The sequence below is a fragment of the Pelobates fuscus genome, chromosome 2, assembly GCF_036172605.1.
Source record: "Pelobates fuscus isolate aPelFus1 chromosome 2, aPelFus1.pri, whole genome shotgun sequence".
NCBI lineage: Eukaryota > Metazoa > Chordata > Amphibia > Anura > Pelobatidae > Pelobates > Pelobates fuscus.
The window spans coordinates 428,464,733-428,608,911 of NC_086318.1; the positions used below are offsets into that span (position 1 = coordinate 428,464,733).

General features: G+C 42.9%; 2 protein-coding genes across 4 annotated transcripts; one reads left to right on the forward strand and one right to left on the reverse strand.

The window, feature by feature from the left end:
* Positions 1–2,807: 2,807 nt before the first annotated feature.
* XDH (xanthine dehydrogenase) lies at positions 2,808–78,056 on the forward strand. Of its 2 annotated transcripts, XM_063444072.1 has the most exons (37): positions 2,808–2,984; positions 7,229–7,286; positions 21,079–21,175; positions 23,518–23,626; positions 26,269–26,395; positions 29,805–29,866; positions 30,731–30,793; positions 32,982–33,044; positions 33,269–33,355; positions 34,345–34,486; positions 35,634–35,726; positions 37,170–37,321; positions 38,216–38,309; positions 38,798–38,907; positions 39,298–39,482; positions 40,756–40,930; positions 42,234–42,320; positions 43,318–43,487; positions 45,246–45,369; positions 45,896–46,015; positions 46,212–46,308; positions 47,909–48,033; positions 50,317–50,450; positions 54,797–54,884; positions 56,022–56,108; positions 63,662–63,853; positions 65,445–65,590; positions 66,434–66,515; positions 67,520–67,615; positions 69,035–69,163; positions 70,082–70,156; positions 70,608–70,660; positions 71,777–71,891; positions 72,518–72,583; positions 73,657–73,845; positions 75,286–75,453; positions 77,166–78,056. In XM_063444072.1, the coding sequence occupies exons 1-37, from the start codon at positions 2,931–2,933 to the stop codon at positions 77,214–77,216; spliced, it is 4,065 nt and encodes a 1,354-aa protein (XP_063300142.1). In that variant the 5' UTR covers positions 2,808–2,930; the 3' UTR covers positions 77,217–78,056. The 2 variants fall into 2 exon arrangements, with proteins under 2 accessions (XP_063300142.1, XP_063300143.1); XM_063444073.1 differs by lacking the exons at positions 2,808–2,984; positions 7,229–7,286; positions 21,079–21,175; ... (2 more) ...; positions 29,805–29,866; positions 30,731–30,793 and adding an exon at positions 31,437–31,441.
* Positions 78,057–87,590: 9,534 nt separating this feature from the next.
* Positions 87,591–98,375, reverse strand: LOC134586027 (carbohydrate sulfotransferase 9-like). Of its 2 annotated transcripts, none has more exons than XM_063441529.1 (2): positions 98,192–98,375; positions 87,591–89,153 (listed from the first exon to the last, which is right to left on the reverse strand). In XM_063441529.1, the coding sequence occupies exons 1-2, from the start codon at positions 98,286–98,288 to the stop codon at positions 88,324–88,326; spliced, it is 927 nt and encodes a 308-aa protein (XP_063297599.1). In that variant the 5' UTR covers positions 98,289–98,375; the 3' UTR covers positions 87,591–88,323. The 2 variants fall into 2 exon arrangements, with proteins under 2 accessions (XP_063297599.1, XP_063297600.1); XM_063441530.1 differs by lacking the exon at positions 98,192–98,375 and adding an exon at positions 91,254–91,301.
* Between the last annotated feature and the right edge of the window lie 45,804 nt (positions 98,376–144,179).

The following is a 144,179-nucleotide window of genomic DNA, read 5'->3' on the forward strand; positions in this document are numbered from 1 at the left end:
CAGAAGGCTCAGGCGCCATCTTTCCCAGCATGAGGTTTACTCGGTGGAAAGGGGGGCTTGAGCGTCATTTTACACAGTCAGTGATGTCAATCTTGTGGTCAGGTGCAAGGTTCTTTTATGAATAGAACATTTCATTAGTACAGTGTTCTCATGGCCTTGGCTCTGGCCTTGGTTATACTTTGTTGCATGTTACAGGAGATTCAATAATTCCGGAGTCAGCTATGTCTTTATAGAAAATACAGTCTCTGTTCATTGTATTAAATGTACTGGGAAATTCTGTCATGTAATGTAGTTTAAAATGGATTAAAATGGAGGATCTGTCAGGTAATGAGGACAAAATGGAGAGTTTGTCACAGTGTGAGGTTAAAATGGAGTTAGTACAATAATTCAGTACAAGTTCAATAAAGATTTTTAAATAATTCTACATCACACACTCCTACACACAGCTACACAATCCAGTAGATACACACACATATACACACTCCAGTAGATACACACACAGTTACACACTCCTACAGACTCCAGTATATACACACACAGTTACACACTCCTACACACAGCTACACACTCCAGCTGATACACACTCCTACACACAGCTACACAATCCAGTAGATACACACACAGCTACACACTCCAGTAGATACACCCACAGTTACATACTCCTACAGACTCCAGTAGATAAACACACAGTTACACACAGCTACACACTCCAGTAGATACACACACACAGTTACACACTCCTACACACACTTCTACACACAGTTACACACTCCAGTAGATACACACACAGCTACACACCACAGTAGATACACACGCAGTTACACACTCCTACACACAGCTACACACTCCAGTAGATAGACACAGATTTACACACTCCAGTAGATACACACACAGTTACTCACTCCTACCAACACACCACACACATTCATGTTTACACATACAGCTGCACACCTCTATATAGATATATATCCATGTACATAGCTACACACTCCTGTATATGTGTATATATATATATATATATATATATATACATACACACACACACACACACACAGCTACACTCTCCTATATATACACACACATAAACTTCTATACACACACACACACACATTTGCTTTAAAGCTGGATCTCCCTGCCTCTCTGTTCATTCTTTTTCTCAAAATCTTAAAACCAGAAGGTTCAAGCAGAATTGGGCTGTGGCCCAACTTATGGTCAGCTGACCACTCTCAGCCAATCAATGACTCCCCATTCATAAGAGAGGCTTGAAAAAAGCTTAACTTCGATAAAGTTGTTATGGTGCCCAAACGGGCCCTTTAAAGGACACTGTAGTATACCCATTGTGGTCGATCCGTTACACCCATTTCATCTCATTTAATTTGTTATAGAACGTGGAGTCCTCTGGCACTGTCCCTCCATTCAGTCTTAAACCATTTGTGAGTAGTTTAACACTAAATAAGGGTCATCTGCTTCCCACAGCCCAGTACCCACTGGAGGTGTAGTTATGGCAGAGATTACACACTTCCTTCTTGCCATACCGATTCATACCAGCAGGGGGTGTTGTGATAGACTGAAAGTGGCCGGCTGACACGCTCAGCTAATTACAGCCACCCATTGCCGATGTGGCTAATGATTCCTTATAAGTCCTCGCAGGACAGGAAGGTATGGGCTGCTGAGGACAATCTTTTAGTACTGAAAGCTTAAAAACTATTTAATGATAAATGGAAGCATAGTGCCAGAGGACTCCTGACAGTATAACCACTTAAACAAGATGACAGTTATATTAATTACAGTGTCCCTTCAAATAAGGGCCCTAAGGAGGACCAGGTCACCAATCTGTGACATGGAGAGCTTAACACAGGACTCTGTTTTATTTCTGCATTATTGGACTGCTCTACATAAAGGGAATCAACACAGTAAAGGAGGAGACTATATTTAAAAGAAGAAAAACTACCACAACAAGAGGACATAGTCTTAAATTAGAGGCTTAAAAATAATATCAGGAAGTATTGCTTTACTGAGAGGGTAGTGGATGCATGGAGTAGCCTTCCAGCGGAAGTGGTAGAGGTTAACACAGTGAAGGAGTTTAAGCGTGCGTGGGATAGGCATAAGGCTATCCTAACTATAAGATAAGGCCAGGGACTAATGAAAGTATTTAGAAAACTGGGCAGACTAGATGGGCCGAATGGTTCTTATCTGCCATCACATTCGTTCTATGTTTCTATGTTTCTCTGGCAAACTGTTATGGCTGGCTACAGATCAAATGAAAGTATTTATTAAGGGGCCAAAACCGGCCCCTGGGCTGGTACTTTGAGAGCCTTGCTTTATCGACTGTGTAAAAACAATGGCATTTTAGAGCAATAAACTGTACACAGTAAAATAAATATATTATAAACATATATAAATGAAAGTATTAAATTATAAACGATACAACATACCCGGGCACAACATGATTGCCAAATGTCTCACGCATGACCGACGGACACAATAACGCTTTTTCTTCAGTCCTGAAAATCATCTCTACAGAAATAAATAGGGTGACGGATCTTATATATCTAGTTCATTCGTAAAACAAAGGTTAAAAAATTTGAGGGTGTGAATATTCACATTAAAACCATCACATCATGAAAAACAAACTAATAATAAGAGCAGCACTAATTAATTATCTGTTTGAAGTTCCAGAGCTCGAGTTAAAAACAGTGCTGTACATAGATAAAGATTCTCTCTCTTCATTGGATTTAGAAAAGGCTGGGTTATACCTCCCTCCCCAACAGTCTTTACAGAATCCAAACTTGTTCACTTATTAGCTTAAATCCTATTCTCTGCTGAATTATTGATGATCAGACATTGGCCTGGAAACATTTTAGTGGCTCAAAAGCTAGTGTAGAGCAAAGGACGTTTTCATCTGCTGAATCTGTGACCATTTGCTCAACATGGACTTAGAGAAACCTGCCGATGAATTGATTTTTTTTGTGAATGGTAAAAAGGTAAATCTTTTTTTTTTTTTTTTTATATTGTTCAGTATTTTCATGCAGCTCGAAACAGTAGAATTTTGTTTTAGAAATATTAATATTTTTTCTCTATATTAAAAAAAATAAAACCTTTTCCAAAAAGTGCTGCATTTTTTATAAGAGTCAACTCATTAGAACATGACGTTTATTTTACAAATGTGTTTAAAGATGCATGTTCTACATTTGCTTTTTCTTTTTTTTATATCTGTCGTCTGGCTATGTTTTACTTTTTCATGCAACAAGTATTTTTTTAAATATCAGGTTCCTTACATAAGTAAGCAGTTACACGTCTCCTCAATGTGCAGTATATTTGGTATTTTTTAAAGTAGTTATGCAATGCCTATTGCTGTTATAAACATGTTTAGTAACCTTTGTTCATCTTTATAAAAAGAAACAAGACTTTTAATGTTTATCCATTTTATTTAAATAGTCCAATAATAGATATTGTTTAATAATAGATCTCTTAATACCATACTATACAATTGCAAAGTCCAAATGGCGTGTTGCAAGCTAGTAGAAATATCTGTCTAACTGTTCCCTCACATATAGCGGAGCTGCTGCTGCTCTGAGAGATCCAGGGGCTTTGAACCCACATTACCGACTTTACACACCTGAAGTTATCAGCTAAGACAGGCTCCCTTTAGAAGCCCCTAGAGTCGCGCATGGCCCGAACGGGGATGTGGTTGACATTGGCAAGCTAGAGAAGTTGGGCGAAATAATTCATGTTCAACGTGGAAGATGATATCAATGTCCTTCTGCATATATATTTTATGCAATTCATGCACTTATAATTCACTGCTGAAGTCAGCATTTCATACCTTTCAGTTTGCAATTATCTTTGACGCTCACAATAAAAACCTATTTAAAACAAAATAGGGGAGTTGTAAAAACCTTTTCAGTTTCTAAATCAGCTAGTTTGGGGTAAATGTTGAAAATAGTTCTGTAGCTTATTGCAGTTCACCACTAAGTAAATAGAATGCAGGAATATCAGAGGTGGCTTGTTAAATGCCTTTTAATAAGTAGGATATCTTACACGGGACATTTTATATAATGTGGTGTTCATTGCTTGTCAATTTTCTGCAGCGCTACAGCTGTGGGATCCTTATACATAATATATAATAAGTAACTGAAATATCTGTCTATTTGCTTATCCGGTTATGTATATTTGCTGTAAATGTTTTTCGTTACTGTCCCATTAGCTAGGTATTTTGATAGTCATTTGAAATAAAAAAGAGCAATCAAATGAGAGAAACTCCCTGGGGCTAGATATAGGAAAACAACCCAGTTTTCTAGATCTCAGTGATAGGAGTGATGATTAAACCAGCTCTATAGCTCTCTCAAGGACAAGTTTTATGGATGTTGGGCATAGGAATGGACAAAAGGCCATTACTTTTCTGGGAAAATAAAACTTCAACTCAAATGATTTTGTTTTTTAAATAAAGCTATAAGTGGAATAAGAAAAAAAAAACAACTTGGGGCAATATTACCAGTTTGAAAATAGTGAGAAAGATATCTGCGCACTCCGTAAAGAATATGTAGATGACAAGTTCGCATTTCAAGGGACTCTCTAAGCACCATAACCACTGCAGCTCATTGTACTTGGACAGATTACGAAAAAGAGAAATTCCTCATTATCGCAGCTACAGCAGAATAGAAAATGCTCTCGGTACTGATAGTAAACCATGTTTTTTTTGTCACACTGCTTAGAGATGGTTTGGCAAATATCATTGGGACTGCATGCAAAGTCTCCACCCCCTATAACCATTATAATACGATGTACAATAATCTGCAGTGGTGATGGTACTTTCAGCCTTCCTTAATAATCACTTGAGTTGTTTAGCTGGATGTAGGGATGAATATTTGAAGAGATATAATCAATAGAACCATTCCATTTTATAACCATTATACAGTTCTATCTGCAGTTCCTCTGGTTTCCACGGTGATTGTACCGCATGGCATTGATGTCCATTTTTGCATGGTCCTTAATAGGTCTTAGTACATTCTCAATGCATCATGCACAGATCACACTGCTTCCTGTGTTGTGGATCCTGTTAGAAATTGAGGCTTTATGTTAAATAACTCCCATCACGCTTATTAAGCAGTAATGTAATGTAACATCTATTATTAAAGCAATACTCCAGGCTGGATCAGACCTATTTTTTTTGCATGCCTTGTGTAGACAATACCTTAAAAATATAAAAAGCAAGTTATCCAAATAAAAAATTGCCAAGACTATGTTTCAATGGTACACCACCCCTTAAAATTATGTAGAATGCGTAAGATCCCCACAGATTTGTGTTGGAGAAGGTGCGAACAGAGGTGGACTTATCTCCACATGCGGTGGGAATGTCCAGACGTGCAGGGGTATTGGATAGGGATTAAAGATTTGCTGAGGGATGTTCTAGGTAAAGACGTTCTGTTAGACCCTTGGGTGTTTTTGTTAGCTAGACCCTTGGATGACTGGACGAAAACGGATCAAAAACTATTAAACAAATTAAATTTGGCAGCCAAAAAAAAATCAAGGATAAGCTAACAGCCCAGGTGAGGGGCACTATGAAGACATTCGAGAAGGTCTGGGGCCCTCGGATGGCCAGTGATGTAGGCGGCTATGGGATGGGCAGGTTGGGTTCAGTACCCCCCCTCAACCGTTCTATCGCTCTTCACGCCTCATAAAGTCGCTGGTTTCATTCTCTTATCCCCTACCAGGGGGACTTTAAGGATCACTCCGGGGGATATTCTTCTACCTCGAACTCTTGTTGGAGAGGTCACCTTTGGGTGGCTTCAGGGCTCTTCTGCCTGCGCCGGCCCCGTTATTCATGTACTCACGGCGGCTTCACCCCCTCCCCTCTTTCTTTCGCTTTGGTTTTTCCTGTCTATGGTGCCTATCGCCTCTTGGATGGGGCCTATCGTGGGTGTGTGTTCTTCCCAGATGCCTACAAACTGGAGGGTGGATATTGGGGCTGGTGTGAAGGAGGTAACCTGTACCTTACTTTTACTTTTATCGTATTGCTCACTGGTGTAATTAAGCTAGGCACCGAGATTTCCTATTTCTTTCTTCATGTTACTATTGTGGTATTTTATTTCTGATAAAACACCTCAATGAGTCGTCTTCCGGTCTGAAGCCCATACACTCTACAAATGTGTTCCTATAAGTAATATCTATGCTGCAAGGGATTCTTGTTAAATTTTCGTTTAACGCAAATGTATTCTTGCTCATTGTGTATTGGATTACATACTTGTACATAACATGTTTGTGGATGGCATGGCCCCCTCCCCCCCTAGCGACACACCTGCAGAGGTATAGGCAGATAGGACAATACCTGCCTGGAAGGAGGCCACTGCTCGGGTCAAAAAGCTCCAGCAACTGAGTCTGAAGCCTGCCATGGTCCCGGCAAGCAGGAAGCAGACTGGGTGGAGGTACTCTGTCGGGGTACAGGAGCTCCATCACATTTGGTAGCAGCAGTGGGATGGCTAGAGAGATCCCCAACATACCATGAGGATCCCTGCATGCCTTCTGGAACTGGTTGCTATGGAGAGCTCTCGTAAACATGCCGCGGTTTGATGTGAAACTCCAGCAGCAGCAGCTGGTGGCTACCGTCACACAAGCTATGCTACAGTAAAAATTATAAATTACATTTGTGTTTAAAAAAGACACTCACTATCACAGTTCCTTAATTTTGTGCAAGTTCGCACATATTATATCATCAACCTTGAGCATTGGCCAATCCTGGAAATAGCTTGGCCAATCAGGAGCTTCTAATTCTGATCTATGGAGTCTGAACTCTGTGAATGGTTGAATCCAGCACTGCATAGTTTAAAACACAGGGTGGAGATAAGCAGAAAAAGAGTTCTCTGTGCTCAGCTATTGCTCTGCTCAAAGCTTGTCAGTTTAGCAGTGGGGGTTTATGGCAGGGAGAAGTAAGTAAAATTAACGGTATTAAAACAAATAGAGCTGTTAGAGTCCTAGACGTGACGGAGATGGCCAGAGAGTCACATCAGGTAGTGGAGATTAGTTAATGTGAAGATAAGCAGATCATTTCTGAAGATCAAGCGAAGTAAAGTTTCTACAAGGCTTGGAAAGATTAGATCTCGTCCTTTCAGGTATATTCAGTTTATTTGATTCCTTTTAGATTGTAAACTTGTTTAGACAGGGCTCTCCTCACCTACAGTTCCTGAACTAACACTAAAAAGTAATTAACCACTTTATTTTTTATTTGCAGATATTAGAGAAAAATGCCGATCCACAGATGACGTTATTGACTTATCTACGCAGAAGATGTATCCATTTTAATATCAAATGTGCATTGTAAAATATGGGTATAATTAACAAGTGAATTTAAAGGGATACTCAAAGTTTGGTGTACAGATCATGCCCCTGCTATCTCACTGCTCAGTTCTTTACAAGTTAGGAGGTAAATCAGTCCGTTTATATAGCCCTAGTCACACCTCTCTGCACGTGACTTACACAGCCTTCCTAAACACTTCCTGTATAGTGAGATCTAATGTTTATAAGAACATTATAGTGCCAGGAATACAAATATGTATTCCTGACACTATAGTGGTAAAAAACATTTTAGGTGGCCAGCCCCCCCCTATTCCTCTTAAAAAAGGGTGAAAGTTCAACTTTATTCCTGCGCCGCTGGTGTCCACTGCAACTGACTCCGCCGCCGGCTGAGATCATCACAATTGCCGATCTCAGCCAATCCAATGCTTTTGCATAGGAAACCATTGTAAGGCTAATGCGCAAGTGTGGCAACATTTTGCAATGCACCAGTCAGCATCTCCTCATAGAGATGCATTGAATCAACATTCAGTGCCAGGCCTGGACTGACCGGGCCAAATTTTTTCCCCAGTCCGGCCCTGTTCAGCGCCTTCATGCAGAGCGGGAAGACACTAAACGTCAATGCTGCACGTTGAACAGCACTGCCCCAGAAAGCACCTCTAGTGGCCGTCTGTGTGACTGCCACTAGAGGTGTTCCTAGGCAGTATATATATAACTTTACATTAAAATACCTTTAGAGACAGGATATAGACATCACAAGTACATTAAGCTGTAATTGTCCTGGTGACTATATTGCCCCTTTAAACTTCCTTTACTGCACACTTTGTTTAATGTATAATTTACTATCTTCTACTCTGTTAATAGCATGCTGCAGCCTGCAGGAGCCTCCTGTGTGTTCAATTTACAGAGGAGGTGATAAAAGATTACAAAGCAAGTTAACATCTCATTGAAAATGAAACTTTTTTTTTCATTTAGACTAAATGAGTCACAGCCAGGGGAGATGTGGCTAGAGTGGCATAAACAGAAAAAAAAGTGATTTATCACCTAAACCTCAGGGGAATAACTTATCGTTGAAAAACAAGTTATGTGTCCTACTTTCTCACAATTAAAAAAACAAAATAGATCATTAATATATCTGGCATTGTCCCTGCTGACCTTAAACATACCACTGTAGTATCTATCCTGAAAAAAACATCTCTTGACCTCCCCGTCTAACTATCGTCCTATATCCCTGCTCCCCTTTTCCTCTAAGCTTCTGGAAAGACTTGTCTTTACCCATGTGTCTCGTTTCCTCAATTCCAACTCTCTCCTTGACCCTCTTCAATCTGGCCTCCGCCCTCTCCACTCTACTGAGACTGCCCTTATTAAAGTTACTAACGACATTATCACAGCTAAATCCAAAGGCCACTACTCACACTATTAATTCTTCTTGACCTCTCTGCTGCCTTTGACACCGTTGATCATGCTCTCCTTCTCCAAACTCTTCAATCGCTCGGTCTCTGTGACTCTGTCCTCTCGTGGTTGTCCTCTTATCTCTCCCAACGCTCATTCAGTGTCTCCTTTTCTAATGATACCTGCTCCCCTCGTCCTGTCTCGGTTGGAGTCCCCCAAGGCTCTGTACTTGGTTCCCTTCTATTTTCTCTTTATACTGCCTCTCTTGGCAAACTTATTACCTCTTTTGGATTCCACTACCACCTGTACGCTGATGACACTCAGATATATCTCTCCTCCCCGGACCTGTCCCTGCCGTCCTGCAACGTGTCACTACTTGCCTTTCTTCCATCTCTGACTGGATGTCCTCCCACTTTCTGAAACTCAATCTCTCTAAAACTGAGCTCTTTGTCTTTCCTCCTCCTAATACTGATCCTCCTCTTTCACTCTCTCTTCAAGTTTGTGGTACCCACATTAGTCCATCCTTGCAAGCGCTCTGTCTTGGCGTCATACTTGATTCTGGCCTCACCTTTGAGCCTCACATCCAGTATGTTGCCAAATCCTGTAGATTCCATCTTAAAAACATAGCCCGCATCCGCCCCTTTCTTACAAGAGATGCTACCAAGGAGCTTGTCCATGCTCTAGTAATTTCCTGAATGGATTATTGTAACCCTATCCTGATTGGTCTTCCCAAAAGCCGTACTGCACCACTACAGTCCATAATGAACGCTGCTGCCAGACTGATTTTCCTCTCTAGTCATTTCTCCCACACCTCAACCCTCTGCCACTCCTTACATTGGCTTCCTGTATGCTATAGGAGTCAATTCAAGGTACTAACTCACACCTATAAAGCACTGAACAACTCTAGCCCCTCATATATGTCTTCACAGATCCATAGATTTGTCCCTTCTCGGTCTCTCCACTCTGCCTGTGACAACCTCCTGTCCGTGGTTCGCACCCGTATGGCCAACTCACGTTTGCAGGACTTCTCGCAGACAGCTCCCTTCCTATGGAATAGCCTGCCTACCGCCATCAGACTCTCCCCTAGTCTTCAATAGTTTTAGAAGTGCCTTAAAACCCATCTCTTTAGGAAAGCTTATGGCCTCCCAGACTAACCTCTACCTCACATGCCTGTCTCTAGCTCTCTCCTAAAGGGCAGCACTCTACTATCTCCTCTAGCACTGCTTCACTCCCACCTTATTTGATTCCAAATTCCTGTTCTATTGTGTTTTACACCCCACATCCTATAGACTGTAAGCTCGTTTGAGCAGGGTCCTCTCCAACCTATCGTTTGTGTAAGTTTTTTGTAATTGTCCTGTTTAAATTTACATCTGTCAGGATCGGGACAGGGATCCAACACGCAGAGTAAAAACAGTAGCCAGATACGTATACCGGACCTTAGAATGGCCGGACTAACGTAAGTAGTACAGTATAGAATGGTCAAAGACAAGCCGAGGTCGAGGGTAACAGAAGACAGGTAAGCGAGAGACAAGCCGAATCAAGGGTAACAGAGATAAGCAGAGTAAGGTAAACAAGCCGGGTCAAAACCAAAAGGGATAATAGAATACACAAGCACTGAGTGACTAGAACAAGTTAGAACCACGACAGGGCAATGAGCTAATGAAAGAAGCTCTGTTAAATACCCTGTTCAGAGCAGTAACCACGCCTCCGAGGCGTCCTGATTGGTCCTGCAGCAATTGAGTGACAGGTCGTTCCGGAGGAGTGTCCTGATGACAACTTCCTGCCTAGATGCTGTAAAAGGCAGTCACTCCCTCGCGGCCGGCCTTGCATGACCGGATAGACCGTGGGGAAGGGAGCCATCAGGCCGTTTGGATGGAGGAACAGCTAAGTCTCTACCTCTTTCGGAGGTAGAGACCACAGGTACCCTGACAGTACCCCCCCTCTCAGATACGCCCACCGGGCGGAATACACCAGGGCGAGAAGGGAATCGAGAGTGAAACGCCCTGCGGAGACGGGGAGCATGCACCTCCTCCTGAGGTACCCAACTTCTCTCCTCAGGACCATAACCCTTCCAATCGACCAGATATTGCAGTTTCCCCCGGGAGATTCGAGAATCAACGATGGAATTGACCTCATACTCCTCCTGACCCTCCACCTGAACTGAGCGGGGAGGGGCGATCGTGGAGGAGAACCTGTTACATATTAATGGTTTTAGCAAGGAAACATGAAATGAATTAGGAATGCGTAAGGCATTAGGCAACGCTAAACGATACGCAACTGGGTTAATTTGAGACAGCACCCTGTAAGGTCCAATATATCGAGGAGCAAACTTCATGGACGGCACTTTTAACCGAATGTTTCTAGTACTTAACCATACTCTATCGCCTGGAACAAACACCGGTGCTGCCCTTCTACGTTTGTCAGCGTGTTTTTTAACCAGCGTAGAATTGTGCAGAAGGATTTGTCGAGTTTGATCCCACAACTCTCTTAAATTGGCAACATGAACATCCACCGACGGTATCCCTTGAGAAGAAGACTCCGAAGGAAGGATGGAAGGATGAAAGCCATAATTCAAGAAAAAAGGGCTAGAATGCGTAGAATCACAAATGAGATTGTTATGTGCAAACTCCGCCCAAGGAATCAAACCGACCCAATCGTCTTGGTGTTCTGAAACGAAACAACGTAAATATTGTTCAACTTTTTGGTTAGTGCGTTCAGCAGCTCCATTGGACTGAGGATGATAGGCAGAGGAGAAATTCAATTTGATGCCTAGTTGGGAGCAGAATGATCTCCAAAAACGGGAAACAAATTGGGAGCCTCTGTCAGAGACAATCTGGGAAGGTATCCCATGCAAACGGAAAATCTCCCTGGCGAATATCTCCGCTAATTCGGGCGAAGATGGGAGTTTAGGTAAGGGAATGAAGTGAGCCATTTTAGTAAATCTGTCTACCACAGTGAGGATGACAGTCTGCTTTTTAGAGATAGGCAAATCAACAATGAAGTCCATTGCCAGGCAGGACCAAGGCTTTTCAGGAACCTCTAAAGGGTGCAGAAATCCGCATGGAAGCGAATGGGGTAGCTTGGTCTTGGTACAAACTTCACATGCCCCGATGAATTCTTTAATATCCTTGCGTAAGTCAGGCCACCAAAAATCTTTAGAGACCAGCGCATAAGTCTTGCGGATGCCAGGATGCCCAGCCACCTTGCTGTTATGGAGACAGCGTAGCACCTCCAGTTGGAGAGCGGCAGGAACGAAGTGTCGATCCCCAGGGGTCTGTTTGGGTGCCAAATGCTGAAACTTCATGATCTCAGAAAGCAATGGAGAGTGAATCCTGAGATTCGTGTTCGCGATGATATTCCCCTTAGAAACTATGGAGGACAGCAGTGGTTCAGTTATAGTGGATCAGGGGCGGGCTGGGCCGGGGGGCAGGGAGGCAATTGCCCCCCAGGCCGCCCTAAATCGTTTACAAAACGGCCGCTGCAGGGCCGGTCCTGGGCGCCAGAAGGAGGGGGGGTGCCGCGCGGAGCAGGCTGATGGCCTGTTACAGGGAGCCCAGCAGGTGGTCAGCTGGCCACCTAGGGCGCCCCGGTAGCAAGGCAGAGTAGGCACCTGCTTGTCCCAGACAGCAGGTGCCTACTCTGCAGGAACATACCGGCCGCGTGAGGAAGGAGGCAGGCGGCGAGGGAGCACTGCCTCTGCTGATGATCTTCCTGCTCCCTCGCGCGCCCTCTCTGGTGATGCCGGGAGCCGGAATATGACGTAATTCCGGCCCCGCATTACTAAACTGCGCGAGGGAGCAGAGAAGAGCAGGAAGTCACTGGACCCCGGGGAAATGACCCAGAAGACTCCTAATGGTAGGAGCAACAAGGAATTTGTGTGTGTGTGTCTGGAAGTGAGTGTGTGTGTCTGGAAGTGTGAGTGTGTGTGTCTGGAAGTGTGAGTGTGTGTGTCTGGAAGTGTGAGTGTGTGTGTCTGGAAGTGTGAGTGTGTGTGTCTGGAAGTGTGAGTGTGTCTGTCAGTAAGTGTGTCTGTCAGTAAGTGTGTGTGTGTGTATGTATCTGTCGGTGTGTGTGCCTGCCTGTCAGTGAGTGTTTGTCTGTCAGGGTTTGTGTGTGTGTGTTATTGAGAGTGAGTGTCAGTGTGTCTGTCAGCAGGCCAGCCTTTGAGGTGTGCAAGCTGTGGGGTCACGTAGGGTGCCATGACAACAGAGGCACCCGGTGGCCAACACAGCTCACAAGTTTAGGACACCAGCACATTGAAGGGATACTCCAGGCACCCAGACCCATTCTGCCCATTGGAGTGGTCTGGGTGCCAACTCCCACTACCCTTAACCCTGCAACTGTAAATATTGCAGTTTTCATAAACTGCAATAAGTACATTGCAGGGTTAACTCCTCCTCTAGTGGCTCTCTACTAGAGGAGGAGTTCTACGTCCTGGTTTATAGCACATGTTTTCTGTGCTATAGCTTCGCTGGACGTCCTCACGCTATGTGAGGACCTCCAGCGTCGCTAAAATCCCCATAGGAAAGCAATGAAAGTATTTTCAATGCTTTCCTATGGAGAGGTCTCCCCTGCCGGGGGCCGCGCATGTGCAACCGGTCTCCCCTGCCGGATGACGTCACAGGGGGAGGAGCGTGGGCGGACCCTAAACCAGCGCAGAGGGACATCGGCGCTGGTCTCAGGTATGTCACTGAAGGGGTTCTTACCCCTTTAGCAACATGGGATGGGGGGTGGGATGGAGAGGGGACCTGCAGTGCCAGGAAGCTGATTTGTTTTCCTGGCACTGGAGTGTCCCTTTAATTTAAATGATTCCCTAGTGGTCCACTGGTGCACACCAGCAGTAGGTGCCTTAGATCATATCCTCTCCCTCGTGGTTCCAGCGCTCAGTTAGTGAGTCAGAGCACAGGCTCAGAGATTCTCAGCCTGCGCTCTAACAACATTGAAAGTCGGAGCCGCAAAGGAGTGGGTATGGCAAAGAGCTACTGATTAGCATAACATCAATATCCGTTATAAAACCAGGAAAAGGTGGGCATGGATGGTGAACTGATTCGGGGGTACAATGGGCCACTTGACTGGATTTGCCCCCCAGGCCTGAGGCTGCCAGCCCTCCCCTGTAGTGGATGGTTCATATTGACGAGACAATGCATCGGCTTTAGAGTTCTTAGAACCAGGTCTATACGTAAGTACATAATTAAAGTGAGTGAGGAACAAGGCCCAGCGAGCCTGCCTGGCGGACAAGCGCTTCGCCTCCCCAATATAAGACAAGTTCTTATGATCCGTTAGAATAGTAACAGGGTGTAGTGTCCCTTCCAGTAAATGTCTCCACTCCTTTAAAGCCTTAATGACCGCTAACAGTTCCTTCTCCCCGATGTCATATCTGCTCTCAGGCCCAGAATTTTTTTTAGAGAAGAAACCACAAGGGTGTAACGGTTTATCCACCCCTAACCTTTGAGACAGAACAGCCCCAACTCCTGTCTCAGAAGCATCGACCTCGAGCAAGAAAGGCAGAGTCGTATCAGGATGAACTAGAATGGGAGCTGAGGCAAAAAGTTCCTTGAGAGTCTTAAAAGCACCAAGAGCTTCCTCAGACCAGAACTTAGTATCAGCCCCTTGTTTGGTCATATTGGTAATAGGCGCAATGATAGAGGAGTAACCCTTAACGAAGCGCCTATAGTAGTTGGAAAAACCAATAAACCTTTGGATAGCCTTGAGTCCTTTGGGCAAAGGCCAGTCTAAAATAGATTGGAGTTTACCAGGATCCATTTTAAAACCTTCCCCAGAAATCACGTACCCAAGAAAGTCTACCTGAGACTGATCAAAACTGCACTTCTCCAATTTGCAGTATAGACCATGTTGCAGAAGTTTGTGTAACACCTTTCTGACCTGTCTATGGTGAGTCTCAATCTCCTTAGAGTGTATTAGTATGTCGTCCAGGTAAACAATAACACAATCATGCTGAAACTCCCTAAGTACCTCATTAATCAACTCTTGAAATACTGCAGGAGCATTGCATAGTCCAAATGGCATAACAGTGTATTCGTAATGGCCATACCGGGTATTGAATGCCGTCATCCACTCGTGACCTTGCTGGATTCTCACCAAATTGTAAGCCCCTCTGAGATCTAACTTGGTGAAGATTTTGGAGCCCTTAAGACGATCAAATAACTCGGTAATCAGTGGGATAGGATAGGCATTTCTGACAGTTATTTTATTCAAGCCTCGGTAATCGATACAAGGTCTCAGCGTGCCATCCTTCTTCTTAATGAAAAAGAACCCCGCCCCGGCCGGAGAAGAAGACCTCCTGATAAATCCCTTTTCTAAATTCTCCTGAATATACTCCTCTAGAACCGAGTTTTCCTGAACAGACAAAGGATATACATGGCCCCTCGGAGGCATAGTCCCGGGTAGAAGCTTAATTTTACAGTCAAATGACCTGTGTGGCGGCAAAGAATCGGCATTCTTCTTGTCAAACACTGCCCTTAAGTCTAGGTAAAGGTCTGGTATTTGTCTCTCTGTGGACTGAGTAGGATTCTCCTGTATGTTAATATTAGCTAATGGAGAAACCTTGCACAAACACCGATCCTGGCAGCCCTGGCCCCACGAGAGTATCTCCCCTAACTCCCAATCGATAATAGGGTTATGTTCTTTCAACCATGGGTACCCCAGAACTATGGGAACGGAAGGAGACGAAATGAGCAGAAGAGATAAATTCTCCACGTGTAGGATACCAACATTTAACTCAATGGGTATGGTCTCACGAAAGATAACAGGGTCTAGTAGTGGTCTACCATCAACGGCCAAGGGTGTCTCCCTTAGCTGAGATGGGAAATTGTTTTTACTAGCAAAGGCTTGGTCGATAAAATTCTCAGCAGCACCGGAATCTATCAAAGCCATAGCCCTTACTACTTCCCTCCCGCAAGTTAAGGAAACTGGTAGCAGAAGCCTGTGATCTTTATAATTAGGAGTAGAGGACAAAATAGAAACACCCAAGGCCTGTCCTCTAGAGAGACTTAGGTGCGAGCGTTTCCCGGGCGGTTAGAACAGTTCGAGAGTAAATGACCCTTAGCTCCACAATACATACACAAACCCTCTCTTCTCCTGTACTGTCTTTCCTCCTCAGAGAGGCGGGTATACCCTATCTGCATAGGTTCAGGAAGCAAAGATACCGTGGAGTCAGGACTTGGAAAAGCGGGGGCTAACCTAAAAGAAGGTCTCCGGTTCCTCTCTCGAGTGTTCTGTCTCTCTCTTAAACGTTCATCTATACGAGAGATGAACGAAATTAAATCCTCTAAATTCTCAGGGAGTTCTCTGGTAGCAACCTCATCAAGGATTACTTCAGATAAGCCATTCAAAAATACATCCATATCCGCCTGCTCATTCCACTTGACCTCTGACGCCAGAGACCTGAACTCTAGTGCATAATCCACCAGTGTTTGGTTCTCCTGTTTCAGACGCAACAGTAATCTGGCTGCATTAACCTTTCTACCTGGAGGGTCAAATGTTCTTCTAAAAGCAGTTACAAAGGCGTTATAGTTATAAACTAATGGGTTATCGTTCACCCATAATGGGTTGGCCCATCTCAGAGCTTTCTCAATAAGTAGGGTGATAATAAATCCTACCTTTGCCCTATCTGTAGGATAAGAGCGAGGTTGCAATTCAAAGTGGATACTAATTTGGTTTAAGAAACCACAACACTTCTCAGGAGCCCCACCATAGCGTACTGGGGGGGTAATGCGAGAAGAAGCACCCACTGTGGCTACCTCTAGACCTGAACCGACAGGAGAAACAGGGGTATTACGTATCTCCTCTGGTGGGTTATTGGCACGAGATAATAGAGCCTGTAGCGCAAGCGCCATCTGATCCATTCTGTGATCCATGGCTTCAAACCTAGGATCAGGAGAAGCCAGCTGACTGTTTGTACTTGCAGGATCCATTGGCCCTGTCGTAATGTCAGGATCGGGACAGGGATCCAACACGCAGAGTACAAACAGTAGCCAGATACGTATACCGGACCTTAGAATGGCCGGACTAACGTAAGTAGTACAGTATAGAATGGTCAAAGACAAGCCGAGGTCGAGGGTAACAGAAGACAGGTAAGCGAGAGACAAGCCGAATCAAGGGTAACAGAGATAAGCAGAGTAAGGTAAACAAGCCGGGTCAAAACCAAAAGGGATAATAGAATACACAAGCACTGAGTGACTAGAACAAGTTAGAACCACGACAGGGCAATGAGCTAATGAAAGAAGCTCTGTTAAATACCCTGTTCAGAGCAGTAACCACGCCTCCGAGGCGTCCTGATTGGTCCTGCAGCAATTGAGTGACAGGTCGTTCCGGAGGAGTGTCCTGATGACAACTTCCTGCCTAGATGCTGTAAAAGGCAGTCACTCCCTCGCGGCCGGCCTTGCATGACCGGATAGACCGTGAGGAAGGGAGCCATCAGGCCGTTTGGATGGAGGAACAGCTAAGTCTCTACCTCTTTCGGAGGTAGAGACCACAGGTACCCTGACAACATCCCCCCCCTCTCATAATATTGTAAAGCGCTACTGAATCTGTTGACGCTATATAAATGGCAATATTAATAATAATAATAATAATAATATGACAAACTGACATGGCCAAACAACAACAGGACTTCAATCAAACTTGGTTACTTTTGGTAAACATTACAAGTTATTTTGTATTTATTTAATGAGAACAAATCCTCGCAAGTGGAGAGGGGAATGATGTGCCATGACCAGGGGTCAGGCTCGTATACCCATCTTCTTAGACTGGAACTGGGTAGGGGGGGTGGAGTTGGAGAGGGTATAACCCACACATAAAGAGTTCCAATCGGCAGATATGGCCAGAGGCAGTGATGGCGAACAAGCTACATCAGAAAATAACCACTATGTATGCCAAAAACCTTGTGTCACCTATGCACAAATTTGTTGCCACATTAAACCAGTTAATTTTCTGTTCCCTTACTACAGCCTTTGAAAAATGAATACAACTGCAATATTGTGTTATGTGCTTAGATAAAACAAAAAAACTTCAAATATGAAACAAAAAAGTGATTTGACTCCTAAATGGCAGAGAATTGAGCAGTGAGGTTGTGGGGTATAAACCACACTCCTGCAGTAATGAAATACTGTGCACTATAGCACACACATAAATACATTCTTTAAACCTACAGTTTCTTGCAAACATATTGCAACCCTTAGCAATTCATCTATATTGTCATTTATCATATATCAGTAAATTACAAAATGGAGCATTGCAATGTCACTGTGTATTACGTAGTATTTAACACAGTGAAATCAATCTGAAAGTCGAGATCCTTTACATGATAGATCATACTCATGTCGGAACTTTTAATTTTGAGAAAAAAATAAAAATAAAACATGATTCTTTAATTGAAGAGTACAATGCACCATAATCACAGCAGCTCACTTTAGTGGTGATGGTGCAAAGGGCCTTTCGTTCCTGTCCCCCCATTATCTTCTACATGTTTCCAGTAGTTTGACAAATAGATCAGTACCCAAGGCCTAGAATTACACTACTGCACCCAACATGTACAATCTCCTAATTCGTGTACAGCAATAATATGCGGAGAGAAATGGCTGCAGGTTGGCAGACCATCATTGCTGTCCAAGGGGGTTGGACCGTGAATGCTGGGAGAATGTTTGTCAATATAGTCTAAAAAATATATGGAGACCCAGCTGAACCTATAACAAAATAGAACATAACATAGTGAATTACAGCAAATATACAACAGTAAGCGTCAGTGGCGGCTTAGGGAAAACTCAAACATGAGGCCCCCACTAACACCCAAAGAGACAAAATAAACAGGCGTTGCATTGTCTGTCTAAGGTGCTGTGGTCGTATTAAAGGACGGGCTTGCAGCGCTAGATACAGGCTCTGTATTCATTGTTCAGAGGCTTGCAGTGTTGCGGCTCCCTATGCCGCTGTGATGTGAGTTCTCTGACTAAAGTTATGACATCATTTGCAATAAATTAATGTAATTAGCACTTATGCTAATTGTTTATACACAACTGCAAGGTATGGTTACATGTATACGTCGTGTATACGTAAGTGCCGATGTGTATATTTCTGAGTGTGTCTGGCATTGTCTACCTGTGCATGTACCTGAGGGTATGTGTGTGACATAGAGTATCCTAGTCTGTGAATTTATGTCTTTGTGAGCATGTGTCTGGGACTGTATATGTGTGTGGGGTAGCTGCTTGCGGTGTGTTGTGTTTATGGGGGCTGCCTGTGGCCTTTGTGCATTGTGTTATGGCAGAGCTACATTTCATGACTGTGTGCGTCTATGATGAATGACTTCAGTTAGTGGCTGTGACTGGGTTAGTAAAGGGGTAACTATGGCAGGGTGAGTGTGACAGAGTGAGGGGAGTAAATGAGACTTGGAGGATTTGAGAAGGATTTGAGGAGGTTAATATGACAGGGTGTGTGTGGCATAGTTAAGGGATGTATCACAGGGTTGGGGTGAATGTGCCAAGTTTGGAGAAGGGAGTGTGACAGATCGAGGGGAGGCGAGTGTGGCAAGGTTGGGGGGGGGGGGGGAGTGTGACAGTGTTTGTGGTGAGTGTGGAGTGTGGCTGTGACACAGTGAAGGGGGACTGTGACAGGAAGTGTGGGGGGGGCTGTGACAGGGTAGGGAGAGCTGTTGCAGGGTAGGGAGAGCTGTTGCAGGGTGGAGGGGCAGTGGCAGGGTAGGGGGGCTGTGACAGGGTGGTTGGGGGCTGTGACATGGTGGTTGGGGGCTGTGACAGGGTGGTTGGTGGCTGTGAGTGGGTGGTGGAGGGCTGTGACAGTGTTGATGGAGGACGTGACAGGGTTCATGGGGCTGTGACAGGTTAGGGGGTCCGTGGCAGGTTTGGAGGGTCTGTGACAGGTTTAGGGGGACTGTGACAGGGTAGGGAGGCTGTGACAAGATGGTGGGGGCTGTGTCAAAGTGGTGGTGGGCTGTGGCAGCGTTGAGAGGGGCTGTGGCAGGGTTGAGGGAGGCTGTGGCAGGTTTAGGGGGGCTGGGAGAGGATATTGGGGAGTTGTGATTGGGTAAAGGGGCTGTGACAGGGTTTTATGGGCTGTGACAAGGTTATGGGGGGCTGTGACAGGGTTGGGGGGCTGTTACAAGGTGGGGCTGTGACAGGGTGAGGGGGCTGTGACAGAGTGAGGGGCTGGAGAGGGTGGAGGGAGCTGTGACAGGGTAAGATGGACTGTTACAAGGTGGGGGGGGGGGGGGGTGGCTCTCTCCATAGTGGTCCGGTGGGGTGGATCTCTCCATGGTGGTCCGGTGGGCTCCCTTTCTGGTCTGCAGCTCTGCCGGGAGCTGCCTAAATCGCCTAATTAGAGAGCAGCCTCTGGTAAGCGCATGATGTAGTTGAACTCACAGGATTGAGGTATTTCAGTGCCTCAAGGCTGCCTCCCCTGAAATTGTGGGGGCTAATATCCCCTACGAATCCACCTTGTCTTTTGCAGCAACGACATAATGTAAAAAACAGGAATTCCAGCGGCGTAGAAAGTGGAAATTTGGCTTTATTTTAAAATTATATAAAAAAATAGGTCCTACGTATTTCCTTCTAATTCAAGACTTCCTCTGGGACTAATATTAAGAATAGAATAAAACAAACAGCCAGATTGTTCAGAAACATAGCTTATGGCAGCTTTATCAAAGCCAGTCCTCAAATAGCCATAAAATTTGCACTTTTACCGCATTTTATTTTCTTCAAGTACAGAGTTTTTTTATACATGCGTTTGTGCCTGTGGGAGGAGATCCCAAATGTTTTTTTGGGGTGTGTGAAGACGACAGTTCTCCAGTTATGTAGCTTCTCAAGATATATAACATTGTGTTTTTATTGTTTGTGAATGAAAGCCTTCGGTTGTGTTCGATAAACTCTGCATTGTAGCAAACAAAATCCAGATTGAAAAAAGGCAAACATTTCTGGCCAGAAAACATTCTTTGACTTAACCATAGTCCCAGCCTGGGTATTTTTGCTATAATTTGCTGTTTGGTATTCTCTACAATTAAGAATTTAGAATCCCTGTGAGTTGATATGAGAGGAAAAAGTCCAAAAGTACATTGGGATCAGAGTTGGGGAAAGAAAAAAAAATCTAATTCTGTTGAGTCGGATTGGGTTTTTCACTAAAGTGTGAACTGAAGAGAATTCAAAGTGAATTTCATATTTTAGGGAAAACTAGCTAAACTTAAAAAATGTTGCTAAGTCGGTTTGGCAGTTTTTGCTTTAAAAGTTAACTTTGAAATCGCAACTATTCACACTTACGTGAGTAACCCCAAAATAGACTTTTTCCGAACTATTTTAGCCTACACTTTGTCCAATCAGTGTATACTCACCCCAACTCGCTGTAACTCTATTTACTTCCTTAACTGTCCATCAGTAAGGTTACCTGGAACCAAACTCGGCTGTGGGGAAGGAGGATGTGGAGCTTGTACTGTAATGGTCTCGAGATACAATCGATTCAAAGGGAAGATTGAGTATCCTTTTGATCACATGGCTTCTAGAACTCCTGGACCCCAGGGGAAGTATGGATCAAATGCATTAACAACCCATGTGTTCCTGGTAATGTAACTATGCGTTTATGGAGATATCTCAAAGAAGTGTTAGACCCCCTGAGGAAATAAAAGTGGGCACAATTTAAATATTAATTAATGGTGAAAATGCTTGGATGGAAAAAACAAACTGCCAGAGGGATGTGAATAATTCTCCTGCCATTATTAAAGAGAAGACCCAACATACCTGTAAAAAAATAGATACAACTAAATGAAATAGGTTGCAGCCTATATATTTAAACTGATCAGCCACAACATTAAAACCACCTGCCTAGTGTTGTGTAGGTCCTATATCTGCTGCCACAACAGTTCTGTGGTATCTGGCACCAAGACATTAGCAGCAGATCATTCAAGTCCTGCAAGTTGCGAGGTGGGGCCTCCATGGATCGGATTTGTTGTTCACCAGAAATTTTGGGGCCCCTAACTCATCTCAGGGTCTGGGGCCCGCCTCCAAATACCGCCCACAGGGTCCGCCTCCAAATACCGCCACAGACAGACATGCATACATTCATACACACACACACAGAGCTCATTTTCCAGCCACCCTCCTGTTTCCACCCTCCCTCCTGTGGCTGGGGCTGATGGGAGTAGTCTGCACTGCTCTCCCTAACTGCCTGGCTGGCGGTCCTCCCGCTGCGGCTGCGTTTTTCTTTTTTTTTAAGGGGCCTGGTCGCGCTATATCACGGCACAGGGCTGACCGGGCCCCTGAAGATATAGGGCCCATCGGGTGGCCCTAAGTGCGTGGTCCACCCGATAGGCCCCATCCGCGTGCGGGCCCCGGTGCAACTGCACCGGCGGCAGTTCCGCTGCTACACGTTATGGTTGTCAGCCCCTAATGGCTGCCCTGCATGCAGATCTTACAGATGCACAATTGGAATGAGATCTGGGGAATTTGAAGGCCAAGGTAACACCTTGAACTCTTTGTCTTGCTCCTCAAACCATACCTGAACATGTTTCTGCAGTGTGTCAGGATGCGTTATCCTACTGAATAAGGCCACTGCCATCAGGGAACTCCATTGCCATTAAGGGGTGTGCGTGATCTGCAACAATCTCTAGGTATGTGGTATGTGTCAAACTAACATCCTCATGAATGCTAAGACCTGCTTTCTTCCCATTATAAATCCTGCTGCCATTTCTTCCCCGGGTAAATGATGCTCACGTACCCAGCCATCGACTTGATCTAAAAGAAAACGTGATTTATCAGATCAAGCAACCTTCTTCCATTATTCCAAGGTCCAGATCTGACGCTCACGTCATCATTGAAGGTGCTTTCGGTGGTGGACAGGAATCATCATGGCCACTCTGACTGGTCTGCAGGTACGCAGCCCCATACTCAACAAACTGCGATGGACTATGTGTTCTGACACCTTTTTGTGATGGCCAGTGTCTTTCAACAATTTGAGCTGCATTAACTCTTCTGTGATTGGACCAGACTGGCTAGCCTTCGCTCCCCATGTGCCTCAATGAGGCTTGCACCACTTTTGGTAGGTTCTAACCACTGCATACCGAGAACACCCAACAAGACTTGTCGTTTTGGAGATGCTCTGACCCAATTGTCCAGCCATCACTATTTGGCTCTAGTCAAAGCCACTCAGAATTTTTCCCTTGCCCATTTTTCCTGCTTTCAGCACATGAAATTCAAGAACTGACTGTTCACTTGTTGCCTAATATATCCTACTTCACCTGTGAGTAGTTTTAATGTTGTGGCTGATCAATGTATGTTTAAATAAGTGTGGGCCGCAGATATAGTTTTTCCATCCAGAGATTTGTAGGCTTATCCCCACCATAATATATCATATCTGAATTATTTTTGTTTGGAGCACTACTTGCAGAATATATTTTTATGTATTTTAATTCATTTAAATCTACTGCATCAGAGATTGGGTTTTGATAGATCAGTGACAGAGCAAGTGGTATTCAGTCAGGTGTTTAATCAGTATTCCTGGGTTCCACCATATACCAGTCAGGACTGGGGCAAGATGACAACTACCTAGTTACTGCTGACAAATCAGATGGTTCTACAAAAGACAAGACAAGCATTGCAACATGTACCCCCAGCACTTAGAGCATATAACAGAATGCTAATGATATGCCTCATGTAGCTAGACTGAGAACAAAAAGCTTCAGACACTTTAAAGCTTAGCAAGGCACATTTATTAGAATAACGTTTTCCAGAAACGTATCGACCTTACACTGGGTCTTTGACTAGCTGTGCCAACTGCAAACTTTGTGATATTTCTAAACGCCTTTAACCAATCATCATTCAGACATTATTCGGTTAACGCGTGCTTGGCACCGGTATGTTCTTTGCACCATGCCGCCGTGACAACGGTCGAAGGTATTGGGAGCACAAAGACAAGACTTCACCCTGTGCAGGTAAGTGAATGTGAATTACTCTATATGTAAGTTACAGTAATCTGTGCAAATGTATATATTGAATCAGATCCGTATTTACGACAGGATTGCATTAAATTGAAAGAAAACGTATTATTTGGACTGTGCCAGTATCATATACATAAACAGCGAAACAGCTTTAAATGGTTTAAAATGTATATATTTCATATTCTGTACATAGTTAAAAAAAAGTGTTACAATGAGCGGTGTAGGCACCCAGGCAGTTTTGGGGTCCTTGCGTTTCTTGTCTATGGAGGAGGTGGCTGAGGGGAAGCAGTTAGGGTCTGGACTCAGGAGATATTTACATTAAAGGCACACTATAGTCATCTGAACAACTTTAGCTTAATGAAGCAGTTTTGGTGTATAGAACATGCCCCTGTAGCCTCACTTCTCAATCATCTGCCATTTAGGAGTTAAATACCTTTGTTTATGAATCCTAGTCACACCTCCCTGCATGTGACTTGCACAGCCTTCCATAAACACTTCCTGTAAAGAGAGCCCTATTTAGGCTTTCTTTATTGCAAGTTATGTTTAATTAAGATTTTCTTATCCCCTGCTATGTTAATAGCTTGCTAGACCCTACAAGAGCCTCCTGTATGTGATTAAAGTTCAATTTAGAGATTGAGATACAATTATTTAAAGTAAATTACATCTGTTTGAAAGTGAAACCAGTTTTTTATTCATGCAGGCTCTGTCAATCATAGCCAGGGGAGGTGTGACTAGGGCTGCATAAACAGAAACAAAGTGATTTAACTCCTAAATGACAGTGAATTGAGCAGTGAAATTGCAGGGGAATGATCTATACACTAAAACTGCTTTATTTAGCAAAAGTAATTTAGGTGACTATAGTGTTCCTTTTACCCCTTAAGGACACATGACATGTGTGACATGTCATGATTCCCTTTTATTCCAGAAGTTTGGTCCTTAAGGGGTTAAAGGCACACTACAGGCACCAAAACAACTTAACCTAAATGAAGTAGATATGGTGTCAGGAGGCACCCGGAGGCACTCTTACCTCAAGGGGTTAAATCGTTCTTGAATGGTTTAACCCCAAATTTGCCTCCTGTGACGATCACCACTCTCCCCTAGGAGGCATCCTGCTTCCGAGCTGAAATTGGTCAGTGAACGCTCTCAGCCAATCGGTGACTCCCCATTTAGTAAGCTGGCATGGAAAAGGTTCTCTGTGCGGCCATGCTTCATGCCGCCATACTTCTTCAATTTCTAGTGACTTACCTTTGTAATCCTACCAAAGTGACAGAGCCCCTTTAATTATATAAATATATATTATATATTAATGAAATATATATATACAGGGTTATTTACTAGTGAACATTTTTAGAAATGTAAAATGAATTCAAAGGCCAAAATAGCGGAATAAGAAAAAAAAAACCAAAATAAATTCTGTTTTAATTTTGGATATTTTGGCCTTAAATTTAAAATTTCCTTAGAATTCCTAAAAAAATGCACTTTAAAGCCTGTAATTGTTAATAGCATATTGCTCTCAGAAGCAGGATTGGCTGAGAAGGATAAAATGTATTGGATTGGATCTACTTGGCAAATGGATAATAATGAGTGTTCTAGATTGCTTCCTAAAGTGTTTTAGCCTGAGCACCATAACCACAGGAAACACTCCAAACACCATAACCACTACAGCTTAAACCTGGGACACTCCAAGAACAGAATAGGTCTGTGTTTAATGTAAAAACCAAAGAAAAAAGTTACCTGCGCTCTTTCCACATCCCCATGTATTTTTAAACAAATGGAGGTTTTTAGTTACCTCCAATAGCCATGAGAGGGTATGCCCACCTACCATGTCAAGGCAGACCTCTTAGGTGGGTCCTAACGCTAACCATTTGCCTTGCTTCCTTGAGCTTCTGGCAAAAAATATCTCTAATGAGACAGAGAGGGGTAGAGAGGGGTATTTTTTATATACATCCCTACATGCTTAGTAAACCTTAATAGGGAACACATGGGATGGGTGGCAGCATTGCAACCTAGCTGTGTGATACAAAAGTGAATAGAAATACAAATAAACTAGTCCTGTTTATTGTGTCTCTGCATGTGTCTATCCTGCAGCAAGTCTCTGAGCCTGTTCCTGTAACTCATTCAACCCAAAATGTGTACTCCTTTTCAAAGAATTGTTGGCGTATACACCTGTAGGCTGTCACGTTAATTAGGTATTTTCCTTCAATAAACAAGATGTTCTGTACTCAATCATCTTTTCTACTGGGAAATGCTGAATATTTGCAATAATAAGATAGAGATATATGTTTTGTATTATTTGGGTATGAAAATAAGAGTCAAAGGGTCGGCGTCATGGCAAAAACTGTGCAAGTATCATACTGAAAGAATCAGGATAATGACTTGTATAAGTTGGTATCACAATGCCTTCCAACCTTTGGACTACAAATTCAGTGGCCCTGTACATGCCCAGAGGTAGCTCTGTTCGGTCAGGTTTATACCCCTGCTGTATGAGATGCACAATTTCACTTTTGGTGCCAGAATAGTCCCTTTAACGGCTGATGAATACTATAGCGATTGCTGCCGCCCAAGATTAGTGGGAGTTCGAGCGCAGGGTTTAGTTTTGTGTGTTTCTATAATGCTTTCTGCTTCCATGATTGCAGGAGCGTATTGCGAAAAGCCATGGCTCCCAATGCGGGTTTTGCACGCCTGGGATTGTGATGTCGATGTACTGCTTGCTCCGAAACAATAACCAGCCGAGAATTGGGGAGATTGAAGCTGCCTTTCAAGGTATTGCATCATTCTCTGGAATCCATTGGGCCACATGTGCTAAGATAACACAATAAATGCTGTATGCAGGGATACTATCTGACATGGGGGGGGGGGGGGGTCAGACCTTTTATGCACAAATATCGTAAATATATAAGACTTGGCAGAGAGTGATAAGAATTGTAGTGCAACACCACTAAAGTGAGAAAATAAAGTAAATTTCACATTTCCGGCCAAAGTAACGAACTAGAAGCATAGCTGACTTAGAGAATCTTTCCAATTTGGCTATTTTGGCTTACAATTTGAAATTATCTTTAAATTCTCAGTTTAGTGAATATTCCTGTTAGTATATCAACACTTGGAATCAGCAGGTAAGGTGTTTGCACTAGCAGGAGTCTCGCCCCTTTCTGTACCAACAGAATTATTTACACATTTTATTATCTTATTCTGTTTTCTATTGGAATTCATGGTTAGTTTTCCATCCATAATGCTGCTGGTAAAACTTTGTGATATTGTGCAAAATAAAAAAAAAACTACCGGAGTGGCACTGCGCTCATTATAGAGGCTAAAATCAGGGGGTAGTTAGGGCGTTCTTACAATTAGGACTAGGGGAGTATCCGTATTATTTGACACTATGCTGAGAGTGAGGTAAATTACAATCCTCAGCATCTACAGTTCCCATCAGGGCTGCTTGTTTAGTGTTGACCTCCCATAAGTGCTCTGAGGTTTTCCTGCAACCGGTATGTATATTATAAATGTCAAAATAGTGGTAATGCGCTCCTACCAATTCAGCACCAACATCATTTTGCTAAGATGATGCTCCTTATTTTAATACTTTGTTACATAGTAAGTTTTAAAGAATATGTCACAAGCAGTCTATGCAAAACTATAAAAACATACCAGTAACTAGAAAAAGCTACAATTTCTGTGGAAATTGTGTGAAGTGTTCTTGCCTCCACCAGTAGTCTACAACTGGAGTGGGCAGAGTAACTGGGTGGAGTGGCTTGAGTAACTGTTGTGTGGTTGGAGTGGCTTGAGTAACTGTTGTGTGGTTGGAGTGGCTGGAGTAACTGTGGAAAGGTTGGACTGGGCAGAGTAACTTTATGGAGTGGGCAGAGTAACTGTGCGGAGTGTTTGGAGTGAGTAAAGATAGTAAACATTACACTAACCAATTGATTGATCAAATGTAAAAAGTGCACATGGCAAGCGTGATAGAGTGAGAAATGCATTTCAACTTTTATTTATTTATATAGCACATTTAATTGCAACATTGTTGCCCAAAGTGCTTCACAGTTACATTAAAACATACATTTATACAAACATTAGCAGCATTATACAACTTATAAATCCTTGCCCCCATATCACTCAAATGTGTAAAAGTGATCATAACAGCTTTTCCTTTTCCAGTGGCAGGAAGTCCATCCTTATTTCGACTATGAGAATCAAACGGTCCATATCTCCCAGACTTGTCTCTGTACAATGCAATATGGCACTACTATAAAAAGTGCATGTGTAACATCTGCATTGAGGCACTGAAGTCTTGTGGAGAGGTCAACAAACCAACCTTGGTTGTCACCGTCTACCGTGACTCTCACAACATCCCGATAACACTGGAGATTTAACAACGTTATACTCATATTTGTCAGTGTGGACTCTGAGGGGCACTTCTTCCATTGTCAAGTGTTGGTGCTGATAGACATTTCTTCGTTTTAGCTGTTTTATTGTTGTGCCATAAAAGCTGTTGCCCTTCTTCAGTATTTGATCAAGATCATCCTTCCTCACATCTTCAAGCTCACCGTGGTATGCCATAAATGTCAGAGCCATGCATGCACACTGTTTGTTCCTTAACCTTCCATAGCCATGATGACCCTGATGGAATGATGCCTGCACAGATATCTCACTTGGTACACATGGTTCTTGCATGCCATGGTTTTCAGAAGTGCCCATCACACGGTCACTGTGCTCTTGAAGTTGACACAGAGTTGAACATGGGAATGGCACCACAGGTTCACTATGTACCTCCTGGGCACATTCACTGTCACAAACCTCCATTTCCACTATGCTGCTGTGGGGCTCCGGATCCAAAAAGCGTGGGTCTGAAAGGTCCAGTTTAGTCCAGCGTATCTTTGCAGCTTTAGATCTCTTTCTTTTAGATGGCATGATGATATTCACACAGCTAACGATTAATAAAACGCTGAGCAGTGTAAAAATGTAAACCTATACCCCGAAGTCTGAAGTGGTCTAGGATGGATAACTACAGTAAATCTCTAATTTCTTTTCATAAATGTAGCCAGTTGGAACACCTCAGATACTCTCTACTGTATAAAACGTATTTCCAAACCTCTAACCAGAAGCCAGCCAAACTGTCACAAATTCAAAATTAGATTCCAAATAGGGCAGAGAAGAGCTTTCAAATCTTTCAAATCCCTCGAACATTCCACCAACTGCCAACAGGAACTAATAGATTCCAAATAGGGCAGGGAAGAGCGGTTAAAAACAAACTGCTCCAAATTGCTCACTTCACTGGCGGTTGCCATCTTCAAACGGTCATATTTTAAAAACAGCGAAGAGCTTTATATTGTGAGAATCACAAGACCCAGACCTACATTTTGATGCATAGTATGTCTCTGAAATATTAAAAATGAAGGCACAGTTGCAGTTTAGATATTGCCCTTCAAATTTGAGGTGGCTAGAGTGGAGTTTCAATGAATGTCAATGGACAGCGTGAGTTGCAAACAAATGGTCCTATTGTGAAAACTATAAGGACTATGGCTTAGCCGTGGACATGTTTAGTGGCAGCAGGGATAGCTGAACGTTTTGATATACGATTGTGTAGGTGGGCTGGAAAATGAGGGATTGGTGGCAGTTTAGAAATCATGTCCTGATTTTTCAACTCCCACTCTAGCTTTTGTCAGCTCCCACTCTAGTTTTGAACATTCCGCCATTCATTCCTATGGGACCAATTTCGCCACAAAAACGACAATATTTTGTGAACCATTCGGCGAAACGTTCCACAAAGTAATAGCAATCCAATTGGGAACAATCCGCACGTTTTATTATTACTGTCTATGTAGTGTAAAAACTGTGAGAGGAGTTAGGGTGGTAAATTTGGCTAGAATAATACGAATAATATATATGTGAGATAACAGTAAGTGGTCTTGCAAGAACACTTAATAAAAACAGGCCTGGTCCAACATATCAAACCAATAAGAATTTTCCAGTGGGGGAGGGGGGGGGGAAGGAGGGGGATTTATCTTCACCTTTTGACCCTCTTTGTTTGCATTCCCTGTGACGTGAAACATTCCTCAGTTGTACAGCGCTGTTGGTAATGTTGGTGCAATATACATATCCGTAATAATAATAATAATAATAATTATAATTGTGCTATAAGTGAACGTTATTAATGTAGCACTCCTCTGATCTTAAACAGGCAATCTGTGTCGCTGTACAGGGTACCGACCCATACTCCAAGGCTTTAAGACTTTTACAAAGGTGAGTTTGTTAGAAATCTTTGTGAGATAAACAGGATTATCTATTAAAATGAGAATTACCTAGAATTCAAAGTGAATTAAAAATTCTGAATTCCTGGCAATTCACACGTTAGTGAATAACCCAGCTTGGAGATGATTTACTTTAAAAAAATGGGACTAGTTGAGTTAAAAGAAAAAACAACAACAAAAAATACACTTTTCCGATAAGAGCTGGAAGGAGCAGAGAATGAGTTACCCCTCAGCCTAGGTTACTCTTTACCATAAACCACTTTAACCCTATTTGTCTACCCCCTAACTCTAATCTCCCCTTAACCAAAAGTCCCTCTACAGCTACCCTCAACTCTAACCCCTAATCTTACCGGAGCAGCATACTTGCCAACGTTTTTTTTTAGAATGACGTAATGATGTTGCAGCCATTACCATAAAAAGTGTATGAATTGACATTCAGTGAACATTAATTGGTACGAAAATAGAATCTTTTCTCCCCCGGGAGAGACCTGTCTTTGTATGGATTCAGTATCGGTTACAACTTGGCTCACCCACAAATTTCACCAAAAACTAGGATACTTCACTGCAGTAGCAATGAGAACAGCCTTCAACCAACCTCAACAACTGCCAAAGCTGATTTATGATGGCATACACTGGCACTGCCCATACCAACTCTGAGTGACGGTCTATGTATACAAAGATACTACTCCAACCTAGGTTCTGTTTTAATGTTTGCTTCAGTGAAAGAAAGAAATATTAGAAGATCGGTTTAGTGTTGCTTTCAGTTTTACACTTTCTCATTTATTTCTGTTTTATCTAAAGGATCATAGTAAATATTTAATGCATAGTTGGTAACCAAATAATCCTCTGTTATCAGGGAGGATGTTGCGGCAAAACTATGGTGAACGGCTGCTGTAAGAACGGTAAAGATGACAATGCGGTAAGAATGTTAAAGATAAGAATGCGGTAACGAGTGTTAAAGATCACAATGCGGTAACAAATGTTAAAGATCAAAATGCGGTAATGAATGTTAAAGATCAAAATGCGGTAACGAATGTTAAAGATGACAATCCGGTAGCAAATGTTAAAGATCACAAAGCGGTAAAGAATGTTAAAGATCAATATTCGGTAATGAATGTTAAAGATCACAATGCAGTAACGAATGTTAAAAATGACAACGCGGTAACGAATGTTAAAGATGAGAATGCGGTAACGAATGTTAAAGATCACAATGTGGTAAAGAATGTTAAAGATTAAAATGCGGTAATGAATCTTAAAGATCACAATGCAGTAACGAATGTTAAATATGACAATGCGGTAACGAATGTTAAAGATCACAGTACGGTAACGAATGTTAAAGATGAGAATGCGGTAATGAATGTTAAAGATCACAATGCAGTAATGAATGTTAAAGATCACAATGCCGTAAAGAACGTTAAAGATTAAAATGCGGTAATGAATGTTTAAAGATCACAATGCGGTAATTAATGTTAAATATGACAATGCGGTAACGAATGTTAAAGATCACAATGTGGTAATGAATGTTAAAGATCACAATGCGGTAACGAATGTTAAATATGACAATGCGGTAACGAATGTTAAGATCACAGCACAGTAACGAATGTTAAAGATGACAATGTGGTAATGAATGTTAAAGATCACAATGCGGTAACGAATGTTAAAGATCACAATGCGGTAACGAATGTTAAAGATCACAATGTGGTAATGAATGTTAAAGATCACAGCAGCGGTAAGCAATATAAAATCCCTGGGTTCTGTTGATGCTCTTCTGCAAAACTGCAAGAGTATTCTCCTCATAGGAACATAAAGTGTGATGGTGGATAAAAGCCATTTTGCCCCGTTGACTGCCCATTCTCTCTCCAAAATGACTGGCTTTACTCGTTATTTAATTTCCTGCCCAGGACAGCAGTGTGTCTACGGTTGGCAGATTTTAAAAATGCTTATGAGGGTCAAAAAAAATATTGTGTGCCAACATATATAGATATACACACAAATGGATACACTCCTCCTACATTCCCTCACGTACACACACATTCTCTCCTGTTATAATGAGCATGCGCAAGCTCTCTTGCTCAGACATGCACACACTTCTCATTTTTACTGTTATGTATCACCTGCATATCTAATGTTCTTATTGGGCTGTGGCAGGGATATGCAATGTATTATCATATACAGTAACTAAATCCCCATTATTTTTGCCTAGGTGAAGTGTTTTGAAAAACAATTAAATTCTGTGAGTTTGTTGTATCTAGTATTTTTATATACAGATGATCCTCACTGACGACTTGGCCGTAAATCGAATCGGTCGGTGAGTGAGGATGTGCTAGAGCTCCTCTGTGTTCAGTGGAATTCCCCCAAACATAGACCAGTTAATTAGTGCAGGGGATCCTTTGAATCTATGTTCGGGGACAATTTGCTGAACACAGACCAGCTTTCTAATGTTGGGGAATCCCTTGAATCCCCACACTAGAGATCTGGTAAGTCCGAGCAGTCATTGTGCAGGTAAGTCGCTAAGTGAGAACAACCTATATATACATCCCCCCTCTCAAAATATTGTAAAGCGCTACGGAATCTGTTGTTATAAATGGCAATAATTATATATATAAAACTAATCGTAAAGGAGAGCTCTCACTGGACTTTTATATATCAACATTTCAGTCTGTAAAGACTTTCATCAGGATTGTATATATATATATATACACATACATCTTAAATTCAAAGACATCTTAAACAAGTCTTTAAAAAGTTCCGCTATGGGATATGAACATTGACAATTAGTCACCCATACGCAGCCCACTCCCCAGGCACAGGGATTATGTGAGATTACACTTTGGCATTATCAAGTACACTCCATTGGCTATGGACACTGGGGTAGGGTTAGCTCAAAGACCCATAGCACCATAACCACTGCAATGAATAGTGAAGGTTATGGTCCTTAGACCCATACAGCAGCTTGTGATGCAATAAATAAGATATTATTTAATAAAAAAATGGCCAATCAAAGTAGAGTTTGAACACGGATTAAATCTATAATTATGATTTTTTTTTATTATTATTTAATTTTGAAAACTTTAAATGATAACTGAATGTTTCTCTGATATTACCAGGTAGGATGTTATGGGAAAACGTCAGAGAATGGTTGCTGTATGAACGGGAAAGATGATCACGAGGTAGGTAACTTCGTTCCCCTTTCAGTCAAATGAACCAATTTTATGGGTTTTTTTTGGTTGCTTTTATTTTGATTATTACTATGAAATAACATTATGGCCAGTGGCTTCCTTGACTCGATCTGTTCAATAAAAGAGAATCTAAATCATAACTGATAGAAGAGATGGCTTATCTAACGGCATCTTAAGAAGTAACTCCAGTCTTATGATTTTAATGAAATCCATAGTTACAAAAGTCGTCAGAGCTCTATGATCCATCTGATTTCAGACCATTGGATCCAACACAAGAAGCAATATTTCCTCCGGAATTAATGGTAAGCCTTTTATACTCTTTATTAGAACTATTAGAACTTATTCCAGACAAACATGCCGAACGGTGCTGTATGATCAGGAGAATGGAGCATAACCTCATCTGGCAATGAATGCTTATCAAAGGAAACATTGAATTTCATTCCCTTAGAATAATGATTCCTGTATCCGTGGTTTAACCGAACACTCCAAGCACCATAATCACTAATGCACACTGTAGTGGTTGTGGTGCAAGCAGCCAGTATAAGGAGTCCATCCATTTTAGAATAATTTGACTTCTTACCTGGAGTCCAGCTGGAGACTTTTTGTCTGAACTAAGCGCAGTATTGCAGAGCTTAGCTCATTGGCTGAGAATGATCAGCGGACACCGTAGGTCTTGGTTTAAGAGAGCCAACAGAAGCTCTTAAGGAAAGGCGGTGGGAGCGTTGCTCGGAGGACCATCGATAAAAAATTAAACCGCTCTTAAATAATTTGACTACTAACAGTCCTGGCACCAAAACCACTAGAACACTACCCCAATGTTGGTAGTGCTAACGGTTCACTCCTTAATTGGGGTAACACCGGTCACTCCTTCCTGCCTGTCCTCTTAAACTACGGAGAGCTAGAAGCTTCTGTTAGGAGCTTCCACTAGCTCTGTCTGAGCTAAACCCGGCAGTACTGGGCATGATCATTGGCTGGCAGTGTCAGATGATTGCTCTCAGACAGACAGCTTTTGCCTCTATGTAAAGTTGTAGTGGAGGTAGGAAGCAGTTCCCAGTAGACTCCAGGCAAGGAGTCAATCCTTTCTAAAATGGTTTACCATTGGGAGGGCCCAGGGCACAAGAAACACTACAGCGCGTTGTTGTAGTTATGGTGGTTGGATTTTTTTTTTTTTTAAGGAATGGATAAAAAGTGATTTTATAATGATCTGTTATATACTGGAGGGTGGGGGGTTTAATTGATCTAAATGCTTTTGTTCCAAGTAATGATTGCATTGATTCTGTGCCTCTCAAAGATACAAAAATCGGTGCCACAGAAACAGGTTTATTTTAAAGGAGATGGCGTGACCTGGTATCAGCCGTCCAATCTCAGCGAGCTCCTGGCCCTCAAATCCAAATATCCTGAAGCAAAACTTGTGGTGGGAAACACTGAAGTGGGTGAGTGAGAGCCTAGGCATGTACAGCACTTCTCAGTATGGTCTTGTTTTTAACAAATGTTTATTGAATACCAATCTTAAATTATATTTAATTGTATTCAACAAACAAAAATTATTCACCTTTATTTTAATTAACCTTCAAACATTTTGAAAAACACAAAAATAATTTTAAAATAAGGTTTAAAATGCATATGAAAGATTTCCCTTTTCTGTAGTTTTAATTAAATGTATGGAATTTACATTTTCTTCATTATCAACAAATAAAGAACGAACTTAAACTGGTCCAAAGTCGCGATCTACATTATCTCTCCCATTCCATGTCAAACCATTTTCAAATATTAGAAAAAAGTGAATAATGGGCCACTCTTGGGACCTACAACCCATCCCCTCTTCTGTAACAGAATATTTGGGCAGTATCTGAGATCACTAGAACGAATTGATCACTTTTATTTTGTAAAACTGTCACCAAACTACATAGTGCTGTATGGACATCAGAGATGTCAAATAAATAACTAATGTGAGTAATAGCTATACTGTATAGAAGAGGAGACTTTGGCAGTGATGATGTTTGTTGCATTTGCCAATATATATTTTATTATATATTATATAATATTATTGCCAATGGTCACACTATAGACATACTTGGGAATAATTAAAGTCTTCTGTTGCATTTACAAAACAGACTAAACACACTAAAATGAGCAACGTCCTATTTTTAAAAAGCAAATAACCCCTTTTCCAACCCGTGATTGGGTAGGACTCACAGGGGGACATTCCACATTTATCTCACATGGTTTATCTCATGTTACGGAGGATTCTAAGGCTGGGATAACAAGTGGCTGTTGGTTAAAGAAGACATTTTTGGCTTGATGAGCCTGCATTTCATAAAAGGTGGGCATAACTTTGAAAATGGCTGCCTTAGGTTCCCAGGCCCACTGTTCTAAGTTATTTATATAACCGTTAAACCTTAGAAAAACTTAGCAAAGTTTTACTCAACACAGTCCAAAAGTTAATACCAGATCAAATGTAAATTTTTTAAATTTATACTTATTACTGTATTGATGTCTACAACACAAGCCATTCTAGATAGAACACAGACATATATTTTTACATATAATATGTGTATCCCAAATGTATTTTTCTTGCAGGCATTGAAGTAAAGTTTAAAAATATGCGGTACCCAGTGATAATTGCACCTGGATGGGTCAAAGAATTAAATACAATTGAGTACACACAGGAAGGTGAGAATAGTTATTATTCAATTGTAATTTTCGAGAGCAAGTTGCTTGATGGTTTTGATGCAAACTTTTATCTGCGGTCTAAGGTTTTTGTATAAACGTCTTTCTTTTGTCTATTTATCATGCGATGAACATTTTATACTTTTTTTTTACTGATACCCTGACTTGTGGTAGCTTAGACAAATAACCTCTGGTTCTACCAGTAATTAAAGCACAAATATGACTTAGGAGTGTGGTATAGGACAATACCAAAAGGCAATATAGTTTACACTAGTGCAGCTATTGCGTATTCCCATCAGCTAGCAAAATATAGCAATCCAAAGTATTCATCCACAAAACGCAGCCTATTCATAGGGGCCCACTAGTGCAGCCCAAAATTATTCAAAGAGCATTCAAAGTACAGACGTTTCGGGACCACTGCACATTTATCAATGATAAATGCCCTCAACCAGTAATTGTGAAGCTATGAAGTATGATAAAAGAGTTTAGTAATTGATATAGAGTAATGTGCATTACGCTGTCGTAACAGGCAAGAACAGTATCGGAGAGTAAAATACAATGGATCTGAGGGTTGATAATGTTTTTGAATGTGTTCATCACATGTATCAGACTAAAGGGACTCTCCAATGCCAGGAAAACATATTAGTGCTCCTGGCACTGCAGGACCCTGCAATGCCCCCCTCCCACCCCCCATCCCATGTTGCTGAAGGTGTTAAGACCTAATGCGCATGCGCCCGGGCATTACACCTCCCCATAGGAAAGCATTATTCAATGTGGGGACGCCCAGCGTTGCTTAAAAAACTTTTCGTGTTCTAAGAACAGCCACTAGAGGAGGACTTAACTCTGCAAGGTAATTATTATTATTTTTTTATAATTATTTACATTTTTATTTTTATTTATAATTATTTATAAAAACTGCAATAATTACACTTGCAGGGTTAAGGGTAGTGGGAGTTGGCACCTAGACCACTCCAATGGGCAGAAGTAGTCTGGGTGTCTGGAGTGTCCCTTAACTGTAAATCTAGATTAATATCCATTCGGAACTTGAAAAGGAGATACTAATTACGATGTTTGAACATTTTGGCCTCGATTTAATCGTTTTGGATAAACTTTTAAAATGACTTAATAATTAAAAATATATTTTTATATATTGTTAGATATATAATATTTTGAAAAAAATCATGTTAAAAGTTTATCCATGAATATAAAATAATTTGAAAAGCTTATACACAAATATTAAATCGAGTAATTTGTTGGTCGAGACGTATTAATTCCACTCCATTGGCTATTATTGTTATAAATGTATTTACCTGCATGCTCACAGGTACGGGCACCTTTCAGATAAGGATAGATTGCAGTCCGTAAAGCTTGTGTTAACACAAACATTTATTTAATCAATTCATTTAGGTTTCATTTAAACATTATCACCTCTTTTTTTTTTATCAGGTATTTATTTTGGAGCAGCCTGCAGTTTGACCACTATGGGTGACACTCTTAAGAAAGCCGTATCGGAACTCCCCGCATATAAAACAGAAGTCTTCAAAGCGGTCTTGGAACAACTGAGGTGGTTTGCTGGAGAGCAGATCCGTAATGTTGCCGTAAGGGTCACAGAAAACATGAACGAAATACATACAAGCACATTAGACAATTCTGTTACAAAATATCTGTTGACATTCTCACACACGTCAACTCACAGATGACATCTTCTGTCACCTGGACTCCTATTGGGACGAGCTTCTCAATGCGAATTTTCTGGGATGAGCTTCTCAATGCGAATTTTCTGGGATGAGCTTCTCAATGCGAATTTTAGGTTTTCCATTTATTTATGACTGCCTTTTATGTATTGTCAGACATCTTCAATTTATTTTAAGTTTTCAAACACAAAATGTAGACAGTCTATAGAGTTAAATAATGAAAATGAATAATAATAATAATAATAAATAATTGAAAATGTCTTTGTGTAAGGTAAAAAAAGCCAGATTGGAAAATTTTCTATTAGAATTATTCACTAAAGTGATAATTGTCAGGAATTCAAAGGCCAAAGTAGCAAAATTGGAAAAATTCCCCAGTTCAGCTTTGCTCTCAGTCTGGCTACTCTGGCTTCAAAGCTTAAATTCAAATTGAATTCCCAATGATTTTCACTTATTGAATAACCCTGTAAGTCATTTATGCTTTCAGTTTGCCTAGTCTGGGTTAAAGTTTGAAATGTATTTTTAAATCTCACTTTATTGAAAAACCCTGGGATAAGGAAATACATTTTTTTTTAACCTTTTTTTTTATCAGATTCTGTATTTTTTTATGCATTATCTCCATGATGTTTCAATAGGTGTCATTTCCGTCCAGAACCTCCGCTATTTTTTTCCCACGGTGTTTTTTCTGTTGCATTTCTCAGTTAGATTGTCAACCTGTCAGAACTTTGTTTAGTGAATATGTCCCTTTACCTCTCCCCATGTGCTAATTGTACTTACTGATTGTCCTGTAATCTTTTCCAGGCCGTGGGGGGAAATATAATGACAGCAAGCCCGATTTCTGATCTCAACCCTGTTTTTATGGCGAGTGGAAGCAAACTGCATCTAATCAGTCATGGTACGGATCATTAAAAAGCGACAAAAGTGTTATTTATCTGCAGCTCCAGATAAATAACTTCCAGTTCCTCAAAAATGTTCCCATTTGCCGCTGCCAAGTAACTAACTCTATAATCACAAGTTCCTACATTCCAATAATGATTTTCTAAATCCGAGTTTGTAAACTACGCCAGGAATCTTTGCTCTGTGATGTGATTTGTAGTTGTTAGTACAAAGTTTGCAGTTTTGACAATAAATGCCAGTTATTCACATGATTCTGATTCATCATGTGGCAAAAAAAAATCTAGTGAGAGATTAAAAAGAACATTTTAACAGATAGGACATAATGAATAACAGATAACTGTAGTAGGTGTTCCTTTTTATCTTCGGCACATTTTATCAGAGTTAATTTTCATTTTAATAGTTTACTTTTATCATTTTAAATTTGTTTGTGTAGACATGTATTGAGATTTTAGGCTTTAGATGTCTCACTGCGATTTATATTTACAGAAAGTAAAAGGACTGTCTGTATGGATGAAAACTTTTATACGGGCTATAGAAAAACCATGTTAAAACCTCAGGAAATTCTACTCGCCATTGAGATTCCATATTCGAAAAAGGTAGACACCTGCTCTAGTCTTACATTTTAACAGTTCCTGAACTACTGCGCATGTTCCATTAGCATTCGCTAGTGAAGAGTAAAGGATCATGGGAATGGGGTGTAGGTGCAGTTTTAGTGCCATGTCAAACAACTGTAACAACAAGAGTGAAAACGAATTTACTTTCTACATTTATGATAATTATAATAATAGTAATATTAGTGATTAGTGTTCTCCTAGTGCCACTAAATGGCGCAAATAGTGTTATGTCTTAATTTGCAAAATGTAATAGAATATTAGATTAAAGATAAGAAACAACAATGCAATCTTAGAACCTCAGATTTATTGGCATTACCCTTTTTTTGGCCAATTTTTTATAAACCATGTTTTTAACATGTGTAAATTCCACAGTGGGAATATTTCTCAGCTTTCAAACAAGCTACACGACGCGATGATGACATAGCCATCGTCACCAGTGGAATGAGAGTCCTTTTCAATGCTGACAGTCATCGTGTTGAGGAGATTCAGTTGAGCTATGGAGGGATGGCTCCTGTCACTGTCCTGGCACAAAACACTTGCAAGGAACTGGTTGGAAGGTAGGATGCCAATGGTCCATAAAAAGGAAATGGAAACGTAAAGAATGGGAGCAATGGATTCAATGTTTATACCATAATAAACCACTCCCAGAAATCGACTATTCGTGTTTATTCCAAGTATTTAGCAAAATTAAATTCAGTCCAAAAAGCCTTATGCACCATAATGTATACTCTAGTAATGAATAGCAGCCTGTTGAGGAATACATTTTTTGTGCCTGTAGCCCATAGTCATTGATCTAATGCCCTAAGATATTCAGAAAATGTCGGCTCAATCCTTGCTTCAAAACAGTAAAGGAGGTTTTTAGTGGTCATGTCATTCCTACTGTCAGGGAGGTGGAGAAGTACAGACTGTACCATTCCATTGTTAGCATTGCAAAACATTCCAGTGAGTGATAAATATTGCTATAACAGTTTTAAATATTTTTTTCTTGGAGAGATATATGATTTAACTGTATTTCCTTTATACATTACGCTAAAACGCAGACATTATTTTTACATTATGTTAGCCATTTTAGTAAGCTCTACTCCTAGTAATGCCTTATAGGCCTTTACAAATACCTATAATAAATACTATTTTTGTTACTGTATGTAAGAACAATTGCCGTTTTTTTACATGTTTATTTTCTAGCACTGCACCCCTTGCTTCAAATACATGTTTTGATATTATTTTTCTATCGCCATGTTATGTTAAAAGACTAATTTGGACTTTATATAGCAAATTGAAAATAATCTTTTTGTAGAAATAGATAGGGTTAAATTCATTGCAATCTGAAACAAATAGAGATTGGCTCACAAGGTGAATTGGACAGTTACAATTTTGTTGTTGAATTATTAGACAAAAAGATTTACTCACTATACTCAATCGTGGGGAACCGAAAACTAAATTTCGAAATTGAAATAACCAAACGATGACTGTAGCTGAATGAAGAGTTTTTCCAATTCCGCTCTTTTAGCCTACATTCTAAACTTGCAGGTTTATTCACTGAAGGAAGAACTGTAGGCAAAATCTAAGTGAATTTCGAATGTAAGGCCAAAGGAGCTGAACTGGGGAAATCTGCAATGCTTCCAGAAGAGCTACTTTGGCCTTACATTTGAAATTCACTTTGTAGCCACCTTGAATTCTCGTTTTAGATAATAGCTCTGTAGGTTTTCATTTCACTAGTGAATCAGCCCCAGTTCTGAAACATTCTTTTTGTTGTTGAAAATATTGTTCTCGTAAATTCACTCCGATTATTAGAACCTTGCTTATTTCTAACGGTTCTCCTTCTTGCAGGGAGTGGGATGACTGCTTGCTGCAGGATGCCTGCCAGTCTCTCGCCAAGGAGATGTCTCTCTCCCCCAGTGCTCCTGGTGGCATGGTGGAGTTCCGTCACACTCTCACCCTTAGCTTCTTCTTTAAGTTCTACCTCACTGTACTGAAGAAACTGGCACTGGATGTAAAAGGGACTGTGAGTAGTGGATCCAGTTACTTTAGTAGTTACATCAACTCTTAGGAATCAGAACTTACTGTATCAACATGATGCATTATAATCGCATTACTGTGCACATTTTATTGGTAATACTTACCTTTTCAAAACGTAATAATAGTGAATAGGTGGAATTAAAATGATTCCAGGCAGCAAAATTACATGAATTTGATTGATTGATTGAATTTTCCGTTCCTTTCCTTAAATTTTTCCAAAGAACAAAATGGAAAAAATAGAGGCAGTGCAAATAGTTGCTGTGTGCACCCAACACAGTGCTACTACCATTTATTAAAAGGACAAACAACAAACATTTTGGAGTAATCCCTTTGTCAATGCATCGTGTCCCTTTAATTTTTCCTTTACGTTCCTTTTTCATTTTTGTTTCAAACTTCTTTCGCCCGAATCCTATCCCCGAGCTCTGTTTTCCAAGTGATTGGCAGCCTCTATTTGCTGGTAGAAAGCATTTTTCTCATGTGGATGAGTATGTGGAAGTGGCGCTGATGCGGACTCTATTCACAAAGAAATTCTGATCATGCAACATTATACAAAATGGCTGTCAAAATGTAAAAACAGAATTATTACTTTATTTCTTTAACACTTTCAGGATTAATCAAAGATAATTTACAGTGACTTTCAAATTCACGGTAAACATATCTGACCTGGTAGCATTCTCCTGTTAAGACATCTGTGGCTTCCAGCATGGCTAATTTGGCCTTAATTTGAAACTCACTTCGAATTCTCACTTTCGTGAATAACTGTTTGAGTGCCAGAGATATGACCAGTGTATTCAAAAGCAATCTTGGCACTGAAAGGGTTAAAGCATATCGCACATAATGTATTACACAGTATCCAGTAAAATGCTTATATTAAAGCGTTATATTACTCCTGCTCTGAGCCAATTAATAATCATGAAATTATGAAAATTGTCAGCACAGGAAAAAAACAAAACATTTAATAATAAAAAGCCAGAACAGGATAATACCCTGCACCTGGAAACCTGGGTTTTTAAAGCAGGCTACTTCGACAGAAATACCCAGTGCTAGGATTGGGGGGACAAGTCAGAGCCACTGTATACCCCTTCTCTTCCCGGTGGCTAAGGTCAATTCTTTTTGATGGAATATGTACCATTTTTTAAAATTAGTTATTTTTTTTATAAATAAGTAAAAAAAACACGTTTCAGAAGTCACATCCAGTGAATATATTATTTAATATGGAACAACATTTACCCAATTAAACCTACCGTATTTATTGTTTACTATTAATTCTGTCTTTCTTCATCACTCAGATCGATGTTGAGAAAATTCCTCAGAAATATGAAAGTGCTATCGAACTGTTCCACCAACCATACCCAACCGGTGTACAGCTGTATCAGGTAGGAAAGTGTATGCAAACTCTTTATGTTAATGGAAAAAAAAACATGTGCACTTATATTAGAAACAGTGGCTGAACATTTGGGCTTATTTGTATAGAGCTTGGTATAACAGTGTATTTTTTATTTTTTTTGCTAGAATATTCATTTCAAATATTATTTTTTTGGGGGAAAAAAACAACCGAAAAAATATATATTTTGTTCCATTCATACAATTATATATAGTTATATGAAATAAATAATGGGGAGACCATTCATCCGGACAAACTAAATAGCTACATCTTATACATCGACAAAACTTCACAGCAACACCTTAAACAGCGTGTGCCATCATTTTAAATACTTCTAAACATCTTCACAGCCTTTCACACATATTAGACACATTTTACTTCTTCAAACATTTTCAAAGAAGGCTTTCTGGATCAACTATGGCTCTCATTAATATAAAAGGGCTTTATAAATCTTCCCATACATTTTTACGATATTTGTATAAGCTTTTCGAATAATGTGGTATATGGTGGCATATAAATAATAATAATATGTGATTAAATAATGCAATCATCAGTAGGGACACTTTCTAAACTGGTAGAGATCCATAATGGCATTTTCTGTCTCCAACTGACTAGTTACATTTATAAGGAATATTAATTTAAGTGACCAGAAATGAAATGAGTTCCACACATCCATCCTTTTTATTCTATTTAAAATTTAGGCCACTACCTTTGCTTTCTGTAGTTTAGAATATTTCAATAATTGATGTGAAAACCTCAACTACTCATCACTCCTAGTATACATTGTCCTACTTGCTTTTCAATGAGCTGTGCATTCTGCCTAAGTATCTTATTATTTTTTTGCAATTATGAGTTTCTAAATGAGCTCTCTTATATTTATATTTTAATAAAATATAGGTCTGACAGGTTTTACTGTTAGGAATGGAGTGGAGAACTTACTCAACTTTAAAAAAAAAACATTCTCTAAAAAGATCTTTTTTCCCATGTAGGATGTTCCGGAAGGACAGGCCTCGGAGGATTTTGTGGGACGTCCGTTGATGCATCTTTCAGCATTGAAACAGGCGACAGGAGAGGCTGTCTATTGTGAGGATATTCCCCACTATGAAAACGAACTCTACTTAGGCCTGATACTGAGCACCAAAGCACACGCTAAGATCATGTAAGGGTCCCGAGACTGAAATGTGCTGACATTCAATGTCTACTGACTGATTTACTAATGAATGTACAGATTCGTATTACACAGGGTATATTGTAATAACACATGCGTTGATTGAGGCATGTTGTCTGACAGTGCTACAATGTCAAGAAGTATTCACAAACTGAGATTGTTTAACCTACAATAAGTTTAAACAGAACCTATAGTCTCGAAAATAATATTTGTTTTTTTGCGACTATGAGTCTTTTTTTATTACCTTGACCTTTGTCCACCAGCTTGTATGTCTAAAAATCCCATTTGCATATATTTTACTTATCTTGTCCCCAGTCCAGAGACACTGGCATTGCAGACACCCTGTCAGCCTCCCACAATGGCACGCTAACTCCTCCTATTCTCATCCAAACCAATGCTTCTCATTGAGTAGCATTGAGGATGAGAAGTACTTGCGCAGTGAGTGCCACACTCCTCCACTCAAGTACTCTCTGTGAGAAGCATCAGAGGAGGTGAGTTGGGAGAATTGAGTCTAACTCGGTCCTCACAGTGGGAAGCGCCTCTAGTGGCAGTTAGGAAGATTAACCTGCATTGAAAACATTGCCTATAGTTTCCCTTTAAAAATCAATTTTCCATGTGTAATAAAGTATTTATTACACGAAGGGAGGTCCTACACGAAGGGAATGCATTCACCTCCCAAACGGGGACCACCCCGATAACTCATTTAGAATGTTGGTTTAGAATGTTCGCACCTAGTAATGAGGTGTCGAAACCACAAACCGCAAGAAAAGCCTCGGCGCGTGCTTCCCCTGAGTGGCGGCCTGTTCGTTGTACGAACGCCGTCCAGTATGGGGAGTATTCGTGAATTGCTTACCACCTCGTTCGGTTCCAGAACGAGGACCTCCCCAGTGCCCTTTGGAATGCTCACACCAATTAATTAGAATGTTGGCAACTTGCAAAATAAGTGTGAAACCACAAGGGAAGTAATTAATGAGTGCTCCCCTATGTGGCTGCCATTCGTATAGACGGGCGGTGGACAGGGGGAGCATTCGTGTCCCGAAAGGAGATGCTTCCCTTGCCTGGTTTCACCCAGGGACCCCGCGAACGGAGGCTGTTCATGGCGGTTACCATTCTCAGGGGTCCCTGAGATTGGTGGGGACACCCTTTGGGGACAAAGGCGGTTTGGCGGGCTTTCTGTAACTGGGAGTCCAGGAGGAGAAGCTTTCCCATGCTGGGGCTCCCAGGTACAGAGGCTCATGGGATGAAGACCCCCTGGTCACCGGAGGTAGGAAACCCTGAGGATGGGTGGCGTGAACAGGAGACAAAGGGACTGCAGTTCCATTTCCGTTAGTAGACCCCTGAGAGGGGGGCCCTGGGAGGGGACACTGAGTGGCGGGAACAGGGGAGAAAGGGACTGGGGATTCGGATCCATTACACTACCCCTGGAAGGAGGAGGACCCTGGGAGGGGACATTGTCTTTGTGTGTGATCAACCCCTTGCACGGGGAAAAGTATAAAGCTGAATGTGGCCAATAAAATTGTTGTTGTACCCCCAGGTTACTGGGTGGGAAATGGGTCTTTCTGTATTATAACTGACTCCCTTCTTGGGAAGGACGTGGCTGAGCAGGGACAAGCGGCCGGGTTGCTAGCAGGCCCGCTACAGTTACTTTGTTGGAAAACCAATAAGTGAATCCAAGAGTAAGTCACATTGATGATCTGCAGCGTTATTGGCAGCTAATTGTCATTTATTGCAATCATTCTTCCCATAAAGCTCCATTGACACAGCTGAAGCCGAGCATTCTCCGGGGGTTGTCCGCCTGCTGTTTGCTAAAGACGTTACTGGGAGCAATATCACTGGAATTGGACATGATGAGACTGTATTTGCCGATGGTGTGGTAGGTACAGGACATAATTGTAATTTTATACAATGTATCACGACATGGGAACGTTACTATTTTTATGAAAAGTTATGACTAAAATTTTCAGTACCCCACGCCCAAAGTTTCAAACTTTAATACTTAAAGGGGTGGTAGTACACTCATAGGGTTCAAGACAAATTTCTCCAGCGCCCCATGCTTAGTGCCCTTGTCCATGGTACCTCAAGGTGTGGTAACCCCACGTGGGTATCTGACGTCTTTCAGGGAGATCTTGCCTTAATGTTCCCTCCTTTGACCATCCCTACTATCGCCTGGCAGAGGGTTCAGTCTGCCCCACAGTAGAGAATTAATGCAGAGCACGACTTAATTTGCTTTTTTTACAGTTTGAAAAATGTTTTGTATGAATGTTCTGTGTTATCAGCAGTTTATGTTGATTCCCTTTTGCCCTAGAGTCCTGCCCCTCTGGTTGTTATAGTATTTAGTATTGTGTCATTGGATACCTTGCAAGTTCCGTTCCAATGCTTTCCTTTGGTTGTTCATGCAGGTGACCTGTGTTGGACACATTATAGGTGGAGTGGTCGCCGACACTCAGATGAACGCACAGAGGGCAGCGAAGGCGGTGAAGGTTTTATATGAAGACCTCCCATCTATTATAACTATACAGGTACATTCTTTGCACAGACAGTATGTTGTAGAGTCTGTTTATCATGATTCTGTTCTAAAAGTTCAATTTCACAGTGATAAATAATTAAGCTTACCATAAAACGTAGTACCAGTTATCTGCTACAGTAACCTTCTTCATGTAGATATACTTTTTTATATGCACACTTTTAAAGTCTTACAATATCTCGATCCTCTAGCAAGCGATTGAAAAGGAATCCTATTATCAGCCAATCAAGCAGATGGGAAACGGAGACCTCCAGTGTGGATTTCAGGAAGCTGATCATATCCACGAAGGTGAAGATAGCAGCTAATCACCTTGTTGTATTCACTATGTAGAATCCTGCTATATTTTTTATAATGTAATTACATTCTTTTAATTAATTCCTAGACTTTGCTTCAGGATTTTTGGAATAATATTCTGCCTGTGACTAGATGCCCTGAGCAACTTCTCTTTTTGTTCGTAAAAGTAGACTTTTTATGTAAAGACATCTGATGCTAGCCAATCAGAGGTCATCGAGAAGCCCATCTGCATAAAGAGCCTCTGATGTACCAGAAAAACAAAACAAAGACAAAAACAAACAAAACCCAGATCATGGCAGGTCCACGTTAAAGTCCACATGCTCTATATTTTTATTTTGAGACAGCTCCCACATGCCAACAATAAATAGTAAACCTTGCCTCTAAGTATATATGAATATTACATTATCATCTATAACATTTTCCTTGTAATAAAAAAAAAAAACAGGTGCAGACTATTGGAGCCTTTGTATCCTTACCATCTGCTAGGGGCAGCCCAGGGCATGGTATTTGAGAGGAACGGAATTGTTAGTGACAGGGAAATTCAGCAGCTCCCCAAGATATAGCGTGCGACAGGAGCACTGTCAGCATCAGGCCATCCTCAGAATCTGCTTAGTGGTGGGATTGGCATATATTACTTATTGGGGTACAAGGAGGGTATATAGGCCTGGATTTAGATTTTTTTTTTTATAAGCGTTTTTAGATTAATTAGTATTTAAAAAAATATATTTGGTATTTTTAATATATATATTTTTTTATTTTTTTTTATTGTAACATTTCGAAAAATTATTTTAAAAGTTTATCCAAAATCCTTAAATCATTTGAAAAGCTTAATCCAAAAATATTAACTCGAGGCAATAATCACGGCATGTTTTGTTCTTGCTCTGAATATAGAGAGATAATGTACGCATTCTCCCTTGTTTTGCATTTTCTGTAACTTGGCCTCTCTCGAGGTACTGGTAAGCCAGAACGCTCTAAGGACTGGTAATACATGTACTATCCTTTATTCTTTCATTTTCTAGAAGGTAGGATAGACTACTGTCATTCTTCACTGTCTGAGTGGGACTAATTGGGCCACCCGCTCCATACCTTGTTTCAGTTTGGGGTTTATTCAAAGTTAGGCTCCCAATTTGGGTAATGGGATTTTTGGGGATATCATCCAAAGTGCCTTGTATGATTTTTGCCAAATTTGCTGACACTCTTCAGTATTAGTTTGGTTTTAGTCTGTTTAGTTACTAAATAACTCATAGAAATGATGGGAAGCGTCAGATTTAGCCATGGGCTAAAACTCACATGTTCCTCAGCCATCCAAAGATTATCAGATACGGTTATTGTGAATGTGAATTGAATTCAAGGTGGATTTAAAATATAAGGTAAAAGTAGCCAACCTGGGAAAATTCTCCAAGCCAGGTATGCCCCTATTTTGGCTACTTTTGACTTACATTTGAAATTCATTTTGAAATCACTTGGGATTTTTAGTAAGTCTTACTTAGTAAATAAACCTGCAAGAGTCACAGGGTATTAAGTCAAATAAGGTTTTTTTCCCTCTTACTTCACCTCCCACTTAGTCGTATCTGTGTGATGTTTGGTTTTATAGGTGAGATTTATATCGGGGGCCAAGAACACTTCTACCTAGAAACAAACTGTACTATCGCAGTGCCCAAAGGAGAGGACGGGGAAATGGAGCTATTTGTCTCAACGCAGAATACAACCAAGACACAGGTGAAAAACTATCAGTTCCATGTTTCTGTGTGGCAGCACATGTACGTACATATACACATATATTCACGTACAAAAAGAATTACACAAATTCTAACACACATATATATGAATATACACAGAAACACACACACAGCATGCATAGTTACACACAAACTCAAACACTCAAAAACACACATGTACAACACAACTACTCAACCACAGAAAGACATGCTAAATCACACAAACATATACACTTACTCAAACACACACACACACACACGCAAATACTGAAAAACAAAACATATACACATACAGAAACAAACACCTAACACTGAAGGAAACACACACATAGAAACATACATTTTATATCACACAAGCATACATACATAGAAACTAGACGTGCATTTGTTATCGGACGAATATGATTTAGTCCGAATTTTTTTACTTTTTCATATTCATTTACTATAACATAAACGAAAGTCCTACATACGAATTACATACAAAACGAAAGGGCAAATGTCGAATGCATTACCTTTTCATTTAAGTTTGTTTAGTTTATTACAAGGAGGGAGCTATCGGCTCGTTACTCCCTCCTTGTAATATGTGAAAATAGAAGCAGCAGGGAGCAGTGCTATTGTCTCCCCCTCCTTCGGCCCCACCCATGAGCAGCGGGTGGGGGACCCTAAGTAACAAAGGGGGGTACCTATCGTGTCCCCTTTGGCCCCCACCCATGAGCGGTGGGTGGGGGCAGGGCCGGCGCATCTATAAGGCGGTACAAGCGGCCACCTTAGGGCGCACCAGCCTGGGGGCTGCTAGATTGGAGTGACCGGCAGGAGGTGGGCATACAGCACTCCCTCCTGCCAGGCACTCTGTGTAATGTGGCCGAGCGGAGCAGCGCGCACTGCGGTACAGGAACTTCTTATTTCTGTACCCGGCAGACACTGAGAAAGCACTTCCTGTCAGTCTGGCTGGGTACAGAAAACTGAAGCTCCTGTACTGCTGTCTGCTCGCCTCGGCTGGAGGTGCTGGAGAAGAGGAAAAAGAGACACAGAGGGGCTGAGGGGAGTAGACGGGCTGGTGGTTTAAAAAGAAACACACAAATAAGCTGGTAAGAGTAAAAGACACAAAGGGTCTGGGAAAGAAGGAGACACAGAGGCTGGGGGGAGTAAGAAACACAAAGGGAGGATGTTTTTCTAATTCTTGTAAATTGGTATTTTTGAAGAAATCCCTTTTTCTCACTTGGTTCACATTGGACAGCCACTTTTACGGACCTTTGGTCAGATTGTCAGTTATCTGACCCGATGCTTACAATTCTTGTAATCATCCATTGCATTTCAAAACCATGTGGATCTTTCTGCCTACAGCATTTTCTGTCATTTGAGCATTGGGTCAGATGATTGACAGTCTGACAAAAGGTGCGTAAAGATAGCTGCCAGGAAGGGGGAATGGGAAAGGCAGGCAAAGGATTTCTGAAAAATTTGAATAGTCATAAATTAAAAATATAGTAAGATGGTATATGAAAGCATAGATATTATATTAAAATATAAAAAATAGCATGAATATTACTTTGCAGATGAGATAGTAAATACCCGGAAAGCAGTAAAGTGGATGAATTAAATAAAAATATAGGGTGAAGTGTAAAGGGGTAGATTAGGTGGGGTCTAAGTGGATTTGATCTGACTTTCCCAAAAAATATTACTACAAAGTTTTACTTTTAAAGCCCGAATACCCATTGACTAGTTGCTCATAAACAGAGCAAAGGCCAGGGGGGAGACCTAATGCGAATGCCCGGCAATTCAATGCTTTTCTATGGGGAAAGAATCTGTCACTGGAGGTCCGTGAGGACGTCCAGCGTCAGATAACGGACCAAAAGTCAGTTTGGATTCCAGAAGCCCTCTACTGGCTGTCTGTTAGACATTGTTTTACATTGCAGTACTAAGTGCAAAAGGGTCACAGCACCCAGACTATTTCAACTAGCTGAAGTGGTCTGGGTTCCTACAGTGTCCCTTTAATTGTTCAAAACCTACATAGTATTTCCTCAATTTATCCTCTTCAGAGATACATTTCTCTTGTTCTCTTGGCTACCGTCTTGACCTCTATTCATTCCATACCTGCATGTCTAATATTCATCTTTTCTCGTTGTTCTGTCTGTAAATGGTCATTTGTACATAATCATTAATCTTCATAAAGAGCTCTGGACGGGGATGGTTATAATTGTTAGTTGAATAAATAATTAATTACATTTTTTACTTAATTCTAATTAATAAATACCAATTACAAATTGTGTTTCTTCCCAAATATTAGTCGTTTGCTGCAGATGCCATTGGCGTCCCGTCCAGTAGGATTGTGGTTCGAGTTAAGAGAATGGGTGGAGGGTTTGGAGGAAAGGAGTCCCGGAGTACCATTCTATCAACTGCAGCGGCTGTGGCTGCGCACACGTAAGCCATAACACTTTGCTATCTTTAAACTGAATATCTCAACTTTAAAGTGCTAGAATAGATTCATTCAAGGAATTCTAAGGAATTACATCCACATCCTCCTTAATTTAAAGGGCCTGCTGTTGATTTTTATAACGATTCAGCGGGTAATAGTTGTAAAAACACTAGGGGGATTCCGGACAAAGTGCTGGATATGGAGAAACCAACCAATTCTGTTTCGATGCTAATTGCAGCAAATGAAGTACTTTGCACAAGAGTTTTTTTTCTTGTAAAAATATATATATATATAATTAATTCAGTAGTATTGTCACTTGATGCTCCTCTTTCTTGTTATGAAGGAAACAACCATTTCCCTCTCCAGTCTGCCTTCATCTGCTCACACCTTTAATTGTCAGGTATCACCGCTATACTCTGTGCAGAGCACGATTATGATCCCAAGGGGCCCTTGGCAGGTTACCTGTTTGGCCACCCTCTTTATTCTTCACATAGGGATGGTAAATGGGGCTAAGCAAATCCATGGTTCCGGAGCTCCTGTCTAACTCATGTACCCTCGGAGGCCGCCCAGTGATGGCTGATGCACAAGAGGGGATCAAAGGAAGATCTTGTGAGACCGCAGATTCTCTCATGGATCTTCTTGCACGTTCACAATTAGATGCTTGTTGCCATCCACTGTCGTAGTGCAACTTAAAATAATGTGATTTTAAAAAAAATAAATTTTTTTGGTCTTTGGGACCTTGATATTGGAGAATACACAGTGGATTAGCTAACCATTGTGTCTATGTAGCATTGCTTTCTGTTTTGCTGTTATCTTTTTTTGTCTTATTTTTATTACAAGGCTCGAGAGGTTATCTAATTTCTTCTAAATGCCACTAAAGCCTCGAGAGGTGCTCAGATTTCTGATCCTGACAAGTCTTGCACCACCTCAAATAACTCTTTTCCTATCTTTTTTGTTTTTTGTGGTTTGTTTTTGTTGTTGTTGTTGTTTAGTAAGTGTATTTCATACAGTAATATTAATGTTTTTTTTGGAGCTCAATTAAATGAGTTTTCTTTAGGTTTGGGTATAATGAGGTTGCTTCATGGCGGTGGAGATTATCAGTAGACATGTGCAATTAGTTTCATTCCGAATGTAAATTCGGGCGAATTTCGGCAAGTCGGACATTCGGATGCTTCTTAATTGCCAAAGTCCCGAATTGCTGAATTACCGAATTGCCGAAGTGCCGAATTTTCGGAAGTGCCCAAGTGCTTCAGATTTCTGAAAAGTGGCAAAACAAGAGAGGTAGGGAAAATTACATGAATGATATACCAATAAGCTAATTCCTGGCACTGGGAGCCCTATAGATGTGTGAGTGGTTGTGGTGCCAGTCCGGGTACCTAACCCTACCTTAATCCTAACCTTAACCTTACCCTAACCCTACCCCTAATTCTACTCTAACCCTAACCCTATCTACTCTACCCCTAACCCAACCCTACCCTAACACTAACTCTAACCCTACCCCTAACCCTACTCTAACCCTAACCCTACCCTAACTCTAACCCTACCCTAACTCTAACAATAATAAGAAAAAATGGAAACCAAAGATTAAATCATTGGCTAATGAAACGAGGCATCATATGACATATATTCAACATATCTAATTGTTTTATTTTAAGTTGGATGCTCCTCCGCCATGCAGTAACTGAAATTCAATATGATTGAAACTCAATATATCTCATTTAACGTAACATAGTTTCCTACGTCCTAACTTAACTTAACTTTATTGAATCCTGTAAATCCACTATATACACAAATATGTGGTAGTGAGAGTGTGTAGCGCTTAGTAATAATCACTTACTCCCCAGCAATTTCTTAAGGGTGTGTAAGGTGTCTGGGTAGTATTGGATTCGTTTGTTGTATGTTCCTCAAAAAAGAACAGAAAGAAAACAGGGGAAATTCGCCCTGGTGTTGAAATCCTTATAACTTTTGATATTAAAATAAAGGTGAAGGTATTCTTCTCACCTGAATAAGAGCCTGTAACCTGGCTCTAAGTGTGCTGGCCCGTGAGTCCTTTTAAGGGATGACTCTTTCCCCCTTTCAGCAGGATAGAAGATGTACCAGATGCATGTAATTCAATAAAGATTTATTCATACGAACATTTAAAATCATTTAAAATACATACAATGTCCTGATAGCTGTCCAAAACGCGTTTCGCCGATCTCTCTCGGCTTTCTCAATTGGTAACTTCCATCCTGGTTTGTTCTAGTTAAATATCCCTCCTTCCGTCCGGATTGGAGGAAACAGACCGCATTCCAACCAATCACGGACGTTCTCATGGGGGAGTGTGAAGAAATTCAGCTGAAAGTGTTCTATCCCTTATTGGTGACGTCATCGCGCACGCACGTATAATCGAGCGCGTGACGTCACTTCCGGGAATCTGAATAGTCTCTATCCATCCCACTGTTCGATGATGCCTCCCTCCCGGTCACGTGGGGTCTGGCATAATTTCCTGTGATGTAGATTCGTTTGTTAGGTTTCCACATATGCAGAAGGTGATTTCGCCATTTTGTTAGAGGGCAAGGTGCTGGCAATAGTATGTCCTTAGTAATGTCCTCATTAAAGTCCATATTCTTCCTTTATTTGGATAATATGCTCATATTAGAGCATTTTAAAAACATAGATAAAGAGATATAAATTATTAGTCATTACCAAATACATTAAAAGTCATTATATCATCTCCACCAAAAAGCAAACCAAAAAGCTGTGCCAAATGTTCGTATGAATAAATCTTTATTGAATTACATGCATCTGGTACATCTTCTATCCTGCTGAAAGGAGGAAAGAGTCATCCCTTAAAAGGACTCACGGGCCAGCACACTTAGAGCCAGGTTACAGGCTCTTATTCAGGTGAGAAGAATACCTTCACCTTTATTTTAATATCAAAAGTTATAAGGATTTCAACACCAGGGCGAATTTCCCCTGTTTTCTTTCTGTTCTTTTTTGAGGAACATACAACAAACGAATCCAATACTACCCAGACACCTTACACACCCTTAAGAAATAAGTGATTATTACTAAGCGCTACACACTCTCACTATCACATATTGGTTGTGTATATAGTGGATTTACTGGATTGTACTATAATAGGATTGGAGAGTTCCTATTTTTGTGTGAGAGCTGCTGCACTAAGAGCACCTTATTTTGGAATTTGTTTTAAGCGCCTGTTAACACAGATTATGTTGTATATTTATTGAATCCTGTTTGGGCTCTTTTTGCTATATTGTATAGAACCAGGGGAATGAATTGCTTATTATGGTGCTTAATAAGAAGCCGATGTGCGGCGCATAAACTCATTACTTCAGTATAATTGGGGCTTTTCTTTTTTTCTTCTAACATGCCTATTACCATTTAGTAAACCCCCAAAGCATAAAATTTTCTCCCTTTTTGTTTTTGTTTTTTTGTTTGTGTTTGTTAGTTTTTTGTGTGTTCTTTTAGTTGTTTAAAGGGACACTATAGTCACCTGAACAACTTTAGCTTAATGAAGCAGTTTTGGTGTATAGAACATGCCCCTGCAGCCTCACTGCTCAATCCTCTGCCATTTAGGAGTTAAATCCCTTTGTTTATGAACCCTAGTCACACCTCCCTGCATGTGACTTGCACAGCCTTCCATAAACACTTCCTGTAAAGAGAGCCCTATTTAGGCTTTCTTTATTGCAAGTTCTGTTTAATTAAGATTTTCTTATCCCCTGCTATGTTAATAGCTTGCTAGACCCTGCAAGAGCCCCTGTATGTGATTAAAGTTCAATTTAGAGATTGAGATACAATTATTTAAGGTAAATTACATCTGTTTGAAAGTGAAACCAGTTTTTTTTTCATGCAGGCTCTGTCAATCATAGCCAGGGGAGGTGTGGCTAGAGCTGCATAAACAGAAACAAAGTGATTTAACTTCTAAATGACAATGAATTGAGCAGTGAAATTGCAGGGGAATGATCTACACACTAAAACTGCTTTATTTAGCTAAAGTAATTTAGGGGACTATAGTGTTCCTTTAACCCCTTAAGGACACATGACGTGTGTGACACGTCATGATTCCCTTTTATTCCAGAAGTTTGGTCCTTAAGGGGTTAATTAGCTTTATGAGTAATTATGGCTATTAGAATCTGCCTACTAAAAGTTTATGGTTAGAGTTCAAGAAGTAACTAAACTGTGACGTAATAGCTCCTTATGGAATATTAAAACTCAAATGTATTAGCTGTAATCTGTCATATAAAAAAATAATAATAAAAAAATAAAAATAAAATAATGTTATTAAATTAGACAGGTTAGCGTAAAGAGCGATATTTCTATAGGTCTGTGTATTTATCTCAAACAGGACTGGTCGGCCAGTGAGATGTATGTTGGATCGAGATGAAGACATGCTTATAACGGGTGGACGACACCCCTACCTCGGACGCTATAAGGTATGCTTACAGCGTTAGTTACTAAAGGGAGAATTACTGGGAATTCAAAGTGAATTTCAGCTTAAAATGAAATATTCTTCAAGTCTTCTAGTTCAGCTATTTTATCTAAAAATTTTAAATTCACACTGAATTCATGACAATTCCCCCTTTAGTAAGTAGCCCTGTTTCTCTATGTGTTGTGTTTTTATAACTGTTTCCTTCGTTTTGCTTCAAAAGGAAGTTCTAAAAAAATCTGAAAACTGAAACATCTATTTGTAACAAAAAAACCCTAAATTAACTGACATGATATTGCATTGATATTTCTCATCCCTTTTTGTAAACTAGTTCAATGATCTCATTTTGCTAATATTTTGACAAGGTAACCATTTGTAAACACAAGATGTCTAAAACGCAGATCTGAATTTTCATGTAAGCTTGGCTTTCAAGTCTTTAATGCACTTTAGGTTCAACAATTTCTTGGTAGCCAACAGGTAGGAATTTGTAGTTCAGAAGGAACTGGATTTATTTAATTTATTTTTATTTTGTTTTAATTTCACCCAGATATTGCATCATGGCTTCTACTTCCTATGCTCACTTCTGGCCCTCGCTAACTAGTTATTCAGTAAAGTGAGAATTGAATGGGAATTTCACATTTAAGGCCAAAGTAGCAAAACTGAAATCCCAGCTGACTTTTTCCAATTTGGCTATTTTGACCTTAAATTTTAAATTCTCGTAGAATTCCTGCTTTGGTGACTAACCTTGTAAGTAATCGCCAGGCTAACAGTCACTCCATCGAAAAAGCCTGTGCAGTGTTTATGTAATTTACTAACATGTGCGTACCTCCCCACTCCAGCGATTAATGATGTGCTTGCACTATGCTTGGAAGGATAGTTTCCTGGGGTCCCTAAAAACGAGACACCAGGAAGCTAAGTTGGCATGGTGGGACAGGACCGACAAATCAGGGCTGTCCTGACAAAATCAGGACAGTTGGGAGGCATGTATGTGTAAAGTCTCTCTCTCGGTTATGTATCTAGACTCTTTAATATCGATCATTAAACTTCCTGAACCTATCACAGCTTAGCACATCAAGCCAAAGCACCTTATTATATCACCAAGTGATGGACATTGTATTTCTGAACCAAACTTCTATCGCTGCAGGTTGGATTCATGAAAAGTGGGAAAGTGACTGCTTTAGAGGTATCTTTCTACTCAAATGCTGGCAACACGTTGGATCTCTCGGAAGCGGTAAGCTTATCAGAGTTATAACCCTAGTAGCTATAAAGCTGTCCTGATAATACTAGAGGGGTATTTTCATTTAGCCATGGACCCTCTGTTCACATACTTCATGGTTGTCTAATGATACGTCATCACAGTCATCTCTTCACCCAATTCGTTATGTCGCTCAGTGGTGGGTACCAGAATGTGACATAAATATACAAAGTTGTGATATATCACTGTGCCAGGGTATAAAGTCATACGCGGTGGGCCTCATAATATGACATCATATATCTGAATCACTGCAGTCTGGTAAAGTGACAGAGATCTTTCCCTCGAGACCACCAACTCTTCCATCTATTATCTTTATGGTTATCACTAAACTACAGAGAAAACTTTAAGTGGTTCTGACATGTTTTATCTTCTTCCCTGCACCTTAATTATTATACTCCCCTACTTTCCACTTGCTTTATCTCGATACCTGGAACATCCATTTTGTTTTACTCAGCCATGATATCTGCTGTTTATCCTACTTTAAAGGACCGCTATAGTGCCAGGAAAACATACTCATTTTCCTGGCACTATAGGGTCTCTAGGTCCCCCCCACCCTCAGGGCCCCCCTCCCGCCGGGCTCTAGGGGTAGGAAGGGGTTAAACACTTACCTTTTCTCCACCGCCGTGTTCCCTCGGCCTCCTTTCCCCGTCATCGGCTGAATGCGCATGCGTGGCAGGAGCCGCGCGCATTCAGACAGTCCATAGGGAGCGCCTCTAGTGGCTGTCATTGAGACAGCCACTAGAGGCTGGATTAACCCATAGGTAAACATAGGCATTTCTCTGAAACTGCTATGTTTACAGCAGGAAGGGTTAATTCTGGGTGCCTATAGTGGTCCTTTAAGAGTTAATTTTACTAATGTATTGGGGTAAATTTGATTGGCAACTGACTCAGAACCTTTGTTAGGCTCTGCCTATTGTCAAGTTCTGTATGCCAAATAGAGATCCTTCAGAATGGTACTTTTATTCAGATATCTTACCCAATCTTCAGCTTTGTTTTCAGTCTCAATGTAATATGATAAAAGAGAGACAAAGTGCAACAATGTATATTAACCCCTTCCTGACCGCGGACGGAAATTTTCCGTCAACCTTGTCCTTCAGTTAAGGACCGTTGACGGAAAATTTCCGTCATTTACTAAAGTTAACCCCAGATCGCCGCGATCGTGGGGTTAACGGTGCTCCGGTCTGCCTCTGTATTAGAGGCAGACCGGGAGCACCCGATCGGGCTGCCCCAGCACCGGTGCTCGCTCTGACTACAGTGATCAATTGGCAGGGTATACATTTTAATGTCACCTGATTCTTTTTTTTAACCCCTGAGGGTTAATTATTATTTGTTTTAACCCTCAGGTGTTAACTTTATTTTATTAATTGATTTAAATATTTAAAAATTATATATTTAGCTAGCTGGGATGGGTGGAAGTTAGTGGGGAATTGGGGAATTTGGTGTTAGGCTAACTAGGGGTTAACGTTAAAAAAAGTTTTAAAATAAGCTTTAAAAAGTTTTTTTAAAATGTTTTAGTAACGTTTAAGTAAAAAAAAAAATACCACCCCCTTTACCCAGTCTAAATAAAAATTAACCCCTTCCCTTCCAGTTGATCACTGCCTACAGTGATCAAAATACAGATCGCAGTATTATACTGTGATCTAATTTTTTTTAACCTCTGAGGATTAACTTTTATTTATTTTTTTTAACCCTCAGGGCTTCAATTTATTTAATGAATTAATTTAAATATTTTATAATTATATATTTTTCTAGCTAGGGTGGGAGGGGAGTTATGGGAAAATGGGGTATTTACGGTTAGTGCTGCTTACTGCTAGTTAGGGGTTAACGGTAAAAGAAAAGTTTAGGAAAAAATTTAAAAGTGTAAAAAAAGTTAAAACATTTAATAAGTAAAAAAAAAATTTAAAAACGGGTTTTACAAAGTAAAAAAATACATTTAAAAATGCTCATTACCGGGGCGGAGCCTGACCGCTGGACAGATCAGACGTGTCCCGTCTGAGCTCTGGCATCTGGGCCAGAAATTCGGAGCCAACTCCGTGCCATCAGCAGCCACCATTCCAAATCGAAGCTCACTATACTCACAGGATGAGGGCGCACACGGTGATACTGCTTCTGACCCGGTACGGCACTGGAGTAACCCGAACAAGGTCTGGGGCCTACACGAGCTTGAGCCGGGGTGAGACGGCCGCTCCCCCGGTTCTCCGAACGGCGTCCTGCTGTCCCCCCCCATTTGGACCGGCGGGGGATATCCCGGTCCCCACGGGCGACCAATGCTGACAAATGCCTGACCCCAGCTCAAACTAACCCGCAAACTAAGACCCAGATGGCGCACACCAAAATGGCGGACACCACGCAGCCACAAGCGCAGGCAGAGAGCGAACCACCACTGAACGTCCATGCACCCAAACGGCAGAACAAACATTCAAACTTTGCAAGCCCCCGAGACACGCCAGCTACCCTCCCCAAGCGGCTACAAGCACCGGCAATGACACACAGGCGGAGAGACAAAGAGCGGGAAACGTGGAGGTCCCACCCGGGCACTTCAATTGCACAGTGCACACACAGTCACAAATTTAGCCCATTCAAGTGCAAGTCAACCGTGGGATTACCCCTGACACACCAGCTACAGGTGCGGAAGATCCGATGCTACAGAAGGAGACCCCATGCCAGGATCATCGATAATCCCTACACAAGAAAGAAAGCAGCCCTCACCGGCGGTTCGCGGCTGCAGGTCCCCAGGACAGTCCAGGGCCCTGAGGAGGGTTTACCAGAACTTTGCTACTACACCGCTTACAGCCCCCTACGCCCGCCACTACCAAGCCTAGGCATCGGCTAACCCTGGACACTATACCCAGCACTTGTGAGCTGATTCATTTTTGCAGAATGCACTCGCAGCCCCACACACCCATCGACTTACCTGACAACCGAGCAACACCATTAGTACCCAGAGAGCATCTAACGCACATACCACAACACAGCGTTTGACAGACTCACGACACCACAGACGACCATATTACACACAGGCCATGACAACCCCCACGACTACTGACATGGACCACAGACCTATCTAGGGGAGTCCCGGCAGACCAGACACACGAACATACACACCACACGTTGGCACCCGTGGCAGACTAAGATAAAGAACAACCATACAGCCCAAACGACACAATAGAGACCAAACATTCACACGACCATAGCCTGTAACCATTTACCACTATGAGGTACAAACACTAGTGAAGCTGCATTTAAATTCAAACTAAGCTTGTTATACTCTGCTCCTATTGCTAGATCTGCCAATATACTTGGTGAATAATGTTGGAGCACTGCATATCTACTTGTTATAATAATAATAATATAAAAATGTGCAGATCTTCTGTATGCCATGTATGACCATGTATGATGACAATAAGCCTGTGACTGCTATTGTGGCAACACGGCTAGCATGTAATATCTTGCACGCAAAAATAAAGAATTAAAAAAAAAAAAATGCTCATTACCACTACGCTTGGTACAAGCTAGCGGAAAAATGATCCCACGCTAAGGTTCAAAATATGCCTTTTGAATTACCCTGGGATGTCTTCTTTAAGAAATGGTATGGTATTCTTTAAGAAATGGTATGTCTCAAATGTGCCCCTTCAATGTCCACATATACCTGGCAAAGGTACATACGGAGGTATTGCTGTACTCAGCCGACATAGCTGAGCAACATATGAAGTAGTATACAGTCGTAGTACACATAAGGTTTGCAAAATATACTGCGCAAACTCACTTTGTGTGTCAAAAAGGCAGAAAAAATGCTTATTACCACTACACTTGGTACAAGCTAGCGGAAAAATTATCCCACGCTAAGGTTCAAAATAGGCCTTTTGAAACACCCTGGCATGTCTTCTTTAAGAAATGGTATGGCTTTATGGGGTATTTGGATTATATAGCCTGGTAAAATACTCTAAAATGGGACAAGGGCACAGTGTAAAAATTTAAAGTTTGAAAAGAACTGGAATGGCTGTGTCCCAAATGTGCCCCTCCAATGTCCACATATACCAGGCAAAGGTACATACAGGGGTATTTCTGTACTCAGCTGACATAGCTGAGCAACATATGAAGTATTATACAGTCGTAGCACACATACGATTTGCAAAATATACTGTGCAAATTTACGTTGTGTGTCAAAAAGGCAAAAAAACGCTTATTACCATTACACTTGGTACAAGCTAGCGGAAAAATGATCCCACGCTAAGGTTCAAAATATGCCTTTTGAAATACCCTAGGATGTGTTCTTTAAGAAATGGTATGCCTTTATGGTGTAGTTGTAATATGTAGCCAGGGCCGGTGCTAGGATTTTTAGTTACACAGGCGAAGATGCATTTTGGCGCCCCCAACCCTCATTAAAAAAAAAAAAAAATGCATCTTCACCTGTGTGTCTTTCTTCCCAAGCCACAGGCATACAGGCATCATTTTTCAGTCACACAGTCAAAGTCATACAGATACACTGTCATACAAAGACAGCAATAATCATACAGAGACATACAGGCACATATAGTCAGAGACATACAAGCAGAGACATACAAGCAGAGACATACATGCATACAGAGACATGCAGGCATATAAAGACATACATGCATACAGAGGCATACCGTCATACAGACACATACATACAGACAGGCATACAGAAACATACATACAAAGACATTCAGGCACATACATACAGACATAAAGAAACATACATACAGAGACATACAGGCATGCAGACACATACATACATACATACATACATACAGGCATACAAAGACATACACACATACAGATACATGCATGCATACAGAGACATATCGTCATACAGACACATTCATATAGACAGGCATACAGACACATACATACATACAGAGGCATACCGTTATACAGACACATATATACATACAGAGGCATACCATCATACAGACACATACATACATACATACAGAAACATGCATACAAAGACATACAGGCATGCAGAGACACACAGACACACACATACGTACATACAGAGACATAAAGGCATACAGTTACATACATGTATACAGATACATATATACAGACATTCAGAGACAAACATACATCCAGTTACATACATGCATACAGAGACATACAGAAACATACGTACAAGACATACAGGCATACGGACACATACATACATACATACAGAGGCATACCGTCATACAGATACATACATACAGACAGGCATACAGAAAAATACATACACACACACAAACTCACAGACACATACTCGAACACACACACACTGACAGACACCCATACTCACATGCGCACACACTCTGACATACTCACACACACCGACAGACACGCTCACTCACACACAAACTCATAGACACACTTACACACACACTGACAGACACACATACTGACAGACACACACACACTCACTCACACACACACACACACACACAAACTCACAGACACACATACACACTGACATACACACTCACACACACCGACAGACACACTCACTCACACACACACACACAAACTCATAGACACACATTTACACACACACTGACAGACACACACTCACATGCACACACACAGTAATTAATAAAGTAATTAATAATAAATTACATTTAAATGTCCCACCCAGCCTCCCTACCTGGAGTGCTGGCGTAGGTCTCTCATTGGTGGTCCAGTGAGGCTGCTGGGAGGCGTGCGGCTGAAGTTGATTAGGAGGCGGCGAGGGAGCTCTCTGATCTCTCTGACCAGCTCCCTCGCAGGCTGTTTTCTGATGCCGCGGGAGCCGGAATATGACGTCATATTCCGGCTCCCGCGGCATCAGCAAAAGGCGCGCGAGGGAGCCGGTCAGAGAGATCAGAGAGCTCCCTTGCCGCCTCCTAGTCAACTTCAGCCGCACGCCTCCCAGCAGCTTCGGGGATCCAGGAGGTGACCAGGCAGGAGGGAGCACTTCCCTCCTGCCGGTCACTGGAATTTTGCGCCCCCAGAGCCGGTGCGCCCTAAGGCGGCCGCCTGTGCCGCCTTATGGACGCGCCAGCCCTGTATGTAGCCTGCTCAAGTGCTCCAAAGTGGGACATGGACGCATCAAAATCCTCCATGAAAATTTGCACTTAAAAACCTTAACTTGTTACGTCTCTTTTACAGCAGTGTAACTTCACAAAATAGTGTCTAGGTCATACATTGGGCATATTGTTTTACTCAGAAGACTTAGCTGAGCATAATTTATTTGGGGGGTTTGAACTTAGTGGCACATATGAAATGTACAAAATGCCCAGCAAAAATGATCCGTATGTAAAATATGCCCAAAATTATTTTTTACCACATACTTTGGCATATATTGGTGAAAAAAATGGGGAGCAAGTTAAGGCACAATATGCACCATATGAGATACCCTGGAGTCTACTTTTATAAATGGTAGGCCTTTGTGTTTTTTTTTTTTGAACAGTCAAACTGCTATAATACCCCAAATTGAAGCATAGGCCCATTAAATCCGCCTCTCAAAATTCTACTGTAAATGTTGAAACGGACAGGTCTCCTATATGGCACTGTAGCTTCACGAAATAGTGCCAAAGACATAGAATGGGGGTATCGTTGTACTCATCAGAAGTAACTGAACACAAAATAAAACTTTGTACAGGAATAGTACACACCAACTTGACAAAATACACACGAGAAGTTCTTTGTTATAAGTTTGTGTGCAAAAAATTCCCAAAAAATAAATTTTACTCCAATATTTAGCAGATTGGCGGTGAAATGGCTACTTAGAAAGTGTCAAAACAACCTTAGGACAATAGCCTGTGGTGTCTACTTTATATAAATATATACTTTTGTGTGGCAATTTTGTTTTCTTTTATGGCGATTAAGCTTACAAGACAAACATACCAAATTCTAAAATCGCTCCACATTAAAAGTTTATTTTACTCCTTGTGCTTTGTGACCTGTAACTACCAAAAAAAACCTGAAAATCCCAGACACATATATTCTGTAAATCAGAACAACTAAATGAATTTATTTTTAATTACTTTCTTTAACCTGCACTAATTAGGCACACATTATTATTGCAAAAACTGTACAAAAAACACAACATTACTCTTTTTTTGTTGTTGCATTTTTCTGTATTATTTTTAATAATAAATAAGCATTTATATATATATATATATATATATATACGTTACATCAAATTAAAGCCCTTTATGTCCTTTAAAAAACAGTATATAATATGCGTCGGTACAATAAACGAGAGAGATGCAAATTGCAGTTGAACGCATACAGCAAGAAAATGCAATTATTGCTTGTGTCATTAAGGGGTTAAAAGCAAGATAAAGTGCAAAAACCAGATTTATTCAGACAAAGGATTTGCTATATAGAAGCTGATAAGAAAAAGTTTATTTTGATAACAAAGCTACTTTAAATGTGGACTCATTTATCAACAGCAACTGCAGTGTAAGACTTTGATTTCTTTTATGTAGAAACAGCTCCAGCTTTTAAATGGGTAGATTACGGTGAAATAAATGGTGTTTGCTTTCATACAGGTAATGGATAGAACTTTATTTCACATGACCAATTCCTACAGAATTCCAAACATTCGAGGCACGGGATACGTTTGTAGGACTAACTTACCTTCTAACACGGCATTCCGCGGCTTCGGGGGACCTCAGGGGATGATGATTGCAGAATGTTGGATGAATGACGTTGCCCAGATATGTAGTTTACCACCAGAAGATGTAAGTCGTATAAATGAAGGCTCATCGATGTCACGTCCTAAACAGCTAAACTAATATGACACATTCACTCACTATACTGGGAGTTATTGAGGACTTGATCATTGCGAATTTTAGGCAAAATAGTTTATCTGTAAATTGAAGTTGGAGAATTGGGTTATTTTTTCATGAAATTTGCAATTTTCGGGTCATGTCTCTGCTATAAACCCCATAGTGTTTAGGAGTTTTCAAATGAATATTCAATTAATCATTAAAGGGACACTCCAGGCACCCAGACCACTTCTGCCCATTGGAGTGGTCTGGGTGCCAACTCCCACTACTCTTAACCCTGCAAGTGTAATTATTGCAGTTTTTTTTAAAGTGCAATAATTACATTGCAGGGTTAACTCCTCCTCTAGTGGCGGTCTACTAGACAGCCACTAGAGGGCACTTCCTGGTTTCTAGCACAGGAAACCTGTGCTAGAGCGTCACTGTACGTCCTCACGCTGTGTGAGGACCTCCAGCGTCGCTAATTTTCCCATAGGAAAGCATTGAATATATTTTTGGGGCCTGCTGGTAGACATGATATGTGAGATGCTAATATAAAGATTAATTTGGTCAGTAAACACAGATGGATTACTCCAGAAAACCTACTTTTTAGATATAAAGCAGGACCTAGATCAGGCATAGGCAACCATCGGCACTCCAGATGTTTTGGACTATACCTCCCATGATGCTTTGCCTGCATTATGGGTGTAAGAGCATTATGGGGGATGTAGTCCACAACATCTGGAGTGCTGAAGGTTGCCTATCCCTGGCCTAGATAGTCACTGCTTTATTGATACTCTTGTAAAAATAATTGGGTAATCCCCAAATTATACATGCACGGCTTTTCTTTCCTGGGGATGCTAGCCTGTATTGAATATCGGTTTTAATTTGAACAGATTGTATTAAATTGTATTAAATTATTGTTTTAGATTGTTTCTCCCTAGTTAAAGACGCACTATAGTGCCAGGAAAACAAACTTGTTTTATTGGCACTATAGGGTCATTAGGGCCCCACCCCCCACCCTCAGGGCCCTCCTCCCGCTGGGCTGAAGGGGTTAAAACTCCGTCAGCCACTTACCTTTCACCAGCGCCGGGCTCCCTCTGTGTTGGGGAGCTCTCCACCCCCTGCCGGCGTCAGATCCGAATGCGCATGCCCGCACGCATTCAAACAGCCCATATGAAAGCATTACTCAATGATTTCCTATGGATGTCCAGCGTCTTCTCACTGTGATTTTCACAGTGAGAATCGCAGAAGCGCCTCTGGCAGCTGTCAGTGAGACAGCCACTAGAGGCTGGATTAACCCTCAGTGAAACATAGCAGTTTCTCTGAAACTGCTATGTTTTCAGCTGCAGGGTTAACACTAGAGGGACCTGGCACCCAGATCACTTCATTGAGCTGAAATGGTCCGGGTGCCTATAGCGGTCCTTTAAGACGGTAACAACATAATTTATTCACACACATAAGCTTCCACTCGTATTCAAAGTTGTGAAAATCAAACCTCATTATTTTTGGGAAATGATTCGTTGACATTTTATTTAAGCAATCTGCATTTCACGTCTTTTTTAAGGTGAGAAAGTTGAACTTGTTCAATGAGGGAGACCTGACCCATTACAATCAAAAGTTGGACGGTTTCACTGTACACAGGTGCTGGGACGAATGTCTGAAAACCTCTGACTATCACAAGAGGAAGCTTTCAATAGAAGAGTTTAACAGGTGATAATCGGACATTACTTAACACATGTTATCTGTATAAGACTCCGCAGGTAAAGCCGAATAGATTTATACATTTGGTGCGGGTTAAAAGGAAATTGATTCAGACAAACCACTTCAAACCAAGTTTTATTGACAACCAAATGTATCCAATTCCTCAACACTTCGGCTATTGTTTTCAATTTTTGTTTTATTTAGCTTTCTGGAAATATTTATCAAATTAATTAAGAGATGCTTGCTGGTTTATTTATTAATCGTGGAATTGTGGAGAAATGTAAACTGCAAATTGCAGGCCAAAGTAGTCAAGGTGCCAAAAAGAGCCGAGATGTGAATTTCTCCCAAACGAGGTATTTTAACCTAAGTGGTGGAATACCTTGACGATTCCTTTGGCAATTCTGTACAATTCCCCCAGCTCAGTGTATAAACTCCCAAATTTATATTTGTATTAATATTTTTAAACAGAGGGGAGCATCACTTTACATCGGGGATCATATCTCAACTAGGGACGGTCAGTTTTTAAATTGTTGATCGCATATTTTTCTAAAAGAACAGTATTTTTATTATTAAAGGTTTACTCCAAGCATCAGGACCACTTCAGTAGCCATAGTACTCCTGGCAACATATCTACATACCGGGCTGTAGCAGATATGATTCTTGGAGTAACCCTTTAAGGAGGTTATCTTAAATTGGTTCGTTATTTCTTTAAATTGGGAACAGTATCTCTTGGAATGGAAGAAATGCCAAGAATTATCGAAGTAGCTTTTTTGGTGTCTCTTTTAAATCATTAGAGGACATGTATAGAATTCCGTCCGTGTGTCTGTCTGTATAATGATTGTTTTATCGCAGGCAGCACCGCTGGAAGAAGAGAGGTATTGCCATTACTCCCACAATGTTCGGAATAAGTTTCACTCTTACCTTACTGAACCAGGTTTGCTAACATTTTCCTTCTTTATCTGCTGAATGTATATTTGTACATTATAAATGTGTCCAGGTATCCACCCACCACACTTTACTCATTGTAGAACATAAATCAGCTTAATTAAACAGCACTATACTTTGTAATTTTCCTCCATACAGCTTCCCTTAGTTTGATTAAGCCTATACATATGTTACAGACAGACTGACAGGTAGGTAGTTAGGTAGATGATAGATGGTAGATGGTAGGTAGGTAGATGGTAGGTAGGTCGGTAGATGGTAGGTAGGTAGGTAGGTAGATGGTAGGTAGTTAGGTAGATGATAGATGGTAGATAGGTAGGTAGGTAGATGGTAGGTAGGTAGGTAGATGGTAGGTAGGTAGATGGTAGGTAGGTAGATGGTAGGTAGGTAGGTAGATAGGTAGATGGTAGGTAGGTAGGTAGGTAGGTAGGTAGATAGATGGTAGATAGAAAGGTGGGTAGATAGATAGATAGATCAATCTTCTGAAGGGAAGGAATGATAATGGGGCACTAGTCTTCACCCTTACAATTTGACTCTGTCCCCTGACTTTTTGCACTCTATCTGTATATTTAACCTCTGACCCAATGAGCGGTCGGAACATTTTCAACTCCTCAATCTATATATAGGTGTATTTAGTACAACACCAAGTTTAAATGGGTCAGACTTCACTCCATGACTACCCAATCACATTAGAAAACAGGACAGTACAGGCCAATCTTGGTTGTTTGCTTTTATAATATATATTCAGCAAATAGGTGATGGTACCCCTTTACTAGTGCAAATGTCAGGTTAAAGAAATCAAATATATGGATACAAATAAACAAACACTTATTTAACGTTTGAAAGTATTACAACTTACTGTAGATATCCTTTTTGCTATCATAAAATTAAATAAATGTTATATTTATTTTTTTCCATTCTAAGGACATTTCTGTGTCAGTGGATTCGTACTGTGCGGCTGTTAACATGTGTTATATTTATTTATTCTTGTTACAGGCCGGAGCGTTGGTCCATGTGTACACGGATGGGTCCGTTTTGCTTACTCACGGGGGGACTGAAATGGGTCAGGGACTTCACACCAAGATGATCCAGGTGTGGAACAGAGATACTTTTAATGCATGGTGGCCGAGAGCATGGACTGGTGTTATGATCGTTCTGCCATTGTTACAGCGATAAAGACTGCATCCATCTCTAACCATGCTGAGATTAGATATGAGTATATGTAATTCAGTGTCTGAGTTATTGATTGATTAGTTTAAAGGGACAATATAGTCAACTACAGCTTAATGTAGTTGTTCTGGTGAGTATAATCATTCCCTCCAAGCATTTTCATGCAAACACTGCCTTTTCAGAGAAACATTACAGAGAAAATGCAGTGTTTACATTGCCCCCTAGGGACACCTCCTGGTGGCCACTCCTCAGATGGCTACTGGAAGTGCTTCCTAGGGCAGTGCTGCACAGTAGGCAGCACTGCCGTTCAGCTTTTCCACGCTTTGCATGGAGACGCTGACTGGCCAAAACTGTGTTTGGCCCCACCCCCATCTCGCCTCCTTGTCAATTTCAGTCAATGGGAAAGCATTGGATTGGCTGATGTCACCAAGGGAGTGGGTCAGGGGCGGGCCAGCACCGGTGGACAGGACAGGCTCTGGAAATAAGGTGAGTTGTAACCCCTTCCAAGGGAGTTAAGGGGGGACAAGTCACCTACATTGTGGTTTTAACACTTTAATGTCAGGAATACATGTTTGTGTTCCTGACCCTATAGTGTGCCTTTAATTATATTAGGCCATTTATTTTATGATCTGTGCATTTGAATCAGAAACACTGAAGGTTTGGAACATGGGCTGCAATGCAGGTAGCGCAATGCAGGAATATTCTACAGAATTAGCAGTCTCAATCCATAAATAAACTGCCTCACTCTATAGGTTTAGTTATATCAGCCTATTTATATAGCTGCCTCACTCTACAGGTTATATCAGTCTATTTATATAGCTGCCTCACTCTACAGGTTTATCTCAATTTGTTGATCTAATTGCCTGACAACTTTAGTTGTCTCTTTCTTTAGGTTTAGATAACACACTCTGTAAGTTTGGTTTCCCTACTCTGTAGGTTTTTAATCTCTTCTAAAATATATCTTTAAGATGAAATCAGTGAAATCAGCAGACATCCCATAAAAACTCTGATGCAACATTCCAAAGTTTCTCTTTTACAAATAAAATCACGTAAACTGCAGCACCACCTGCTGTGCAGAAGTGGTAATATTACAACTTTGTTTCCTTTCCAACATCCAAAGAACCTACTTATGAAAGTCCAGAATAATGGTCCAATTTGGCACCTTAACATGTGGGTGGCAACAGTAGCTCTATCACAGATCTGAGATTGAACTGCGCAAGACTTACTCTGGCATTGTAAACAATATAAATAAATAAAGCAGCTTAATTAGAAGTGCTCTATTATAGGTTATATCTTCACTTGGCATTTCCAGTGCTGCAAATTATTGTTTTTTTATCGTAGGTCGCCAGCAAAACTTTGAAAATACCAACTTCAAAAGTATTTATAAGTGAGACGAGCACCAATACGGTCCCCAATACATCTCCTACTGCTGCATCGGCCAGCTCTGACCTCAACGGGATGGCGATTTATGTGAGGCTCTCTATCTATTAATTAATGAATGTGACGTGTGTGATAAATTATATAGAGATGCAGAAAAATGTGCACTTATTGTAAATGGAGGGATGCAAAAGGGTAATATTTAATAGTATTGTTTAATGTGTGTGTATATATATATATTTATAGAATAAGATTTTTTAAATTGTGCATGTGTATCATAAAGAGGAATACAAAATGTTTTGTTTTTTTATTGTTTAATTGCATGTAAATGTGTGATCATGGGAGGGCTGGCCAGAGGAGGGGGGGGGGGGGGGAGGGGGTTAGGGGAGTAGGGGGAGAAGGACCAGGCCGCTAGTATAGAGAGGTTTGTGGTGTGCAGCCTCACAGAACAAAAAATACATTATGTAACCATATGCTTTTATTATTAATGTAATAAATCTAATGCAGTATTAGTATAAAAAACTCAATATAAAATTAAGAAAGGGGACGGAGTGTGGTTCACCTCAAGATGGACTATTTGTACTATTGTCCCTCGCCACATGTAGCCTGCAGTGTAATAAGAAAGCACATGGAATATAATAAGTAAATGTCAAGTTGTCAGCTATATCATCTCATCCTCAGAGAAGATATACAGTGAGGGGAAAAAAGTATTTGATCCCCTGCTGATTTTGAACTTTGCCCACTGACATAGAAATGATCTGCCTAATATTTTAATGGTAGGTGTATTTTAACAGTGAGAGACAGAATAAGAAAAAGAAAAAATCTGTAAACCCCAATATTCAGTATTAGAAGTAACCCCAATTTTGTTTTAAACCAACCTGACACCTACCCATTTATTGATTAGGTTATTGCCCTCCAAAGTCAGCTGTATTAAGAGAAACTCTCTGCTAATATTGAACACAGCGGAACACAGGATCTAAGACAGTATCAATACGTTTTTTCTCCATTTAGAATGCTTGTCAGAAACTCCTGAAACGGTTGGAACCTTATAAACTGTCAAAACCTTCTGGGACATGGGAGGACTGGGTATGTACTTACGTATACCTTCACATGGTCTTGTATAGATAGAGGGACAATGCTCTGAAAAAACAGAACCCTCACTTACATCTCTAGGTACCTCTCTTAAATGACTTTTGGCGTTATCTGAAGTTCATACTAAATCCAGACATCACTTACCCCAGAGTGTGCAAGGATATCAACCCGTCCAAAGGCCAGTAAAAAAATAAATAAGCTATTATCCGGAACATCCTTAGCTATCCCATATTTGTCATTCATCATTAAGATATATATGATATTCCAAAATATCAACAAACAAGTTACAATATAAGCATGGTTATTTCACTATATCCAGCATTCTAAAAAACTTTTTATAAAATAAAATTTGGCAGAGTAATGACCCTTATAGACTTAGCTGGACGGTCCTTGGTATTTTTATGTTGTAACATTTTCTCGTGTGGGTTTTTTGGCTTACTTCTAGGTAATGGCTGCTTACGTGGACAGAGTGAGTCTCTCAGCCTCAGGATTTTATAAGTATGTGACTAGGTTTGGGTGATTTTAACTATATTGCTGAAAATGTTATGTGAATGATATTTAGGATTATTTTATAGCTTTTTACTGTTGGATACGAAAGAATTCAGTCTGTCATTACTCTACTCAAAGTAGTACAATAATATTAAGCCTTAGAAAGGTTAATTTAACATTGTACATCTATATCTGCTATTTGTTTGGTAAAACCAACAAAGTATGTCATGTGTTCCAATAACCATACCCTCTTAATTATTTATTAATTATGACCTAGATATGATGATGTCATATCTAGGTGATGTCCTGTCAGCCATAGTTAATGTGGTGTTTGAATTAAATATATTACAATTATAGACTAGTTTTACAGCAAGTGGCAAAGCATTTTTCTAAATATAGTTCCACAGTAGCCAGAGTGCTACATGTTCAGTAAGATGCTAGCTGGGGCTGCACGGGACATGCCCAAGTGGCCTCAAAATTAGGAAAAATATCTGTCTGGTGTAGGTATATCATAGAGCTGATGAGATTCCAATCTGAGTCTCAACACAATATGGCACATTGTATGATTTCATCCCATGAAAACAAGTTCACAATATTGTGTGAAGTTCCATTGAATTTATATTTAAGTTTATTTAAAAGTAAAAAAAATGTAATACTTGTTTACTATGTTAGAACGAAGGTGGAAAAGCAATACCCAGGTAGACAGGTGGACATTTTGTGCCTCTAACTAAAGACAATAGAAAAAAAAATAGAATTAATGTTTTTAATGATATGTGAACCTCCAGGCAGAATTCATGGTTACACAAGGATAGTTAAGTGCATTGAATAAACTCCGATATTTCAATATACAAGCATTTCGTTAGCAGTATTTAAGTCTCTGCCTCTCATACCTCTATGATAAAGTAGATTTAGCCATGAAACAATAGTTTGATAGTCTCACTGTATTCAATGTATTCTGCTCTGTTTGCCAATGACATAGTGACTCAACAGCCATTAGGATTAGTTAAGGATTAGATATGATAAAATAGTTTTAGTGGTTGGCACGCTACCAGATATGTTTAGAATGTCAAAGGGGTTTTCTTTTTTACTATCCTGCCTTGAAGTAATTTTTTTGGCTTCTTGTAGAACCCCTGGAATTGGATATGACCCTGTTAAAAATGAGGGTAACCCCAGTAATTATTTTAGCTATGGTGTGGCCTGCTCTGAAGTGGAGATTGACTGTTTAACTGGAGATCATAAGGTAAAAAATGGCTAATATTTTGTTTTTCATAATTTTGGGATGCTGTGGATAGCTATTATGTAAACCTCTAGGTGTTGTAGAGCTATAGTTCCAAGAATGCTTATGCAACATCAATTATAGAAATGTAATCTCAAAATGGTTTGAGTTTGGACGCCAATGGTCTAGAGAAGGGGTTGCCAACTCAGTCCTCAAGACACATCACTGGTCTGCCTTGCGCACTGGATTGAGCACCACTGGTCTCAGTTCGTGGGGGTGGTAGAGCCACAATGTTTTTGAGTTGTGACCTTCATAATGCTTTGCAGCCAAGAGGTTGGGAATAGATCATGTCATCTGCACAACTTCAACAACTGGGGATCTTCCATTTCACCATGCTTGGTTTTGAGTTAGTTTCTACATGTTTTTTAAATTTTTTATCTTTCTGCTCTTTAATTTTGATTTCCTCTGGCCAAAATTAAGAAGCTATATGCTTATATAAATCATAATTGATTAGATGTTTTGGGATCTTTTAGTAAGGAATATATAGGAATCGTATAATTGATGATATATATCTCTTGTTTAAGTTTGTTATCTTGTGGAGAATAATTGGTAAGCGATAAAATACATCAAATTATCCTCATGTTTTTCAGAACCTGCGTACACACATAGTAATGGACGTAGGCACCAGCCTTAACCCTGCTATAGATATAGGACAGGTGAGTCAGCTTGTTATGGATAGAGCAGTAAAAACTAAACTGAGATTTGAATAGTTCATATAAAATGGATTTATTTTATAGAGTGCACTCAATTGACTACTCTAGATGCATGAGAGAATGTATCAGTTCAAAGGGAAAATATTCGAATTATTGAGAGAGATTTATAAATGTGAGATAAGTAAAAGTGAAGAAATGTTCTGATAGTTGAGTGTTCTTGCTGATTCTATTGGTTTCTATGGTAATTGCACAATTTCTAGAGTTTTGCACCAATTTTCTATTAGTGATGCTTCTATAAATCTTCCTCACTGTATTGAAGAGTTTAAAGTAGATTGTCTACCATATGAGATTGGTCTATATTTCTCTAAAATGTTTATATTATATATGAAACCCTTGGTAGGCCATTTTTCGAGCCAGCGAACTGCTCTTTCAAAAAGAAAACAGGGTGATTATACGGTTCTATATGAGTGGTGATAAAATGAGTCGGGAAGAAAGCTCATTTGAACGGCAAATTTTTCCTGTGCTGTATTAAAAAAAATAAAAAAAAATCAAACTCAGACCTTGATGAGTTCACTTTAAAACAATATTAGGGGAACATATAATGACGTGAGAGAGGTTGTGATATATATGTAAAAGGGTAGAAAAGTTTGGAGGAACCCATGTTTTCTTTAGTGTATCACAAAGATAATGCATGAAAATGCATGAAAAATATGCAAAAATTATATTTATATTTCAAGTTCCTTCATTGGTTCCTCTGCAGTTTGGGAGTAAGCTCTGCCAAGACCAGGAAATAACTCGACAAATCAGGATGCTCTTATTTCAGTGCAAGGTGAACATATCCCTTTTGTGAGGCTCGTAGCTCAGTACTCGGCAGAAATCCCATTCTTGAGAAAAGACTCTCAAATCGCTGCCTAAGCGGATATCAGTGGAACTGTATTTACTAACAGTGTAATGACAGCTCCACATACAGTTTTATTAAAGGAACTAACAGATACAATTTAATTAACATAATAATTACCCCACTTGTGCTACTGTGGATGCATGTCGTTCTTACTCTGAATGATCTTCTTCCGTAGATCGAAGGTGCCTTTGTCCAGGGTCTGGGCCTTTTCACTTTAGAAGAAATGAAGTACTCCTCGGATGGGTTTCTGTACACGCGAGGCCCTGGCATGTATAAAATTCCATCCTTCGGTGACATTCCCACTGAATTCAATGTATCTCTGTTACGCGACTGCCCAAACAGCAAAGCAATTTATTCCTCCAAGGTAGGACGGCCACATGGACTAAATGAATTGTATAACATTACCTTTTACACAAAACAGGAGATGTGTTTTACCAGAGATTTGTACATTGGTGTGATATTATCAGTGTCTAAGAAGTTAGGTTAAAGTAAAATAGATTGAGGATGTTCAAGACTGGGTGATTTTAATAATTTTATATCTCAATGTGAAATCTCGTTACTGGGAGTATTATTGCTGTGGTGCTCTGTTATACACTCAGACACATTACTGGGAGTATTATTGCTGTGGAGCTCTGTTATACACTCAGACACATTACTGGGAGTATTATTGCTGTGTAGCTCAGTTATACACTCAGACACATTACTGGGAGTATTATTGCTGTGGAGCTCTGTTATACACTCAGACACATTACTGGGAGTATTATTGCTGTGGAGCTCTGTTATACACTCAGACACATTACTGGGAGTATTATTGCTGTGGAGCTCTGTTATACACTCAGACACATTACTGGGAGTATTATTGTTGTGGAGCTTTGTTATACATTCAGACACATTACTGGGAGTATTATTGCTGTGGAGCTCTGTTATACATTTAGACACATTACTGGGAGTATTATTACTGTGGAGCTCTGTTATACATTTAGACACATTACTGGGAGTATTATTGCTGTGGAGCTCTGTTATACACTCAGACACATTACTGGGAGTATTATTGCTGTGGAGCTCTAGTATACACTCAGACACATTACTGGGAGTATTATTGCTGTGGAGCTCTAGTATACACTCAGACACATTACTGGGAGTATTATTGCTGTGGAGCTCTGTTATTCACTCAGACACATTACTGGGAGTATTATTACTGTGGAGCTCTGTTATACACTCAGACACATTACTGGGAGTATTATTACTGTGGAGCTTAAAGGACCATTATAGACACCCATACCACTTCAGCTTAATGAAGTTGTCTGGGTGCCAGGTCCATCTAGGGCTAACCCTGCCTGCTGTAAACATAGCAGTTTCAGAGAAACTGCTCTGTTTACATATGGGTTAATCCAGCCTCTAGTGGCTGTCTCATTGACAGCCGCTAGAGGCGGTTCCGCGCTTCTCACTGTGATTTTCACAGTGAGAAGACGCCAGCGTTCATAGGAAAGCATTGACAATGCTTTCCTCTGGACTGACTGAATGCGCGCATGGCTGCACATTCACATTCAGCCGATGACGTCCGAAGGAGGAGAATAGTCCCCAGCACCGAGGGAGCCCGGCACTGGAGAAAGGTAAGTGATTTAACCCCTTCCTCCCACTTCAGCCCGGCGGGAGGGGGGCCATGAGGGTGGCAGGGACCTATTAATACTATAGTGCCAGGAAAACGAGTTTGATGGATGGATATTTTATTATATTTATTAAACAGCTATTGAAAAAGAAAAAAGCTTGGGACAGTATTAATAATTACATTCATTTTGTTAAGGCTGTTGGAGAACCTCCACTTTTCTTGTCGGCCTCAGTATTTTTCGCGATAAAGGACGCCATTACATCAGCAAGGCTGGAGGCAGGTATTACTGGGCTGTTTCGACTGGACAGCCCGGCCACGCCGGAGAGAATCCGCAATGCCTGTATCGATAACTTCACTAAACTGGTAAAAGCCTCTGTATTATTGCTTTACGTTCCATGACAATGAGAAACACGTTGTTTTGAGATGGGCCATTCGTTGCTTTAGCACTCCGACTGTTAATAGTTGCTTGAAATGTGCTATCCTTTCTATTTCACGTGACTGAGTTACACATTGCAGGCCATAATTGTGCTGCCTCAGACATACATTCTGAAGGGCTGGACACTGGGTAATGATTAGGTCACAAGTAGGTGACAGTATTACCATTGCTGTTTTAAATTGAATTTGTCAGAAATCCATTCTGTACAAATTGTTATAGAGCAGTGCAACATGTCCACGATTTATTTCCTTTAAAGGAACACCATAGCGTTAGGAATACAAATTTGTATTCCTAACACTGTAGAGCCCAAGTTACCTAAACTGTTAACTGGGTATTTAACCATTTTTTTGCTTACCTTAATCCAGCGCCGGGCTCCCTCGGCGCTGGTGACCTCTCCTCCTTCATCGACGTTCTCTGAAACTATGTTTTTAGCTGCATAGTTAAAACTAGGGAGACCTGGCACCCAGCCCACTTCATTGAGCTAAAGTGGTCTGGGTGCCTATAGTGGTCCTTTAAGAGACTTCATGTAGGTGAATTATGAAAATGTGTGACCCATCTTATAGTCATATTGCTGCTGCTCTGTCACCAGTGCCAATAAGCTCCTGCTCGGAGCTACCATAAACCTTTGCAGTTACTCACAAGTTGTGATGTGGTTTGTTATTATAAAATAATGTATTTTCGAATTCTGCAATGTCCTCAGACAGTGACAGTGTCGCTTTAAAAGCACATTACTGGGAGTATTATTGCTGTGGAGCTCTGTTACACTCAGACACATCAACAATACACCTCCTAGAAAAGAGGGACATTAGGTTAGAAAAGGGGACAGAGGGATTTGGGACTTTCCCTTCTAAATAGAACCACTTCAGAGGAGATATGAAGTAATTCAAAGGATTATGGGAAGTATCTGGTACAGAATTTGGGTAGATCACTGTTCTGCCAATGTGTGTTAATGATCCACTCACAGGCCAGGGTGTGAGGGTTTGTCTACCAAAGAAGAAGGAACCCTATATAAATGGCAGTGTCTGACTAGCCTGTGCTAAAGTTCGAATATCATTAAACTTTACCTTATCCACAGGTTTATAGGATCTTGCTGTAGGCGCTATGTAAAAATGTGATAGCCAGTATCTGAGGTACACAAACGGCTCATTTTTAAGATACATGGAATTGCTTTAACTTTACTGAGCATTGGGTAGAGGAATGCATTGGGGTCTATTTCGCCCTCTGTCTCCTTTCCCCCCCCCCCCCAAATGTTCTTTCCATTGTTTTCCTGTTTTCTGCCCTCAAGACTACCCAGTATCAGGAACAGTTATTAATATAATGTCAGCAACCCTCTATAAAAGTAAATCTTTATAATTATAGTGACATCCATAAAGAAAAATGTGTAATTATTAATAATTCATAGAATATATATAAACATCATATTCTTAAAGGAGCTGGTCATAGAACGATATTGTCTGAGCTATGTGACCGGACGTCAGGAAATACCAACGTTTCAGAGTAGAAGCCTTTAACAAAGGATTAACATGTTCATAGCAATAAATATAGCGTATGGAGGAGGAACAGATGTACTTTGTCTATGGTATTCATGTTACCCATGGGTATTATTTATTTAAAGGTCCTCTGTTCTGTTCTCTTGCAGTGTCCAGTTCTGGAACCAGGAACCTTTAAGCCATGGGCTGTTCAAGTGTGACAGAGAAATCTAACATGCGCCATCCTTCCAAGCCAAGGGCTTTCAATGACTACCAATATATATTTCTATTGTAGTGGTCACCTATAATTTAGAACTCCAGAAATCCTGGATTTCATGTTTTCTGGATTGACCATAGCTGGAGTACAGAGGAAAATCTAAGTTTTACAATAAACACATTTTCATTGAAGAACTGCTAAGGCTACTTGGAATATTGTACAATATATAAAGGGCGTCCAACCGGCAACACATGGGCCAGATAGTGCACAAAATACGTTTTCTTAAACTCTTTCTGCTTGCAAAATCAATGTTCTGTCCTAGAGTTCCCTAGGGTTTAAACCACGTGGATTTTGAATGGTGTACAGCTCATCCAATTAAAACGTGAACTGCACTTAATACTTTCACTTCTAACCTAGATGATCGTATACTCATTTTTGTTTCCTGTTTTTTTTAATAACCTGTAAATGTGGAACAAGAGCTCATTCCTTGCACCATAATCACTACAGTGTAATGTAGCATTCATGATGTATCTATAGGGGTTTCTTGCCTGACATCTCCCATCCAGGGGGGGTTTATTCCGACTGCCAACATTAAAAAGGAAAATAAAGGAAAATGTACTATACAACGAGTTAGGATGTGTCCCTACATGGGCATTGCCCTGCAAATAGTTGTAAAATGATTGATATTTGTTAAACACACTTTGACATCTGGTAATTGGAAGAATCTGTTTAATGTGATTTTAATATAGTTGAATGTTTACATGTGATGCTTATTCCTAATGTATTAAAATGTCTCCTGAAACCAGACATCCAAAAATAAAATAAATTCATTTCTGAACTGCAACATGTGTGACTGTCTCTAATTGTCTGTATAAATCATTTTAATAAGTGTATGTGTTTCACATTCTATCAGTAACAGAACACTCATGTGCCGTTGGAGAGATCACCGATGAGGCACAAGTACATTGGGCTGAATCAATATCCAGGTACTGCCTGGACCGGGGGACCATCTTTGGAGATGTTAGAATCACAATATGGAATGAATAACCTGGTAGGACCCAGCTCTCGAGCAGCCAGACACATATAGAGAGTAGATTCCTCCATTATATTTAAAAAAAAAAGTATAACCTGTAATACATTCTCTCAATCTAAAAATAACAAAAAACAAAACAAAGAGGAAACTATGTATTGAAGTAAAGCAAAATGATTCACCCCCCACCCCACCCAAATTATTACCTGTTCTATTTTTTTGTTTTTACAGAGCCCATGTACACATCATCACAACAATCACCCGTATTCAAATAAGGAACCAATGAAATAGACGTTAGGTTAGGTTACAGTTAGTTATACTGGGTGGGTATATTATTAAAGGGACACTCCTGGCTTATTAAAGGGACACTCCAGGCTCCCACACACATTAGGTGCACTGTGTAGGTTAGGTTACAGTTAGTTATACTGGGTGGGTTTATATTATTAAAGGGACACTCCAGGCTCCCACACACGCTAGGTGCACTGTGTAGGTTAGGTTACAGTTAGTTATACTGGGTGGGTTTATATTATTAAAGGGACACTCCAGGCTCCCACACATGTTAGGTGCACTGTGTAGGTTAGGTTACAGTTAGTTATACTGGGTGGGTTTATATTATTAAAGGGACACTCCAGGCTCGCACACACGTTAGGTGCACTGTGTAGGTTAGGTTACAGTTAGTTATACTGGGTGGGTTTATATTAATAAAGGGCACTCCAGGCTCCCACACACGTTAGGTGCACTGTGTAGGTTAGGTTACAGTTAGTTATACTGGGTGGGTTTATATTACTAAAGGGACACTCCAGGCTCCCACACACGTTAGATGCACTGTGTAGGTTAGGTTACAGTTATACTGGGTGGGTTTATATTATTAAAGGGACACTCCAGGCTCCCACACACATTAGGTGCACTGTGTAGGTTAGGTTACAGTTAGTTATACTGGGTGGGTATATTATTAAAGGGACACTCCAGGCTCCCACACACGTTAGGTGGACTGTGTAGGTTAGGTTACAGTTAGTTATGCTGGGTGGGTTTATATTATTATAAGGGACACTCCAGGCTCCCACATACGTTAGGTGCACTGTGTAGGTTAGGTTACAGTTTTACTGTGTGGTTTTATATTATTAAAGGGACACTCCAGGCTCCGAAACATGTTAGATGCACTGTGTAGGTTAGGTTACAGTTATACTGGGTGGGTTTATATTATTAAAGGGACACTCCAGGCTCGCACACACGTTAGGTGCACTGTGTAGGTTAGGTTACAGTTAGTTATACTCGCTGGGTTTATATTAATAAAGGGACACTCCAGGCTCCCACACACGTTAGGTGCACTGTGTAGGTTAGGTTACAGTTATTTATACTGGGTGGGTTTATATTACTAAAGGGACACTCCAGGCTCCCACACACGTTAGATGCACTGTGTAGGTTAGGTAACAGTTATACTGGGTGGGTTTATATTATTAAAGGGACACTCCAGGCTCCCACACACGTTAGGTGCACTGTGTAGGTTAGGTTACAGTTAGTTATACTGGGTGGGTATATTATTAAAGGGACACTCCAGGCTTATTAAAGGGACACTCCAGGCTCCCACACACATTAGGTGCACTGTGTAGGTTAGGTTACAGTTAATTATACTGGGTGGGTATATTATTAAAGGGACACTCCAGGCTCCCACACACGTTAGGTGCACTGTGTAGGTTAGGTTACAGTTAGTTATGCTGGGTGGGTTTATATTATTATAAGGGACACTCCAGGCTCCCACATACGTTAGGTGCACTGTGTAGGTGTCACGACACTCCTTAGTCGACATGCCCTCGTGCAGTACTCGCACTCACCACTGTTTCTGTTTGGCACTGTTTCTCATTTCCTTTCGTTAGGCACTACACCTGGCCCTTGTTTAGCACCTATATATTCTGGTTTCTCCCCTCACTCCCTGTCAGATCATTATCCTCTATCCTTGACCCTGTACCTGCTGTTTCCTGGCTCCTGGCTCCTGGCTCCTGGCTCCTGGCTCCTGGCTCCTGGCTCCTGGCTCCTGGCTCCTGGCTCCTGTGTCTTGTTTCCTGAGTATCCTGAGTATCTTGTGTTTCCTGATCTGGTGTTCCGATGTCCTTATGGTCCTGTGTCCTGTGCCTCCTGTTCCAGTGTTTGCCTGCAGTGTTCCTGTCTAGACTCCTTCTCCAGTGATTCTGACCTTGCTGCATTATTTCTGTGTGACCTGCTTAGGACTTTGCCCCTTGATGTTCATTTTGTACTTGGTTGCTGTACTAACCTGACTAAGCCTTTACCTTTGCCTAGGACTATCGTGGACTCTGCCTGCTCTATTGTATATATTGGGTTATTGTATATATTTATATATTTGTGGCATTGTCATATTTTGTTTTGTATATATTATATATATCTATATCCTTTTGGTTTGCCTTAATACATTTTCTTTATTACTCCATTTATCGTGTCCTAGAATTATTTCTCTGCTAAGTTGGTTCCCACACTTAAAGGGACAGTGCTGTTGCAGGGCAGCACCCCTTCATGTCATGACTGAATGATCTGACCACTTGGAACCGGCAGAGTATAATGTCTAGGATCACTATGAAGAACCTTGTTGGTATTCACGCTGATTCACAGCAAGAGTGTGCTCTCATTGAGACTTGTTGTAATCAGTTAGGAAAAATTCAGCGGCAGATTGGAAAGGCCTCTAATTTATGCTTATCTATTATAGATGTCTCCTGTCAAATCCAGAAATCTGTATTATGTGGATTTATCTATGAACTTCAAACTTTTCACAAACATATGTGATTCATTGCTTTTTCAGTTACCTAATTGCGATATATGGTTGAGAGAGCCTCCTGTGATAAGTAGGGTGTATACACTTATCCGTATGTCTCTTAAAGAGATCACATAAAAAATCTTTATCATATTTGCAGAGACAAGTGAGAGTAATGCACAATAATCTTGTTGCCTTGTTACCTGAAGTGCAATTTATTATTGATCTTGTACAAGAAAGAATGACTGTCTTTATGCCTGATAATAATGATGGTATTCCCTTTTCTGATGTACATAGCATAACTAATCCTCCTGACTCTGACTTGGGAAAATGGCTTGTTGGTCCTCCCGACTGCAAAACCGAAGTCCCTCTGGAAATTAAAGCTGAATGCCTTCCTGCCCAAACAAAAGACGAAGATGTTGAGGGGTTATACAGCACTGGCGATCCCCTCATGGACCAAGTCTTTGATGAACTGGGTGCTCGTTGCATAGCAGCTTTAGAGGACGAGCAGTCTGAATGGGAAGGTAGTACCAGTACGCAGTTTCCTAATGTTGTCTCAGTACCAGAGACACATAGTACCCATATATTACCCTCTCTTTTCTGCAAGATCCACTCGCCTATTCCCAAGGTGAAACTACCGGCTACCAAGATGAACGATCTCAACACCGTTCAAGAGGGTACATGTCTGGTCAGAGAAAGTCTCAAGCAAACTCTGCCCAACCACGAAGCAGAAACAGACTCCCCTGAGTCTGCAACTAGAGATACGAATTCCTACCTCACCGTGCCAATTGAGGAGACCACCAGTGACCTGAACCAGGTAACGGGATCTGATCTGAAGGCCTGTCCCACAAAGGACAATGCATCCGAACTAGAAGAGTCACCTATAAAATGTGATGCAAGTGACGACAAGGTTGGACCATTGAAATTGGGGACCAATCTCGTTGAAGGTGAATCTCCTGTCAAAAAGTCACCACGTAGGAGACGTGGTAAACGACCTACTTCTTTCAAGACACTGGCTGAGAAGGCTGAAGAACCAAAGGTGAAAACTTCAGAACAACCAGTAGAAGAGGCTATTGTGCCAAAGGCAGCTCATGACGTTGATGTGGGGAGGCTTGATGATTCCAATTTTAACCCTTCTACCTCTGGGGGTTTGAAGATTGGCACCCCTCTCACAACCGCAACTGTGGAAAATGAGTTGTCGCCCAGTAAAAAAGACTGTTATCTTCAAATAGAAGACAAAGACTCAGACTGGGTGCAACGTGACAAACCCGTGATGGATCAAGCCCAAGAGAAGAATCTAAATGAGACCAGGCTTGTTCTAAACCCACAGCCTGAAGAAGACTCTACAGTTCTTCAAGTTACATGCTCTGGTAGAACAATTTCTCTGCTGCCAGAGGAAACCCCAACTACCAAGCTTGTACCTGAACCAAGCGCCGAAGATTATTCTAATCAGCCGCTTAACCAAACGCCAAAGGAAAGGAGTGTAACCGAACAAGGAGGTACCTGTTCCCATGATGAAGGAAGCTCCTTCTATGACATTTCAGTTACCATGATGTCTATCACTCCACCTAAACTCCAGCAAGTATTAAATGAAGACTTGCCTTCAGTTGAAAGTCTATCTACGACAAAGAACTACCTCGAGCTGAGTTCACAAGGGAAGAAGAGAATGATTTCATTAACCAGGTATCTCTAGCCGCTACAGAAAAATGTCAATTTGAGAGAGAGTCGTCTCTGCTTCGGTTAGCCCCGTGCTCGGAGAAATTTGGGGAACCCTTCCTTGATGCATATCTGCGGTCTGTGGAGGAAGGCTCGCAGAATGTTCTTGATCCTGTACCTATTAATTTAGGGGATTCTCCTTGTTTGGTTCCAGTGGTACCTACCCAAGATTACGCAGAGACTGTTCTCCCTTCGACTGAAGTTGCATCGCAGTCTTTGTTCCGAGGATCCCACAAGCCAGAAACCAAGTCAGACCCAGGACTTCTGAGTGATGAACCTGTTACTAGCAATAGTCCCAGATCTAGTGGGTTAACACATTTGTCGGTCACTGGTATGGAGTGTTTCTTATCTTATGTGCCTTTACCTTCTGTTTCTGTGTCTGCCCTTCTATTGCTAAATGTTACTCTACAGTCCTTGCTTTTGTATGTTTCTATTCTGCCTCGTTGGTTTCTCCCATGGGATTGTCCACCTCTCATTCCTCCTAAGCCTCCTCCTTGTTTTCCTCTACTGGTTGGGTGGCCCTGATTTTCTTCTGTCACCCGTGGGGGATCTTTGGGTTTTGGAGCGCCGGGAGTCGCTCCTTAAGGGGGGGGTACTGTCACGACACTCCTTAGTCGACATGCCCTCGTGCAGTACTCGCACTCACCACTGTTTCTGTTTGGCACTGTTTCTCATTTCCTTTCGTTAGGCACTACACCTGGCCCTTGTTTAGCACCTATATATTCTGGTTTCTCCCCTCACTCCCTGTCAGATCATTATCCTCTATCCTTGACCCTGTACCTCCTGGCTCCTGTCTCCTGTCTCCTGTGTCTTGTTTCCTGAGTATCCTGAGTATCTTGTGTTTCCTGATCTGGTGTTCCGATGTCCTGTGCCTCCTGTTCCAGTGTTTGCCTGCAGTGTTCCTGTCTAGACTCCTTCTCCAGTGATTCTGACCTTGCTGCATTATTTCTGTGTGACCTGCTTAGGACTTTGCCCCTTGATGTTCATTTTGTACTTGGTGGCTGCACTAACCTGACTAAGCCTTTACCTTTGCCTAGGACTATCGTGGACTCTGCCTGCTCTATTGTATATATTGGGTTATTGTATATATTTATATATTTGTGGCATTGTCATATTTTGTTTTGTATATATTATATATATCTATATCCTTTTGGTTTGCCTTAATACATTTTCTTTATTACTCCATTTATCGTGTCCTAGAATTATTTCTCTGCTAAGTCGGTTCCCACACTTAAAGGGACAGTGCTGTTGCAGGGCAGCACCCCTTCATGTCATGACAGTAGGTTAGGTTACAGTTTTACTGGGTGGTTTTATATTATTAAAGGGACACTCCAGGCTCCGAAACATGTTAGATGCACTGTGTAGGTTAGGTTACAGTTATACTGGGTGGGTTTATATTATTAAAGGGACACTCCAGGCTCCCCCCCACGTTAGGTGCACTGTGTAGGTTAGGTTACAGTTCGTTATACTGGGTGGGTTTATATTATTAAAGGGACACTCCAGGCTCCCACACACGTTAGGTGCACTGTGTAGGATAGGTTACAGTTATACTGGGTGGGTTTATATTATTAAAGGGACACTCCAGGCTCCCACACACGTTAGGTGCACTGGGTAGGTTAGGTTACAGTTAGTTATACTGGGTGGGTTTATATTATTAAAGGGACACTCCAGGTTCCCACACACATTAGGTGCATTTTTCAGACATTACTAAATAGTAGCCACAAGATGGCACTATAGAGACACAAATTACTGTTTTCCTGTCTGTGTAATAAGAATACAGTTTATGTCAAGGCATGTGATCAGCAAATTCATGCAAAGTATTAACACTTGTGTTTTTAATTTATATATATACACACTCACTGCATACATAATCACACACTCACACATACACAGGCTGGGAGTGCTGGCTGCTTGATTGACAGCTCTGGTGGGCTGTCTTATAATTGCAGAGTCTTAGAATTAAGCCACTCTCACTAAAGGGAGTGAATGCAATATTATTACATTAAACAAGAACACATCACTAGCCTTCTGCATGCAACATTCTCTAACTTGCCCTCCCTCAAGCCATTTATTCTAATTAAGTTTCACTGGTTTCCCCATTGCTTGATAGCCTTCAATACATTCTGTTTCCATACCTGTTCCCTTGTTATAATCTGTAAACTTTACTTTGATTTAGGTAATTTGGGGAAGAATTGTTACAAGTTAATATGAATTAGTGTAAGTTAGTCAATATATACCATTTTAATGGACACTGTCCTTCGAATAAAATAAATTACAGTTTATGGAGATAATGGGTGAAGTCTACATGTGGACACTGGGTGGGTGGTCTATCTCTGTTTATGGGAGACTGAATTCGTGCTTGGGAAAATAGTGACCCATAAACTCAGAAACTGCTCATGTTATCTGAGCAGCACAGACTCAGTTATACCGTCTTAACCCACTAATTCTTCTTCATTATTAGACTCTGGTTCCAGCAGCAGAAATGACACAGGAGAAGCTTGGTGCCTGGTTGGCCAAAAGACAAATAATAATATAAGTGAATTGCACTAAATATAACACTGTGTGCTGCAACATGTCTAAAACACCATCTGATGAAACCTGATTAAACTAACGCCAAATTATGGTCATTGATCAAAATGACCATTACTTGGAATAACCATACATGCCAGGTCTAGTACACGATATAGGTCAATGAAACAATCCCGTTGAGTCGGAAGCCATTAACTCTTCGGAGCCGAATTTAACTACACGCCAGGAAGGATCATATTTTGCAGATCTTTATTTACTTAGCTCCATAGCAGCAAAGAAAAGCATATAGAAACAAGGAACCAATGAAGCACACACAGTATGTATACGAGTTGAGGTGGACCTAAGCAGCTCCTCTTTCTTTGCTGCTCCATCAAAGGTCAGGTCCGGGTTTTGCGTCTCTGCTCTGTAAACTGTACTATTATAGATTGTTTCCTTTATTGATAATATTTGCTTTAAATTCAACCAACCTTCTATCCCCACCTTTCACCTGGGTTCTAGGGCTGCATTGTATGATGCTTCTATTTCTCTACTTTTCCCTGCTTTGGGAACAATTTATTACCTTCCTTGCCCCTCTTAAACTGGGGTACCCTGTTGGGCCAGGCTGTTACTAATGTTTCGTTACTCGTTTCCCTGTACATTCTTTAACATTGCCTCTTGTGGATACCTTGAGCCCCGATCACCTACCGCACTTCTTGTGCTCGGTGCTGGCTTTCCCGAGATTCCTGTTTGTTCATTTTAACTGGTGCGGTGACTGTCTTAGATTCGCTCGCTCTCATCTGGCATAATTTATGCATAGTTTATGGAGAGGAAACCATTTGCAGTCAGAGTGCACTCCCGCTCGACCTTGCATCCATTTCAGACCCAGAACCCCTGCAGAGAACCAAGACCCCGCTACTCCTGGTTCACCTAGGTCACGGACTACCCGAAAATCACTGCTGAACTAAGTCATAGAGACTCCTTTCCAGGCTACAGCAAGGACCTCACAACCAGACGCTCTCAGGCCAGGCACCAGTATTCCAGGTGGCAACACAGACAGTCTAACATAGACACATGCCATGATGACAACTTTCCTGTCATCAATTCACTCCATAAATGAAAGACTTATGAAATTAGAGTCTTCCAATGCTGGAATTTCTAACCCTCCTATGGTCACTCCAGCATTAAAGCCGGTTAACACAAGAACGCAGGGTAATAGTTCTAACCATCTTAATAATCACAAACCTTCCATGCCTACATACCCCATTAAAAAGGCACACTGTAGACCGTCCAGTAAATCCCAAACGACAACCTATTGATGGGCCAAAATTCAGAGTGCTTTACAACATACTAGATAATCACCCATTTGAATCTCACACCAATTCAGTAATTAAGGCCACCAAATATATAACCTTCTACAGTTTCATACGACCAAAATTATTTACAAAAGCAACATTGTCACATCAATCAGGGTGTCTTAATGTTCACGATCTCATGAAAACCACAGATCATTATGTAGTCATATTAAGACACACCAAAACCAACCAAATGGGTCCTCCAGTAGAAATAATCCTTTTTCCCACAGACAACAACTAGTGCCTAGTTAGAACCCTGGACTGTTACTGCCACACTATAACAGGTCATCCAGGTAATACGCACTTCTTTCATCACATGGTAAACCTCTCACAGCTAAATTCATATTTCACATCAGAACACTAATCATGAGACTTGGACTAGACCCGACAACATTTTCAGGTCATTCATTCAGAATTGGAGCTGCATCAACTTCCTCTAGCAGAGATATTCCAGTGCATTTAATTAAAACACTAGGATGCTGGAAATCCTCTGTTTCCAATAAATATACTGTATTCTTCAAACAGAGAAAGAAGTAAAGCATTTAACCCCTTAAGGATGCATGACGGAAATATTCCGTCATGATTCCCTTATATTTCTGAAGATGTGTCCTTAAGGGGTTAAGAGTTTGGCTTTGTGATTGTATTATGTAGTATGTGAGTCTGTTTGGAATTCTTTTTACCCTCTTGATTTACAGGCCTAACCATACGTCGGTTTTGGCACACCACAACCGACTTTGTTCCCTTACCACGACTTTTGTCTGTGACCACAGATATCAAGGCAAAGGCCAGTAGTCGTAGGAGGGGTAAAGCAACCTATGTAAACTCAGGCCTTACCTGGGCTGTTGCCATTCATTTCACCCAACCGTTCCCCTCTTTCTCATATCACTACCTTGGTGGGCCCTCTTTATTTACAGGCCTACCCGTACGTCGGTTTCGGCAGACCTCAACCAACTTTGCACCACACCCCAGCTTTTGACCCCAACCATAAGTATTACAAATCACTTTTTAATTGTGTTATGCAATAGTACATTGAAGGTGACATTTGTGAGTCACTGGTACTAATAAACAAATGTTTTTTTATTGATATTTTGCGGTGGTTTGCACAAATTTAAACAATAGTGAATTATGTTCTTACATCTGCCCTGAGATTTATTTTGATATATGATCCAATCCATGTATGTCCAATTTTGGTTGTGCTGAACACTTTTTTAAGATTAAGCACTAATTTAAGAACTTTATGTTTCAGCACTTTGTAATTGAGGTGCGATTTTAAGCTCTACACCATATTGTATCTTTTATTGTAGTGGTTATGATGTTAGAGTAACACTTTAAATATCATATAATGACAACAAGGCACTTATACAAGAGCAAGTAGGGCCCTTCACTTATAATACTAAATATGTTGAATTCATATTTTGTTCAGCATTTGGTCCGTACAGATATGCTTTAGGTTCTCATCGGACTTGTGGATGAGTAGTTGGTCAACGGTCCTCTAAGACAGTGATGGTTAACTGTTGCCATGAAGGGGTTTGTGATGATACGGAACTGATCTTTCGACATGATTAATCTACGGCTTCCCAATGGAAGTCATTGCTTGAGATAACTGTTTGGAAACACAAAGTGTTAATATGTGTCCGTCTAAGGGACAACATAATTTGGCCTAATGTCTGTATGATGTGTAGCAGCATATCAATCCCACTGTACATTTATGGTCAATGGGGGCTTTGTTGACTGTAACAATCTATTATCCAAATCTCCCAATGTAATTCTTCAAAAGCAAACTCTTATGAAAATTGAAAGCTTCAATATCCAGGCTGTAAACTTTGGCAAGCTGCTTTATTTGCTGTCTTGTCAGCCCCCTAAACAGATTTTCCATTAGCCATTTATGGGTCATTTTGGACTGTGTGTCTGAAAACTCTGGCTGCAGTATATAATCCGGTAGGCCTATTCGTTTCATTAGGTAGAAAACCTCTGTTCTTAAAAAGTCGTGCATTACTATGTAATCATATTTGACAAAGCAAGGGTGGCACAAAGTGACGATTGGTCTAAACATGTCATCATCTATTGTGAAATCTGTGTCGAGAACATCTTCTAAAAGCTCACTGAATGTCATCTCACCTGCGAAGCCTTGACTGTAGACAGAAACAAGCCTTTCAAAAGGCTCTCTGACAAAAACTACTTTTGTGTAAGTTCGGAAGATGTTTTCCACCATTGTCAAGTTGTAACTGGTTTGTTGCTTGGAAGCCAATGATGAGTTGAGGACGTTATTGTCAATGACTGGTGTCTCTATTGTTACATCATCTCTTCTCTTAATCTTTTGCAGGAGATTTTCCCAAAGATCCATTCCGGAGGTTCCAGCCTTACAATACACTATTTGTAGCTTTTCATTCACTATCATTCTAGAGAGAAGATCCTCCACTCCATGTACGGATTCCAAACGACTGAGTTCCGGGTGTTGGGGACAAAATTCCCTTAGCCTTTTTTTACGCAGCTGTTGGACATATAAGAATTTGTCTGAGGTGTTGATGGACACATTTGGCTCTTCTTTATGGTTTTTCATTTTAGTGAGAATAGCTGAAAAAACAGCAAAATAAAAGTTTAATATTATTTCAGAAATTCCAATGGGTTCCCAAAATTCAACTTCTGAAATTTCTTCTTTAGTTTAATAGGAAAAATGCATCTAACTTATTGGCATAGGTAGAATGAAAATCATGAGGTGGACAACAGTATGGAAATCCCACACCATTTTAAGAGCATGTTTCAAAACAAGGCATCAAAGGCATACTGTTACTGGGAAACTGTGCCTTTGATGCATCGCTTCCATACACAATACATGTGCCCACATCCCCCTCCATCGTTCTTAGAATGCAGCCACTGTTATTTGAAGCTTGTAGGTTCCCGTACAGTGCAAGAAAGGGGTGAACTTTTACAGATCAACTGTCCAATACAGAGGGACTAAATGGAATTACAGTCAAAAACTGGTTTCCCTCCCGGATGAAAGCTCACAACAGATTGGGGGAGAAGGTAAATCAGGGTTCATTTTTTAATCTAGATATCATCTTGCATTATTTTGCAGTGCAAAACTAAATTTAGCCTGCATTTAGCTAGCGTTTGGGGAGAGAGTAAGAGGCAGAGAAAGTTTAGGATTTTGGTTCTATTTGATAAAAAGTTAAACACACTTTTTTAACATTCTTTATTTATTGAGTGCAATGAGTTACATACACGCTTGTGATGCCACGACAGCAAAGACAAGCCGTGCTGCAACACAAATTAGAACATGGCATATTTTGGTGATAATAAAGGAATCAAGTTAAAATAACCTCTCTAAAGGTATAAGCATAAGCAAGCAATACAAAACATGGTGAATGTTGTATTGACATGCCAGGGGTTAAACATGCACAGGTAAGGAAACTATGGTTAGGTAGGAAGATGATTGGTTCCACCAGATATAAGCAAAGGGTGATTCAACTGGAGGCTAACAATTGGAAGAATTGACCCAGGATTAGGCATCTAACCCTAAAGAATGAGAAACTACAACTCTATGGAACGCTAAATACTAGCTCTCCAGCTGATGCTGCAAATAGGCTCAGATATAGCGTACCGCCAGCCATGGATTGTCGAATGTCACTTAAACTGCTTCTACACCGAACAAGAGGGCCCTCTCGTCCACGATGATCAATTTGTTGGTGCATCAGCACCTCCGCTCCACAAGCACCGGAGCACAGGAGGGGTTAACAGCTGTGAGGTTGAGGGCACCAGCAGCTCCATGCCGTGAGATTGGTAGCTTCTTCCCTCCATTGGGCACCTCTGGCAAGTAGGCCGCAACATGATTCTGGGCTGCAGGCTATGAAGAGGGGCTTCAATCTTGCTTGAGTGTTCCCCAGTTGACAGACTCAGGTAAGTATGTTGTAGATGTACTTCTGAGAGTATAACCACTCCAGCAAATCGGGTTTGTCGGGTTTTATATGCGGAGCGCTCACTATGCATGTCCACCCACCATAACAGCCAGGCCCAGCCCCCCCATAACACACTTTTAATAATTACTGGACTTCTAAATGCACCCAGACAACTTCACCTGAATGAAGTGGTTTGGGCGCAGTGGCCCTGTTTTTTAATCGTGCAATGTGAGAGGTTACAGTTTTACAATGTGTCCACTGCAGGGTTAGACTCGTCCCTAGTGGCTATCTACCAGCCAGCCACTCGAGGCTCTTCTGTAGCAAAAATGAAGGGAAACCCAATCATGTGACCAAACGCTGCTTGTAGGAAAGTGTTACATTCAATACTTTTTTTATGTGAAGCATTTGATTGGATGCACGTGTGGCACTTATGTGCACCATGTTCCCAATGCTCCTGTACGAGGATCCTTGGATGTGACATCCATCGTCGAAGCCACAAAGACATTTATTTACTTTTACTTTGCCAAAGAGGGGGCTCAATCTAAATAGGGACCAGGGCACTATAATATTAGAAATACAGGCTTGTATTCCTAACACTATACTGTTCCTTTAAGTTGTTTTAACAAAAATTGTCTGACTTAGCATGGGCACATTCCTTGTTCCTAACTCCCTAAACACTCCCTTTCTCTAGAAGCATAAAGGGTGTTTCTATTTCCTTATTTATTTTATAAAGTCCTGTTTCTATTTTGCCATCTTTAGGATTATTAAGCCCAATTACCTGAAATGGCAACTCGCCGGAGAAAATAGTGTAAACATCTGCCGAGTCAGTGATGTTCATCTCGTGATAGAAATGTGGAATGTTCGTAATTACATCATCGCATGAACTTAACGCTCACATCAGAAAATGAATCATAAGCTGAAGGTACAGTGTGAAAAGTACAGTGTGATCAATGCCTACTGTACAGGAAATAGCTGGTATCAACAATAAGGATCAAATACCAGGCTTCATTTTCAGGTTTAGCTGAATTCCTTTGTAATTTATTTAATGGACATCGTTTTATCAAGTTCAAAGGGTTTAAAGAGAATATAAGGAGAACATTAACTTCGATTTGAATGTTGTGGTACACCCTGTTCCAAATTATTATGCAAATTCTATTTAAGTATCAGAAAGATTAAATATTTAGTTTTTCAGTTTAAGTCATGGATGGCATTGTGTCTCAGGGCTCTTTTGATCACTGAAAACAATCTCGGACCCCTGTGATAATTAGATTACCAGGTGAGCCCAATTTAAGGAAAAACTACTAAAGGAGGGTGTTCCACATTATTAAGCAGAGCACCATTTTCATGCAATATGGGGAAGAAAAAGGATCTCTCTGCTGTCGAAAAGAGTGAAATAGTTCAATGCCTTGGACAAGGTATGAAAACATTAGATATTTCACGAAAACCTAAGCGTGATCATCGCACTGTTAAGAGATTTGTGGCTGATTCAGAGCACAGACTAGTTCGTGCAGATAAAGGCACATTGAGGAAGATTTCTGCCAGATCCATGCATCGGATCAAGAGAGCAGCTGCTAAAATATCATTACATAGCAGCAAACATATATTTGAAGCTGCTGGTGCCTCTGGAGTCCCACGGACATCAAGGTGTAGAGTCCTCCAGAGTCTTGCAACTGTGCATAAACCTTCATTTGCATAATAATTTGGAGCAGGGTGTATATATGGATATATACGCACGCCAGGGCTTAGAATATTAACTTGCCACTAGCCACCAACAGTGAAAACAGTAGAAATTCACCCCTGGTGAGTGTGCCATGATTACACAGGGTTATGTAGACAGAGCCCAACAAGCCATTGGCAAAGGCTAATTATGAGGGTACGGTCTAGCTCCTCAATATCCTGAAACTTCACCAGCCCTGGAATACACTCAGGGTCAATTTTTGCTTCAAGTGGCTGCTAAGTGTATTCCTTGAAATTATACAAAACATAATGTTAAAAAGATGTAAACGAAACCCACCATATAAATGAATTTAATACAGTACATGTATGCTGTCTCACCCAAAAATAGTGACCAGGGCATTTATTGTTAACAATAAAAAAGAAAAAAGTGCGCTGTGCCTTTAAGTGATTAGTGCATACATTGATGTGCATATACTCATACAAAATAGTTTTACAAATGTGAAAACTTTATACACTATATAGTGTATTAAAAAAGTGACCAAGTGATATAGTAAAATGCAAGAAATACAAAGCACTTACATAGACAACTTTTGAAAAAGGGGGAACATATATCTTCCCAGATGTTGTATGGCTCAGGAGATAAAACAGGGGAGATAAAAAGAGAAAGAGAAATACATAGTGTAAAACTGTCAAAAAAGCAAAAAAAGGGTATAAAAAATAAACCAATCAACTCACAAAAGTGGAGCAGTAATAGGACCACGATATTATAGGCAGGATGACAGCTGGATATTTTTCAAACCTTTATTAGCAGCATACAAAAAAATTACCTGTTAGGACGCACCGAGTGAGCCCGCATCCTTTGGAAGTTTTGTGCCGTGTCCCAGTGCCCGAACATACTGCAGACGTTCAACAAGGGTTTGAGGACTGGCCATATAAGGACGGAGCCAACGTGATTTTTATTGTATGCTGCTAATAAAGGTTTGAAAAATATCCAGCTGTCGTCCTGCCTATAATATCGTGGTCCTGCATTTTGATATTTTCTGGGCTATTACAGTGAGAGCAGACTATTACTGCTCCACTTTTGTGAGTTGATTGGTTTATTTTTTATACCCTTTTTTTGCTTTTTTTGACAGTTTAACACTATGTATTTCTCTTTCTCTTTTTATCTCCCCTGTTTTATCTCCTGAGCCATACAACATCTGGGAAGATATATGTCCCCCCTTTTTCAAAAGTTGTCTATGTAAGTGCTTTGTATTTCTTGCACTTTACTAGATCACTTGGTCACTTTGTTAATACACTATATAGTGTATAAAGTTTTCACATTTGTAAAACTATTTTGTATGAGTATATGCACATCAATGTATGCACTAATCACCTAAAGGCACAGCACACTTTTTCCTTTTTTATTGGTATATAGAGTGTTTTCTTGAGCTATTTTACACTTAATTAGTGCTGCTTGCCTTTTTATATTTTTTCACTTGTAATTATTCACTAGCGCCTTTAATTACTTGATATTTTTTGCACTTTGCATTTATTGTTAACGCTTGACAATATGGATAATGGTTTTATAAGGTCATTTTTTTCCTGACTTTTTAAAAAAAAAATCTCTTAGGTTAAAAGTTATGTAAATAATTATATTGAAGAAATAAAGAGTTAATATGTATTTATTATGTACTGTGTCTATACGGTAGGAGAGAGGTAGATGAGCTGTTTTTAATTTACATAGCACTTCGCTGGTTATAAGCCACAAACCATGTGTTTTGTGCAGCTAAGGACAGGATGCTAAGTAGCTGATTTTGGTCACCGTACAAGTTGTGCAATAGCTGGATGTGTCAGATCGTGTTCTAAATCCTCACGTGTCTCCAGAGTCCCAGGTGTAAACACCTTTACAGAAAGTTACATCACAGATATGCAAAGTAACTGGTCACATGGTATTTGGGTGACGAGCTCTGACACAGATCCACAGTGTCAGCTTATGACCAGTCTAGGACATTCGAGGAACAACAGAGGCAGCGCCCCCTGCTGCAAATCAATGTGTACTGCATAGAAAGTGACATACCTAGGAAACTAGTACGCTATAATAATTATTGCTACCTTTATTACAATTACCAGTGACTGCATAGGGTGTGGGAATAAGGGAGAGTTGATGGAGAGGGTGAGGTAGATTTGTTGTATAGGGTGAGGGAGTGAGGGAGATTTGTTCTATAGAGTGAGGGAGATTTGTTGGATTGGGTGAGGGAGATTTGTTGGATTGGGTGAGGGAGTGAGGGAGATTTGTTGGATAGAGTGAGGGAATGAGAGAGATTTGTTGGATACGGTGAGGGCGATTTGTTGGATAGGGTGAGGGAATCAGAGAGATTTGTTGGATATGGTTTTGTTGGATAGGGTGAGGGAAAAAGTGAGGGAGATTTGTTGGATTGGGTGAGGGAATCAGAGGTATTTGTTGGATATGGTTTTGTTGGATAGGGTGAGGGAGTGAGGGAGATTTGTTGGATAGGTTGGAGGGAGTGAGGGGGTTTTGTTTGATAGGGTGAGGGAGTGAGGGAGATTTGTTGGATAGGGTGAGGGAGTGAGGGGGATTTGTTGGATAGGGTGAGGGAATCAGAGAGATTTGTTGGATATGGTTTTGTTGGATAGGGTGAGGGAAAAAGTGAGGGAGATTTGTTGGATTGGGTGAGGGAATCAGAGGTATTTGTTGGATATGGTTTTGTTGGATAGGGTGAGGGAGTGAGGGAGATTTGTTGGATAGGTTGGAGGGAGTGAGGGGTTTTTGTTTGATAGGGTGAGGGAGTGAGGGAGATTTGTTGGATAGGGTGAGGGAGTGAGGGGGATTTGTTGGATAGGGTGAGGGAGTGAGGGGGATTTGTTGGATAGGATGAGGGAGTGAGGGGGATTTGTTGGATAGGGTGAGGGAGTGAGGGGGATTTGTTGGATAGGGTGAGGGAATGAGAGCGATTTGTTGGATAGGGTGAGGGATTGAGGGCGATTTGTTGGATAGGGTGAGGGATTGAGGGCGATTTGTTGGATAGGGTGAGGGAATCAGAGAGATTTGTTGGATAGGGTGAGGGAGTGAGGGTGATTTGTTGGATAGGGTGAGGGAGTGAGGGAGATTTGTTGGATAGGTTGGAGGGAGTGAGGGGGTTTGTTTGATAGGGTGAGGGAGATTTGTTGGATAGGGTGAGGGAGTGAGGGTGATTTGTTGGATAGGGTGAGGGAGTGAGGGAGATTTGTTGGATAGGTTGGAGGGAGTGAGGGGGGTTTGTTTGATAGGGTGAGGGAGATTTGTTGGATAGGGTGAGGGAGTGAGGGGGATTTGTTGGATAGGGTGAGGGAGTGAGGGAGATTTGTTGGATAGGGTGAGGGAGTGAGGGAGATTTGTTGGAGAGGGAGTGAGGGTGATTTGTTGGATAGGGTGAGGGAATCAGATAGATTTGTTGGATAGGGTGAGGGAATCAGATAGATTTGTTGGATAGGGTGAGGGAATCAGAGAGATTAGTTGGATAGGTTGGAGGGAGTGAGGGGGGGTTTGATCAATAGGGTGAGGGAGTGAGGGAGATTTGTTGGATATGGTTTTGTTGGATAGGGTGAGGGAGTGAGGGAGATTTGTTGGATAGGTTGGAGCGAGTGAGGGGGATTTGTTGGATATGGTTTTGTTGGATATGGTTAGGGAGTGAGCGGGGATTTGTTTGATAGGGTGAGGGGGATTTGTTTGATAGGGTGAGGGAGTGAGGGGGATTGGTTTTATAGGGTGAGGGAGTGAGGGGGATTTGTTGGATAGGTTGGAGGGAGGGAGGGAGATTTGTTGGATAGGGTAAGGGAGTGAGGGAGATTTGTTGGATAGGGTGAGGGAATGAGGGGGGTTTGTTGGATAATGTGAGGGAGTGAGGACAGTTTGATCGATAGGGTGGAGGAGTGAGGGGAATTTGTTGGATAGGGTGAGGAAATTAGGGTGATTTGTTGGATAGGGTGAAGGAGTGAGGGAGATTTGTTGGATAGGGTGAGGGAATGAGGACAGTTTGATTGATAGGGTGAGGTAGTGAGGGGGATTTGTTGGAGAGGGTGAAGGAGTGAGGGAGATTTGTTGGATAGCGTTAGGGAGGGAGGGAGATTTGTTGGATAGGTTGGAAGGAGTGAGGGGGATTTGTTGGATAAGGTGAGGGAATGAGGACAGTTTGATCGATAGGGTGAGGTAGTGAGGGGGATTTGTTGGATAGGGTGAAGGAGTGAGGGAGATTTGTTGGATAGGGTTAGGGAGGGAGGGAGGGAGATTTGTTGGATAGGTTGGAAGGAGTGAGGGGGATTTGTTGGATAGGATGAAGGAATGAGGGGGATTTGTTGGATAGGATGAAGGAGTGAGGGAGATTTGTTGGATAGGATGAAGGAGTGAGGGAGATTTGTTGGACAGGGTGGTGGGAGTGAGGGAGATTTGTTGGACAGGGTGGTGGGAGTGAGGGGGATTTGTTGGACAGGGTGGTGGGAGTGAGGGGGATTTGTTGGACAGGGTGGTGGGAGTGAGGGGGATTTGTTGAATGGGGTGAGGGGGATTTGTTGGATAGGGTGGTGGGAGGGAGCTGGATTTGCTGGATAGGGTGGTGGGAGGGAGTGGTAATGTAAATTTATAGCAGGGTTAAAATAAATGTCAGTCCTGTATCCACTATTGATTTTAAATCATACTGAATTCAAGTATTTATTTACAACAAGTTAACTTCACAAGGTCTGCTTTTTATATGGCTTTACTGTATCCTTAATTAGAATAAGCAAGTAGTCAAAACACAATAACGCGCATGTATAGACATTAATCCAAAGTGTCGTACAGAGTCATTCCCTATAATGCAGTCACTACCTTTAAAGGAACACTATAGGGTCAGGAACACAATCATATATTCCTGACCCTATAGTGGTAAAATCACTATCTAGTCCTTCTCCCTCCCCACCTCTAAATATAGTAAACTCTTACTTTTATTCCACTCAGACTCTGCACCTGATCTGCCTTCTTGGCTGACATCATCAGAAATGATGATCTTAGCCAATCACAATGATTTCACATAGGAAAGCATTGGATTGGCTGAGATTGCCAAGGAGGTGAGGCAGCAGGCGGAGACAAACGTCACCATTGCCAATCAGCATCTCCTTATAGAGATGAATTGAATTAATTATGAGGAAAGTTTAATATCTGCATGCAAAGGATGGAGACACTGAATGGCAGTCACACTGTGCAGCACTGCCCCAGGAAGCACCTCTAGCAGCAACCTAAGGAGTGGCCAGTGGAGGTATCCCTAGGCTGCAATGTAAACACTGCATTTACTCGGAAAAGTATTTCCTGCAAAAATTGAATGATTCTACTTACCGGAACAAATACAATAAGCTGTAGTTATTCTGATGACTATAGTGTCCCTTTAACCGTGTGCATTTATATACACTGTATATTGCACTATATTCAGTTCATTAATGCAATATATATACTAAACAGGTACACATCTGGTTATATTATTATATTATATATTTTCCAGCACTCCTGCTATACACAGCCATCCAAATGGGGAAAAAGAAAGTATGAAATATCTGTATGAACTAATTACAAAGATATACTAATGTTTATTGCCAAAAGATAAAGGCAATTAAACAGCACTGCGGAATATGTTGGTGCCTTATAAATAATAATAATAACTTTAGTCAATCATTTTTATTACATCAATACACATTCACAAGTACACAGACACACTCACATGTTTGCACACAATCACAGAAACACAGAGATAAGCACACACACTCACATGTTTGCACACAATCACAGAAACACAGAGACAAACACACACACACTCACATGTTTGCACACAATCACAGAAACACAGAGACAAACACACACACACTCACATGTTTGCACACAATCACAGAAACACAGAGATAAGCACACACACTCACATGTTTGCACACAATCACAGAAACACAGAGACAAACACACACACACTCACATGTTTGCACACAATCACAGAAACAATAACACACACACAGTTACAGACATTTTTGAACATTTATTACCTGTTTGCTGGTTAGAGATCACGTGAATTATTCTTGTCCACAAGTAAAGTAAGACCGCTACAATAAGCAGTGTGAGAATTCTGTAGAAAAAATGCATTTTCTGGCTGTGGTTAATTTATATTAGTTGGTAAAATGCCGCATTCTGTCCACCATAGCCGTGCTGTGCTTCCCATGTGTGTCGCCTCTCACCCTAAAACAGGGTTAAAGTGCAGCTCGGCCTGCTGATTGATCTCACAGACAAGTCAACAAACCAAGAGAGCATTTTACCTCTTCACTGACTGAGATTAAACATTTCCAGAACACGGCTCATTCTAATGCTAATAGAATAGCATGCCTGTACAACTGGTTACTTACAATCACTGTAACTCATCTATGGGAATAAAAAGCTTTGTAAACTACAATCAGGTATTACTACCTGATTACTGCTCATCAGGTCTGTCAGGAATAACCTGCCATACATATTTACTAAAGTGTGAATTGTCTGGATTTCTGACTGAGGTGAATTTCAAATTTAAGGCTTAAAACTATGTTTTACATTCGGCTCTTTTGGCCTAAGATATGAAATTTACTTTGAATTCACAACTAGAGATGTCCCGAACAGTTTGCCGGGAACTATTCGCCAGCGAACATAGCTTGTTCGCGTTCGCCACGGCGGGCGAACATATGCGATGTTCGGTCCGCCCCCTATTCGTCATTATTGAGTAAACTTTGACCCTGTACCTCACAGTCAGCAGACACATTCCAGCCAATCAGCAGCAGACCCTCCCTCCCAGACCCTCCCACCTCCATGACGAATAGGGGGCGGACCGAACATCGCATATGTTCGCCCGCCGTGGCGAACGCGAACAAGCTATGTTCGCTGGCGAACAGTTCCCGGCGAACTGTTCGGGACATCTCTACACAAGACATCATAGTTTAAAGTCATCGTTTTACTTCTATAAGCTGAACCTGAAAATTAATAAGAAAAAAAAAAAAGTTTTTTTTTTCCTGTTTAAGGTAAGTGCGCAAAAATGAAACGGGTTAATAATTATTGGCTGAATGATTGGCTCGGTTCCCAATGAAATTAAAGGAAACTACGGTGTAAAACATACCTGCTATTTTTGTTATTGCATTAAAAATGAATGAAAAAAAATGTAAATTAGAAAATAGGAAAGATACATAATTTCAAAACTTCTGTTAAGGCACGGTATAACTGCTGTATTGCATCTGTGTCCACTAGAGGGAGCCAGTAGCTAAGGCCAGCTGATTACAGTATATGGTACAATAACAACAATAACAGGGTTAGTTACTAAACGGAGAATTTAAAGTGAATTTAAAATGAATTTCTAATTTAAGATGAAAAAAGCTGAACTGAAAAAAATCCAGCAGTACTTTCAGGTCTGCTACTCCAACCTTAAATTCGAAAAGCACTTTAAATTCTCAGTTTAGTTAATATCCCTGTAAATATAACTCTTACCGTGATCGATTAGTTATTGAATATTACACCCAGTAACACATTTATATCACATTCTACTATCAATGAACGTCAATACATTTTGTTTAAGGTTTGATCAGGGTGAAAAAGTGGATTCCGTATCATATGGGAAGATTGTATCCATAAATAAACACAATGTGAATATGTAGAGTCGATGCTTGACTGCTGACTCCTTCGATCACCATATCCCGTTACCCTTCCATTCCCAATACGTAACGCAACACCATGTTGAGTGGGTAAGGGCAACGGCCACAGCTTTATTTAAACCAGCATAACCAAATACCCAGCAGACAGGTACACTTTAAACTTATTCCAGAGCCTCTTCAGCCTGTCTTTTGTCATCAACCAAATTCAGGCTGCGACTCCCCAAGCCCGTCCGGGCATTATTCATTTACCAAACTTGCTGGTGCAGGAAATTCGCCACCGCAGACTCTCACCCCTACTAGAGGGAGGGGGATGCGTCCCTCAAAGCCAGCGCCTGTGTAATTATTGATTGTAACCCCATATTAAATGTACGACATGAACTACACTAAGGTTATATGTACGGAAAAGAACTGGCTTCTTTACCAAAGCCAAACCCAGAGCTTGACCGACACTACAATCGGGAATAGCACCAAAAAGGAATCTGACCATGCCAATGGCCCGCACATCATAGCCCTAAAAATAAAGCAACAAAACCAACCGAGCCGCAGCCTCCGTGAACAGCTCAAAGGCCAAGTTCGATACTGATTAACTATGCCAAAATGTCTGACCATTGTAACCCACAAGGAACAAAACTCCAAACTCCCAAAAGGCGAGTAAAGTTAAAAGGTAGATGAATACCAACCACAGCCAAGGAAAGTCAGTGATTGAAAGCACGCCCCATGGGCATGACTTACAGCCAAAATTCAAATAGCCCTGTAGGAATTGCAGAATTCAAATAGCCCAATAGGGAGCCCCTTGAACCTGATCCACTAGAGATGACAACCTGAAGCTTGGTCTCCGGCAAGTGAAACACTTTATTAGCCAACTGTATCTAAATCCCCAGGAAGAAATAATCGTACTAGGGCCCTCTGTTTTCTCCTCAGCCTCTGGAACCCCAAAGTCTGCCATAACCCTATGAAAGGGGAACAACAAGTTTGTACAAACCTGAGAACCCGACTAGTGCAGAAGAGATGGACAAACCGCTACACTGTGAGGAATTAGCCAGGCCGACAAACAAGTAGTCATCGAGAAAGTGAAGGAGGGAAGAACAGCCCGACACCCACACCACGATCCATTCCAACAAGGAACAGAAAACTTCAAAATAAAAACAAAAATCGAACAACCCATGAGAAGGCACATGTCGAAGAAAAATCACCCTGAATCTGACACCCCAAAAGATGAAAACAATCTGGGTGAACTAGCAGCAACCAAAAAGCCAACTGGATATTGGACGTCGTCAACAGGGCCCCGGGTCCTGCTCCACAAACCAAGTCCAAAGCCCGATTGAAAGAAGCACGTCGAACCCGAAGTCCTCCTTTGAAATCCCATCATGAACTGAGGACCCCGACGGGTAAGACAGGTTTCCGCCATACGCCCTAGTTCCACCTCCTTCCCTAGCTTGGCTGCCAGGACACCCTTCTTACCCTGAACCAAGGACAGGTTAGACGCAACGACGCCTCCCTCGACGGAGTAAATGGGAACGCCTGAGGTCCACATACTCACCCTTAAGTATATTTTCTCTCACCTCCAAAGACACATGTAACTCCAGGATGGCAATGTCACAGATAGGTCCCCCTGAAGAACTTACCTGTACCTGAAGGGGGAGCCCCAGAGGGAAGCGCTGAGCCCTGCACGTCGCCCGCTGCCCCAACGGTCCCTGCAGGCACCACACAGCCAAGCACCAAACGCAGCCATTGCACTAATTCTCCTTGACCCTCCCCCACTAGCCCTGAGTCCCCCCCTAACTCCTGCCAAGCGTGAGCGCACTCCAACTTAAGGTTCAGGAGAAGGGATCTCTCTATCCCAGGCTCCAATTCCGGTCCTTATTGCTGTGAGGGTGCTGCAGTATGCCTGCCTGCTGTTCTGCCAGGGGAGCGGCGGCTCACACACCAGGGAGTTCTGGTTTGTCCATGCCAGGCATGTGGAGGGGAATCCTGCGTCCCTACCTGGTGTTCCTTGGCCTCCGGTCCAAGGAGCTCTGGGACTTCCAGGTTCGGCGGGGGCCTGTAGCGTCTGCGTTCCGGGACGTGCAGACGCCACGTATGCGCCACCCGAATTCCGGCGAGTGGCGCTCCGCCTCTTCCTGCGTGTGGATGCACGCGTCAAATCACTTTCGCAGCCACTGGAGGAGAAGGGTGAGGACTGCGGGACCTCACCTGGCCTCCGGCACCATCTTGGGGACCGCCATCTTGCCGCCCAACCTGGCCACCTTGACTTCCGCAGTACCTGCGGCAATTCCTCCACCTAGCTATGCCCGCATTCTGCCGCCTGGAGCCAGCCTCACTCGGCCCCGGACCCTCTGGCGATACTCAGACCCTGGACCTCCGCACCGGACTAGGGAACAGTCTGAAATGCGGTCTGGAAAGGTGGGCCCGATGTCCACTCCTGGTCTGCACCTCCTGCACTGGCCCCTCCTAAGCAGCCTGCTCGTCCTGGACACTGTGCACCAGCGAGTTAAAGGATTCAGCCCGCTGGGTCCTCTGGAAGGCCTGCAATAGGGTAAGCAGGGCCTTCCTAGACACAGGAGGGGTGGGGGCCATCCTATACTCTCAGGAGAAGGTAAAAGTAATGTCTGTCATTTTTTTTTTTAGGAGAAACAGCACTGCCAGGTTCCCTCAGGGAGGAAAACTCAATGTAATAAAGTAATTTTTACAGGGACTACCAGAGGAAAGACACTGCCAGGCTCCCTCAGCGTTGTTCACCAGTAGTCTGGTAATTTTTTCTCAGAATTCCAAGCTTTCAACTGTAAAACCAACTGTATCCATTTAGTTGCTATGCCAACCCCTCAGGGCAGCAGTAATGCTCCCCCCTCCCTATTCGCTCCGGGGGTTGGCCTTTATATTTCCCATATTCTGCATTACAGTATATTAATACAGCAATTATCAAATAATACCTGCAGCTACTGGTAATAAATCTGCTAATCTCCCACTGGTTGGCAAGGTATTGTGGGAGTTGGCATTATAGTATTTTACCAGTTTTAAAATACAAAAAAAAATTGAATAAGCAAAAGGTAGAATTTGAGGGGGACAGATAAATTGCCCACCCTTATTTTCTTCCCTGTCACTGTCATGTCCACCTGGTTGATTTTAGGATTTATAAATTGTAATTCAAAGTTCTATTTCGCTTAAACAATGCGTTTCTCTAATCACAGAGGTTTTTTGTTATCAGTGCAAAGAGCCAGTTACAACAAACCTTACACTGCTATATCTAGCAACAAATTAGTCTCGTCCATTGTTCTTCGCGAGACAAATAGGTGGATGGAGTAATAAATGATAAGGTTCTAAAAATTCCCCAGTTTCAGATAAAGAAGTCTAACGTGGGCGTAGAGAGGAAGCTTTTGTCATCACGGCTATTTTTATAAATAATATAATTAAATATCACCAGGATTATTTTTATCTTTGTTAATATATTGCCGACAAATGGTTTAAGTTCCTCTAATTTTTCAGTTCTCGTGTTAGCAGCTAGAGCATGGGGGCAATGGGATTGAGATGTTATTAGACTGCAAATCTTCTAAACTGCTACCAGGTGAGGAAGAAGAGGGTATACATCTACTTTGCAGTGGGTGCCACCATAATCACTGCAGCTCAGTGTTTTACAACAACTCAGTGTATTATTACAGCCCGGTGAAGCATTTATGGTGCACAGAGTCTATGGTGCAATCAAAGATTTTTTTTTTGCCAAATAATTTAGTAACTGCTTGGCAAAAAAGCTGAACTCTCCCTCAAAGTCCGCTCCCCTTTAATAATAATAATAATAATACTAATAATAATATATTTCTGGCTGATGTGTAGGACAAAGGTAAGGATCTTATGTAAAACTGTGAAAAAGTTGCTTTACATATGTAATATCTGGGATAAAGTTTAGAAATGAGAACATCCACTTACTTTTCCTGTTTTCCTTTCACGCGGGAGCTGTGATTAAGTCATTCATTGAATTTCTCATCCTGAGAGGGAAATAATATTAAGATTTACAAGGGCACCAGGATGTGCGCCTTTACCACACAAAGAAACTGCGCCAAGGCCGTAATTATATACCCAAGCTAAAAAATATGTATCTTTCTTTTTCCATTATTGTTAAGTCATTTGGCATTTGTTAATCTTATCTTCTGGGGTTGCTGTATCTCTACGCAAGGGCGCATTTCATTTGGCATTTTGGATCTGGCTGACATTATTTAGGTTCTCTATTTCTTTTTGTAATGGCACATGATGAGCTAAAACAAGCTTGAGATCTGAGCGGGACCCACCGAAGGGTGAGCTATTCGAGTTGTCGTCCATTCTCGATATTCTCTTTCACCCTATTTCTTTTTTGCTCTCCCAAAGTCTAACGTGTACACCAGGCATGGAACCCCGTGCTCACGGTGCCTATAGAGGTATTGGCTCTCACAGACGAGCAGGGCCGGCGCTACCTGTAAGGCGGATTAGGCAGCCGCCTAGGGCGCCCCTTGGGAAGGGGCGCCGCCAGGAGCGCTGGCCCCCCTAATGCTGCAGCCGCCCGAGCGCTCTGTAGAGAGCCTCAGGCGGCTGCAGCTTTGCCCGGGCTGGTGCGTCCATGAGGGCGCACCGCCCGGGCACAGCATGAGGAGAGGGAGGGGGCTGACAGGAGGGAAGCGCTCAGCTCTCCCTCCTGTCACTCCCTCTCTGTAGCGTGACCGAGCGCAGTATAGTCCGCCGGTACAGGGAGCATCTGTCTCCTGTACTCGGACGGACTAACAGGAAGTGAACACTGGTGTTCACTTCCTGTTAGTCCGCCGGGTACAGGAAACAAAAGCTCCCTGTACCCGCGGACCATGATACAGAGCTCGGCCACGCTACTATAGAGGTAGGGGAGGGGGGGGGGGATAAATAGAGAGGGGGGGAGATAAATAAATGGAGAGGGAGGGGAGGAGGAGAAATCAATGAAGAGGGAGGGGGGGGAGAAATAAATGGAGAGGGGGGGAGGAGAAATAAATGGAGAGGGAGGGGAGGAGGAGAAATCAATGAAGAGGGGGGGGGGGAGAAATAAATGGACAGGGAAGGGGGAGAAATAAATGGACAGGGAGGGGGAGAAATAAATGGACAGGGAGGGGGAGAAATCAATGAAGAGGGAGGGGGGGAGAAATAAATGGACAGGGAGGGGGGAGAAATAAATGGACAGGGAGGGGGGAGAAATAAATGGACAGGGAGGGGGGGAAATAAATGGACAGGGAGGGGGGAAATAAATGGACAGGGAGGGGTGGAAATAAATGGACAGGGGGGGGGAATAAATGGACAGGGAGGGTGGGGGGAATAAATGGACAGACAGGGAGGGGGGAATAAATGGACAGATAGGGAAGGGGGAATAAATGGACAGGGGGGGGGATAAATGGACAGGGGGGGGAATAAATGGACAGGGAGGGGGGGAAATAAATGGACAGGGAGGGGGTAAATAAATGGACAGGGACGGGGAGGGAATAAATGGACAGGAGGGGGAGGGAATAAATGGACAGGGAGGGGGGGGATAAATGGACGGGGGGGGGGATAAATGGACAGGGAGGGGGGAAATGGACAGGCAGGGTGGGGAAATAAATGGACAGGCAGGGTGGGGGGAATAAATTGAAAGGGGGGGATAAATTGACAGGGAGGGGAATTGACGGGATTAGGAGGGGGAATGAGAGTGGGGAGGGGAGAAGAGAGTGACAACGGGGGAGACGAGAGTGACAAGGGAGGGGGAGAAGAGAGGGACACGCAGGGGAGAAGAGAGTGACAAGGGAGGAGGGGGGAGAAGAGAGGGACAAGAGGGGGGAGAAGAGAGGGACATGGGGGAGAAGAGAGGGACAAGGGGGGTTGAGAAGAGAGTGACGAGGGAGGGAGAGGGGGAGAAGAGAGTGACAAGGGAGGGGGGAGAGATTGACATCCATCACACACACACAATGCACCCCTTGCACACAGAAAAACACACAATGCATTACACACACACAGACACACACACACACACACACACACAAGCAATTCAACTCTTACACACAATGCATCCCTTACACACACAGAAACACACAATGCATTCCTTACACACACTCAATGCACCCCTTACAGACGCACACACTGCATCCCGTACATACACAGAAACACTCATTGCAGCCCTTACACATACAAACACAGATTCACACAATGCATTCCTTACACACATATCAGGACATCCCCTACTCCTGTGAACAAACTAATTGGTGGAACATGAAGGTGGACCCTGGGGCCCAGACCTTGAGCTGTGCAAAGGGCCTTAAAAAAATTGAGCCTTCTTCCTGTTCTCCCAGAACACAAACAGCCTCCAGAGAGCCTGTTCTACACCAGACCAGTGGAGCCAGACTGCAGGTAGAGCCCATCACCATCCTCATCTGATTGTAAGTAGGCAATCTAGTATATTATTAGTGGCACTAATCTCTAATTTACCTCACATTAAAGGGACACTTTAGTCCCCAGAACCACTGCAGCTTAATGTAGTGGTTCTGGTGTCTATAGCCTGTCCCTGCAGGCCTTTTAATGTAAACACGGTGGCACTGCAGCACTTGCGTTAGTTAACATGGGGCATTGTGATGTCATATCGGGGGGGGGGATGGGGGGCGGCAAACTTTACTTTTGCCTAGGGCGGCAAAAATCCTTGCACCGGCCCTGCAGACGAGGCCAAACTAGGCAAAAACAATTGTCTGGAGTTTCTGTATCTCTCGTGCAGAGGAGCAGGTCAGAATTTCGGATCTGGGTGGGATCAGTCTGATATGCAAAGGGTTTAGTTTTTTTTATAATGGCACAAAATGAGCTAAAACCAACTCGAGATCTGAGCGGGACCCACCAAAGAGCAAGCTGCTTGAGCTGTTGTCTTCTGTAGTATTATCTTGTAATCTGTCTTTATTATCTTATATTTTGGAACTGTGATGAGAAATTCCTTTGTACTTGGTAAAAATATTTCAAGATTTCCAACCTAATGACATCGGGATTATCATTTAATTAAAGGGACATTGCAGCCTCCAGATATCCAGGAATGTAGCTTTACCTGGTAATGTCTCCTGAGACACAGGGGGAGAAGGATATTATTTATAAAGCTCCATTTTTCTTAACTCCGTCTTCAGCTCGGTGTGACTGTCTCTGCTTTATCTGCAGCCCAATGAAAGTCCAAAGCAGTCATTATAAGGTTTTCATTTTCATAAAAATTCTATTTATGACTATAAAGATCCCAAGTAACAGTTTTGCTTTAATTAGCTAAACATTGATAGAGATATAGATATTGATACTAGAACAGCCATATGTCTCTATCTAGTTTCTCAAACTTTCAGTCTCGGGAACACTTAGGGATTTGGGACCATCTTCTGGTGTCATTTTCCGCTGACTATAAAAAGTCATACGGGATTATAGTAATAGTAAATATATCGATAGCAAAACCTCCATATTATATATAGGAACCTCACAAAATTCCCTTTAAAAACTACACATAAATACAGTTACACCTTTTAGAGACAAGGGATGCTAGCAGTTTATCTTTATTCCTTGTCTTTAGGTAACGTTTCCTGGGTAATACAGGTCCCATTGATATATCACCTGGTTAGAGTAGTGGTAACATCTCTGCCTTCAAACTCAAGACACCCAGGTTTGACTCTAAGTCAGATTTACTTGGGAAAAGGCACCTAACAATATATCTGCACCCAACTTAAATCCCCATTGATTGTAATCTTATTTGGCCTTTTCATCTTTAAATATCCCCTTTCTACAGTTGTGTAATTTGTTGGCTCTATATAAATTCTAACCTCCTTTTAAATCTTATCTTTGTCATTCTGTACGCTCTGCTCGATAATGAGTGGTACATGGTGGACAACTGACTTCTAGGTATGGTTCTGTTTTTTGGACAATATTGATGGGAGTTCATGTAAAATGCATCAGATTAATTAAGGAAGGATTTAACCTTTTATGTCCCGTACTAAGACTCAGCACTGCACACCTTCACACTCATATAGTGAAGCCATCTGTAGTGCGATAATCAGTTCTCTATATATTAAAAGCAATCAGGAAGCCTATAATTTACAGAAGGAACGTCTAAATGGTATCACTGAAATTGACGAGTATTAGTATTGAGACTCTTTGTGTTGAGGTATCTCTAACATACCCTGTAATAACATTGTAACTGGGACGTGATAGCTTTGACACATATTTGTTTTGCTTTAACCCTGATTAAGTGGCTCGAAAAAAAATTACTTCTAAGGGCAAGGCTTTTTTAGAGATGATTTTTTTTGTTTGTTTTAAAAACTTACAGACTTTTAGAACACATTGCGATTCTTACAATGCAGCAAACCTTCCCGACATTAAAACAAATATCTGCCTTCCAAATACAGCACAGCACATTGACTCAGTTTCCAGTTGAGCAAAGGAAATCTCGCCAAAGAACTCTCAGTGATTAATCCGGGTTTAGATGAAACATTAAACAGGGGAAACAGAAACCCAAATGTTGATAGTTAGTGTAGCGGACCCTTTGGCATCGAGTATATAACGAGAGGAGAGCTTCTGACGGGTGCAGTGCTTTTATTCTTTTGCATCAAAGGTGTGCAGGACGGTTCGACACCACTAACGTTAATCTCTTTAACACTTTAAGCACCGTGAACCATAAGCACCGTAAAAACTGTAAAATGACACACAATACATTTGGTTACAGAGATCACCAAAAGCGGGTTACAACAGAATTCCAAATGTGGAGTTACAAGGTGGAGTTCCGTTGTCTGCACACATATCTAAATTACATTAAACATCTAAGGAAACATGACTATATGTACAATACTTAATATACAAACATTTGGATTACCTACAGCATATCTTTTAACTAACAGGATAGACACAATTTATGCCTAAGAACATATATACTATTATAGACAATGCACTTTTACTGCGTACCTCGCTCCGTTTGCGAAAGGTTGCAACTTTAAACTTTAGAAAAACCTCAGTAACAATCGCCTTCCCACGAGGTGCTGCAGCTTGATTTGCATCTGATTGCTGAGTCACAGAGAGCCTTTTATCTCCAAAACGAAAGTAACGTGAGGGGGTCTGATGATCAAACATTCCCCGGGAAAACAAGAGGGAGGCAGAAAGGTTACACCTGTAGCAGTCAGTGCGGAACAAGGATTTAAAGTAATAAGCGGACAGTTACAGTTAGCAACCCTTAGATATTCTCCTCAATCTGTTGCAACTAGCCATTTTGGTTTTATGATAACTACGTTACAGGAAAAGATGTCAGAGTGATGATTTTCACCAACATTACTCTAGCTTAATGAAGCAGTTTTGGTGTGTACAGGTAATACTCGAAAAATTAGAATGTCGTGAAAAAGTTAATTTATTTCAGTAATGCGACGTAAAAGGGGAAACTAATATATGACATAGACGCATTACATGCAAAGCAAGATAGTTCAAGCCGTGATTTGTCATAAGCGCGATGATTACGGCTTACAGCTCATGAAAACCCCAAATCCACAATCTCATTAAATTAGAATATTACATGCAATCAATAAAGCAAGGACTGTACAAAGAACAATATCGGACCTCTAAAGTATAAGCATGCATATGGACTCAGTACTTGGTTTGGGCCCCTTTTGCAGCAATTACTGCCTCAATGCGGCGTGGCATGGAAGCTATCAGCCTGTGGCACTGCTGATGTGTTATGGAAGACCAGGATGCTTCAATAGCGGCCTTCAGCTCTTCTGCATTGTTCGGTCTCATGTCTCTCATCTTTCTCTTGGCAATGCCCCATAGATTCTCTATGGGGTTCAGGTCAGGCGAGTTTGCTGGCCAATCAAGCACATTAATCCCACGGTCATTGAACCAGGCTTTGGTGCTTTTGGCAGTGTGGGCAGGTGCCAAGTCCTGCTGGAAAATGAAGTCAGCATCCCCATAAAGTTCGTCTGCGGAAGGAAGCATGAAGTGCTCCAAAATCTCCTGGTAGACGGCTGCATTGACCCTGCACTTAATGAAGTATAGTGGACCAACACCAGCAGATGACATGGATCCCCAAGTCAACACAGACTGTGGAAACTTCACACTGGACTTCAAGCATCTTGCAGTGTGTGCCTCTCCATTCTTCCTCCACACTCTGGGTCCTTGGTTTCCAAATGAGATGCAAAAGTTGCTCCCATCTAAAAGAGGACTTTAGACCACTGAGCAAAAGACCAGGTCTGTTTTTCTTTAGCCCAGGTGAGGCGCTTCTGATGTTGTTTGTTGTTCAGGAGCGGCTTGACAAGAGGAATACAACATCTGAAGCCCGTGTCCAGGATCCATCTGTGTGTGGTGGCTCTTGATGCACTGGCTCCAGCCTCAGTCCACTCCTTGTGAAAGTCCCCAACACTTTTGAATGGCCTTTTCCTGATAATCCTCTCCAGGCTGTGGTCATCCCTGCTGCTTGTACACCTTTTTCTTCCACACTTTTCCCTTCCACATAACTTTCTATTAATGTGCTTTGATACAGCACTTTGGGAACATCCAACTTCCTTCGCAATTACCTTTTGAGGCTTTCCCTCCTTATGGAGGGTGTCCATGATGTTTTTTTGCAAAACTGTCAGGTCGGCAATCTTCCCCATGATTGTGATTCCTACTGAACCAGACTGAGAGACCATTTAAAGGCTCAGAAACCCTTTGCAGGTATTATGGCTTACTTAGCTGATTAGAGTGGGACACTGTGAGCCTAGACTATTGCACCTTTTCACAATATTCTAATTTACTGAGATTGTGGATTTGGGGTTTTCATGAGCTGTAAGCCATAATAATCGCACTTATGACAAATCACGGCTTGAACTATCTTGCTTTGCATTTAATGCGTCCATCTCATATATTAGTTTCCCCTTTTACATTGCATTACTGAAATAAATGAACTTTTTCACAATATTCAAATTTTTCAAGTATCACCTGTAGATCATGTCCCTGCAGACTCTCTGCTCAATGAGCTTATGAGTTAAATTACTTTGTTTATGCAGCCTTAGTCACACCTCCCTGCATGTGACTTACATAGTCTTCCTAAACACTTCCTGTAAAGAGTCATCTAATGTTTAAACTTCCTTTATTGCAAATTCTGTTTAATTTAGAATTTCTTATCTCCTGCTCTGTTAATAGCTTTCTATACCCTGCACAAGCCTCCTGTGTGTGATTAAAGTTTAACTTGCAGATCAAGAGATAAAAACGTTTAAAGTAAGCTAACATCTGATTGAAAATGAAACCATTTTGTTTGAATGCAGGCTGTGTCAGTCACAGCCAGAGGAGGTGTGGCTAGGGCTGCATAAACAGAAACAAAGTGATTTCACTAGCTATTTTCACAATCCGTGGCAATCGGCAAACCTTAACAATTTTAGTAAGACAGCTAGTATACTCTCAGGGCTATTCACTGGTGAAATCAAGGTGTTTTCAAAGCGAATTTCAGGTTTAAGCTCAAACTAGTCAAAATGGAAAAATTCTCTAAATCAGCTATGCTTTCATTTCAGTTTTTCTGGCCTTAAATTTTAAATTCACTTTGAATTCTCCCTTACGTAAATAACCGTATCTGTGTAAATATATTTGTAATTAGAAACAATAAGAATCTGGACAACTAGAAATTTTTCTAGGTCAGAAAATGCTAACGTGAGAATGAACAGTCGTGTGGAACGTTCGGAATGTGGTCTCGTTAACAATAAACCACGAGGAAGGAATGTCAAACCGAGGTGTAAATGAATCTCTACCTTAACTCCAAAAATTAATGTACTGTAGTTAGATTTTTGTCTAAGATAAATTTAAATTTAGCAGAAGTTGTGTTTAGAATAGCCTCTACAACACATCGAAAATGAAGAGCTTCTGGAATCTACTGCTACATAGAGAACCTCAAATAAACAATGTTGAAAAGCTTGACTTTGGTGAATTTGGAACTTAGAGCCCTTATCGTCTAAATACAATTCTGAATCTCAGGAAAAAGCTATGTCCTAGCCTAGCAGGATGAGACACGTCGATCTCCAGTGGAATAAAAATGATTATCTTCACACTTATTTGAAACTATGTGGTTTTGTTTGACCAAGATTTTCTGCATGTGAGACTGGAATGTTCCACCATATAGAATTTTCCAGGTTCGGCAAAAAGTCATTTTTTTCTGAAGTGTCATCTGGGATGTTTTTGGCCGCAAATTAAAATGTTTCTTGATTTTACTGCGTACTGTAATTTCCATTTTAAAACATTTTCTTTGTCAGAGTTCACTAAGGCCAATGCCACGGTAATGATTATATCATCAACTTAACTACAGCCTCATCATCAGAAATCACAAACATAAATTAATTATAGAAAATATGGAGCCCTCTGCTCCTGGCAATTGAATAATCGAGTTGGATTATTTTTCATTCTTATCTTTATTTTTCCATATTTTGTCCTGTGTTTCTTGGTCTGTATAATATTACTCTTAGTCATGTTGAACAAATGCTGGAATGCTGCCTGGTTTTTCTAGATTTCCATTAACACTGGATGCAATCCAGATACAAAGTTGAGGAGTGATTTATATGTGTCCCACTTTCCATGTACAGGTTTTCTCTCCTTTGAAATGGAAATCTACCTGGTACAGTGCAATGATTATTCATTGATGGGTTTGTTTTAGCAAGATATAATATATATCATCAGTATTGCTTTAGACCTGATGAAGAGAGGAAATCTCTTGAAAGCTTGTCTTTTAAATATTGTTAGTCCAAAATAAGGTTTTTACACACTGCAACACTCTGGATATTTTGATAGCATATGCTTATTGCTGCATTTTTCTAAGCTGCTTTTAACGGATAATAATTAATATTGATTATATCTAATATTGCTATTGCAATCACAAGTTTATTATTTACAATTTTAATGAAAGGAACACTCCACGCACCATCGTCACTACAGCCAGGAATTCCCTGTTGATTTGGGCAGAGTGACACTGTAGTGTTAGGAATGCAGCTTTGTAGTGGTAACAAAAGTAAGATAGAAACACAGCTGCCTTGGATAATGTTTTGCTATTTTATTATTGTGATTTCAGTCACTTCCGGATTTCGACGATTCCCGATAACGTGAGTCTCCCTCTCTATGATGTCATAGAGAGGCGGACCCACGAGGCTCACGTAATCGGGAAACGGCAAAACTGTGTGACGGAAGCGTTGTATGTTTTATATACTTGCCTAGTTGTGGGAAGTTTGCTGGCATACCCACTACTGCCAAAGAGATTTTTAAATATTTTAAATGAACAAATAAGTTGAAAATATTATTGAATTGGGGGTTCCTGCCTCTCTATTTATCTCCTACCTATATATAGAGCATTGATGTACATCTAAGTGAATACATCACCTGGTGACATCCATTTGGATATCTTGTTGTTGGATAGAAGCACTTCAAACCCAGAGCCAGGGTTGATAGGGCTCTAGTACCTGTGAGTTCCTTCCCAGACACCCCTTATATCTTATGTTGTTTTATCAGATAGTCTGCACTATGTATATCTATGTTGTTACTTTTTAGAATATCATTTGAAGGATTCACTTCAGTTTAAGTGCGCTACGTTTTTCTGGTATATATATTTTTGTATTACTTTGTGTACTTTTTTGTCACTTTAAGGGCGTGCACCTATAACTGCGGACACATCACTTTGATTTGGCTCTGAACAGCTTGTACACTTTTTTGGTTTTTAAACTTTGAGATGAAATCACAATCACAAATTGCAATATTCATCATAGCTGAAAGTACTCTGCAAAATTGTGTTAATATTTCATATATTATATTGTGTGTGTGTGTAGACTATAGTATTGGGCATTTATTTTCGGATGAAACAATTCCGGCTGACTTTTTGGCAAGTCATCCATTTTTCGAAACACGAATGGATGAATACAAATAAAAGGAAGAATGCCCTGCTTGTTGGACAACATTTTGTCTATGCAATTAGTTTGTTCATTTATTTACAAGGAGGGCGTAATATTTAAAAATAGTAGTGGAGGGGAACTCTGCTTCCAGCCGCTTACTAAACCCCCCGTGCCCACCCTCACCTTAATGCGTATGTCTATGGGGGTCAATATGATGCACATATTAATAAAAGGACAGTAAAATGCTCCCTTATGCCCCTATACGCCGTACCATGTCCATGTCTATTGTTGTACAGAGAGCAGCCATTATCAATGTTGCTCCACAGTCGCTAGTCATTTTTATGATCAAACCTCTCTTAGTTACTAATACTAAGTATTTTTACTTAGTATTACTAAAATTGTCTGAAAGACCACAATTGTGAAAAGGGAGGGCTTTTTTTTTTTCTTTACCAAATAAATGACCCATTTAATAAACAGCTCCCTTATTTGGCACCCTCAAGTATGGCAAGGGTACCAATTTAGGGAGTTATTTGCTAAACAGCCCGCAAGATACAGCCGTGGAATGAACAAATGGCTAAAATCTGGTTAAAGAAACATAATTTTTATCAATTTTGGCGGCACCCAAGTCTAGCAAACTGTGTGAATAAACAATTCAATTTATCGTGCTTGCTGTCTCTAAAAACACTTGAATTTAGCACAAGCTATTGTTTAAAGAAAATAAACGTTAGCCGTTTCTAAAATTACACCATTTGGAACATAGTGTTTATATAAGTGGGTTTTGTACAAAAACAATCAGTCTGAAGAAGGAATTTGCCTTAAAATTTCAACTTTTCATTAATCAACTTTAAGTAGTATTTGAGCTAATCGGAGAGAAAGGAAAACCTTTACAGGAATGTGTTCTGTGCTGAACAGGAAATTCTATTTATACATAATGATTCCTTTAGAAAATAGACCAAATTCTTTGCTAAAATTAACGTGATCATTTCAGAGATGCTGGCTCCACTCAATCTCTGATATATCAATGGAAATCAAATAGAAGGAGATGTTAAAATTTGCTTTGAGAAATCAGAAATTACTGAAAATTATCTGTCTTTCTTGCTTTTTGCCTCCGCTGACTTTATCATTGACGTAACCTGACATTTTTCTTTTCTAATGCTGTCTAATGGTACTTTTTTTTTTTTAAATTATTCAAGGTTTTTATTGTTATCATATAATAAGCATTGAACATCGGTATAATGGTATACATAGCAGGTCACATAGCATCATTGGACAAGTCAATAAAGTATACAGTTTTGTTGTAAACTACGGATGTACATGGTATGCATTGTAGGTTGTACAGTAGGCATTTTCAGTTATGTGGTGCATTTCCTTAGTGCAGGTAGCCTGCTGGGTGGGGTAGCCGTTAGGAGGCAGCCACCTGTCGTGGTTTCAGCGGCTTCTGTGTTGTTGGCGGTGTGTTGGTCAAGTTATGTCTTGGCAAGCCGAACACGGCGTTCGGAGGTGGGTGGAGGGGGGTTTGTGGACAGTAGGGAGACACAGTCTTGGGTTCCCTGTTAGATAGGTCTGTTCGAGGTCCGTTGGGCGGGGGGTGGGGGGCAGTTGTCAGGAAGTAGGTGCATTTTGAGGTCGAGGGGTCCGTCAGGTATTTTCGTCCTGTGTGTGATTATCACTGGAGTCTCGTCGGTGATAGTCGCTTCCCTTTGATGTCCTGGGGTTTTGACCGTTTGGGTGTTGCGCATCGGTGTGTTGTCCCTTGGGGGTGTCACCTATGTTTGGTGTCTGTCCAGGCCAGTTTAGTGCTCCAGTTAGTATCGGGGGTGTCTCAGTTGGGCAGCTACTGCTCCGGGTCGTGAGGGTTGGGCGGTGTCTGATATTGTGGTATAGTGGTCTTGGGTGTTGGGCGGCTGGGCAGTCTTGTTGGGGCGGTTCATCTCATATTCGGTGTTTGCAGGCGATGGGGGGGGTTCGTGAGTGCTGTGTCGTGTAGTCGGTCTTGCAAGTGAGAGGGGGGGTCTCTACTTGGGTAGGTCGTGTTCTTGGGTCAGCATGTCGGCGGTGGGTCATGTGTTTTGGGGTATGCTGTGGGGAGGTGGGGGTGCAGGTTAGTGGGGCAAGGATATTGCATGTGGGGGGAGGGTAGGCATAGGCACAGAGGGTGGGAGGATGCGGAAGATCAGCGGGGGTGGGGTGTTCGGTTCTGGGTCCCCACTCCAGCCCCCCCGTCTCCGGGACACGGGGCAGCTCCTCGTGATTGTCTTGGTTTGGTTGAGCTGATGGCCCAGCTTCCGCATTGTCGTCAGTCGGTTCCGCCAGGGCCCCAGCGTCTTCCTCCACTGCCGGGTGTTGTGCAGCCCCCACGTTTGCTGCGGTGGAGGCGAGCCAATGGAGCCAGTGGTACCACGCGTCGTGGTAGCGTTGTATGCATCCCGTTGCGGAGTGGATTAGCTCCTCTATGCATCTGATGTCCTCCACCCTGGTCATCCACTCTCTGATCGTCGGGGCCGTGTGTTGTTTCCAATGTCCCGGGATGAGGCTGCGGGCTGCGTTCAGGAGGTGTGGGATCGCCGTTTTTAAAAAAATGTTGATGGGGATGTTAGTTGGAGCAGGTATGTTTCGGGTGTGGGTTGCAGGTTTGCATCTGTTATGGTTGTGAGCAGAGGCGGCTCTCTAATTAGGCGGTTTAGGCGGCCGCCTAAGGCCTCGCGCTGGCGGGGGCCTCGCGGCCGCCTAAACCGCCTGTTGGCAGAGTGTGTCAGGTCCTCGGTCAGTGACCGAGGACCTGACACCAGGAGGGGGCCCGGCGGCTTGCCCGGTATGCCGCCGGGTGCGAGGCCCCTCCTGGCTGCCCGGCCACCATCGCAGACACTGGTCTGCAGCTCCGCAGTGTGCAGAGCTGCAGACCATGTGACTCGCGAGAATTGGCCAATCAGAGCGTTGCCGCGGGTTACCACGGCAACGCTCTGAAATCTCGCGAGACTACTCGGTCTGCAGCTCTGCAGAGCTGCAGACCGAGAGCAGTGGCCACCGGACCACCAGGGAGCCCACTGGACCACCAGGGAAATCAAGGTAGGCTCTCCCTCCCCATCACCCCCCAACACACTCAGCCTCACCCCCCCCAGTCACCATCACCATACTCAGCCTTACCCCCAGCCTCACCATCCCCCCACCACCACCCTCAGCCTCACCACCCCTCACCACCATCACCCCCACCACCCTCAGCCTCACCACCCCTAGCCCTCACCCCCACCACCCTCACCATCACCCACCACCCTCAGCATCACCCCCCTCAGTCTCACCCCCAGCCCCCCTCAGCCTCACCCCCCACCACCCTCAGCCTCACCACCCCTAGCCCCCACCACCCTCACCATCACCCCCACCACCCCTAGCCCCCACCACCCTCACCACTACCCCCACCACCCTCAGCCTCACCCCCACCACCCTCAGCCTCACCACCCCTAGCCCCCACCACCCTCACCATCACCCCCCACCACCCCTAGCCCCCACCACCCTCACCACTACCCCCACCACCCTCAGCATCACCCCCCTCAGTCTCACCCCCAGCCCCCCTCAGCCTCACCCCCCACCACCCTCAGCCTCACCTCCCACCACCCTCAGCCTCACTACCCCTAGCCACCACCACCCTCACCATCACCCCCTCACCATCACCCCCCACCACCCCTTGCCCCCACCACCCTCAGCATCACCCCACTCAGCCTCACCCCCACCACCTTCAGCATCACCCCCCTCACCACTACCCCCACGACCCTCAGCCTCACCACCCCTAGCCCCCACCACCCTCACCATCACCCCCCACCACCCCTAGCCCCCACCACCCTCACCACTACCCCCACCACCCTCAGCATCACCCCCCTCAGTCTCACCCCCAGCCCCCCTCAGCCTCACCCCCCACCACCCTCAGCCTCACCTCCCACCACCCTCAGCCTCACTACCCCTAGCCACCACCACCCTCAGCCTCACCCCCCACCACCCTCACCATCACCCCCCACCACCCCTTGCCCCCACCACCCTCAGCATCACCCCACTCAGCCTCACCCCCCACCACCCTCAGCCTCACTACCCCTAGCCACCACCACCCTCACCATCACCACCCCCAGCCTCACCACCACCCTCACCATCACCCCCACCACCCCTAGCCCCCACCACCCTCAGCATCACCCCACTCAGCCTCACTCCCACCACCCTCAGCATCACCCCCCTCACCATCACCCCCCCACCACCCTCAGCCTCACTACCCCTAGCCCCCACCACCCTCAGCCTCACCCCCCCACCACCCTCACCATCACCCCCACCACCCTCAGCCTCACCACCCCTAGCCCCCACCACCCTCACCACCACCCTCAGTCTCACCCCCAGCCCCCCTCAGTCTCACCCTCAGCCCCCCTCAGCCTCGCCCCCCACCCCCTCAGCATCATCCCCCTCAGCCTCACCCTCACCCCCCTCACCCCCTCACCATCACCCCACCACCCTCAGCATCACCCCTCACCACCCACCACCCTCAGCATCACCCCCCCACCCTCAGCATCACCCCCCACCACCCTCAGCATCACCTCCCCCCACCAGCCTCACCCCCCACCACCCTCAGCCTCACCACCCCCCACCACCCTCACCCCCCACCACCCTCACCCCCACCACCCTCAGCCTCACCACCCCCCACCACCCTCACCACCCCCCACCACCCTCACCACCCCCCACCACCCTCACCACCCCCCACCACCCTCAGCCTCACCACCCCCCACCACCCTCACCACCCCCACCACCCTCACCACCCCCCACCACCCTCACCATCACCCCCACCCCCCTCACCATCAACCCCACCACCCTCAGCATCACCCCCACCACCCTCACCATCACCCCCACCACCCTCACCATCACCCCCACCACCCTCACCATCACCCCACACCACCCTCACCATCACCCCCACCACCCTCACCATCACCCCCACCACCCTCAGCATCACCCCCCACCACCCTCAGCATCACCCCCCACCACCCTCAGCATCACCCCCCACCACCCTCAGCATCACCCCCCACCACCCTCAGCATCACCCCCCACCACCCTCAGCATCACACCCTCACCACCCTCAGCATCACACCCTCACCACCCTCAGCATCACACCCACCACCCTCAGCCTCACCACCCACCACCCTCAGTCTCACCACCCACAGCATCACCCCCCACCACCCTCAGCATCACACCCCTCACCACCCTCAGCATCACACCCCTCACCACCCTCAGCCTCACACCCCTCTCCACCCTCAGCCTCACACCCCTCACCATCACCACCCCCACCACCCTCAGCATCACCACCCCCACCACCCTCAGCATCACCACCCCACCACCCTCAGCATCACCACCCCACCACCCTCAGCATCACCACCCCACCACCCTCAGCATCACCCCCCACCACCACCCTCAGCATCACCCCCCACCACCACCCTCAGCATCACCCCCCACCACCACCCTCAGCATCACCCCCACCACCACCCTCAGCATCACCCCCTCTCACTCTCACATTATCCCCCATCTCACTCTCACATTATCCCCCCTCTCACTCTCACATTATCCCCCTCTCACTCTCACATTATCCCCCCTCTCACTCTCACATTACCCCCCCTCTCACTCTCACATTACCATTACCCTCCCTCCATCAACCCCCCGCTCCCTCTCACCATCAACCCCCCTCTCCCTCTCACCATCACCCCCCCTCTCCCTCTCACCATCACCCCCTCTCCCTCTCACCATCACCCCCCCTCCCTCTCACCATCACCCCCCCTCTCCCTCTCACCATCACCCCCCCTCTCCCTCTCACCATCACCCCCCTCTCCCTCTCACCATCAACCCCCCTCTCACCATCACCCCCACACCATCACCCCCCTCTCACCATCACCCGCCTCTCCCCCCCCCATACACACAACACACTTCAAGCAGCTACCCCATACACATAGGGTCTCAGACAAAAACGCAAACATGTTCAGAGACATACATTCACACACACAAGGATACTCTTTGTCAGACACACTCTCAGGCACATACACAGGTAGACAGTGCATCAATGTGTATATGTGACACTTTTTTTTGTTAGTGGGGCCTCATGTTTGCGTTTCGCCTAAGGCCTCATAAAGTCATAGAGCCGCCTCTGGTTGTGAGTATTTTGTGGACCTCTGTCCAGAAGGGCTGGATAAGGGGGCAGGACCACCATATGTGGAAGAGGGATCCTAGTTCCCTACCGCATCTGCAGCATTCCGTTTCGTTTGTGGCTTTTATCGTGGTTAGCTTTTCCGGTGTCCTGTACCAGTGTGAGAGCATCTTATATCCTGTTTCTTGGAATTTGGTGGAGATGGAGGCTTTGTGTGTGAGTGTGAACACCGTTGTCCATTGTTCTGCTGAGAGCGCGTGTCCCAGATCCCTTTACCAGTACTTGGTGAAGTAAGGGGGGGGGGGGTGCGTTAGTGGGGGTGGTGGTTTGCATACGGTATAGAATCGAAATTGCGTGTGGGGGGGAGGGGGGATTTGTGCAGATGGTCTCAAACACGGAGGGCGCTCGCGGTGCCGAGTCTAGAGTCGTTATGCTTCTCAGGAACCTCGTCAGTTGATGGTATCTGAAGCATAGTAGCATAGCGTGTGGAGTATTTGGGACCAGGGTGTCCAGGGGCGTAATCGTGCCTTGGTTGTAGACATTTTTCAGTCTGCAGGGGGTCGGTAGGCCCAGGGCAGACGTGTAGTGGGGGTCTAATGCTGGAATAAATTTTGGGTTGTGTATATCACACATAGGGGCATAGTGGTGAGAGCTCCGGGGCTAAGTCTGTGTGGGTCGCCAGTCTCCTCCAGATGGCCATTGTAGCATTTAGGGTTGGGTGTTTTGTTGGTAGCTCCCCGGCCATGGTTTTCGGCAGCCAGGGTAGCAGCTTCAGGGGTATCTGTGAGAGATCCATAGTTTGTCTTTCGGGTCGTGTGTCCATTCGATCAATCGCTGGAGGTGTACAACATGTCTGTATTTTGTTATATCGGGTAGTCCCAGGCCTCCTTGTAGTTTGGGTCTGGTGAGGGTGGCGAAGTTTAGTCTCGCCTTTTTGCGGGCCCAGACGTAGTCCGTCAGAGTTTTACGGGTTTGTGACAGGAAGGTTATGGGGATAAGAATTGGTAGGGTTTGTAGGAGGTACAGGATTCGCGGGAGTATATTCATTTTGAGAACACTGATCCTCCCTAGCCACGTAATGTGCGGGAGCTGCCACGAGTCGAGGTCCTTCTGTATCCGTTCGAGGAGGGGCGGGAAGTTAATGCGGTAGATGTTCGAGGTCCGCCGACAACCAGATCCCTAAGTATTTGATCATTTCTTTGCACCAGTGGAAGGGGAACTCTGTTTGCAGCACGGTTGCCAGTGCTGGGGGGCAGTTAACGTTGAGAATTTCAGATTTCGTGTAGTTTATTTTCAGGTTGGATAGGATGCCGTATATGTCAAATTGGTGCGTGAGCTCACTGAGGGAGGTTGCCGGGTTGGTGATTGTGAACAGAAGGTCGTCCGCGTAAGTGGAAACTTTGCTGGCTCCCCAGCTGCCCCCGATTCCTGTTATGCGGGGTTGGGCTCATATTGCATTGAGGAACGGTTCCAGGCTGATGAAAAAAAGTAGAGGCGATAGGGGGCACCCCTGTCTGGTGCCGTTCCTGATCTCAAATGGGTCAGAGAGAATCCCATTGACTTCCACTCGGGCCGCCGGATTGGTGTATAGGGCTAAGATTCGTGCCATCATGTGGGGTCCCATCCCCAGGCGTTCCAGGGTGGACCTCAGGAAGGACCAATCGACCCTGTCGAACGCCTTCTCCGCGTCGGTCGAGACCAGCAGGGTGGGGGAGGGTCTTCTCCGGACAGCGTGGAGAAGATTGAGTGCCTTGATTGTGTTGTCCCTGGCCTCCCGGCCCTCCACAAAGCCCACCTGGTCAGGGTGGATGAGGTTCGGCAGTAGGGGTTGGAGGCGCAGGGACAGCATTTTGGCAAACAGTTTGAGGTCGGCGTTCAACAGGGAAATTGGTCTGTAACTGGCGCATGAGGAGGGGTCTTTTCCCTCTTTTAGGATTACCACAACGTGTGCTAGGAGCATGTTAGGGTTCAGTGAGCCTCCGCAGTGTTAAAGAGTGTAAGTAGGTGTGGGGCGAGTTTATCTGCGAACATTTTGTAGTACTTTGCCGTGTATCCATCTGGTCCAGGGCTCTTTCCTTGTTTGGCAGTTTGATGGTCAGATGTATCTCCGCTTCCGTGATATCTTCTTCTAGTGCAGATATATCCTGGGGTGTCATCATGGTAGTGATATTCTGTTCGATGTATGTTTTTTGCCATGCTCTGAATGCCTCCTCTCCTTCGTGTGTACGTGTGCTGTTTGGGGGTAGGCAGTATAGTGAGGCGTAGAATTGCCGGAAGCCCTCTGCTATAGCCTTCGGGGTCTGCAGTGTGTTCCCTGCCAGGGATATCTTTGGAATGTAGCTCTTCTGTCTTCGGGCCCTCAGTGCCCTAGCTAGCAATTTGCCACTTTTGTTTCCGTATTCGTAGAATGTCTTTTTTGTGAGTTGGAACTGGAATTGTATTTTTGACGTTAGGCAGGAGTTGAGTTTCGCTCTGGTCTCTAGAAGTTGTTTGTAGGTTTCATCCCGGAGGTCATGTTTGTGGAGCGTTTCTAGACATGCCAGTTGGGTGGAGAGGTGCGCAATTTCTTGTGTGCCCTGTTTTTTTCAGGCGGGTGCCGTGTTTGATGAGAATCCCTCGGATAACGCATTTATGCGCTTCCCAGATGGTTGTTGGTGTGCTGTCTGTCGTCTTGTTGGTGAGGAAGAAGTGGTCTAGGGTGTTTTTGTATTTCCGTTTGTATCAGTGGGTCCTCTAAGAGTGATTCATTAAGTTTCCATGTCCATTGTGATCGGAAGGGTCTTGGGTTTTCGATGGTGAGTATCACTGGCGCGTGATCCGATCAGGTCATGGAGGCGATACGAGCTGAGCGCAGCATGTCTAAATCTCTGTGCTGGGTAAAGAAGTAGTCTATCCTCGAGTAGGATTTGTGTGGTGTTGAGTAGTAGGTGTAGTCTTTCTCTGCATGGTGTAGGATGCGCCAGCAGTCTACGAGCTGGTGGTTTGCGAGAAGGGTCCTCAGTCCTCTGATGACGTGTTCCGGGATTGTGGAGCTCCCTTTAGATGTGTCCATTCTGGGGTCCAGAGGGACGTTGAGGTCTCCTCCTATTATGACGGTTCCCGCACTGAACGCGTCCAGGTTTCGCAGAGCCGAGGCTAGGAATGGTTTTTGGCCTTTGTTTGGGAGGCATAGGTTCGCAAGTGTGACTTGGGTGTCACCTATATGCCCTTTGAGAAAGAGGTATCTTCCCTCCTGGTCCCTCTCCTCCGCTTCCAGGCGGAACTGGGTGTCGGCCGAGAACAGTATGGCCACTCCTTTGGATTTGGTGGAGGGGATTTGCGCGTAATAGCTGGTTGGGAAGTATTTATCGGAGAATTTGGGGGCCTGTGTTGCTAGGAAGTGTGTTTCCTGAAAAAAGGCTATTGATATCTTGAGTGCTCGAATTTCTCGCAGTGCTCTTGCTCGTTTTTGTGGAGAGTTTAGTCCCTTCGCGTTGATCGTGTAGAGGTTAATGCCTTCCCCCGCATGCCCGGAGGCGTGGGGGGCGGTGGGCCCATTGTATGGAGATGGCTCCGGTATGGAGTTAGTGGGCGGGGGGGTGGGGTGTTAGAGGCGATAGGGGGGAGGGTGGTGGTGCACAAAAAGAAAAGAGGGGGGCTTGGGGGGAGGTTAGGCGGGTTTGGAAGGATAGTCGGAGTAGTGTAGTGTTTGTTGGTGTTGTTGAGTCACAGAGACGACTGGTGTTAGGGGTAATGTGCCACTGGTAGGTGGGTGCCCGAGGACAGTGTCCCCCGTAGCCACCTCACAGTCTGCTGGCAGTAAACCCGTGGGGCAGGTGGCGTCGATAGTTTGGTAGGTCACCTACTTTTGGTTGTTGTCGGGTGGTGTATCACTGTCTATCAGCGTCCGTCTCCTGCTGCCCAGTAGCTGTGGTATCTGGAACCCAGAGGGGTTAGGACCGTTCTAGCGGTTCAGTTTGCAGTGAGGTGAGTGGCCGCATTAGTAGCCACATTGTGCTTGCCGTAAAGCGTTCAGTATATAGGTGTGTTAAGAGCATACGTAAGAACAACATACGTGAGAACAACATAAGAACAACATATCTAACATGGTTGCGCAGGTTATGTCCCCATTATCAGGGAGAACATCAGTAACTTTTATGAACATTTAGAAACATTCTGACCATGCCTGCGCATCACAGGGGTCCCATCGTGGGATAGTATGAAGTATGATCCCTGTGGTGCGCTTTCACCCTACATGTTTTATTAAGCAGGGTAGGAAGAGGACAGAGAGCTGGGGGGGGGGGGGGGGAGGAAGACAGAGAGGGGGAGAGAAAAGTGGGGAAGAGGAAGGAGGAGATAGTTTTGGTTGGAGGAGAAGTGTGGGGGGTGGGTAAGAAAGGGATAGCAAAGTCAGCAAACAATTATTAGCAGAGAACAATACATTTTGTTGGAACCAGCCAGTATAGGTGCTACCCTCACCCTGTGTGATTCACTCAAACACATCCAGAAAGTGAAACAAATAGTGAGGTTTGGGTACTCTCACCGTCAATTCTGATTAAACAATAAGTAGCATTCATCATGTGGTATGCAATAGTTGGTGAGTGGTGTTTCCCCGCCCTCTGGTGTATCCGTGGTGTCTGGAGTGTAGTCATTTGCGAGGGCCTCAGAGGAGTGTGTGTTACCGGGACTGCACGTGTTGCGGGTATGTTCTGGGTGTTTGAGTCCGGGTTGGTTAGTTAGTGAGGGTGTCTATGGTCGTTTTAGATGCGTGTGTGAGTTCCCTTTTGAGTGCATTGAGTGTGTGTGTGTGTATGGTGGTGTACAGGTGTATAAGAGGTGTGAGCCCAAGTGTTATACTTGCTCTTTTGAGTCAATCTTCGGTATTTGAGTCCTTTACAAGCAGTCCAGTGTGATACCGAGGTGCCAGTTCAAGGTATCATGTCAGCGGGTGTCCCCGTGAGGGGGTTGGAGCTTGACAGGTGGGAAACTGTGTCTCGTGCTGTAGAACAGCTTGTGTGGTGCTAGCCAGGTCATGGGTGTGCTAGCAAGCCCTGTGGGGTTGTCTCTGTTAAGGTAGCGGTGGTCTTGAGCAGGTTATGGACTCGGGGGCTATAGGTATCGGCCCTGTGAGTTGATGAGGCAAGATGGTTACTAGGTGATGATAGGTCTGTGGGCCGGTGAGGTGCGGGTGTAGACCAGAGGTGAGGGCAGCTGTTGTGCCATGGAGGTGTCCGCTCCTGTTGGTTTGCCTGTGCGGTGGTGGGCTTCAAATCTTTCTTATTCCTGGTTGTCGGGATGAGGAGAAGGGGGGGGGGGTCAAGAAAAAGGTTATTTAACCGGGTAGATGTCTTTGGGTTCGCCTTACCCCTCCCGCATCTCCTAGTGTGGTTATGGGCAGTAGAGCTCTTTTGTATTCAGGCTGGTATTGCAGGGTAGGTGGCGGGAGGGGGGGCTGATTTCTCCATCGCTCTATTCTTCGGGGTCAATTTATCGGTGATGAGTATGTGGGGCATCTCTGTCGGGTCCCTGTTGGGTGGTGCGGTGTGTTGGCCGCCCTGTGAGGCAGTCCAGTCCGGAATAGGAATATGGGGAGGTCTAGGGCTTCCTGGAAGGCCAGTATATCTTGCGGCGTTCTTATTATGGCTTCCGTGGTGCCCTGTCTAGCTGAGAGGGCGAAAGGGAACTGCCACCTGTATCGTATCTGGGCTTCCTGCATGGCAGCGGTGAGGGGCTGCAGGGCTCTTCGGGCCTGCAGGGTGAGGTGGGGTAGGTCATTGTAAATCTCTATTGCCTGTCCATCAATTCTCCAGGTTCTTTCTGTGCAGGCTTTTCTCATAATTTCTTCCTTTAATTGGAAGTCTTGTATGTGGCAAATTAAATCCCTGTGGGGAGGGGCTTGGGTCTCAGTGCCCTATGTGCCCTGTCCATGTGGATACAGGCGTCCCTTGGCCTGCCCAGTATGCGGTTGAAAATCGGGGTCAGCGTGGCCCTGGCGTCCTCTGGTGCGTCAGATTCACCGCAGCCTCTTACCCTGATGATGTGTCTGCGACTGCAATTGTCAAGATCCTCTATGTGGAGGCGCAGGTCTTGTATGTGTCTGGTGTGGGCCTCTGTGGCTTGTATTGCAGGGCAGTGTGGGTTGGGGCCTTGTGTCTCTAGGGCCTGCACCCTTGTCTCCAGTGCTGTGAGTGAGGTGCCCAGGGCCGAGATCTGTGTGCGTAGGGTGGCTTTTACCTCATCTAGCAGTGACTGGAAGTCCTTCTTTTTCGGCAGGGAGGCAAATAGTGTGTACCAGTCTGGTGTCTGTGGGGTCGGTCGGCCACTCTCCATGCGCGGGTATTCCTCCGATAACGTGGAGCTTGGGGAGGAGGGCGCCATGTTGCAGGCCTCCTCCTGGGAGAGAAAGTCTCCCGGCGTGTTCAGGTAGCTGCGGATGGAGGGGTGCGAACTGTTCCCCTGTGTTCTCGGCGTGGAGGGGGTAATTTGGGCTCTTTTAGTGCGTCCCATGGGTGCCGGGTAGTGCTGGTTAGGTGTGCGTGGTTGCAGTCTGGAGCGGAGCTCGGGGATTAGACGGCCATTCCTGTTCGGCGCCATGCCACGCCCCCAATATTCAGTTTGTAATACATAATCTCGCTCCGCTTGCCAAGGGGTGCAACTTTAAACTTTAGAAAACCTCAATAACAATCACCTTCCTACGAGGTGCTGCTGGCTTGCTTTGCATCTGAATGCTGAGTCCCTAATGGTACATTTTATGTTTACGAAAAACTACCCATTTTTACATTGAGTTGGCCTTTCATTTGAACCTCCCGTGTAATAAAAAAACAGTTCAAAACTGGAAGATTGATTGATGGTTTGCTATTTTCCATGAGCCGTGATGAGTAATGACTGATGGAAAGAGCATCTATTTATGGATCTGAAATAAATACCGATATCATGTCTTGATGCATGTGCCGGCAGATTGGTGGAGAATCCTGTTGACCCTTGTTTTATTACACAAATATGGAAAAATACTAGAGCTACAGTCAGCCTTATATGCCACTATTTGCCGAATGATAGCAGTGTTGATGGGGGACAACTTCGTGTGTGGATATATTCTCGTCACTTTCTCTATCCAGGAGACATTTCACCTAGAAAGGTCTGTGCAAAAATCTTCAGAGACTGGTCTACATTGAAGGGTCAATGTAGGCACCATAATGGCTATATCATTGAAGTAGTAATAGTTTATGTAGTCTCCTGGCACTGTCCTTCCATTCAACAGTAATCAATTTTTAATGTTTTGATGTCAAAAAGAGTCATCAGCAGCCCATCCCATCTGTTCTGCTTGGGCTAGGGAGGAATCATTAGCCAGAGCGGCAATGGGTAGCTGTGATTGGCTGAGAGTGTCAGCTGACCTCTTTCAGTCTATTACAGTGCCCATTGCTGGTATGAATCGGTATATTTAGATGGAAGTGTGTAATCTCTGCCATAGCTATATCTCCAGTGGGGGCTGGATATCCTCTTTTTGTGATAAACTGCTCAAATATGATTCTACACTGAATGGAGGGACATCGCCAGGGGCTTCTAGGCTCCATAATCAATTCAATGAGATAAAATGGTTATAGTGTCTATGGTGTCCCTTTAACTCATATTTTGTTTCTTTTGTTCTAAAGCTGAATAGAATTTGATCATGGGAGAGAGTATATAGGATTCTGCTTTTAGTGAGAGGACATTAATCTATCATTTGAAGTGGTTGTTGTTTAGTGACATTCCACCTGTTTTATTAATCCTCATATAAACCACTATTGCTCATTGTCTGGAGCGGAAATGGCTTTTGCCCTTTTTTAATGTAGACTGGTCCAGCTTTGGGCAGGTTTGGTAGACACAGAGGCCGGGACCACTGTACCCTTTCTCCAGGAGAGGAAAGAAAACATCCAGGCTAGACGACACACAATGCTTCCCGCTCGGCTGAAGATGTCCAATTCATCTTTATCACTGGGTGGGAAAAAAAGAATTATTATACCGATCATAAAACTGGGTGCAAAACGTATCAGCCTATAGAGTTACTCCAATAGAAACATGTTGGTAATACAAAAAAATCCCATTTAATGCATCTAGCCTACAGAACAGCCATTTAAATATCGATTTATAACAAAATAATTCTCCATCCTGTCACTGCTACTAACCCTTTGTCATAAAGAATACATCTCTAAAAGTCATCTGATCTAATGCATGTTAACTATTAAATGTTAACACATTAAAAGAAATTTGATTCCACCTTCAAGAGCTGGGAGTGCCCCAATTTCCGGTTTGACTATATATTCAGAATTAGAGTCACACAGGCACCTGCGATTTCTAAAGGACAAAGTGCCAGACAACTTTCTGTATTATAATAATAATTATAATTATGTATATTAAGTACATCCCACTATAAGTAGATACCCTACATATAAAGATTGTCAAGTTTATAAACATTCCATTAGTATGTTATTTAAATGATTAAGGCCCCAGGGACAGGGGCGGACTGAGAGCCTTTGGGGCCCCCGGGCAAAATTAGATCCCAGGCCCTTTGAATGCACAAATATATGTGCATTAAATAAATGTTAAAGGATCACTATAGTGTCAGGAGAACAAAGCGGTTTTCCTGACACTATAGTGCCCTAAGGGTGCCCCCACCCTCAGGGTCCCCCTCACGTGGCTAGTCACATCCTCCCTCTCTCTGTTACTAGTCACCCCCTCCCTCACTCTGTCACTAGAGTGAGGGGGTGACTAGTGATAGAGTGAGGGAGGGAGGGGGTGACACAGTGACAGAGGGAGGGATGGGGTGACTAGTGACAGAGGGAGGGGTGTGGTGACTAGTGACAGAGGGAGGGAGGGGTGACTAATGACAGAGGGAGGGGGTAACACAATTACAGAGGGAGGGGGTGACACAATGACAGAGGGAGGGGGTGACACAGGGAGGGGTGACTAGTGACACAGTGACAGAGGGAGGGTGGGGGTGACACAGGGAGTGATTAGTGACACAGTGACGGAGGGAGGGGTGACTAGTGGCAGTGAGGGAGGTGGTGACACAGTGACGGTTGACTAGTGACAGAGGGAGGGGGTGACTAGTGACAGAGGGAGGGAGGGGTGACAGAGAGAAGGGGTGACTAGTTACAGAGGGAGGGGGTGACTAGTGACAGAGGGAGGGGGTGACACAGTGACAGAGGGAGGGGTGACTAGTGATAGAGGGAGGGGGTGACTAGTGACAGAGGGAGGGAGGGGTGACAGTGACAGAGAGAGGGGGTGACTAGTGACAGAGGGAGGGAGGGCTGACTAGTGACAGAGGGAGGGGGTGACTAGTGAGAGAGGGAGGGTGGGGGTGACACAGTGACAGAGGGAGGGGGTGACAGACACATTGACAGAGGGAGGGGGTGACAGTGGGAGGGGGGTGACACATTGACAGAGGGAGGGGGTGACTAGTGACAGAGGGAGGGGGGTGACAGTGACAAAGAGAGGTTGGTGACAGTGACAGAGGGAGGGGGTGACAGAGGGAGGGGGTGACAGAGGGAGGGGGTGACACAGTGACAGAGGGAGGGAGGGGTGACTAGTGACAGAGGGAGGGGGTGAGTAGTGACAGAGTGGGGGGGTGACTAGTGACAGAGTGGGGGGGTGACTAGTGAGAGAGGGAGGGAGGGGTGACAGTGACAGAGAGAGGGGGTGACAGTGACAGAGGGAGGGGGTGACACATTGACAGAGGGAGGGGGTGACTAGTGGCAGAGGGAGGTGGGACTAGTGGCAGAGGGAGGGGGTGACAGACACATTGATAGAGGGAGGGGGTGACAGTGACAGGGGGTGACACATTGACAGAGGGAGGGGGTAACTAGTGACAGAGGGAGGGGGTGACTAGTGACAGAGGGAGGATGGTGACAGTGACAAAGAGAGGGTGGTGACAGTGACAGAGGGAGGGGGTGACAGTAACAGAGGGAGGGGGTGACAGAGGGAGGGGGTGACAGTGACAAAGGGAGGGGGGTGACAGTGACAGAGGGAGGGGGTGACAGTGACAGAGGGAGGGGGGTGACAGTGACAGAGGGAGGGGGTGACAGTGACAGAGGGAGGGGGTGACAGTGGGAGGGGTGACACATTGACAGAGAGAGGGAGGGTGAGTAGTGACACAGTGGGGGGGGGGTAAGGGGGGTAAGTAGTACCTACCTTTCTTTCTGCTCCCTCTTCTTTCCCAGGCTGCTGCTCCTTCCCCTGCTGATCGGGCTCTGTGTGAGAGGAGAGTACAGGAAGTGAGCTTCCTGGCCCCGCCTCTCCTCATCACACAGAGCCGCACGGGACAGGGAGAAGGAGACCTGGCAGAGAGCTGGTGAAGCTGCCAGGTCTCACGTGAGGGTAAGGGGGGCGAGATTTAAAGAGCGGTAGGTTGCTGGGGCCCTGCGCTGCATCACTAATAATTAAAGGAAATTATTTTTTATTTGTTTTTGCCATTCCAGTTGGAGAGATCTCTGATCTCTGATCTCTCCAGCTGGAGCATGGCTGTGCGGCCGGGCCCCTGGCTGCCTCGGGCCCTCGGTCCATGACCGATGTGCCCGAGTGGTCAGTCCGCCCCTGCCCAGGGAGAACCGTTAGTTAGACCCAGTTAGTCTAAATTGGGGTGGATTATATCAGTCACTTGGCCTTGAAGAACATAATTTCTATAAATGTCACATACATAGAATTTGACTGGAGGTTGTGAAATGCGTCAGTGAGGGCACAGAAGTTAAAAACATGTGGGTGAAAAAACACGTCCTATCTGGATCAAATAACAGCAATGTTCTGTCATAAATTTAGCTTTGGATCTGGGCCCTCTTTACCTGTTGGATCGGTCTATCACGCTCGGGTAGGTTACACACATGGCAAAAGACTGGTTCAAGAGCAAGTTGATGTTATTCCAGAGTCTATGTTATCGTACTTAGTCATCAGATCCCCAGACTCACAACCAATTCTTCACTCACTAAGAACCAGGAAGGACATTATGCTTGTTCTATCAATTGTTTATCCTGGAAACAAAATTAGTTTTCATTTATATGAGGTTGCAAAATGGACAGACTGGTTCTTAGCAATTGTCTTTTGTTTTGTGTCTCGGTTTTATATGTTGAAATGTAAACTGTGAGCGGATAGTTTACTTCGTTACACAATGTATAAATTTTTAGCAGTTTCGATAGCACAATGTATACATTGAAAGAGCGGCAAAATACCACCAATACATACAATTAAATCTCTTTATTAAATATATGTCCTTAGAATGCAAATACATTCTTTAATATAGTTAATAAAATTGTACTGACATTTGGATATATTTATTATTAACATATTGCCACGCAGAGACTGGCATGTACAATCTATGCGTTCCCGAGACAGAGAAATACAAGCTGACAAACGTACTAGGTGTGGCTCCATCCATAATACGTTTCTTGGGCTTTTTGCTTCAGGTTTGTAGTACATTTAGAAAAATAACAGGAATTGCTTATCAGCTGGGCAGGAAGTCCTATTGCTAAGTGGAAGTGTTAGTTTAATGTTTCTCCTACTTTCAGGACCTGCTTGTGAGTAATTTATGGCTTCTGGCAGGGAGTCAGACCTTGGCTGGAATTTAGGGAGTGTTAGCAGAACGGGAAAAAACACTGTAAGCAGAATCAATGCTATCTTCCAGCTGATAACATTACATTGTACAATTTGCTGAATTATTCTGTTTTCCTCTCCAGGAACAAAGGCTATAAGCCTTGAAAGAGATATATTAATTTTTTTAATCTCGATTCAAGCCACTGTTATAAATAAATAGTATGGATTAAAAATATCAGGCCCATAATAACGTCCAATAAGTAAAATAATTTGAAACAAAATGAGTTTCACCATTTGTTATATAATCAGAAGTTGCTTCCCCAATGAAATAGATGTCCACATAATCAATGGGTATAAAACCAGAAAGGTACTCATTATTGAGGTCCAGGTAAATCGGTTCTGAAGGAGGTTCTTAGTTTTGGTTTTTCTTTTGGTGCTCCCCCACCCCCATCATGTTTGAAGTTTTATTTCTTTATTTGTTCTACTTATTATTTTCTTGTGCCTTGTGTATCCATTTTTCACCAAATAAATTAGCATTGCCAAAAAAAAACAGGTTCCTGTAGTTTCCTCCGGAAGCATCATTGAGTGCGGTATTTTTTTACTTCATCACCATTTGACACCTGAGAATTAGGTACTCGAGGCTGCACTCTGGTCGACTTTGAATTTTGTAAACCAAGACCAGCTGGTAATATTCTGGCCCCTATGTACCCCATGAAGCTTAATTTTCATATTAGAAGGTATCCACAGCTAGTCTGGGACAGTCCTGATTTTAGCAGTAGTATAGTTTCCACCTGGCTGATAATTTACTGGCACAGCTGGTATTTGAAACTGTTTGGCCGCGGCTGGTATTGCAAATATACCGGCAATGCAAAGACCGGTGTTTTACTCTGACCAGACTCTGGTTAGAGAAAAGAAGCCAGAATATCCACCTCTATTATATATTACAAGTCATGAACACACAATAACAACCCCTACACTCAGACACAGAATACTCGCAATGATATACACGGCCACACACTCATAGCATATACACACTCAGACAAAGTAAGCACATACTGCTATACACACACTTAGACAAAGTATAAACACAGTGACACGCTTCTATACACATACACAGTATGCTATACACATAAATGAAGACAGCGCATACACTGCTATACACACACTTAAACAAGTATACACCAAGTATACACACTGACACATGCGCACACACACACATACAGTAAGACACAGTATACAAACACTGCTTTACCTATTAAGGTTTGGTACATGCATACTGACAGAAACACCCACAGTAGACACACTGACACCCTGCTTTACCCATACACTGCAACACATACTAAGAAACTGTAAGCACACACAATGCTACACACACTCAGAAACTGTATACGCAAACAGTGCTACACACACTCAGAAACTGTAATCACACACTGCTACACACACTCAGAAACTGTAATCACACACTCAGAAACTGTAATCACACACAATGCTACACACACTCGGAAACTGTAATCACACACAATGCTACACACACTCAGAAACTGTATACACAAACAGTGCTACACACACTCAGAAACTGTAATCGTACACTGCTACACACACTCAGAAACTGTAATCACACACTCGGAAACTGTAATCACACACAATGCTACAGACACTCAGAAACTGTAATCAGGGCCGGTGCTAGGATTTTTAGTTACACAGGCGAAGATGCATTTTGGCGCCCCCAACCCTCATAAAAAAAAAAAAATGCATCTTCACCTGTGTGTCTTTCCTCCCAAGCCACAGGCACACATGCATCATTTTTCAGTCACACAGTCAAAGTCATACAGGTACACTGTCATACAAAGACAGAAATAATCATACAGAGACATACAGACACATACAGTCAGAGACATACATGCATACAGAGACATGCAGGCATATAAAGACATACATGCATACAGAGGCATACCGTCATACAGACACATACATACAGACATACAGAAACATACATACAAATACATTCAGGCACATACATACAGACATACAGGCATGCAGACACATACATACATACAGAGGCATACCGTCATACAGACACATACAGAGGCATACCGTCATACAGACACATACATACATACAGAAACATGCATACAAAGACATACAGGCATACAGAGACACATACGTACATACAGAGACATAAAGGCATACAGTTACATACATGCATACAGAGACATATATACAGACATTCAGAGACAAACATGCATCCAGTTACATACATGCATACAGAAACATACGTACAAGACATACAGACACATACATACATACAGAGGCATACCGTCATACAGATACATACATACATACAGACAGGCTTACAGAAAATACATACTCACACACACACACAAACTCACAGACACATACTCGAACACACACACATACTCACATGCACACACACAGTGACAGACACACTGACAGACACACACACACACTGACAGACACACACTGACAGACACACACACACACACACTCACTGACAGACACACACACACACTCACTGACAGACACACACACACTCACTGACAGACACACACACTCACACTGACAGACACACACACACACTCACACTGACAGACATACACACACACTCACACTGACAGACACACACTCACACTGACAGACACACACACACACACACACACATACACACTCACTCACATGCACACACAGTAATTAATTATCTAAATTACATTTAAATTTCCCACCCAGCCTCCCTACCTGGAGTGCTGGCGTGGGTCTTTCATTGGTGGTCCAGTGGGGCTGCTGGGAGGCGTGCGGCTGAAGTTGATTAGGAGGCGGCGAGGGAGCTCTCTGATCTCTCTGACCGGCTCCCTCGCAGGCTGTTTTCTGATGCCGCGGGAGCCGGAATATGACGTCATATTCCGGCTCCCGCGGCATCAGCAAAAGGCGCGCGAGGGAGCCGGTCAGAGAGACCAGAGAGCTCCCTCGCCGCCTCCTGATCAACTTCAGCCGCACGCCTCCCAGCAGCTCCGGGGATCCAGGAGGTGACCTGGCAGGAGGGAGCACTTCCCTCCTGCCGGTCACTGGAATTTTGCGCCCCCAGAGCCGGTGCGCCCTAAGGCGGCCGCCTGTGCCGCCTTATGGACGCGCCGGCCCTGACTGTAATCACACACAATGCTACAGACACTCATAAACTGTAATCACACACAATGCTACAGACACTCATAAACTGTAATCACACACTGCTACACACACTCAAACTGTAATCACACACAATGCTACAGACACTCAGAAACTGTATACGCAAACAGTGCTACACACACTCAGAAACTGTAATCACACACAATGCTACACACACTCAGAAACTGTAATCACATACAATGCTACAGACACTCAGAAACTGTATACGCAAGCAGTGCTACAGACACTTAGAAACTGTAATCACACACAATGCTACACACACTCAAAAGCTGTATACACACACACTCAGGCACAGTACACACACTGCTACTCACACTCAGAAACTGTATACATGCACAATGCTACACACTCAGAAACTCTATACACACACAATGCTACACACACACACAAAACACAGTACACACACACACACACACACTTCTACACACACATTTAGAAACTGTAATCACACACAATGCTACACACTCAGAAAATGTATACACACACAATGCTACACACACACTCAAACACAGTACACACACACACACACTGCTACACACACTCAGAAACTGTATACACACAATCAGAAACTGTATACACACACACTGCTACACACATCCAGACACTATATATACACACAATTCTACACACACACTCAGACACACTACACAGGTTGTATGCAGTTGTTTAGTGATTTAGGTAATGTTCCCCTTCCAAATGTTTTTTTTTTTATGTCACTCTCTGTGATGTTACCTGACATCTGTTTAGGCCATGTTGTGACAAACTCACCCTTTTTAGATGAGTTTGCCACAAGTTCCTGGAGGAGCTTGCTTGCCAGCCTCCTGCCCACATACTATGTACCCTGTGAAAAACCTTGGTTAAAACCACTGTTTGTACCTTTTGGACTTGTAACAGTAAAATTTTGAACTCTCAAAGCGGTTTTGAAGCGGTACTTCGAACACGTGGCGGCGGCCATCTTAAGCAACAAGCACAGTGAGTGGTGTTTGGTCGTCAAGTACGTGGAACTCAAATTGGACACTCGACGGCACAAACACCGCTAACTACTTACCTTCCACAGATGTTCGGCTATTCGAATGGGAATCGAACGGCGTTCGGTAAAAATAAACTACCGAACGAGAGACATGAACTGAGACTACTCCCAAAGCTATACGTTCGGTATTTTATATACTACTTCGAATCCCACGAAGTAGACCGCACAGCCTGATTCTCTGGAACTGTTTTGGGCATGGGACCATGCGTGCGGTCGGTCAAAATGTTCCTTCCATAGAATCCCCAGATCAGTGCTATCAGGGGATGTAACTTTTATGATGTTTTTGTGTATTTTGAGGTACTTTTCGGGTGTTTGTAAAAATTTCAGTTTTTATGTTTGGAGATAATTGAGTTTAGTATAGTGCTTGACTCAATTATCTCCCAGGCATTGGGGAGGGATTGTATAATTGTGTATGGGAGTGTCCTGAACCTGGGGGCCAATGTCATTGGTTTGTATACATTTGTTGCAGGCTACCATCAGGTCCAGGGTGGAGTGCCCCTTGCATGGGGACTTGCATAAAAGGCCAGTTGTGGCTGCCATTAAAGTATTCAAGCTTGTACTCCCAGAACTATGTGTCGTCTGGTTACTGGGAGGGGAAAGGGCTAATCTCTAATCATTGTTCCAGTGTGGAAGATTCAATGGGGAAAGACCTTGTAAGGACTAGAGCTTCCAGGACTGAATGTCGTCCAGTGCTTGGGGGTTGATAGATTGAGTCCCCCATTCGGCTCCAGGAGAAGTTGTTCCAGGACCCCAGTCAAGCCACAGCGACTGTGGGCAGAAGTGCTGCGGTTTGTCCCCTGTTTCAGCTAGGAAGCGGTCCTTGGCGGAGGTACCCAGCCGGGGGGTACAGGGAACTCCGTTTTATATGTCATCTGATGTCACTGGTGAGACCTCAGTTGGAGTATTGTACGCAGTACTGGAGACCGTATCTTCAGAAGGATATTGATACCTTAGAGAGAGTTCAGAGAAGGGCTACTAAACTGGTTCATGGATTGCAGGATAAAACTTACCAGGAAAGGTTAAAAGATCTTAACATGTATAGCTTGGAGGAAAGACGAGACAGGGGGGATATAATAGAAACCTTTAAATATATAAAGGGAATGAACACAGTAAAGGAGGAGACTATATTTAAAAGAAGAAAAACTACCACAACAAGAGGACATAGTCTTAAATTAGAGGGACAAAGGTTTAAAAATAATATCAGGAAGTATTACTTTACTGAGAGGGTAGTGGATGCATGGAATAGCCTTCCAGCTGAAGTGATAGAGGTTAACACAGTAAAGGAGTTTAAGCATGCGTGGGATAGGCATAAGGCTATCCTAACTATAAGATAAGGCCAGAGACTAATGAAAGTATTTAGAAAATTGGGCAGACTAGATGGGCCGAATGGTTCTTATCTGCCGTCACATTCTATGTTTCTATGTTTCTATGATGGATAATTGATTATGCAAATTATCACAGCTAATTTCCAAGAAAGAAGACAACCCTAAACAATAGGTCTTCAGTCCAACAGCACTTAATTACTAGGGAAGAATCTCTACATTAAGAGATTCTTCCCTAATGACTCTACTCACAAGTGTTCTTACATGACCTGCATTTTAGATAGTCTATAGGGGTGTAGGACAAGAGATCCCCTGCTCTGCCCTAATATATTGATAGAACAAGTATTACTGCTAATGAGGTCAGATTTATTTTTCAAAATTATTATTTTCAATTTTTTCTTGAAGAATTTTGGAGATGTATAAAAATGTATCAAGTAACCATAAAAAGGTTGTTTCCATTTTCCTTTGATTACATGTCTGCAGACTATAAAAGACCAGAGACCATGTCATTTATCACCTTAGGTAATACTGATCAAAGCAAAGAAAAGAGTTACTCGCGCACTATCCCAAATCCCTGTGCATATTTAAATAACTGTAGGACAGTGGCCATTCGATGTCAGCCCCCCTGTCACATCAAGACAAACCTCTTAGTCCTACACTAACAATTCACCTTGCTTCCTTCAGCTTCAGGTTAAAAAAAATATTATCTGCATAGTTAGTAAATAACAATATCATTTACAGGCATGGCCAATAGTAACACCAAGAATGTCAATAACACGATGCTACATTAGACATTCACAATGAGTGGTGTCACTGCATGGTGAATTATTGGCAGCCAATCATACCCAAGGTAAGAACCTTGAAATTAGCCCATATAATCAGGGCCGGATTAACATAGGGGCTGATGGAGCTGCAGCTCCAGGCCCAGGCCCAGGCCCAGGCCCATGGAATAGGCCCATTTAAAAAAAAATATATATATATATTTTTTTTTTTTTTTTTTACACACTACTCTTAGGTTTGCCACCTGACTGGTATTTTACTGGCACAGCCGGTATTTGAGGCTGTCTGGCCATGCCGGTATTGCAGTAATACCAGCAATACAAATGCAGGTATTTTTCTCAGAATAAATAGAGATTACTCTGCAATACCAGCACCGGCCAGTAGGGGTCACTGTGTGTGGAGAGAGGCAGGTATAGGAAGTTACAGCATATCCCTGCCTCTCTCTACTACTCACTGATCCATGAGGGAGCAGCAACACAGCACAGAGTCCAGACAACAGCTCTACAGTAAGTGAGGGATGGGGGGAAAGATAGTAGGGACACATGGGGACACTGAGACACTAGGGCACACATGGGGACACTAAGACACTAGGGGACACTAAGGGACATATGGGGACACTCAGACACTAGGGGACACTGAAACACTAGGACATATGGGGACACAGACACTGGGAAACCTGGGAACACAGACACTTGGGGACACTGGAAAACATGGGGACACTGAGACACTAGGGGACACTGGAACACATGGGGATGCTGAGACACATGGGGACGCTGTGAGACATAGGGACATTGGGAGACACTGAGACATTGGGACACGGAGACACTATGTCCCCATTTCTCCCAGTGTCCCCATGTCCCCCAGCCAGTGTCCCTAGTGTCTCAGTGTCCCCGAGTCTCCCAGTGTCTGTGTCCAATGTCTCTCAGTGTGCCTAGTGTCCCCATGTGTCCCCTAGTCTCCCAGTGTCCCCTAGTCTCCCAGTGTCCATGTTCCCATGTCTCTGTGTCCCTAGTGTCTTAGTGTCCCCAAATGTTGCAGTGTCCCCATGTCTCCCAGTGTCTGTGTTCCTAGTGTCTCAGTGTGCCTAGTGTCCCCATGTCTCCCAGTGTCCCTATATGTCCCAGTGTCCCCATGTCTATGTCCACAACTGTCCCCATGTCTCCCAGTGTCCCCAAGTGTCTGTCTCCCAGCTAGTGTCCCCTAGTCTCCCAGTGTCTGTGTTCCCATGTCTCTGTGTTCCTAGTGTCTTAGTGTCCCCAAATGTTTCAGTGTCCCCATGTCTCAGTGTCTGTGTCCCTAGTGTCTCAGTGTCCCCATTTCTCCCAGTTTCCCTAAATGTCTCAGCGTCCCCATGTCTCCCAGTGTCCCCATGTCTGTGTGTTCCCGGGTCTCTCAGTGTCCCCATGTCTCTCAGTGTCCCCGGGTCTCACTGTGTCCCCAGTATCCTAGTGACATGGGGACACACTGAGACATTGGGACACTGGGAGAAATGGGGACACTGAGACACTGGGAGACTAGGGGACTGGGCGACATGGGGACACTGACACTGTGATACATAGGGACACTGAGACACTGGGTGACTTGCGAGACGGAGACACTGGGAGACAGGGAGACATTGGGAGCAATCCATCTATACAGCAGAATCAAACTGTGAGTAGTTTGTTGGTGATTTTACAGAATTTTCTCTGATGTCACTCCTTGTATTATACAAATGATTACAGGGAGTGCAGAATTATTAGGCAAATGAGTATTTTGACCACATCATCCTCTTTATGCATGTTGTCTTACTCCAAGCTGTATAGGCTCGAAAGCCTACTACCAATTAAGCATATTAGGTGATGTGCATCTCTGTAATGAGAAGGGGTGTGGTCTAATGACATCAACACCCTATATCAGGTGTGCATAATTATTAGGCAACTTCCTTTCCTTTGGCAAAATGGGTCAAAAGAAGGACTTGACAGGCTCAGAAAAGTCAAAAATAGTGAGATATCTTGCAGAGGGATGCAGCACTCTTAAAATTGCAAAGCTTCTGAAGCGTGATCATCGAACAATCAAGCGTTTCATTCAAAATAGTCAACAGGGTCGCAAGAAGCGTGTGGAGAAACCAAGGCGCAAAATAACTGCCCATGAACTGAGAAAAGTCAAGCGTGCAGCTGCCAAGATGCCACTTGCCACCAGTTTGGCCATATTTCAGAGCTGCAACATCACTGGAGTGCCCAAAAGCACAAGGTGTGCAATACTCAGAGACATGGCCAAGGTAAGAAAGGCTGAAAGACGACCACCACTGAACAAGACACACAAGCTGAAAAATCAAGACTGGGCCAAGAAATATCTCAAGACTTTTTCTAAGGTTTTCTAAGGTTTTATGGACTGATGAAATGAGAGTGAGTCTTGATGGGCCAGATGGATGGATTGGTAAAGGGCAGAGAGCTCCAGTCCGACTCAGACGCCAGCGAGGTGGAGTACTGGTTTGGGCTGGTATCATCAAAGATGAGCTTGTGGGGCCTTTTCGGGTTGAGGATGGAGTCAAGCTCAACTCCCAGTCCTACTGCCAGTTTCTGGAAGACACCTTCTTCAAGCAGTGGTACAGGAAGAAGTCTGCATCCTTCAAGAAAAACATGATTTTCATGCAGGACAATGCTCCATCACACACGTCCAAGTACTCCACAGCGTGGCTGGCAAGAAAGGGTATAAAAGAAGAAAATCTAATGACATGGCCTCCTTGTTCACCTGATCTGAACCCCATTGAGAACCTGTGGTCCATCATCAAATGTGAGATTTACAAGGAGGGAAAACAGTACACCTCTCTGAACAGTGTCTGGGAGGCTGTGGTTGTTGCTGCACGCAATGTTGATGGTGAACAGATCAAAACACTGACAGAATCCATGGATGGCAGGCTTTTGAGTGTCCTTGCAAAGAAAGGTGGCTATATTGGTCACTGATTTGTTTTTGTTATGTTTTTGAATGTCAGAAATGTATATTTGTGAATGTTGAGATGTTATATTGGTTTCACTGGTAAAAATAAATAATTGAAATGGGTATATATTTGTTTTTTGTTAAGTTGCCTAATAATTATGCACAGTAATAGTCACCTGCACACACAGATATCCCCCTAAAATAGCTATAACTAAAAACAAACTAAAAACTACTTCCAAAAATATTCAGCTTTGATATTAATGAGTTTTTTGGGTTCATTGAGAACATGGTTGTTGTTCAATAATAAAATTAATCCTCAAAAATACAACTTGCCTAATAATTCTGCACTCCCTGTAAGGCTGGTATTTTTTCCCAAGAAAGGTGGCAACCCTAACTACTCTTCACATACTCTTGCTTAAAGGAGCACTACAGGGTCAGGAACACAATCATGTATTTCTGACCCTATTATGTTAAAACCACCACCCTGGCCCCTTCTTGCCTCCCTAAGTATAGTAAAATATAACTTGTATTCAAGTCTGCAGCTGCTGGCTCTGCCTCTGAACTGACTGTCTGCTGACATCATCAGAAGTGGTGGTCTGAGCAAATTACAATACTTGCCCATAGGATTGGCTGAGACTGTTAACTAGGCAGATCAGGGGCAGAGCCAGCACAAGTCCAACATAGCCCTGGCCAATCAGCATCTCCTCATAAAGATACATTGAATCAATGCATCTCTATGAGGAAAGTTCAGTGTCTGCATGCAAAGGGTGGAGACACTGAATGGCAGTGCTGCACACTAGGCAGTACTGCCCCAGGAAGCACCTCTAGCAGCCATCTAAGGAGTGGCCAGTGGAGTTATTTTCTCTGAAAAGACAGTGTTTACTGCAAAAGGCCTGAATAAAATGATTCTACTTACCAGAACAAATACAATAAGCTGTAGTTGTTCTGGTGACTATAGTGTCCCTTTAAGTTTGGAAGCTTAAGAGGGATGTATGGGAACAAAACCTGTGTGGACTGGCTGACAATAAAATTCATTTAGGTAATGCTGTTGGTCTCTCTAACACTGTGGTATGTCCCCTCCTTTCTTCTACACTCACTACATACACCTTTTCTCTGTCTCAGACTGTATACCAGGAACTTCTGCCTGCTAGTAAGAAGATAAGGAGACAAGTGGACCAGCGAGTGCTAGGGGACAGTCCTTAGAAAGCATGGAGTGAGCGCATCATTAGACGCATTTATGTCAAGCTCAGAATGCTGCCTGCATAGTATGCCCTTAGTTGGCCAGCCTGCAGGATTGGCGGGCAGGCTGACATGCATTCATGCTAGGCTGTCCTTCAAATTCTTTGGACAGACATGCAGTGGTGTATCTTGGTTTTGTGCTGCCCTAGGCAGGACAAAACTCAGACACCCCCCCCCCCCGCGCGCCACCCCCACCCGACCCTTCCCCCCTGCCCCGCCTTCTAAATACACACACATTCACTGACAGATACGCATACACTAGCTAACAGACACACACAGTCGGACACACACACACACTAACAAACACACACAGTCAGACACACACACAGTGAGACACACACACTAACAAACACACACAGTCGGACACACACACTAACAAACACACACAGTCGGACACACACACACTAACAAACACACACAGTCGGACACGCACACAGTCGGACACACACACACTAACAGACACACACAGTGAGACACACACACTAACAAACATACACAGTCGGACACACACACAGTCGGACACACACACACTAACAGACACACACAGTCGGACACACACACACACACTAACAAACACACACAGTCGGACACACACACAGTCGGACACACACACACTAACAGACACACACAGTGAGACACACACACTAACAAACACACACAGTCGGACACACACACACACAGTCGGACACACACACACTAACAGACACACACAGTGAGACACACACACTAACAGACACACACTGTCGGACACACACACTAACAGACACACACACACACACAGTCACAGACACACACTGACACACACACACACACTAACAGACACACACACACACTAACACACACAGTCACAGACACACACTAACAGACACACACACACTAACACACACAGTCACAGTCACAGACACACACACACACACACACACTAACAGACACACACACTAACAGACACACACACACTATCAGACACACACAGTCAGAGACACACACACACACACACTCACATTAACACATTTTTTTTATTATTTACTCCCCCCCCCAGCCTCCTTACCTTTGGGAATGCTGGGGGTGGGGGGGTTCTCCCATTCCCTGGTGGTCCAGTGGCTGCAGGGCGGCACTGCCGGGCAGGCTGGGCGGCCGGCGAGGGAGCTCTTCCCCTGAGCTCTCTGCTCAGCTCCCTCGCGCGCCGCCCGCAGAGTGAGGCTGGGAGGCGGAGCCGGAATATGACGTCATATTCCGGCTCCCAGTCTCACTCTGCGGGCGGCGCGCGAGGGAGCTGAGCAGAGAGCTCAGGGGAAGAGCTCCCTCGCCGGCCGCCCAGCAACCAGCCCAGCATGTCTGTTAGCCGCAAGGCTAACAAGACATTTGCCTTGGGCATTTGGGGGCGGCGTTTTTTGCCGCCCCCTGGAAAATGCCGCCCAAGGCAAATGCCTTGTTTGCCTCGCGGCTAATACGCCCCTGCAGACATGCCCCCTTTTTGGGCATGTTCTCCCCTTTTGGCAGGTCTGGTGACGTGATTCGCACCAGTGGCCCACCCTTTTACCCCGCCCATTGACTTCCTGCTTCACTGGACACTGCTGTTAGGGGGTATGGATTTACTTGAAAGATGAAAGCATAAATTAGAGAGAGATTAGCATAGAGTATGTGTTTTCTTATAGCTGCATCCTATGAGTTTCCCTCCAACACCATCTCCATCAGATACATGACGCTTGGGAGGTATGACCGTTTTTGTGTTTTTGGTCGATAAGATTCTGTAAATAGGCCCATCATAATTGTCAGCACCAGGCCCACTGGGCTCTTAATCCGGCCCTGCATATAATGTCTCCTACCAACTTGGATGTGGCTCGTTTTTAACCACTTTCTGCCCATTTGGCTATTCACCAGTTATTCTAAAGTTTGTTTCCCACAATGGAACCTGCCTGCCTTCATGCTTCTAAATCAGTTGCCTAATCAAATATCTTAATTATATATTGGAACTACACTGGTTATCAACAACATACAAAGTGGGCTTCTGAGTGATCTGCCTAGAAAACTGGGCAGACTAGATGGGCCGAATGGTTCTTATCTGCCGTCACATTCTATGTTTCTATGTTTCTATGTTTCTATGTTTCTGGACTCAACCTTTGAGGAAAAAACAGTGTTAAATAGAGGCCGGTATTATTCTGTCTACATTAATATCTACTCCAAAGGGTCTGAAATTGTGAAGCACCAATCCTGGCCAGAGGAATGCTGTGGAATGCTCTGAAGTGTCAGGTGTCACCATGTTCCATGAACTGGTTACCCTAGAGGTGTATTCTGTACATGGATTGGGAATAACTACAGGACCCTTGAAGTGGATGCATGTCGCTAC

What these genes read in the sequence shown, in the direction of transcription:
- LOC134586027 (XM_063441529.1), bottom strand. Translation starts at nt 98,288, where the DNA reads ATGCATTTTTTCTACAGAATTCTCACACTGCTTATTGTAGCGGTCTTA. An exon ending in GATCTCTAACCAGCAAACAG is followed by an intron (nt 89,154 to 98,191) that starts GTAATAAATGTT and finishes CTGTTTTTTCAG; the next exon opens with CTATTCTCACTAAAATGAAA.
- XDH (XM_063444072.1), top strand. Translation starts at nt 2,931, where the DNA reads ATGGACTTAGAGAAACCTGCCGATGAATTGATTTTTTTTGTGAATGGT. An exon ending in ACGGGAAAGATGATCACGAG is followed by an intron (nt 33,045 to 33,268) that starts GTAGGTAACTTC and finishes TGAAATCCATAG; the next exon opens with TTACAAAAGTCGTCAGAGCT. An exon ending in TCAACGGGATGGCGATTTAT is followed by an intron (nt 69,164 to 70,081) that starts GTGAGGCTCTCT and finishes TTCTCCATTTAG; the next exon opens with AATGCTTGTCAGAAACTCCT.